Here is a 144,179-nt window from a genome sequence, read left to right as displayed (position 1 = left end):
CCTGAGCATATATCCAGATAAGACTATAATTCGAAAAGATACATGCACCCCCCATGTTCACTGCAGCACTATTGACAATAGCCAAGACATAGAGGCAACCTAAGTGTCCATCAACAGATGAATGGATCAAGAAGATGTGGTATATATATATAAATACACACACACACACACACACACACACACACACACACACACACACACACGGAATATTACTCAACCATAAAAAAGAATGAAATAATGTTATTTGCAGCAAAATGGATGGACCTAGAGATTATCATACTAAGTGAGGTAAGTCAGACAAAGACAAATAGCATATGATATTGTTTATATGTAGAATCTAAAAAAAATGATACAAATGAACTTACATACAAAACAGAAATAGACTCATAGACATAGAAAACAAACTTATAGTTACCAGAGGGAAAGGGGGGGGTGAGGGATAAATTAGGAGTTTGAGATTAACACGTACACACTACTATATATAAAATAGATAACCAGCAAGGACCTACTGTATAACACAGGGAACTCTACTCGATATTTTGTAATAACCTATAAGAGAAAATAATCTGAAAAAGAATACAGATATATATAGCTGAATCACTTTGCTGTATACTTGAAACTAACACAACATTGTAAATCAACTATACTTCAATAAAAAAAATTTTTTAATTAAGAGAAAAAAATCAAGAGACGGGTTGTTGGGACAAGGAATAGTGACTTTATTTGGCAAGCCAATGGACTGAGAAGTGGTGGACTACTGTCCCAAAGAACCATCACACCCAAGTTAGAATTCAGGCTTCTTTTATACTAAAAGGGAAGGCGGTGTGGTTGGTTGGTGCAAACTTCTTGGTGTCAGAATCCTTTGTTCTTGCAGTTGTCCATGTAAGTCAGGTTAAGAGGTTCCTGTAAACCTCCAACAAGACAAATGTTATTCTCTGTTCCGCATCTTTTTACCTCTATATGAATGGGAAAGTGTTGTACCTTTAAAGGTCAGAGCCTTGAGAATGGGCTATCCTGTATATTTCAGGCTATAGGTAACATTCTTAACTTGTAGCCAAAGCAGTGGAATATAAAAGTTAAAGAAACAGATCTAATATGGAGTCAGATTTGTTCTTCCTTATTACTATAGGGTTAGCACACAAGTCTCATTTCTGTTAAAGACTCCCTGCGGCTGGTTGCTTTAGAGTTTTACTACTTTTTCTCTCCACTAATTAAAGGCTCTTAAGTTTGTCCCCTTTTGATTTACCCAAAGAATGTGAGGACTATAGGAGTGAAATGATTTCTTAACCAGTTTGAATCCACTCAGGGCACTGTGATAACAATGTACACTTACAGAGATTTTAAAAACTCTTTTATAAAGTACCAGTTAAGGAAAAGTTTATGCAACTGAGTTGAATGTATAATAGTGTGAATAACTTTACTATGACCACTTTCCATTACCAAGTTCTTTGGCAAAATTGAAATCCTCCAGTTGGGTAGCTAGATACAGTTGTATAAAACTGTTCTACCTTTGATTTGTAGAATCTATGAATCATATGTAAGCTTATACAATTGGTTCTAGAGATGAGAAAACATTTTATTAAGCTAATTAGTGAGTTTTATTTCAAATTTGAATATTTTACATAGATTTATTGCATATCATTGCATCAAATGTTAACTTGGGCATGTCTGAAAATGTCATGTCAATTCTTTCTCTCCTCCCTAATATATCTTTAACCAATGTGCGTTAAAACATAAAAGGAAGTAAGACATGCAAGTGTAAGAACGTGTACAATTCACATATTATTATCTATTTGGGTTAAGTAGATGTATCTATGGTTGAGAAATTACCATTGAACACTGGGGTAATGCATCTGCCCTAGTCTGCATTTCACCAAAAGCTTTCTGGAATGTGAATCTCTCAGTCAGCACCCTCTGAGAAATCATGAGGGGAGCCCAGTGGGCCCACTTCCTGTAGGGTTTATTATGGCATATTAATCGGAGATTTCTGTCTTAATTAAAGTACAGCCCAGCTTTCCAAGTTTGGAGGAATATCCTTAAAGAGAAAGGTAGCTGACATTAGCGGCCTCAACTGTCTTGTGTTTTCTTTACAAAAGGAAGGGAAACTCTTTCCACTTTTAAAAAGGACCAAGAGTGATCTCCCTTCCTATTTAATACTGTGCAGCCATGCCGAGGCTGGCCAAGGTGCTTGAGTAGGACCATTCCATTCAGGGCAGGACAGCAGGGAAGTAAACAGAGAGACTAACCTGAAACCAGGCAAACCTGTCTCGAAAGATGTGTCGCGTTCTCAGGTCTGCTCCCTTTTTATAGGACTCTGAAGAAGGGAAGGGCCTCATGGAGCCTTCTTTGCAAACCTTTTGCACACCCCCTTCCCCACTTTTGTCAGCCCCTTCCCCTTTCTAAAGAGGAGCCCCCAGAGGATGCCCATCAGAGCAGTCTATTGGAGATGTGTCTCTGCTGGGCCACGGCTGTGTTTGTGTGGCCAGCTTATGAGAGTGTGTTTAAGAGGTTGATTTAATTACTCCAGTTTTAAAATATGGAATGGCATGGTCTGAGCTCTGAATTTGAATAAGGCCTAAACTGCTTTGGAAGAAAGCCCTGGGTTTGAAGGGGTGAGCCCTAAAACCAAAGAATGTCAAAACCAAAATAATGTTAGAGATTTAACAGAGCTGCACGCATTTCCTATTGTGTGTGTGTCTGTGTCTGTGTATGCATGTGTGTAAGTGTGTGCATGTGTTTTACACGTATATACTTATATGTATGTGTGATGTGTATTATGTGTGTATGCCTGTGTGTATGTATGTGTGTATGTCTATGTGTGCATGTGGATGTATGTGTGTATATGTGTGTGCATATGCATGTGTACATGTGATGTGTATGTCTGTCTGTGGCTGCATGTACATGTGTCTGTGTGTGCCTGTGTATGTATGTGTGTTATGTGTGTCTCTGTGTGCACCTGCATGAATGCGTGTGCCTGTGTATGTATGTGTGTATGTATGATGGGTATATGTGTGTGCATGTTGGGGAAGGGGGGGGTGAGGAGGACCAGACTCTCATGTAGACTTTTTCTAAGTCATGGTTTCCCTCCAGTTCTCACTTATCTGCCCGTCTCCACCTCACTTGGTTGAGAATTACTGCTAAAATGAGGCAGTTCCTTACGGGACTGGGTTATTTCTCTAAGATGTGTGCTGGGGGATAAAAAACGGCTGGGAACCACTGCATGCAATTGCCCCGAGGAAAGGCTGGAGCCCAGAGAAGTTGATCGGCTCTTCTAAAATCACACAGCTAACCCAGGGCCCAGCCTGGTTCCCCACCTCCCTTTCCAGACTCCGTCCCGTGCTATCACATGGCTGGGATCAGAACATGGCAACTTTTCTCCTCTGGGTCACAGCCTCAGGCACTTCCATAGTCAGATATGAATTCTCATGTTAAAGCATTAATCTTACATTCCTTGATACCAAAGGAAACACACGTCAAAAACAAATACCTCTTCCGAAATGCATTTTCTCCTCATGGTTCCAGTGAGCTGTGTGGGTGAGAGTTTCTAATAAAATTCCACTCCAGCTGCTCAGATGAGAAAGTCTAGGGCTGCTGACTGGTTGCTGGGTGAGCATACTGTTGACTCTGGCTCTGGACGGCACTGGGCTGGTGTAGACGCTCTCTTCCCGTGGAGCTCGCTGGTACTGCGGTGGGGCCTCTGGAATCGGTGACTCAGGGCTCTGTGGGGACTGATTCAGTATAACAACTTTTCTGGGACTAGGAAGACCACTTATAATATTTTCCAGAGGATAGGAAAACAGAAGTTTCATGGGAGATTTTAAGAGCTCAAGTTCTGGACATTTGAGCCTTGGAAAACTATGTGCTAATGATACCCATTAGCGTCTATTTTCTTTTTGCAGTCAGGAGCGAAGGTAACAATTCATTGGTTGGACATTTGGTGACTTCTTATGTTAACAGCTTCTTTTCTTTCTTTTCTCGGGATTAAGAGTGAGCATGTGTCCACCTGCTCTTGGCCCTGGGGTGGCGGGTGATGGATCAGCAGGTCATCCGCTTCCCTCGTTCCTGCATCTCAGAACTGGGCTTCTTACTCACCTCCCCACCTCCTGCCTTGCCTTCTCCAATCCATTCTTTCCCTGTAACCAGAAGCATCCTTCTGAAATAAGAATACGAATAGCTTTTTCTCTTGCTGGAACTTGTCATTGGCCCCCATGGATTCTGGGATGAGGCCTAAGCTCCTGGCTGTGGCTCACAAGGGCCTGTGTGATCCAGCCACTAGCTTCACCTCTGACCTCGTTTAGCACTGCCCTCTCCCTACCCTCTGTGTGCCAGCCAGTCTAAGTGACTTCCTGTTCCTTGGACTTACTGCCTTCTCATTGGAACTTTGCCTGTAGTTTTCTTTCCCCTCTGCTCCTGGTCATGGCAGACTGCTTTGCTGGTCCAATTCTTCATTCCTTCCACTGTCCACGTGCCAGCAATGGGCTCCTCCTGGGCAGAGTGGTCGACTTTGGTCTTGACCAGATGACTGCTGTGGCCAATGGCGTGTGGATCTGTACGATGTTCCTTCTGGGAGTCGTGGGTGGGAGGAGTCCGTCTCAGGTCAAGGGCCACGTCTGGTATAGGTCAGGATCTCAGGAAGTTCTATAGAGCATTCATTTTATAGTTGAGTAAAACGAGATGAGGTCCATTTCATTTCTATTAAAGTCATCTTACAGAAACTGTTTTTAAAAAAATGTTTCCCATATTTTGTCCACATGCCACTAATGTGTATAAGCCAACTGAGTGAAACATTAAGAAGTTTGTATTCAGTGCTGACCGGAAATAAGTACAGACCAGGAGTCACAGCCTGTTCAAATACCAACTGAGGGCCACATCCACCGTCATTAGTTTTAGGAAAAAGTGTTTCCAGGTTCTCACGGGAATGTATAATGGAAATACAATGGAATTTTACTTCCAAAGACAGGCATTCAAGTTTTGGCACGCCAGTTACAAATGCTGTCATCCTGGCCAGCCCTGTGTATTCTCAGAGCCTGTTTCCACATCGGTAGAAGAGAACAAATACCACCAAGGAGAATCGCTCTGAGAATTAAATGAACGAATACACAGTGAATACAAATGATTGGTAAACCTTAAGGTGCAATATATATGCTATTTTCTTTCAAATGAGGTTGTACCTCTGCTAACCAGCCTGTTTTTGTTCACAGACCAACAGGAATTGTACCACACTTGTCTAGAAGGAGCTTATCATGAGATAGATATATTTCAAGAGCAAGATATGTCCTTACTTTCTCTTAAAATTTTATACTTGTGAATAAGTCAGAACCCACAGAGAAGAACCAATCAATATTACAGTAAGATACTGAACAGCCAGCTGGAGGTCATCAGTACTTTATGATATTTGAGAAGTGCTTTCCACAACTTGGAAACGATGATGCTTCTGATTGAATGCATACACCTTCTGGCTCTATGTTTTCTGTGCTATTTTCTATTTGCAAAATTTCTTTTTTCAATATGTGGTAGAGAATGTGGAGTTCCTGAGAAAAGAGAAAATTACCCATGTCTCCATTTGGAGTTTGGCTACACAGTAGGTCCCCCTCATATGAACAAGTTCCCTTCCAAGAGTGAGTTCACTGAGTCCAATTTGTCTGTAAGTCCGACAAAGTTAGCCTAGGTACCCAACTAACACAATCAGCTATATTGTACTGTACTCTAATAAGTTTATAACACTTTTCACACAAATAATACATAAAAAGCAAACACAAAAAATAAAACTTTTTTAATCTTACAGTACAGTACCTTGAAAAGTACAGTAGTGCAGTACAACAGCTGGCATACAGGGGCTGGCATCGAGTGAACAGGCAAGAAGACTCACTGACTGGAGGAGCGAGAGGAGGTAGGAGATGGTAGAGCTGAAGGATCGTCAGCAACAGGAGACGAGGGCAAGCTGCAATTTCACTCATGCCTGACGCTGATGGCACAGGTTCTGGTTCCTGACTGGATGCAATTCTATCTACCATCTTGAAAAAATGATACAGTGATATCTGGGTTGTAGCTCTTTTTTTCTCATCATAGGCGACACAGGAGCGCTGGATTGCATTCTGAAGAGCTGCGGCAACCTTCGTGTACCGTTCTACATTCGGGTCCTGTGCCTCAAAAGTTAACCGTGCCGACTTCTTAGTAGTACCAGCTACACCACCGCTGCTTTTATGCTTGTCTCTGGACATCCTGAGCTTGAAATAAAGATACTGTACCACTGTACTCTATACTGTACTGTAAAGTACACAAAAACACAACCACTCGTAGAGGATGCATGCACGTGATAATGTACGCCACACACGTGAACTAACGTGATCGGACATGCGAACGAACGTTTGCATCTTTGAAACTTCCCACCCAGACGGTTCATATGTAGGGGACTTACTGTATTCACACGTCTGATTGATGGGTGGGAGGCCCCAAATGAGCCAGCTCTTATGAGGGAATGACAAGGTCTTAAAAGAAAAACCACCAATAGGACGGAGCCTGGCAAGTTCAAGCCAGACTTAATTATGGGATGTGGTATTAAAGCAGTTTGTCTGTTCCAAGAATTTCATCATAGCCAATGTGTGGATCTGACCCAAACCCATGACTCAGGTTGCATGTGTGGGTTCTGTGAATAAAGGTATTATATGTGTGAACTGAAAAATCCAGTTCATTCAACTCTGCAAAACTATGGGGCCCAAGTGACGCAGCTGTGGGACCCCAGAGTATAACACAGCCCCTTTCCTGCTGCTGAGCCGGCATGAGGCCAGGAGTCCTGAGTGGTTGGAGGCCACACATATCTTCAGGTGTCCACACTGCAGAAGGGAGCATTTTAGAGACCATAAGGCTGAATTTGTGAATATATTTGAAGCACAGAGAGTGTCAGTGTTAGTGAGTTCATGGAAACTTAAAGCTCATGAACATTGTCACTGTTGACGTGATCTCAGGGGTACCCGGGGTGCTGGTGAGGCTTATGCATATTTGGATTGTATTAGAAGGATGTTAGGTTGCGTATTGTCCAAAACAAAAAGCACCTGAAGAGTTAAACATCCTGTCTTGACGGAGCGAACAGCATCATCTCACTTCCAAGTTTGCCTTTCTAATCAGCATGTCAGCGTGTGTGGATGCCCAGAGGCATGGTGATGGGTTGCCACCACCTTCAGGGCCTTGGGGCAATCTGCTGACCGAGCCTTAGACCGTCATGGGGAGGTCTTGCAGGGAAGCTTTCCTGTTACCATGGAGAAGGCCCAAGAGGAGGGCAGTCAAGTTGCACAGGCCTGCGTGACAAGAATTAGAAGCATCACGAGAGAAGGGCTGGGGGTCCAGGAAGCAGGGGCTGAGGCAGTGGCTGGAGGGGAGGCCAATCCAAGCCTTCTGAGGGAGCCCAAGGCAGAAAAGAGAGTCAGGCCCACGACCTGGGAAAGCCAAGGGACCTGGTTCTGTCATGTCTGATGGAGGTTCCACCTTGGGACTTTTTAGGACTTTCCATGAGGTCATAATTCCTTTTTATTCCCTTTGAAACTTGTTTGTACTTGATTTCTGTCCCTTGTACCTGAAAGAATACTGACATGATCTGAGTGCAGATCCTCCCGGGGATACGTGGATATCAACAAAATGCATTTCAGAAAGGGGGTGGGGTCAGGGCTGCCTTACTCTTGTGCTCCACAAGTGGCCCCAGGAGGGGTCTACCAGGCAGATGTATGTGGATCCCATCTCTTGTATCGAGACATGAGAGGTGGAGAGCTTGGTGGATCCCGCACCATGTGAGGTGCACTTGGAGCTTGGCATCCAGGGCATAAGGGTTTAGGCTCTTAAGTTTGAGACCACACCACCTGGTCATCTGTGTGGTAGCTGTCCCGATGGGCAAGAGCAGAGGCAGAATGGGTGGGTCTGTTCTGCCACTGGAGACACACTTTGCAGATTAAGAGAAAGCAGCACATCTGTATGTCTTCTTTGGAGAAATGTACATGAAAAGATGCTAAATATCATTAATTATTAGAGAAACGCAAGTCAAAATTACAGTGAGGTATTACTTCACAGCAGTCAGAATGGCCATCACCAAAAAATCTACAAGCAAATAAATGCTGTAGAGGGTGTGGAGAAAAGGGAACCCTCTTGCACTGTTGGTGGGAATGTAAATTGATACAGCCACCGTGGAGAACAGTATGGAATTTCCTTAAAAAACTAAAAATAGAACAACTGTTTGACCCAGCAATCCCACTACTGAGCATATACCCTGAGAAAACATGTACCACAATGTTCATTGCAGCACTATTTCAATGTTCATTGCAGCACTATTTACAATAACCAGGACATGGAAGCAACCTAAGTGTCCATCAACAGAGGAATGGATAAAGAAGATGTGGTACATATATACGATGGAATACTACTCAGCCATAAAAAGGAACGATATTGGGGCATTTGTAGAGAAGTGGATGGTCCTAGAGACTGTCATACAGAGTGAAGTAAGTCAGAAAGAGAAAAACAAATATCGTATATTAACGCATATATGGGGAAATTAGAAAAATGTTTAGATGACCTTATTTGCCAAGCAGAAATGGAGACACAAATGTAGCGAACAAATGTATGGATACTAAGGGGGAAAGCGGTGGGGTGGGAGGAATTGGGAGATTGGGATTGACACACATACACTATTGATACTATGTATAAAATAGACAACTGATGGGAACATACTATATAGCACAGGGAACTCTACTCAATGTACTATAGTGTCCCAAATGGAGGGGACATATGCATATGTATGGCTGATTCATTTTGCTGTGCAGTAGAAGCTAACACAACACTGTAAAGCAACTATACTCTAATTTAAAAAAAAAAAAAAGCTGCACATTCTCCACACCTCTTGCTCACAAATCTGCATTCCCAGGAGTCTCGGTGGGAATTCAGGTCAGGGCTGAGGCTGGAATCATCGTTTCTGGGGATCGCTTGTGTCCATTTCATGTCTGATCCCCAGAACTTGATCTGAATTTCATTTATCATCATGCATTGAACACCTACTGCACGCCAGCAGTAAGTTATTGGAGATACCCTGAAGTCACCTATAGTCTAGGGGTCAAATAGGGCGATGGGTATAGTTAGAATAATGTGATGCTAAGGATGGAACAGAGGAACATTGAATCAATAACTGCTGACTTATCAGAAAGAACACAGACCAGGAGACAGTGACATATCTTCAAGGTGTCAAAAGGAAAAAAAGAAACAAACTATCAAAGTAGAATTTCATATCAAGCAAAACCATCTTGCAAGATGCAGGCAAAATAAGGATGTTTTAAGATAAAAGAATCAACCACAACCTGTCGTATACAAAAAAGAATTCTTCAGGCTGAAAGGTACTAATACCAGATGGAAGGTCTCATCTGCAGGAAGAAAAGAATGTGGGTAAGATAAATATGTGGGTAAAAATATTTAATAGAACAGTCTACTTTTTCATCATTTATTCAAAATACATATTACTGTCTAAACTGGGGGCTGGGAAAATACAGCCTGTGGGCCAAATTCAGCCCACTGCTTTTTTTTTTTTTTGTAAATAAAGTTTTATTGGAACACAGCTATGCCCATTCCTTTCCCTATTGTCTGAGGCTGCTTCTGTGATACAACAGCAGAGCTGCGTAGTGTGGCATAAATTGTACGGTCTAGAGCCTAAAATATTTGGCTCTTTGCAGAAAAAGTTTGCCAACTCCTAGTTTAAAGCACAAATTGTTTTATAAACTAGAGACTGTCATACAGTTATGTTTATAAACTAGTTTATAACACTGAGGGTTATAACGCGTAGATGTAAGACATATGACCGCCACCTGGACTGCATGGTGGCAAGGCTCTTACCATCTAAGCAGAGGGGACAGTGTTAACTCTGACTGACAGTGATGAGTTAAGGATGTGTATTTTCATCTCTAGAACAACTGCTAAATAATAATGCCAAGAGGCATAGCTACATAGCAAACAAGCACACTAAAAATGGAATCCTAATATTAAAGAACCTCAAATCCATTGTGTTCAACCACAGGTCACATGTCAATCAATGTTCCTTATTAAATGGAACCACCTGTGCATGCTCCCTGCCCCCAAGATAACTAGCCATAAAAGGAGGAGCATAACTGGTCATTAATACAAAACGGTTTCTTAAAATACATTTTTTAAAATTGAAGTGTAGTTGATTTACAATGTTGTGTTAATTTCTGCTGGACAGCAAAGTGATTCAGTTATACGTATATATACAGTATTTTTTTATATTCTTTTCCATTATGGTTTATCATAGGATACTCAATATAGTTCTCTGTGTTATACAGTAATTACAAAATGTTTTAATAGAAAATTGATACATTGGGAGAACTGATCTCTTGATGCCCAAGAGACTTTGTTTTTCCCTCCCTGACACTTGGCAAATCTGATAAAGACATCGAGTACCTGCTGGGGTAATTTACTGTCTTCATGTTTATTTTGGGTTCAGGCCCCAGATGACCCATAAAAAGTTGTGGCTCTCCTGGGAGAATGGAATAATAAAGTACAGACTTTCTTGAAGGATTTTTCTTATTTTTCAAATACGCTTTAGTTATTTGTTATCACCTAAAGCCATGAAACATTTTTTAAAAGTTGTGCTCTAATTTTCATCAAGTTGGAGGACCTTCCTTTCTCTTTTTGTAAGGATATGATAGGGCAAGTGCTGTTTATAATTTTAGTTTTTACTTTTTAGTCAATAAAAAATAGTTTGAATATCTTATGCATTCAAAAGTAAATGAAATATTATATAGTATAAGACCTTACAATTCTTAATTCCCCCTACCATTCTTTGTGCTCTTGTTTTGTGCATTTCATTTTGCATGTGCTGTAAAAATGCATTTCTATTTTTGCTTTAGACAGTTATTTTTTTAGAGCAGTTAAAGATTTTTTAGTTAAAAATAAATACTGTTTTCATTTGTTCCAAAAAAAAAAGTAAATGAAATAACTTCAGATTCCTATTTAATAGTTTTCTTACTAGATTCTCATAAGTCATTAGAACATGTTGTGGAAGATTGTTCTGTAACAGAAACCTGTGCACTGTTTTGAGTTTTCTCATATTATTAAGAGTTATGAAAGGGAATCATGAATGTTTACCAAGCTGTTTCTCTGCTCAGATCAGATGATGCTCAAATGACAACTCTGATGTGATTATTTCCTTGGACGTATTGCCCTTTTGTTCCAAAAGGTCAAGATTCAATTTCTCCTCTCCCAAAATGGGTTTTTAATAAAAGCTAGTACAATGGAATACCCAATGACTGTTTTCAAGTCAGCCAGCTGTCAGAGTTCCTCTCGAAGCCACAGGGGATCCATGGGCAGCTTATGAAGAAGCACTGGGGAGACCCCAGCCCCTGTGGTGACGTTCAGCCCTGCAACATCACAAGATACACAACTCAGGTCTTACTGCCCCCATAAGAGCTTATGTGATGTTCCTCAGAATGCATTCTAAACTAGTTTATCCACAAAATTACATGTTTTATAAATAAACTGTCCAACTTCCTGCGTCATCAGAAATGATGTCATTTCCCAAAACATGACGTTATGTTGTATAATTTTCCATTCTGTTTCTTGACAAACATTCTGCAGCACTGAGATGATTAATTTAGTTAACTGGGTATAGAATTCAAGAGTGAGTGAGTATTCAGTACGAGGACTTTATTGAATGACTGACACTGGTGTTGGAGTTTAAATATTGGGCTTTTCATTTATAATTCGGCCATTTGGTAGCTGGGAGTCTGAGCTTCAGACAAAGCTGAAACGGACGCCTGGGGGAAATATCTCTTTGCAGGGATTTGCTCACAAACTTTGGCCTGCAGTAGCCCTGAACTCCCCACCCTGCCACGTGTGGATGCAGACAGTCTCAATGGAAGGAATCCAATGCCTACAACACAAGGAAAATGCGAGTCTCTCTGGGAAACACAGGGTAGTTTTGTTGCTGCCATATGGCATTCAGACTACAGATTCGAAGAAGTTCCTTTGTGCTTCTTTAAGACCAAAGCAGACGTGGTTAGTGTTAACCAGTGCGCGATCAGCTGTTCTTTAAAATAACTTCCAGGGGTTTCCCAAAACTTCCAATAATATTGCCTGTTAAGGTGAACTAAACTGCTTCAGACTCTGTCATAAGTTTCTAAGCCTTAATAATGTAATATAAGTATTAGCAGATAAACTAGGTACTGGGTAAGAGCTATCCAATTTAATCTTTATATCCCTATAATGAAGACCGTAGTGTTATCCCTGTTTTAAACTGAGGCATGGGGCAATTAAGGAACTGTCCAAGATCACAGAGACTGCAACAGCAATGAGATTTCCACCCAGGAAGCCTGATTCCAGAACCCACCTTCTTACCCATTATCCAGTTAGCAGGAATTATGAAGCTCTCCATAGGTTTACATCCAAATATTGTAAATATTCACTTACAGTGGGTGATTGGTTATAAGGCAACTATTAGTGAACCTCAGCTGACATTGGGGCAAAAGAGAACTGTTGTTTGTCATCAACTTCTCCACCTCCACTGTGACCACCGCAGTCTTAATTGCAGTTTGGTGAATGATAATCTAACTGCAATGGCAATTCCTCAGAGTCTCTGGGATCCACAGTTACACCTGCTTCCCAACATCAGAAATCTTTCTGTGGTTTACAGAAATTCTCATAATATTTATTGAGTGCCTGTGAAGAATTAGGCATTGCGCTAGAACTATAGGAGATTAAAAAAAGAATAAGGACAATCCTTGTCCTTCAGACACTTTTAGGCTCTCGCAGGGAGAGAGCGAAGCTGACTCCAGCGATCACTGAGGTCCAAGCAAAGTGCAAGCAGAGTAAAAAGGAACAAGATTGGAACTTTCTGTGGCAATCTGGGGAGGCTACATGGAGGAGGTGAGATTTACACAGGGCTTTGAACAATGGAACAAGTGGGACTTTGAAAAACACACAAAGGCCAGACAGTGTTGGTGAAATAAGAAAAACATCGGATCAGGAGTGAAAATATAAAGTTTTTAAAAATCTAGGCTTATTTACAGCTCTGCCAATTAACCATCTGAGAATCTTTTGCTAAATCATTCAATTTCTTTGTGCTTTAACTTCCCCAGTTGACAAATGGAAAACTGCATTTTGGGGTTCTAGTAAGAATGAAGTGAGATAGTATATTGAGAATAATTGTTAATGAAGAGGCCATCAAATACTGAATCTTCCTATTTTTTGTTCAGTTGTTAGAAATGGTGCTTAAGGAAAAAAACAGCATGAGCAAAGACACACAGCAAGCACTTTATAAATCTCTCTCTGGTAAATGCCTGAGAATGTGTATTTATTGGATGCCTATTATTGGCTGGGCACTTTGCACCTATTGTTTCATTTCAACAAAAATGTCAATCCATTGCATTAGATGTGCTGCAAGCTCTTTCCCTACCTCCGGAGGGTGCCAGCGCCATGTTTTTTCTCTTTATATCCCAGAGCCTGTAAGAATGCCTGGCACATAGTAAGTGCACAGTACACACTCACTGAATGAAACCTTGGCATTATCTGGCACATGGTAGGGGCTTTATGAAACGTCAATTTTCCAAACAAATTGGAATAGGTGGGAAAATGGATGGATGGCTAGACACGACCTCCATCATGGACAGTGGGCTCGGAACAGAGACAGCATGTAGAGATATTGTATTTGTTGATGCGGTAGACTCCTCTTCTTTGTCTCATTTGGAGTTTTCTGCATGTGTATGTGCCCTGGTCTCTTCCATGCTGTTCTTGGGCACCAGAGCACCAGGCTCACTGCAGCTGCAACCCTCAGTTGTGCATTGACGTTTCCTCTCGGAAGACTGCAAGTCCCTCTTTGGGAAGCTTTCCCAGTCACTCTCTCCCTCAGTCGGTGCACCTGTGAGTCACCCTTTTGCACACCCTTGTCAGACATCATGGCTGGTTTTCCTTCCAAAGCTGCAGTTGCAGTGGTGTGGAGATATGGGAATGTAAGCCCAGATGAGATTTCTTCTCAGCCCTAATGGTGTTGCTTCATCCTAGGGATGGAAAAGAGCTAAGAGGAAATATGTCCGTTCCAGAGGGTGGCACTGTGGATGACCCCCGTGAGGCCAAGGCCAGATGCATTGTCCAACCAACAGCATTTCTAACCTCCTGGCTTCCGGAAAGCTTGAGAGAGGCAGCTAGAAACATCAGACTGACAGTAACAGACCAGACCAACCCACTGAGGCTATGCTTCTAGCTTTCCCATGCCCTTCGTGAGGGAAAAGCAAGAAGAGAAATCAATAATAAATATAAACGACAGGGGGAAAAAATGACAAGCCAACCTCCTAGATCCTTCTAGTTAACTTCTGTGTTGCAAGACAAACAAAGAGAAGAGACTTCTAATACCACAAACTGACATAAATCTGACAAATAAGGTTGAAGCTAACCTAAAGCAGCTGAGCCTTACAGGTTTACGGGGGATTAATAGGGCGTTGGTATTTACTTGTCTTTTTTCCCAGGATGAAATCACACATTGTCTACCATTAAACCAATGCAATGAAATCAGTCACCATGGCTTTCTGGTATTTATAAGTGTGTCATATTCACCACTATTGAAGAAGACACAAATGCGTGATGAAAATTACCAAGTGAATGCCACTTAATGGGACTTCATGCCATGGTTTCAATGTAAACAAGTTTAGAAATTTATTGCACGAGGACAAAAATCCTGTTTTGTTCTCGCTGGTGTAAGTCATTAAACTCTCTTAGTGCTTTTCCTTTAAAATACGCATTTTGGGAGGATTATTTCTTGGAAATGAAAGTAGCGTATTCACAAAATCTTTCCAAATATGTCAGAGTATCGACATGCAAGGGATAAAAAGTGTGCACCTCTTTGTAACCAGCTATTATAGCCATCAAATGTAATCGCCCTGAGCTGCGGTTGCTGACACATTTTTGAGTGTGTGTGTCAGTATAACTACGAGGGTAAGTGGTCTCTTGGCTGAAAAATTAGTGTGTGTGATTTCCAAAACAGGTAACATTTATAATTAATCTGCATATTTGGCTCAGGTCAAGATGTTGACAGGGCGGTAATATTGTTGCATTTACGGTGAATTCAAATTTGTGAGCGATGCTTCTACAGTACCTAAGCTCTGGCCTCCAGTCTGCCCATGAAATGGGCTCTGCCCATATCTCTCTCTTCTCCCTGCAGAGGTGGCTGCTTTTAAACGCCAGCTTGTGTTGCCACACCCTGCATCCTGAGGCTGGGTGGGTTGGCCTTTCTGCGAATGAGTCGAATGTCCCAGGCTCCCTCTCCCATGGACTCAGGTGCTGCACAGAGTAAAAGTCTTTGTCACCAGCACAGTCGACATCCCTGCCCTGCCTGGGGAAGTGTGTCCTTGCCCACAGCAACAGGGGAGCCTGACTGGGTGGATTATTATAAACTCAACACGGCTCCTGGAGGACCAATATAATTGGCTGTTTTTGTGGGTCGGGAATGTTTTTTGCGGTCTTAACAAGGGCACGTACAGAAAGCATTTGTTCCTTTTACGAATTGACAAGGACTTTTGTTTCTTCTTTACTTGAGTAAATAGAAAGAAAATTGGAAGCCCAGAGACAGCTCTGTCACTCTCATGGCTGTAGCCATCCCACTGCTGTGGCTACCATCTGGCATTTCTCCACAGGGGAACAATGCAGGAGGTGACTTTCTGTCCATCTTGCAACTCAGACTCCACCTGTGTTACGCAGAAGGTCTTGCTCTGATGCTCTCTGCAGGCGTGAGGAGTGGGAAGTGGGGTCACAATGGGTAAACCATTAATAACAGAAATGAAAAATCATTCAGTTGTTTTCTGGCAATGCAAGGGGCCGTGTGAAACCACACTAATGGCCTTAATCCTGGTTAGAAAACACTAGAAGGATTAAGGGAAGATGAACTTCAAATCCTCCAGGCAAGTTCTTCCTGCCCTTCAGCAAATGGGGCTGTGGGTATTAGGGGCACAGTGAATATACCGATGAAATGTGTTGTTGTGAAGACTTGTACCTGGAAGGTTGTTTGGGATTCTAATGGCTTAAAAAGTGGAATGAAATTGTTCTCAAGGACTGTCTTTATCAAACTTATATCACAAGTATATCAAACTATATTTAATGCTCTGTTGACTGTATTTATGCCACTATGTGTGTGCGTTTTGATTTAACATTCAATCGGCCACCACTGATGGTTGAGACTCTACTAATCCAATGCTTCTCCAAGTGGTGAGGGACTGGTACTTGAGGATGTCGGGTCTACCACAGATCCATGTGTGGCCCTACTGTGCACAACCCATGGCCACCTGGCACCACCTCCTTGGATGGCAGCAAACTAGTCTGTGTTCATTTCAATGAGTCTACTCATAACGTACTAGATATCGCAACAATGTCAAAGTGCAATAGAAATTTCTAAGTGCGTCTGACTTACAATTGCTTATTTTGCCGCAAACCAGTAGCAGGCAGTTAACATCCTGGCACTGGTCCCAGCCTGCACTTTGAGAGGTGTTGTTCAAACTCCCACCTGCTTGACATCCTGGAAACGCTGGGGAAAAGTCTTAGGGGAATCCTAAAATGAGACTGGGCCAGGATGCCGTATTCAGAGTGGAGTTTTCTGAAGATTATTTATTTGGAATTCAGTAAAGAGTCATGAGTGAGTTTGAGGGAAGCAGGGAATCTCCAACCTGTGGTAAACCAGGCGAGAGTTTATGAAGAGCTAAAGAACAGAGTCCGTCGTGAAAGGTGGTGAAAAGGGTCTGTGATCTTCTGTGCACCAGCTGTTCAGGGTGTTTTGTATGGAGGCAGGAGAGCACAGGACTGTTGGGGTTAGAAATCCAATGATTTCTGGAGGTTTCTCAGGAATCACAGATGGGAACAGGGTAAAAGGGTAAGAGACTGGGTGAACTGGAGAACAATGTCCATTTAAAGGAGATAATGCCCACTCGATTCTAGATATATCTGCTTTTTTAAAAAAGAGAAATTCTAACTTTTTACATGATATCTCCTAATTGCTCGACTATTACTAGCTATCAGCAAATTTAAATCGTTTAAAAATCCTGTGTCACAAAAACAAATAACAACAAAAAAAACCCACCAAGAAACACCAACCAACCACCACCAACAAAACACATGAACAGGCAGCTACTATGTGACCCTTGAAAATTCTCTTGAGGTTTCTACTCATGAAACATATTCTAGCAAGTTCCACGGAATGTTGGAAGGCCAAGTTACCTGAAGGTAATTCAAAGCAGAATTTTGTATTAACAGGAATAGGGAAATGTACGATGATGTGAATACTGAAATTTCCAGGTACTAAGATACATTAGACTTCAAATAAGTGTCAAGGTTACATTTGAGGGTGGTAGCTTCAGTCTGGGTCCCCCAAAACTTCAGAAATTATTCTCCTTTCCCTGATCCTTGGAGGAACATTTTGAGAAGCAGAATGTTAGGTTAGTAGTTTTTGTGAAAACATCCTCAAAACACAGAGTCTTCCAGTGAAAAGCAGGTTGTTTTTTTTTTAAGTTAAAACACAGGGCTTTAAATATATTATCTAAAATATTTCACATTAGAATCAAAGTGAGAAGAGACAATTTTGAGGACCCCCCCCCCCACAGAAATAAATAGCTGTTTAATTCTGTTATTTCAGAACATTTTGATAGAACTATGTCCAGAATATCCTTCCCATGAGATGCACTATTCTGACAGACTGTGGTACCCAGCTTTCTGGGGAAACTTGACTACGCTGAAAATTGGTAAAGAAACTCTTGACAGATGGGCTTACATTTCTCTCTAAGACCTTAACTAGAGGCTGGCATGGCTCCTGCCTCTGTGGTTGCCAGATGGCTGACTGAGAGATGACACACCTGTGACAGGTGAGTCCATGGAAGCTGTCAACACATGCTTCTATATCTTCTCTAGCACACCCCTCATAGGTAGGCCACCAGCCCATCCTTGCCTCCGGAGCGCAATGAGAAGATTTTGTTGCCTCTGAAACAGAAATGAAAGTATGTATGGGAGGTGCCAGGGACAGCGTGAGGGGTGTGAACTAAGGCCCTGAGTGGTAGCAGCTGGTAGGAGAAAATGTCTCTTGTGAAGACTGGGTCCCAGTGGGACCTTTGCTGGGCACTAAACCCCAAAGGCTGCAGAAGAGCAAAGAAAGTCTGAAAAGATCAGGATGTGCCCTTGGGCTGTCTTACTTTGGGATCCCCCAGAAGAAACCCGGAGACAAGAATCTGAGTGCAAGTGGTTTATCTGGGCTATGAAAGAAATAACAGCAGGGAAGGAAGCCGGGATAGAAAAGGAAGCCCCCCAAAGGTGCACCATGAAACCAGTTAGACTGTGAGCAGCTGCAGCTCAAACCCTTAGGGAAACTCTGTACCTAAGGCTTATCCCACCTGAAGGGAGGGAGCTGGGGTATCTCTCCACCCAAGGGCAGGAAAGCCTTAGCAAAGGAACGTAGGTCCTGGCAGAAGGGCAGATGTCTGGGGGGTGCTTTGGAGGATAAGGGCAAGGGGACCGGGGAGGCCCCCGGTAGCATCAGCTTCCAGACCTTCAGAGTTCTTAAAGCCACCAGTGCCCTGCCCTTAAGGCATAAGGAATGCACAGGGCAGCGCTAACTATGCATGGACAGGCATTCAGAGCTCCTACATTTTCTAGTTGCAAATTTCTGGATACGTCCATCGAAACTAAACTTTCTTCTACCACCACCTCCTCCTCTTTCATTTTTAAAAATCAATCAGGTGCCCCCGATTTTCTGGTGCCTTAGGTCCATTCTTAGGCTGCCTCTTGTGTAGTTGATGACTGTTTAAAGAGCACAGGAGAAGTAGGCATAAAATGACACCGAGGTGTCCACTGAACATCGAAAGTCAAAGCCATTTCCCAGCTGAGCGCTGGCATGATGGAAGTGATGAGGGAAGGGCTGTGCTGATGACACAGCCCCGTGAGGGCTCCCAGCTGCCTCCTTCTTTAACTTCCTCTATTGTCGCAGCAACTGCCTGTCCTTCTCCTGGAAAGCAACCTTCCCCACCCCCTCACCCCCACCCCCCATCCCTGATCATAGTTGCCTGGAGCAAAGGCAGATGATAGCATTTTTGGAGATCTGACCGGTGCCCGGCACTGCTCTGAGCATTTTGAGTGCAGCTAGCTCATTTTCATCCACTCACAGCTTTCCGAGGTCTGCCCTCTTATTACTTTTATTTTGCAGATGAGGAAACTTGGGCAGCAGAAGTTAGGTGACTTGCCCATGTTACACACAGCTAACACCAGAGCTGATCTGAACTCATGCCTCCTGTCTCCAGAGACTGCTCTGAGGCCACCAGCTGCTGGCAGCCTCTCTGAATCACTCGCTGGTGAGGGGAAAAAGTGCCAATATGATTTTATTGGTGACAAGTCACAAAGGTCTCCTGGCAACGGGGATGTCACTGCAATCTCCCCATTTAACATCAGAGGGAACGTTGCATTTGCAAAGTCCTCAGCAGGACTTGCCCAGAAATCTGCCCAGAAAACAGGGAGCAGATTCCTGGATCTGGAACAGAAACAGGAAAGAGCCACCGTCGTTTGGAAAGTGAGTGGCTTAGGGAATCGACCGAGCTGCGTGCAACAGAACTCCTGTTGATTTGTTGATTTGGCATCCTGGGATGGATGGCTGGGAGGGCCAGGCAGACCCCTGATCATGATCCTTTTCTCTTTCTCTTGAAGAGTGGTCCAGCCATAGGAGTCTGTGTGCCTCATAGTTTGGAGGACCTTGGGCAGCTTTTAAGTGAAAGGGTTGCACAAACCCAGACGGGAAGGGATTCCGAGGCTGGAGCAGTGGAGCAGCCGCCTTCTCTCCTGTGTTTTTCAGTGAAGGTATAGGCACGTCTTTGCCATCAAAATGCCAGCAATGAACTTTAAGGAAAGGAAACATGATTGAGGCATGTCATTTGCCCCAAAGTTCCCACAGGAGATGACAGCTTTCCCTCACAGGGAGCGATTTCCAAACAAGGTCAGGAATATCCTCTCACTTGTGAAATTTGCCCCTCACAAACCTCCTAGACTTTGGACTTTGGAATCCTCGTTCTTTTTCTTTCCCCAATTGTCTCTTTTCATCTCCAGCTTCATTTCCAAGTGATGTTCTGGCTGGTGAACTTGGAGGGTTCTTTTTATTGCTTCCCTTCTGACTGACCTCAGGTGAAATGTTTGTCCTGGGACACACGATACTTAAGAGTTGATTTGAAATACCCCGAAAACGAGATTTTCTCAGCTTTTGTGTGAGGAAAGAACTTCTACGTGGGTTGGTGACCGTTTCAGAGCTAACCCCAGACAGACTTACACTTAGTGACTCAGAGAACGACAACGCCTCCTGGACACTGGATCACAAATGTTCACAACCACCCCGAGCATGCAGGATTTTGATGCATTTCTTTTCCGTTGAACAACACAATGTGCCCTAAGAATGGCTGCTTCCGTGCACTGAGTCAAATCCTGAATAAAGGGAAATACAGCCCGACATCATGTTCCAGACCCTGTAAACTTCCCTGATGCTCCCGCCGCCCCTGGGGTCTACCTGTGTCATCTGTCTGCATGCTCACAAGATGCTGTTTCATTTTCAGTCTCAGATAATTCTCCATCTCAAGTCAACACTATACAGAGGGGGCACAATCAGAGCAGTTTGTTCTAAACTCGTTATCATTAACATGCAAGGCAGCTGCAGGGAATTATACAACTGCAAAGCATTTCAGAAAAATGTTCTGATGTGATATCCGGACTGTTTGATCCGGAAACAAAGGGAAATCATGATCTCGTTGGCTACAGCCTTACTAAAAAAGATTTTTGCTTTTCTTAATCATCATTTGTCATCCAAGTTATTTTTATTCCAGTGACACTGGTGCTCGCCAACGATTTTGAGTTGATAATAAGAACCATGTTCGTGGGTTGGAAGTGCACGGCCAGGATTAGTAAGGATTGCATAACCACATCCCTTCATGTTTGGAATGACCTCTGAAAATAAGAGTGTGCCAAAAGCCGGGATGGAATCATGAAGGAAAAAAGGAATCTTCTCATCTATAGAATGGGGTGAATAAGGAATAAAATATGATGGCATGAAATGAATCGGGGCTGTATAATCACAGAAAACAAAAGTTACATGGCGTTTGATGTAAAACAATTACCAGGAACTCTGTGGTACAGCCCAGAGTATTTGGCGATTAAGTCAAATGACCTTTCTGAAGGAATGTGAGTTTTGTGGGGTTCGGAACTCAGTCCAGCTTTAGGGGTTTGAGGTTTGAACCAGCTTTCAACCTTGCACTTTGCCGGTTTTGGATCTGTGTGTTTCAAAAATTCTTGATGAAAGGACGGTGGGTTTCTGGGAAAAGGAGCAGTGGAAGATCAGATAAGTAGGCCTGGACCACCAGGACATCCAACTTCTGGAGGGCCCATCTCTCTCTCACCTTCTCCACTTTCTCTCCACTTGCCAAATGTGCACCAGATGTGCAAAGCCAGCGTGCGAGGTCTGTTTTGATTTGGGGTTTTTGCTCATCTTGTGTCTACTTTCTGACTGCGAGGTACCCAGAGTCATGGGTCGGGGGGTCGGGGTGGGGGTCAGGTTAACTGCCTCTGTCTTTGAGAGCTGCTGATGCAAGATTTAGGAGCTCTGAAAATCCACTCCTCGGAACTCCTGAAATTCCCATCACTAATAACTCCTCCGGGTTAAAGACTTTGAAAGAATAAAGACATCCCAGGTGAACGTGGTGGCGGAAGGTTACCTGTCTCACCGTTGCGTGGCAAACCCTACATCCAGAAACTCTGAGGCTCTGGGGTTCTGGAAGTCTAAGGGTCCGGGTTCTTGGGGTCTGAAAGTCTGAGGGTCTGGGGCTCTGGGGATCTGGGAGTCTTGGGGGTCTGGTATCTGGGGGTTCTGGGAGTCTGAGGGTCTGGGGGGGTCTGGGGATATGAAGATCTGAGGGTTTCGGGGGTCTCAGGTTCTGCGGTTCTGAGGTCTGGGGGTCTGGAGGTCTGAAGGTTTGGGGGTCTGGAAGTCTGAGGCGGTCCGGGAGTCTGGGGGAATTGGATGAAGGTGAGCTTGTTCTGACCGCAGAGGTAGAAGGGAAGGTCCTGGAACCTGGAAGGGGTGGTGGTGGAGGGGCTGCCATGGGAGGGACACCTCCGGGGGGAGACCGGGCAGCAGGGGGCTGTGCAAGGGCAGCGAAAACCTGGAATCAGAGACCATTTGGGGAGCCAGACAGGTAGGATGTTTCTAAAACTCATGCTCTTTAACTTATCTTTCTACACCATCTCTAGTTATATTTTTAAACAGGCTTACTGGTTGGTCTTTCATCTAGGTGCCCATGTGTTTGTGGATCCCTCTAGATATTTGCTTTGCTATTTCTTAGATTTCTAATGTAAAGAATGAAAGTTGGCGAATATAGGAACTGCATCTCATTTACTTGGATGTTCACCAGCCCCGCCCCTAACACGTGTTCACCAGCCCCGCCCCTAACACAGAGACCCACCTGCTGTGGGAGCAATATTTAAAAGTTATAAACCAAACTGGAAAGCGGTTCAACAAAGCTTTCTATTCTTCCACATTGACAAATACATCTTCACAGTGACAAAATAGAAAAATACGTGTCAACTACGTTTTTTAAGTGACAGGAAGTCAGCAAGCTATCAAAGATGATTGAATTTCATTGTTACTGTGCACATGCCAGATACTTAGATGTGTAATAAAACAAAGACATGCACGATTCATAAATGATAAGTTATCCATTCTTAAAATTTTCCTCCCTTCATTCCAGCAAAATCAGTAATTCTAATTTTTAAAGTCAAGACTTTCATATAAGTTGTGTTTACGGAAAATAATGTTAAATCGGCAAACTTTGTCCAGTCATCATGGTTCTTCAATAGTTCCTGAAAACAACTTCAATTTTGAGAGACTCTCCTCGGCTAAGGCCAAGCAAATGGATTTTCAATACAATTATTCAAGGGATATTTAGATGGGAGATGAAGAGGGAAGTTGGCAAGTCAAGTGCAAATATTGTCATGCTGTCACACATGATATGCTAATGATAATAGACTATTATTTATTTAATGTAATTATTAAAATATATTTAATGTTATCATATAGGTTGCTATCACTTATATCAAAATTTTCACTTTTTTTAGTGATATCTATATTCCTTCATTGAAGATATATCATTCTCAGGTTCTTCTTTCAAATTTTTCAGTGCTGGGATATTATAAAGAAAAACCAAAAGCCATCTATTGTTCACTTTATCGAAATCTTTCTTCAAGCGACACCGTAGTGTCTATAAAATGCTCTCCGTAGAAACTTATTTTGGGATGATTCGTACTCGTACCTTCCCCTTCATAATTGCAAATGTTTTTGTTTCCTTATTTGAATCTCTCTCCTTTTTATTTTCCTGGGAGATTACTTTGCTACATAGTTCACATGAACTTTTACTTTATCTAAAGTTAAAAAATAATCCTTCATAAAGTAAAATAGTGAAACTTGGATCTGTCTTTGTTATTACTAACATTAATAGTAACCACAATTCATACCAAATAACTTTGGATAGTGCAAATTCAAAATTAAGTCCATTTTCTTCCAAAGACCACGATTCTCTATTTGGGCATCTTCTACTTTTCACTGAACTTTTCTGATACATTTTGCCTCTCGCCTAAATTAAATCTGATTTCTTTATCAGTGTTCAGTCAGCATACCCCTTGTGTGACCAAAAGAAGTCATAAAGTTAGAATTGATAGTGTTTCATCAAGATGTCCTATTTTGGGGCAAGTCCAGAAAATGTCATATACAATTTTGAATTGCTCCAAAGAATGTCATTGCTATTGGCCCCGCTGAGACCATGTCTCACAGTAACAAATTCAAACCATGTGCCACGCATGGCACAAGGAATGCTGCTGGTTTTCGGCCAAATTTATGGCCTTACATCTTTTTCTTTACCAACCATGTCAGCACCATTATCATAGATTTGCCCTGTACAATCTTTTAAACTGTTTGAATAAAGCTGACATTTAATATTGAATTTTATAAAAATTTGGCCAAATGTTTCGAAAATATTTTCATAAAATATAATCAGTCACAATTCTAGCATCTAACTTGATGCTCACCTAATAGTATTTTTGTATATACAACTTTAAGTGTCATGTGATGTTTTTAAACACTGCAAAATTCCTCAGCTGCTTCTTGCAACGATTGTGATGACGGCTTAATGCACATGCACCTCTGGAACCAGTGGTTGGAATGCAGGGAGAAGCAAGGAAACAGATGCTCCCGCCATCGGGTTCATTCTGTCTGAGGAAGAATTCCACATATTAACTGATGGACTTTTTTGTCTCCAGCCAAGTGCTTCCGCTACTCAAATTCTCTCCACTCTTGGGCAGTGTGTTAGGAGAATAAACTTTGGCAACCCCATGATCCAAAAACCTCAATGTCTTTCGGGCATAGCTGCCTTTTGTTTTAAGTACTTAGGGCAAAAGATGCAAGGTCATCAGATCGAACTCTCTGGCTGCAATCTGATTGCCAGACTTGTTTTGCCCTGGCAAGCTGGCTAGACTGAGGACCGGGGCGTTTCCCTGATGATTTGCATACTGAGTCCAAGGTGGTGATGCTCTCAGAAAGAGAGCCGCGTGCTCTTTTGGGCCAGGTATTGGAACCAGATGATAAAAGTTTTTCTTTTTTTTCTCTTGTTGCATCTACAAGGAACAGTTCCTGATACATACTCGGCACTTAGCAAATATTTGTTGAATACATAATAATAATAATAATAATTCCCCTTCCAGATTGCTTTGCAGGGGTATTCTGCAGCTGCCATGAGAATGTATTCAACATCTAATAGTGTAGAAAATAATGGAAGACAAACATTTCGTTTTCAGAGAGGTAATATATTTGGGTAAATTGTGGACCTCTACGCCAGAATCAGGGTCTTCTAGTGGATTCTAAATAACCTACCATGGTCAGTGGCTGTTGATGACGCTGTGCACATCCCAGATTCAGATTGAAATTCTCCCAGCATCCTTCTTTTACTTGCCAGATCCCACTATGTCCATGGATGTGACTGCGATGAGGAAGAGCAGTGAGAGACTCTTACGAGACTAAGGGAATGAAACACAATGACAAGGAGAAAGGAAAAGAGAAAGACCAGAACCCATGACAGATGCTGGAGGCAGACCTAGTTGACTCAGCTAAGATCAGGATGCCCTCTGCTCTCTCAATAAGATGCTACGGAACATTCAGAAAACAACGTGCTGAGAAAAAGAGCATTTGGGTGATGGTGGCCTTTCTTGCCGTTTATGAATGTACGCGTGTCACACAATCTTGCTTAAGACCTTGCTAAAAGAGGAACGAAAACTCGTGTTTCTCTTTCAAAAGATGTTTGAGCAGCAGCAGCAGTAGCAAAAACAGCAACAACAACAAAAATGAGACGGGCTTGTGTAGAGCGTTGCCAAGAGTGTTGTTTTGTATCACTTGGAATGCCTCGTTGATTTGCCAACTAGCATTTGACTGACATCTGCATAAATTCCATCCTGTCTCTAAGACCCTAATAGAAAAATGGTGGTGAGAATTTCAAAGAGTAGGCAAGACAACAAAATTTCTTGCAAAGCCGTTCAGTCATTTATAAAGCTTGCAAAAATTTTGCTCTAGAATTTTCTAAGGCCAAAGAGACTGCATGGCTCTTTCTTGGTGGTTGCTTTGATGCCTCTGGAGGCCGATTAGGCTGGGATGGAAGACGGTTGACCCCTGTGAAGACTGGTGAGTGAATAAGGCTACAGGATTGGGTCCACTGAACAGTGCAGCCAACAGGGAAAATCACATCAACCCTGAGGCCATGATACTGGTAGCTACTGAAACCAAGAAGGATCCTGTGGGGCTCCTGGGCACAGAAGGCTTTTTGTCCCCTGTTTCTTGTAGGCAAGACTCCAGCCTCCATGACCTTCCCTAAGTTCCAAAGGGCAGATTAGAGCAATTGCCAATCAAGGGAGGAGGAGCCAGGAAACCACCTGAGGCGAGATCAAAGGGACCAGAGAAGCCCATTGAGATTAGGAAACCAACCACCTGGGACCCTGCACACACCCTAATCTTGTCAGCAGTCCCACCCTTGAACTATTGCTATAAAACCACTCATCAAATCCTGTTGGGTTGGGACACATAGTTTGCAAGGGCAGGAGCCCGCTGTGTCCCCCTTTGCCTGGTAAAGCACTAAAGCTATTCACTTCTATCGATACTTCACCCAATACTCTGTCTCCGAGATTTGATTTGGCACTGGTGCAGAGAGGACGAGCTTTAGGCATCAGTACCATTGGGGAAATCTTCAAACGGGATTTTTTAGCAATAGTGTACATCTCAATGGGTTTTCACAAATTAAACACTATCGTGTAACCAGTACCCAAATTAAGAAACAGACAATTGCCGTCCCCAGGTTCCTTTCCAGGCAGGCCCTCCAAATAGTAACTACCATCCTGACTTCTAACACATGGATTCATTTTTATATGTCACATACTCTGCGTGTAGCTTTTTTCATGCAACAATGTGTGAGTTTCATCCACTTTGTTGTATGTGGCTGGAGTTCGTTCTTTCTCAGAGCTATGTAGTATTCAACGATATTACTGCATCACAATGTATTTATTCATTTACTGCTGACCAATTTGGGGTATTTTCTAGTTTGGGGCTATCTCAAACAGTGCTGAAATAAACCTTCTCATACACGTCTTTTGTTGAAATATGCACATAATTTTGGCGGATAAATTCCTAGGACTGGAATTGCTGAGTCACAGGGTATGTGTATGTTTTGCTTTAATACGAGCAACTTTTCAAAATGTTTTGGATCCATTTTTACTCCCATAGTTTGGCAAAGTGATAATTGCTCTGGTGAACTTGATCTCAAAGAGAGAGCAGTGAGCAGTCCTGAAGAGAGATTTTAGTTCCTTGTCCAGGAGTTGAACCTGGGTAGCCTGGATGAAAAACCAGGAATCCTAGCCACTAGACCACCAGGGGCTAGAGGCTAGAAACAAAGTGGCCCTGGCTCTTACCCCCATTGAAAGCAAGAATGTTTCAAGGGGGCAAAAACTGTAAGAACAGGCACAAAGTTCATTATTAGAGATACAGCATAAAATGTGGGAGAGCACACCAAGAAGCAGTTGGTTTACTTAAGACAGAAGCTCGGCAGAAATACCCGGAGAGAAAGGGTGTGGGTGTCTTCTCTAAGGAGCAGTGAAGAGGTGATTGAAATCACTTAGATAGGACAGTCCTTCCAGGTCTTTGTTTTCATTTGGCCAATTATCTTTTCTTTTTTTCACACCTGACCTCCTAGGACCCTCCCCGACATGCTTGCGCAACTTTTTGCTAAGGTGGATCCCACCACAGAGGCCTGTGGGTGCATGTCCACACTTATTGTGGTGTGGCGGCCCCTCCCTTTTTGACGCCCAAGGAGCCTTCCTGCGCATGTGTAGACAGGGAAGTTTTCCTTGACCTCAGGGGTGGGCACCTTATCTCTTTATTCCAGCAGAGCTCAGCTTCTGCCACTAGCTTTGTCCTTGGAGTGTCTGGGGGAGAACAAAGCTTCAATGTTACTCCACTTGACAAACACCAGCTGTCCGGCCCAGGGGCCCATATATCTCCTAACTCAAAATGGTCACATTTTACAAAAAAGTGAAAACCAAGGGGGATAATTATTTCAAATTATTATTATTTCAAAGATGCAGGTAGGGCCCTGTGTTGGCACCAGCATTGCTAAGCCCAATTCTGATTACAGACCCCCTGAGTCATGAAGCTGATCTTACATTTTAAGATGTAGTCAATTGATTTTTATATCTTATTCCGGCTCCAGCATATGAAATATGGTGGGTAAAAATACAAGTGCATTTAATTGGGAAAGTAGATCTATTTATTATGTCCCTGTTTATTTCCAACTGTCAAATACACAGGATGATACGGACTGTCAACTGTTCACATTCCAAAGGTTATCAGTCATGAGGTGAATCCTGAAATTGCGTGTGTGCTGGTTGGGCCCATCTTTCCGTTTGGGGATTATATCATTGGATATAAATAGCCCGAGAAATGACTGCAGGTAAGAGAAAGAAGCATTTTAGCTGTTCTCGTAATCAAGCATAAATAAATGAAGTTATAGCCTTGACTGCAAATGTCAACATCTGCAATATGGCTTGTTGTATAAATTTAACCCTGACTGACATATGTGATCCCATCTGCTTCTAACCTTCCAACCAGGGCACCAATAAGTAGTGGAGTGAGCTTTCGCTGCTGGATCCCTGAGCTAATCTGGTGAATTTGTTAGCAGCTTTGGAAGACTAGAAAGAAGGAAGGATGAAGAGTTTGCATCAAGGATGGTATCCTTGTCAGCAGTCACCACGCCCGCTCTCACAGACCAGTTTGCACGCATGTCTATTACCCAGATAAAGTAGGAAACAATCTCCTTTGTGTCTAAAGAGTAACCGCATGTCTATTACCCAGATAAAGTAGGAAACAATCTCCTTTGTGTCTAAAGAGTAACCGGCACATCCTTGTATCTAGAGAGATGGTTGATGTATTGATGATAACGATCATAGTAAGTGTATTGGGTGCTTACCACGTACTCCACTTGTGTTAGCGCTTTACCTGTGTGTGTTGGTGCCCACCAAGATCACTCGGAGACAGGTGCTGTCATCATCCTCAATTCACAGATGAACAAGTAGAGGGCTAGAGAGTTCTGAAAATTGGCCCCAGCTCCTGCAGCCATTAAAAACAATGAGGAGAGCAGAAATGAGGCTGGGGTAACCCCAAAGTCCAATTGCCGCAGACCAGATTCCCCGGGGATGCAGGAAAAGGCATGGGGACTGGCTGAGAGCTGGCCAAGAGGCGTTAAGCTAGGGACTTATTTAGGAAAGCAAAGAACACAGGAAAGGTTAAAAGGAAAGTTGTGATTGTATTAGAAGTAAAAATCAAACTTTTGTGGTTCTTAAAGAATGGCAAAACTTCATAAAGTATGTGTAAACAGGTAAAGAGCTTTGGCACAAGAATTTGAGAAAAGTACATTCTTAGGACTTTTCTTGAGATGGTCTTGTCATAATAATGAACAAGGCAAGCCCAAGGCAGGCAGTAAATGGCACCCAAGAAGGTTCTGGTCTCTCACTCCCAACCTCAGGGACAGCCATCACTCGTTCAGGTTTGTACCCTTGGACTATGGAAGAATTACCTCTTTTTTTTTTCTTCCTCTTAATCTGACTCAATACAGTCAAAATTTTCCAGTTTTCCTTAGCAAACGCAGTGTATCTAGATCTATTTTTAATCTCTTCACTTTCAGCTGCTGAGAATCACGACATCATATTTTATTTAAAGGTCAGGAGTGAAGGCTTTTGCATCTGACCATCCAGACGGTTCTGTTAGATCCTCAGTACTCGGTGCGGTCTGTAGACCAGTAGCACCAGTGTCCTTGTGAACTGGTTAGAAATGCAGACCCTTGGGACCCACCCTAGACCTGCGCAGAATTGGAATCTGCATTTCATCAAGAAGTCCCTGGGATTCCTGTGCGCTTTGCATTTTGAGAAACTGTATATTAGCTAAATAATCCTGGAGGGTGAGGACTTACTCTTCCTTGTAGTTTCCCACACAAATCATAATTGTATAAATAATTGATTAAGCTGCAACAAGATGAGGAAGCAATCTTCAAGAAGCAGATAGTACCTATGCTTTCAGAATTTTTCACTGAAATAGATATTGACCATCCGTGTGTAATCCTCATTCAGGCTAATTATTGGTTTGTTGTACTCAATTCCTGTTTAGTTATGGGGAAAGATTTTAGGAGAGAAAATTTCATAAATTGGCACAGGTTCCCCATTTGAGAGTTCAGGAAAGTAGTCCGTGCTAATCCTGAAATGGGGAAAGTTGTTTTCCTGACCCCAGTGGAGTGATCATGGGTAACTGGTGGCTGGGTAGACTTTGAGGATAACCCCCACCCAAGCTTCTGAGTGATTGATGGGGTCCATCTGGGTTGAGCCACATCTGGTTTGGATCACCTGGATCTAACTCAGATCTCTGGAAACAAAGGAATTAATTTTGAAGAAACACTGTGATATTGTAGATGAACTTTACGTACTTGCTAATTTAACTACTTATATCACTAAATCCAGCAGAGAGCTTTCATTTTACTTCATCACTTGTGTTTTCTCCTTTAAGCACTGAGTCTGAAGCCTGAACAAGCATCAGAGTCCTCTGGGAGTTGGGGGGGCGGGGACGGGGGTCTTGTTAACACACAGATCCCTGGCCTCCGTCCCGAGTTTCTGATCTGCAGGTCTGGGGTGGGGCCCCAGAATGTGCATTTGAACAAACTCCCAGCTGGAGTAGATGCTACTGACCCAGGACCACAGTTTGAGGCCCACTGCCCTGAAGAATTAGCAGACGCATAGCCAGTGGTGGTAGCCGTCAAATTCTCCCCCTTTTCCTCTTTTTAAAAAAGTGCCACTGATTTTTCTCCCGTCCTCGTCTGTATCGGACTTGTTGGGTGCCTTCTGCCGGAAGCCCACTGAAGGAGGTGGGGGCGGGTAGGGGTGCTTGGGCTCTTTCTGCAGTTATTTAGCTTCTGTTTCCAATTTACAAGACCTTCTTGCTACATGTGGTCCTGCACAGTCAGACTGAGGTTTGGTCCAGGCAAGGCCATGGACCTGCCTCAGCCACGTGCCACATCCGTCGTAGGGGACATATAGACGTGAGCATGACCTTGGGTCCGAGACAGGAGAAGATGAAGAGGCTCTGTGTCTTTCCTGCTCTGCTCCAAATAAAATACTTCTGCTCTGGAAGCCTGGTCTCATGAATATATACTTTGGTTTTCCCTATACCTTCCGCAACAGTTGTGCTGGGGAAACGAATGTGGTGTTTCTATCCCTGAAACAGCTGGAGTTTTCCAATGAGTCCAGTACTCAGGTTAGGACTCTAAGCTAAGCCGTGACATGCTGGGGAGGGACAGTCACACACCCCAAAGTTCAATTCCCAAACTGCGACCACACTGTAACCCTGTCACCTCTGGAACATCTATACTAATGCAAATTGGATGAGGGGTAGGGCTGATGTAACTTATCAAATAATTTAGGAACTAGCCTAGAGATGACGTCTTTAAACTGCTGGCAAAGTTAAAGCCACTATCTTTTGAATGATTGATTCTAAATGGATCCAGAAAAAAAAAAGCCTATTTATTTAGAAAATTTTGAAAGAACAAGAGAGATGCCTCTTCTATAACATGAGATTAGTAGGAATGGAAGAATCACATTCTGACTGCGTTTCCCAGATTCAGTTGGGACACTAGAGCATTGTTGACTAAAAGCCTTGTTGACTGAAAAAAAACGCACAACCTAAAAGTTGAGAATTATGTTTTATATGCGGACAAAACTGAGGACTTAAGCCTGGAAGACAGCCTCTCAGGTGGCTCTGAAGGACTGTTCCAAAGAAGTGAGGGAAGAGCCAGGATATATAGGAGTTTTTGCAAAGAAAAACCAGGTAGTCGGAACATCAAAGATTACTGTTAATGAAAGAAAACCAGACATCTCAAGTTAATTAATTTAGTACTTTTCTATGTTCGGGAAGAGGCAAGAGTCTGGACTCATTGAATTCATTCTTTTGATATGTACCTTAACTATCTAGGGCCAGTATCCTGCTTTTCTCCATCCTGAATCCCCTCAGGTGTACAGCTGGATGCAGTGGCTGAAGGCTGGATGGGCGCACATCCTTTGTTTACTGATATAACAGATGACATTTTCCATCCACAGCCTTCTGTAGCAAACAATGTCAGCTCCTGTCAACCCATGACCCATCAGCAGTGTTAAAATGATTAAAGAGCACAATTTAGGTGATACAAACAGACTTTATTTAATACTCATGAAGCAGGCAGTCTCCCTTCCCAAGGGTCCAGAGAACCACAAAATGGGGTAGAAGGCAGAACACTTTTATAGGATGAAGAATAAGGAACAGGAAGAGAAAAATAAGATGTGAAAGAGGGGCAAGGAGTAAGTACAGAGCCTAGAGCTGGTGTGGCATTTGGGGATTGGCTGACTGGTCAAGCCAAGCACTTATAAGGACAGTTAAAAGTTACATAAGTGGGCTTCCCTGGTGGCTCAGTGGTTGAGAGTCCGCCTGCGGATGCAGGGCACATGGGTTCGTGTCCCAGTCCAGGAAGATCCCACATGCCGCGGAGCGGCTGGGCCCGTGAGCAATGGCCGCTGGGCCTGCGCGTCCGGAGCCTGTGCTCCGCAGCGGGAGAGGCCACAACAGTGAGAGGCCCATGTACCGCAAAAAAAAAAAAAAAAAAAAAAAAAGTTACATAAGTTTCAGCGTGTTGGTGTGGCATCCCGGGCAGGAGCCTGAGCGCTTTCTCTCACTGCCAGAGCTGGGTGTTGGGAGTGGGGAGAGCTGGGGAATTCAACTGCACCCCCCATCCCTATGATGGACAGAAGCTGGGGTATATGTACCTCAGCTCCCTCCCCTTGGGGAGAGTATCAGTGCAAACACTGTCCAGAGCTCCCCAGTGGGTTACATTCTAGCTGTCCCTGACTGTCTGACTTCCCTGCCTCACTGCCTCAAACCCTCACCAGGGTTCTGTCCCTTCACCCCCTGCTCTCATTTCCCAGCCAGGCTGAGCTTGGAATCAGAAAAGAGAGACGCCAGACAACTCTTTTGTTGTTGTTATTGCTGGCTACACAATTCCTATCATTTTCTGTCTTGAAAGCAGAGTCAACCAGATAGGAAAGGTCATGTACCCAAGACCAGATTACTCTTCAGGAACTCAGAGCGGTTCCAACAGCAAGCTTTTCTCTGAAGCCAGTGCTTAAGGAACGTTTTGGCCCCTAGATTACCTGCTTTGATGTTCTATACCACTGTTGCCTGTGTGAGGAGAAAGTCTGTTTAAAGCCAAAGGAAGGTGGTCATTATAATGCTCCATGCTAATGACCTCCTGGGTACATTATCTATGCTTTAAATTTCTTGTTAAGTAGAAAAAAAAAATCAGTTAACATCTGTGTAACAAACATGATAAAAAATTTTAAAGCTATTGAGAGAAAACTGATTAGAATTTTCAAAAACTCTAATTTTCAAAATTTCCAATTGCTTTGTCAATAAAGAATTTCTTACTTTTTTGGCATTTCTAATATCCCCCTCAAGAGAATGGGAAGTACTTGTTATCAAAGATCAAAACTCTCAAAACATTTTCAGAGATTTCATAAGATCATGGGTTGGTTGCCTTGGAATTCTCTACCACCCAAAGCTGGATGAAATCAGAGGGCGATTGGCTAGGCTTGGCGACCATTTCAAAACTGCAGTTTTTCACCAGGATAATATTTATTAAAATGGGCTAGGTCCTACAGATAAAGTTAGTAATACTCTTAACCATCAGGAGGCCCCAGGGAGCTGGAAATAAAGTGGTTTCTCAGGCAAAATCCATGGTAAGGATAGGCAAAACTGGCATTAGGCCAACCATGTCAAACCATGCATCAAACGTTTGAGGTCAGGCAAAATTGAAAACACATTTAGAGAAGTTAATTCCCCTTAATTTTGAAACCCATGTGTATTTCAAGGGAAATTTAATCCGTGTGTTTCTAATTCATTTACACTCAACTCATCAAAATGTTATTTTGAAAGAATTATTTCATTTTCGTATCCAGGAAATATTATGAATCCTTTTAACAAGATTCTTGAAGGCTTAAAAAAAAATGTCCTTCAGCTAAGTAGTTGTGTTTGGCCAGCCCTAAACAGGACTTATAAACAGAGGTAGGGGAAAACTGTGTCATTCTAAAGCTAGGCCAGCCCACCACACAACCCCCTCCATGTTCCAGCCACCGTATGTTTTGCCCTGTTTAGTCCTGTTGGTTAGGGGTGCCATGTGATTTTGATTCCACCTCCTTCTCCACCATTTTAACAACGGGTTCCTCAGGGACCTGTTACACTTGACATAGGATGAGTTGACCCTTAGCTTTGGTTTTCCTTAGGGGATGGACATATATGTCTATATACACCAAGTGTTTAAATGAAAATATTGATATGGGTTGCATCTGGCAGGGACTATGATTTTCCTTGTTCTCTAAGGAAAGTCCAGAGATGTTGAATCTTGCTAAGGTAAGAGAAACCCTGGGAAAGAAGGGACAAATGAAGTGGGCAATTTTACATAGTTAATTGAATTTGTCAAGAAACCTAGTGGATGGGATTAGTTATAATTTTACATACAATTTCTGGGATGAGAAACAAAAGCACTTTTATTAGAAAAAAGCCTGGAAAGGCAGCAGATAAACCATTAGGCTGAAACATGGAAGGAAAGGGGATTAATTTTCCATGTTTCTGTTTTTAAAATCTGACAATTAGGAGAAGACTCCAAGTCAAAATGTGTTGGTAGCTCTTGATGAAGTCGGTGTGTGGCGAGAGAATCCCCTTCAGGTTCTGAGCGCAAAGGAAGAAAGCTGTGCTGTGCTTGAGGCTTTGGTGTATAACCAGCAGGGGAAACTGAATTTTCTGAGCTTCCCTTTTTGGGTGAGAGGGTGGAGGTGCCGAGCAATGGTGGCCGACCTGAGAGTCCTGAGTGACGACCTACTCAGTGTCACTCACTCCGCCAGCCACTGTTTGCTACCTGTACATTTTCAATAGTCGGGGGAAAGCCCTCAGGGTTCGGTCGGGGTGTTCTTTTGAGGGCCTCTGGAGTGAATTAACAGGCAGGCTTTCTTCCCACTTGATTTGCAACAGGACAGGGTGTCCGTGGGTCTTACGAGTGTGTAACAAGAAGCTACGAGAGGTGGGCGGCAGTGAGTGGCAGCCAGCCTCCTGTCATAGGCCCCAAGGTAGCAGTGGAGATCTCTAAAGCGACCACCTTCTGCGAGCTCTTCCTCAGTCCTCATAGCACATGCTAACTTAATTTCTTTTTTTTTTCTCTTATTGGTTGGTGGAGGCTCTGAAGGGTGGCTTTTCTTGAAGAGATTAGTGAAAGCATTGTTTTGGTTTATGGGCTCCTTATATCAGCTGCCAGAGAAACCCGCCAAGTCTGTGTGGAAGGACACATTGACTCTAAAGATCTGGTACCATTCTAGGTCAAGGGAAGCATGACCTTGAAGTAGCCACACCAGAGTGTCCCTTTGCCTCAAGGCTGCTCGGAGCATAACACCCAACTCAGGAAACCTTCTGAAAACCTGAAGAAGAAAACTGTGGGCCTTTCTCTGTTTACCTCTAATGCTTTTCTGAGTAGAATGATGGGCAAGTTCCCCAAATATCACATGACAGGAAGATTTAATGATCCCTGGTTCCTTCTTGGAGATGACAATTAATTGTTGGTATACCAGGACAGTTTATGAATTTCAAAGTCATTCAGTGAGTGTCTCGGGCAATTCCAGTGGAAATAAATAGGAGGGAAAGCTGACCTTAAAATCCTAAAGTTAATTTACCCACAGAAGCGTCTTTCCTTAGTCCTATTTTTTCTAAAGTATAGAAGGGTCATGTGATGCTGGTTTTAATCCCTAGGCTCTTCTTTATATGTGAACCCAGTTTTCTTATATAGATAATAATTTTCAATGGTCATGCCAATATATTTCTTCAAATATAATGAAATATGAAAGTTAAACATGGTAGCTTCTATAAAGCCCAGCGCAATTCCTGGAGCCCTGCAGACACTCAGGAAATGTTAGCTGCGTCTCACCTACATGGATACCCAGATTTTTTGAGCTCGGTGGTACAGCTAGTATTATGTTTCATGTTATTATGTGATGGTTTTGAAAGGTAATTCTGTGTTAATGACTTGGTGTCCAATTCAGTCTCTAAAATACCTTAATTCCAAATTCAAATTTAATCATAAACATATGGCCTGCTTCTTATTTAACATTATAAAGGACTGAACATATGATCATAGGTTTATATTTTTGGAACATGCTCTGGTGGCCATTACAATCAGAATAATTTCTGAATCTTTTTTTGCACATCTGCTTCTGAAGAATTGATTGGAAGTAATGAAATGCCCTTGTCAATCTTTGTTTTATTTAGATTTGATTACCTTATTAAAATTGAGAATGTGATTTTTATTCTCCTCATAAAGCTCCACAATTGTGCAGTGTGGCTGGTTACAAAAGAAATAAAATGCGGATTTGATGCTAAGTCAGGTCCTGATGCCCATGTGGCTTCCCCAAGTGCACGGTTCCCACGAAAATCCATGAATGCTCTGGGGGTGGGGGTGAGGGAGTGGGTGGAGGGGAAGGATGCTTAACACAGGAGTGGTGATTCCAATTTGCTTGTCGCCCAGGCTGGGTATCTGCAGCTGAATGAATGTGACAATATGAAGTGTCTTAAAGTCACCGAGCAGGTGTCCTTGATGGAGGGAGGGGAGTTAAACCCTGCGGGGAGCCTTGGCTCTGCTCTCAGGAGATGGACGGCTCTGGGATAGCAGTCCCCTTCCCCCTACTTCCCTTTGGTCCTCCTTCCTCTGCCATTGTCCTTTTCCTTCTTAAGAAGATCCGCTCACCTGTAGGCTCTTTTCTCTTTGAAGTTTTGTGCTGAGAACACAAATGTGCCTGCTGACAGTGCCCTATTGAAACTTCCAACGGCCACTCTCCTCCAGGCCCACACCTCCAGTTCCTGTCTCCTCGTAGAGATTCCTAACTGTGTGTTGGCTTGATGAGTACAACGTTGGTACCACTTAAGGTCATAGCCCTTTACTGGCACAGAGAAGAGTGGCCCACGACCCCTGCAGTGAAGGCTATCCCATCTTTAAAAAAGACTGATGCCTGGTCTTACCCTCGGGGATTTTCATCTATGGATCTGAGAATGCAGCTGGAGCTGGGGCGTGTTTATGGCTTCCCAGATGATTCTACTGTGCAGCCAGAGTCGAGTATCACCACCCTCATTGTCTTAAGTCTGAAATACATCAGCTCTCCTAATTTAAAGCCCAAACTCCTTAGCTGCTGTACAGAGTCCTTCAGACCTGATAGCACCCTCTGCCATCCCCCCGCCCAGACTCACTGACTTTTAGCTGCACTGAGCTCCAGCCAAACTCCTGCTCATTCCCCCAAACCCCTCCATCCCAAGGAAGAGCCCGTGGCAGCCTGACTGCGCTCAGCAGAATGTCTCTGGCTCCCTCCTTCCTACAACACTAAGAAATTTCCAGCCCTCTGCAATGTCTCCTCTTATTTTTATCTGAGTTCCCCAGGTGGTGTCTAATACATCCTTCTAATTATCCTCCCCCAGTGGACTGTGATTTTCTAGAGGGCAAGGGCTGTGTCTTTTTCACAGGAATATTGTCAGACCTTCCTTGCAATTGCTGACTCAGTGAATTTTTGTTGAATGGATGAATGAATGAATGAATGAATGAGTGTATGAATGAACGGATGAATTTATGAATGAATGCCATACGACCACAACCACATGATGCTGAGTCTACCATCAAGATTCCCTACTGTTCTTGTTGTTGGGAATGTAAATCGATACAGCCACTATGGAGAACAGTATGGAGGTTCCTTAAAAAACTACAAATAGAACTACCATACGACCCAGCAATCCCACTGCTGGGCATATAACCTGAGCAAACCGTAATTCAAAAAGAGTCATGTACCACAATGTTCATTGCAGCTCTATTTACAATAGCCAGGAGATAGAAGCAACCTAAGTGTCCATCATCAGATGAATGGATAAAGAAGATGTGGCACATATATACAATGGAATATTACTCAGCCATAAAAAGAAACAGAATTGAGTTATTTGTAGTGAGGTGGTTGGACCTAGAGTCTGTCATACAGAGTGAAGTAAGTCAGAAAGAGAAAAACAAATACCATATGCTAACACATATATATGGAATCTAAGAAAAAAAAAAAGGTCAGGAAGAACCTAGGGGTAAGATGGGAATAAAGACACAGACCTACTAGAGAATGGACTTGAGGATATGGGAAGGGGGAAGGGTAAGCTGTGACAAAGTGAGAGAGTGGCATGGACATATATACACTACCAAATGTAAAATAGATAGCTCGTGGGAAGCAGCTGCATAGCACAAGGAGATCAGCTCGGTGCTCTGTGACCATCTAGAGGGGTGGGATAGGGAGGGTGGGAGGGAGGGAGATGCAAGAGGGAAGAGATATGGGAACATATGTATATGTATAACTGATTCACCTTGTTATAAAGCAGAAACTAACACACCATTGTAAAGCAATTCTACTCCGATATAGATGTTTATAAAAAAAAAAAAAAGGATCCCCTATTGTTCTCCACCCTGTTTTGCAGAATTCAGGCTCTCTGCTCCCTCATAATGACTCATAGAGTGGGGAGTGTGTGTAAGTGTGTATGTGTTTAAGTGTGTGTGTCTGTGTGCATGTGTAGCGGTGTGTGTGTCTGTGTGCATGTGTGTTGCAGAGGGATGCATGGCCCAGCCTTGTGAAGCTTCCCTACTCATCCCTGGAGAAGTCCACTCCACAGGTGACTTCCGTCCCGGTGGCCCAGCCAGTCCTCTGTGCGCCCTCTGAGTGACTGGAGCGTCCACGCTCCGTCTGGAGGTTGAATGCTGCTTGGCGCTGTTTGCTCTTGGCTCTTGGGTCCGGGTGAGAGGACTGGCAGTACCTCAGGACGGGTGACCTTCTGGATGTTTCTGGATGGGGGCTACCTTTTGAAACGACGACACCCGAGACTGGGGACCGAGACACTCACCACAGTCAACCTGAAGGAGACACTATTCACCCCCCTTGCTGGGTTGGCACCTCCTCATTTTGAAAGACACACCTTGGACGTCCTCTTTGCAGTGCAACGATGGGCAGAGGGTGGCTCTTAGTAAATGTCACAGTAAAGTATGATAAATTAGTGAATAACCTATTGATTGGCAGGTTGAATAATTGATAGAGTGATAGTGAATGTTTAGTGATTTTGCCCGAGGTGAGCTGCATTTCCAGTAGGGGTCGCTGTCCATCATTCAGAAATGAGAGACAGTTGACCTTGTGTTTGTCCTGCGTGGACCCTGCATGAAGATCGCTTCAGAGGAAGGTCACCAGAATCCACGTGGAAGGTTCTGAGGGCCCGGAAGTCTCCTGTCGATGCCTGTCCTGCCCAAGGCACCAGCCACTAGCCTCGCGGAGGTGTGAGCAGTTGAAAAGTGGTTAGTGTGACTGAGCAACTAAATTTGTAATTTTATTTAATTTTAATTATTTTCAAATTTAGGTTTAAGTATGGGTATTCAGTTCAGTTCTTGGAAAACTTTTTGTTTTTTGCTGTACGCGGGCCTCTCACTGCTGTGGCCTCTCCCATTGTGGAGCACAGGCTCCAGACGCGCAGGCTCAGCGGCCATGGCTCACGGGCCCAGCCGCTCCGCGGCACATGGGTTCCTCCCAGGCCAGGGCACAAACCCGCGTCCCCTGCATCGGCAGGCGGACTCTCAACCACTGTGCCACCAGGGAAGCCCTCTTGGAAAACTTTTAAGTGCATTTAGACAACTTAGGTAGGCTAATCTACCTTTAAAACTGTAAATTTTATGAAATCTCAATACAGCCCAAATATTTCTGGTGAAACTTTATTGTCCTCATTGAGACATGCAGTAAGGATCAAGGACTTACTGGATTTCCAAGACATAGTAGGAGATCAAGAATGTGAGAATGTTCTAAATGTTGCTAAAATAAAAACATTAACATTCTTTAAGGGATGAAAGCAAGATCCAGAGTTTTGCAATGAAATAAACATGATGTTTAAGATACACTTCAAAATTACTCAGTACATGAAGAATTGGGAAAATCTCTGCTGCATGAGTAAAGACGATCAATAGATGACAACACACAGATGCTGGAATTTTCTGACAAAGATTTTCAAGCAGCTATTGTAGAACTGCTCCCCCAAAGCAGCTGTGAATGCTTCAAATGAATGGAAAAATAGATGGTCTCAGCAAAAAAAACAGTAGTTATGAACTCAATAGACAGATTTAATAACAGTAAAGACATGAAGGAGAAGAGTCATTATAATTGAAGATAAATCAATTTGTAAACTGCCTCTTACTTAGAAAGTTGCTCTTTAAACAACATTCTGTGAGAAATTCTTCTGAAAATTTCAGAATTCTTTGTAGAACAATCACCCCGGGTTTATATCTTACCTGGCGGGATTTGCTTTTAAGAAAAACACATTGCCAGAGCTCTCAATGACCTGTCTCCCCAGCCAGACCCTAGGAATGAGTGAGGCATCTCATACATGTGCGATTACTTGGTTGTGATGCAGCCCAACATGAACAAGAAGGAACAAAGCAATAACAGATTCTTGAAAAGCAGGGCACCATGGGTTTAACTGATTTCACACTGTGCCCTGGCAGCACCAGGCTCTGGTGGGCTGGTGAACATAAGATGCAGCTGCAGACAGATGCCGGGCGACCTGCACATGCTGGGGGCACGCCTGGTGCTCAGACAGCCTTGTCTAATCGGTTCACTGTCAGGTTTCCAGGATCTTCCATGTGTCTGTAGCCCCAGCCTGGCCAGGCCCGCCCTGCCCCCTGGGTGGACAACCAGGAAGGCTCCCCATTCGTGTCAGTGCAGTCTCGAACTGGCTGTCCCTTCCCCACGTGTAAGCCACCATCTGGGACAACTTAGCCATTGACTGTTAGGGCCTTTGAAGCTTGATTATAGGAGAAGGGAAAACATCAGCTACAGCAGAGCCGTCTGCCCTGCTTGGGACACCAGTGCTATCTTCTTTCTCTCTCTCTTTCTTTTTTTAAACCCACGTATTTTTGATCATCTTCACGGAGGGACGTGGAATGGATTCTAGAATCCTCTCTCTTGAATGGAATGGACCCCACGTATGGCTATCTTCCAATCGCTGTAAAAACAGGTTTGTGAATACAATCATGTGGGTATGGGTAAGCTGGGACGAAGTGAGAGAGTGGCGTGGACTTATATATACTACCAAATATAAAATAGGTAGCTAGTGGGAAGCAGCCACATCCCCGCATCTAAAGGACCTTCCAGGCGCCCTGGCGGTGAGGCTGGGTCACATGGGGAAGTTCTAATCAGGTGTGTGAGTGGCAGTGATGGGTACCACCTCTTCATGTCCTGTGGTTCTGGGAGCTAAGGCAGCCTCTTAGACCAGAAGATGCCGTCCAGGCAACAAGAACTAAGAAACTGGTTCCTCGATGCCCTTGGACCGTATCAGTCTTGGCTTGCCTATGTATGAGCATTTAAGCAAGAGGGAAACAATCTTGTATCTTGTTTAAGTCACCATGTGTGGGACTGTTGGTGGTGGTGGTGTCATTAGAGCAACTGAACAAGTGTCCTAATTAATAATAGTATAGTACCTTAGTATAATTTTATGATACGTAATAATACTGTATAATGAGTGGACCCCATTCTGCCACCTTCCGTGCCTTCTCCCTTTCTCCACCCTCTTGCAGGAAACCACGCCCCTCACTTTCCTGCCTAAGCAGGTGTGCAGCACTGCTGGCTCTTCAGTATACCTGTAGTTTCTCACTTTCTCTGAAACAGAGGTGTTAGTTCCTAACCTAGCAGATATTTGAAGGAAAAGTCTTTCAAAGTCACTGTAAAGAGACTTTCCTTTATTTCAGCAATTTACTTACAGAAAATCTAGGAACTGAAATTGAAATAACTCTGACAGCCTTTGGGGTCAACCTTGAGGACCCAGTGGTCAGCATGGACCCCATGAAGCTTGCACTCTCTACGTAAGTCCACGTGAATAGCACAGATTAGAGCTGCACACATGAAATAGCACACATGAAAGCTGTGCAGACACAAGGGAAAAATCATAGACCAGGTGACTGGATATCGAAGAGTCGAGAATCCTGGAAGCAAGCAACCCAAGACGGGGGAAAGGAACGGCATGCAGCCTGGGGAGCTTTAAAGGCAAAGGCGTGGAGACAGGAGAGTGTTACACACTGGGGACCGCGACAGTAGGGGCAGCTGGCTTGGCTGAGCTGGGAGGTCATGTGGAGAACAGAAGGCAAAGACCCTGGAAGGCTCGGGGCAGGTGTTGGGCTACCATAGGCAGAAGATGCCATTTCTTCCAAGCATAATATCTCTCTATTAAATGGATTCGAAACCCCTTGCTCTCATCAGACCCCCTTTTTGGAAATGTGATAGAACATTAGACTATAAAATTCCAGGCACGTCTAAAATTCCCAAGATGATATATAGGTTAAGCTTTGTTCACAAGGTGTCAAATCAGGCAGGTCAGACACCTCCCCAACCCGGAAGCAAAAATCATAACGAAGTGGGTTTCCGTGGCTTTTCCTGCGCGAGATGGCGGCTGGAGTTCTAGCTCTAAATCCCTCAGTGATGGAATCCAAATATCATCTATCTCTCTCCTCTGTGTCCTGGGGGTCAGCCAAGCTGTGGAGGGGACGTCCCACCACCTCAGAGATGGGGGTCCCAGAACTTCTGTGCAGATTCTCCCACAGCACGCTCTCTCTGGTCTCACACCAACTCCCCCAAGTGGCTCTCTTCTCTCCTCCAAAACAGCCCGTGTCTCTTCCTCCTTCCTTCTTATCCGCAAGTGACTCCTCTTTCTGATCATGAAATTTCTCTGCTTAGATCACGGGCCAGGTCATACCCTTTGGGCTACCTGGCAAAGGAGAAGAGTTCGTCTTCTTTTCCCTCCCCCCCTATGATGGGGAGGGTGGACAGTTCCTCACCATCCTGCCTTGAAGTTTCTACGGCCATCTCGACTCTCAGCCCCTTTGTCTCCTAGTCTGAGCAACTTACACGACTTACGTTCCGTAGAGTTCTGCAGTGTGGATAATTCATGCCCTTGCTTACTCAAAACCACAATTTGATGAGTGTAATTTTTCATTTGTTGACTCTAGTGGTTGTGTTTTGAACGGATGGGCTTGTTAATGCACAGATGGCTGGACCCCTACTCCAGGGTTTGTAGGATACAGCCCGAGAAGGCACATTTCTAATGGATTCCTGGGTGGACTGTAGGATCACATTTTGAGAACAACTGTTCTAGGGCACTCCTGCCCTAAGAATGCCTTCGTGCTTTGCTGTGCTGTGAGAGCTTCTCTGATACTTCCTGATATGTTGGGCCTCCTCTTCTGCTCTGTCGAGTTTTGGACCGCACGTGGAGGGAAGATGTTGTCTCCAGGGTGTGCAGAGGAGAGAGGACAGTCGTAGGTGTCAGACAGGACAGCGACGCCCCTCTTCTCAGAGCCTTCCAGGGAGCTCAGGCAGCAGAGCCATTAAGTAAAAATCTTTTAGGAAACATTGACGTTGGATCTCCACTCATTGTTTGTTCTACAAACTTGGAATGCTCGCTCCATCCAGAAACCTCAAAATGACTTTGCCATTAACACCTGTGGTGAGTGGCAGGGCTTGCGTCACTAAGATGACCTGAGGAAAACGGCTGCCTCACCTTGAACAGAGGAGGTATTAAGAGTTTGTGAGGTACCAGCACTCACAGTCTGATAAACCGCGAAGCCTCTCCCATGCCTCCACTCCCTGTGTCGCCTCCACTGATCTCTTTACGAAAGACATTTTCAAAGACCAAATGTCAATTGTAGGGCTATGGATGTCACCAGGAAAGGGGAAAGAGAAAATACTTTGCATTGTTGTCAGATGTTTGCATCATGAACACACAATGACACGTTTTATGTATTTTACTTGAGGGATCAGACCACATGGCGTTTACCCTTGCTCTTTGTGCCAAGTGAGTCAGATTGGATGGAAAGGATAATTTGTTGGAACGGATGGGTCGGTGGCACTGAAAGCAGCTGTTGGTGACTCACGACAGTGGGGGTTACAGGCAGCTGGGGAGCTGGTCTCTGCTGTCCACCTGTCCTGGCTCTGAGTGCCTTCAGGGCAATCGCTGTATCAAGATATCCAGAGCTTGCCTCTAGAATGCTGGGACATGCCACCAGGCAGCCCTGTGGGTCTGGAAATAGTCACAGTGTGTGTCCAGTCAGCACCAGAGAGCAGGTGGCCATGCCCTTTCTCATAATACAGTGCATGGCTTTGTTCAGCTCTGGCGTCAGGGCTTGGTTGGTTTTGATGAACATACAGTCCAGGCTCAGCTCGTATTTTCTTCAAGAATTTGGAGGCTATACTTGCCCATCATGATTTTTTGTAGCTCAGAGCTCTTTAGAGGTGCTTTCTAGGGTATCTTTTCAATGTTCTTTGAAGGAGGTTGGTAAGTGTTACAATAATACCTCTTTTGAATATGTAACTACTATTCACTACATGTGGCTATTATGAAGATGAATAGTAATAATTATTCTAAGAACTTTCCAAATACTAACTCATTTACTCCTCAAACCAATCCAATGAAGTCAGTGCCATTTCTATGCCTATCATACAGATGAGGAAACTGAGGCATCACATGTGACCTGCCCAGGGTCACACAGCTAGTAAGTGGCGTAGGCAGGGCTCGAAGCCAGGGATTCAAATATCAGACCCCATGCTCTTAACTACTACATGAAACTACCGATTGTTTTGCTGATGAGATTTGATTGGCAGAAGCCACTTGCAAACTTGTTACTGAACCCACTGGAATCAAAAGCACATGTGTAGCACAGGGAGATCAGTTCGGTGTTTTGCGATGACCTAGAGAGTGGGATAGGGAGGGTGGGAGGGAGGCTTAAGAGGGAGGGGATATGGAGATCTATGTATGAGTACGGCTGATTCACTTTGTTGTACAACAGAAACTAAAACAGTATTGTGAAGCAATTATACTCCAATAAAGATCTATTAAAAAAAAAAGCACGTGTCTGTTTCTGGACAGAGAGGAGGTGAAGTCAGTGCTTCTTGAAAGCCTCTCACTTCTTTCCATTGTTTTAGAATCAACAGATTCCTTAGCATGGTCTTCCTAGGCCGTCTCCCTCGCCTCCCTCCCTAGCTACGTAGGACCGCCCCGAAACACGCGAGGGACATCCACACTCTGTTCTTTTGCTTATAACATCACTTCATCCTGGAAGAGGCTTCCTTCTCATGCCCTGTTTGCATACCTTTAACTTGGGAAAATTCCTTTTACAGTTTCCCGATCTGACTGCCTTGTTTGGCTTCAGATAAGTTGAGATTAGGCTTCGTGAACCCTCAGGTTTATTGAGAGTGGTCCAGGGTGGCTGAAGCCCTTATGCTGGCCATTTCCAGCCCTACCTGTTTATCTCGATGTGCCATGTAAATATCACTTGCTCCTTTGCCTTTCTCTGAGCTGCTCTGTGTGCAGGGATCTGATGGATGTGGACTTCCACACCCAAGCTCCCTGGAAGGATGTCCAAGCACAGGGCAAGAGGCGGAGTATTTTTCCCCCACTCCCTCCCTGACTTGGCCTGCAGTTCTGGCAGCAGCATCCTTCCCTCCCGAACCAGAGCTGACCTGGCAGCCCCTCTTCCGGCTCCCCATCTCCCACGGTGCTTGTTCCCGGGGGCCTCCCTCTCCCTTGTTGGGTCACTCTGTCCATAGCATGTCTGTTGCTCCTTCATCAAAATCTCCATGTTCAAACCATAGGGTGAATCCTGTCTCCTGCTGGGACCCTAACCCATGCAACCCCTTCCTCCTGCACTGTGTCTGGACTTGGTCGTGCAGCTCACAAATGGTCACTACACACATAGCCCACATCCCCACTTATAGGAACACAAGACATCTTTGAAAGCATTGGCATTCCAATGTCAGCTCAAGGGTCCATCTGATTCTTGGAAAGGTGTGGTACTAGGTTCCTTCTACTCCCCTCCCCTACCACACCCTCTGAGTGGTAGGTCACAGGGACAGGTCACATCCTCCCTTTAGCCAGAGCAAAACCCAGGGGTCCTTGGCTTATTCTTCTTCCTTTAATAACTACATGATTGTTGATACATTTGTCCTCTCTGGTAGTGTATTAGTTCTACCAGGGGAGGACGGGTATCTTGAAGACTAGTTCAAAATAAATGCTTCTCGAGTCAATGAATGCATACATGAAAGACATCTGACATGACTTGGGGTCCGTTGTGTAGCCACAAAACCAACAAAGGTAAATTGTCATCACCCGGATCCTCAAAACTTTAAAAGACACCAGCTCTCCTTCCCGTGGTCCCCTGGTGTGTTGCAGCACATTCAGAGGCCCCATCCTCTCTTTGGCCTGCTTCCTTCCGGGCCACGTCTGGAGGACAGTGAGCCATTGAGCGCCTTACCCCAGCTGGACGCCCAGCTGAGCAGAGAAGACCAGTTCCCGACACCCAGCCCAGCCCTCTCTTAACCAAACCACATGGGCTGTTTTCCTCTGCCCGCCTTGGACCACTCAGCTCTTCTTGGCTCAGACACCACTGATCCCTTTCCCGGGATACACACCCACCTGCTCCCCCGAGCCAAGTTGTGTTAGGCATGTGGCTTTTCTTGGAATGCTCAGTCACCTCGGAGCGCAGGTCCCTTGGCCCAGGGCGGGAGAATTTGCGTTGACGAATTCCCACACGATGGACCCGTGTGAGTCTCCAAGGCCTCAAGCAGGCCAGAGACTGCAGATTTTCTTGAACTGCCTTATGCTGTGCACAGTTGACAGGAAGGAGAAATCCAAGTTTGGAGGGTATAACCCTTCTTCATAGTAAACCTATTTTAGAGCTAACCAAGACATACAGGCCACCGTGGATTCAATACAACCAGAAAACGTGTGAATCTTCAAGGACAGCCAATGCTGCCCATACTCACTTTTTGGCCTTCTCCTCCTTCCCCTCCCTCTCCTCCTCCCTTCTCCCCTCCTTCTTCTCCTTTTCAATACACCACTTATTTGCTGGTGCATAATAAAGTAAACAGAAAACGAATAAGCTGTGGAATTTGAAGGAGAATTTTTTAAGCTAGAGATCTGAAGGAGGAAAGGAAGGCCACAAAAACTGCATAAACAGTTAAGGCAAATACTTTAGACCAAAATAGCCAGTCTACTGCAGCTGGGAGATGGATGCCACTGGTGGTAAGGAGGAAAAAGAGGATTAAATTGATCAAAATAGGGTTTGGAGATGGCAAAGCATTTTATTTTTTGTAATGTCTCTTCAGAAAGAGGTATGATGTGAAGTTACACTTTTGTGTGAGCGAACATTTGAAGCTTCACTGTCTGTTGCTACGTTGTCTGGGCTTTACATTAGACATTGGTTATAAAATGTGCTTTTCTTGATATGTATGTATATATACATACATACATATATATATATATATATATATATATATATATATATATCAATAATATATATATACTTCTTTTCTTGTTGAACCATGGTAGTAAAAATGATTAGTGGAGTTGAAATCTGCAGCAATGCCCAGATCACTTGCTACAGTGTTTAGGATAGCTGAAATATGCAATAATTGATTTTAACATGCACTGTAATTGGTCCCAGATGCATCGCTGTCAACTGTGATGCGTCGTAATTAAACTGACATGTTCAAAAACTGGCCACTGAAATGAGTACTCACTGAATTTTCTGACTGCAGGCAGCTGCTGCTTCTCTGCCCCTGGTTTCCCACTCAGGACCCATGTCCCTGGGTTCCATTCGCCTGCTGGCCTCCTCCATATTTTCTCTATTTTACCTCCTTAAATTTTCAGTGACCTCCTTGAGTGAATTCAGGCTCTTTCCCCACGTTCGTTTTCACATGGTCACATATTTCCGCAGTGATAGATCACTGTGCAATTTCCTAAGTCATCATAAATCAGATCGAAAATTGTGAGACTAGTCAAGAACTCGATAGAAAGTAAGACACAGCAACAGATCCATAAAAGTTCCATATTTTAGCACGTCCATCCCCAGTCGAGCCACACTTGAACTCTTACTAGGAAATTCAATTAGGGGAAGAAAGCATAGTGGGTAACACATGTCCACCTCCTGTCCCCAATCGTATAAATGAAAATGTTCCTACTTATGACAATCTTTTCTTACTTCTATGGTCATCAGAAGGCTTATGTGCATTCAGGATGGTCTTACCTTGGCAGCTTGATTATCTTTCTTTTTTCTTTTATGAAAGCAGCATGATATAGTTGAAAGGGCATCGAACTAGGGTCTGGGGGCCCTGGGATCTCCATGACCACTAATAGTGTTGGTAAAGCCCTCCAAGTGTCAGCTTTCTTCCTGGAAAAATGGGAAAGATAATACACTTTCTAATAGATTTAGAACAATACATGATGATCTACAAACATGAATAGATTCACGGCCCTTCAGTTTCTGAAATCTTTATTCTGAATCAGCATGAACCATGTCAGTCTTTGGACTTCGTATTACCATAATTTACTGTTTTGATTTAATGAAGAACTTCATCCCTTCCCTGCCCCTACCCTGTGCCCCAATGTCATATCTCCTCTAAACTGTTAATCACACGGGTAGGTCCTGTGATGGCAAAACATTTAATAACAAAAGTTAGTTCACACCCATCCATAGTTGATGAGAGTGGCATTGACTATGAATCACCATTGCACCATTTCTACAAGGAGGAGCGGGATAGCCATTTCCCCATCATTTGCTTAAGGGGCAACATCCTTCCACTGATTTCAATCATGTGACACTGGTGGGGCTCCCTTATGTGCTTACAGTAAGTTAGAGTTGGCCAATCGTGATGTCTCTTTTGTCTGTCAACAGAACGTAGTCCAAACTGTGGCCATCTGACCAAGCTGGACCAATAAAAGTTCTTCCATGAGCTTTGATAGCCAAAAGTTGTGAGACAAGCTTTTCTCAATCCAAGGAAATGAGTCATGAGGATATAAGCCTGGTGATTCTCCATCACAAGAGGGATGCCGTGCTGTCCACCTGATGAAGGAAGGTGAGATCGAGGTCCATACACAGGGAAGAGCAGAGTTAACAGGAAATACTAATGAAAGGCTTTGGAAACCATCAGGTGAGTCTGTCAGGTGAGTTCTAGGAGAGAAGAACATACTCCAGTTCCCATTGTATTATTTTTGGTGAAATCTTATAAAAGCCACACAACCTGTGATTAAGGAGGAACTGGATTGAAGGGGTCCTTTATCTCCCTCTGTCTTCTTAAGCTTTAGTTTCTTAAGGGGAAGAGTCTCTATTTATGTCCCAGCTCTGAGTAGGATGGGACATAAATAGAGACTGCTGCTTCATAGATGTCCTGACAAAGATGTCTCAGCTTCCAGAATGTTCCTCTCTACCCCACTCCCTGGTCAACACAATTTTGGGCCCACAAGACTTGCCCAAGAGTTTTGATCAACCTTTGGATGGTGTGTGGTACCTCTACAGTGCTTCTCAAACTTGGGGTGCATCCAACCCCCCAGAGAGCTTGTGAGAACAGATTGCTGGGCCCGACCCCCAAAATTCTGATCCAATAGATCTGGTTGCAGTGGAGAGTCTGCATTTTGAGTAAGTTCCTAGGATATAGTGAGGGTGCTGGTCTGTGGACCACACTATGAGAATCACTGCCAGGATGAATGTCATGTTGGACTGAAAGTTGGGAGACTCAGGTCTTCTCCCCTTAGGCAATTCACCAGTTGTCTGTGGGCCTCACTTTAACCATGTCTAAGATGGGAGATTTGATCCAGGTGATCTATAACTTTCCTTTGATGTGCTCTAAGTCCACCAGCAGTTCATCAGGTTCTATAGGGGAAGACTGTATGGTCATTATGAGGCTTCTTCCTTTTCCTTTTAAGAGAGCTATGATTTAAAAAAGACAACATTTAACTTCTGCAAAAATGGTGGAGATGGTCAGAGAGCAGCCACTGAATGGGGTAACTATTAGATGTTGTGAATTCCAAGGCCCTGACAAATTACTCTGCCACTGAGCAATGTTTTTCACCTGAAGGATATACTGTCTTATAGCAGTTTGTTCATGAATCAGGCACTCATTCTAGAATTGAACCCCTCCTCTTGCCACGTTCTGCTCCTCCCCAGAAGCTCTTCTGGGCATGCAGCCAGCAGAAGGTTTGAGAGGTTATGTCCGGAACCCAAGGGGTTGTTAGAGAAGAGATGGATCACAGTAGCTTCTAGGAGATCCCACTTAAATTTGAAAAGAAAGAGAGAAAGGGACTGAATTGATCTTCTAAAGTGAAAAAGAGAGAAAAATCGTTGAGTCCGGGTTTTTCTCTGAGACTCCAAGTGCCTGCACAAAATTACATCCCACCAGCAACATCAAATGACCGCCTTATGAGTGTGAACAGGAAACTGGCTATAACAGTTTCCTTGCCCCTTCCTTTACTTCTGAGGAAGAGTAAGTGATGGATGTAAAGAAAAATAAAGAAATAATTTAGGAAATAATTTCTTTTCACATAAGAGCCAATTTATGATAGCCTAATAATATTGCTAATCAATGAGTATCATAGAGCATTCATTAATTCATTCAATATACATGGGTTGGGTGTTTAACATCCCCTAGCAGTGTGTGGGGGACAGCAGGAAATCAAACTGTAACAAGATCATGTCCACATTCGAGGGGCTTCCAGTCTAGAGGAAAGATGCCAAGTAAACAGGCAATTTCATGAGTTCCAAAAGGAATGAACCCCAGGAACCAGGAGAGAGGCATGGTCTGCAGTGAGGTGGGTATCAGCAAATGTTCCCTGTGGAGAGTGAAGGGCTCAAGCTTGTGTGGAGGTTGGGTCCGACAGCAAACAGGTATTCTTTTCAGACACAGGCTCTAAGAGGTGAAGTCATGAAACTGCAATAGTTTGGACAGGACTGCTGGCTCGGATTGAGGCTGCAGGGGAAAGCAGAAGCACCTAGTGGGTGCCTTTTGACACATTGGTTCAGAACTGCTCCCCATTCCCCAAGGCTTTGATTTTTATTGGCAAGATGAGATGAGGGATCATGGAATTAACATCCATTGTCAGCGAGGGAAGTGTGTGGGCTCAGAGTCCTTCCGTTCCCTTGCTCATGTGCTTTTATGATGCTTTGCCTCACTTCCCAGGCAGGGATCCTTCATCACCTCCATCCCTAACTCCTTCTCTTCTGGCTTTACTTTGAAGCTTAACACTGAGTGGCCTCCTTCCTCTAGGTATGAATTGATTTTAAAATAGATGAAATAAGCATGACTAATGTCTGTAGAGAAACAAGATAGTTAAAGGAGGAGAAGGGAAACTCCGGAGTTTGCTACAGGTTGGAGAATGAGTTTTCTATTTTGGAGGACCTGGATCTTCTTCTCAAATGATGATTGTTGAAATCACATTAGGCCAAATAAATTTTAGGTCCTTGGACTTTCCCTGCCCTAAAAGGAAGAAACTTTTGCAGTAGAAGAACCATTTCTGAAGGACCCAGAAGCCTTTTTGGTACATTCTCCAACTTCATAGTTGTCAATAAACTTAATTCTTTCTGGAAAACAGAATAACTGCAAGGAAAAATCTATACCCTAGAAGAGTGTAACCAGTCTTGGAAACAACAAAACCTTCATCCTGGTGATCACGGCCACCATCATTTCCAACATACCCATCACTCTGCTGAGTATTGGGTACCATGTGGCACCTCAGGGAAGGCAAATAACTTTAAATCACAATCCCTGCCCTCAAGAAACAGGTCATATTGGAGGGCTGACATCCACATGCAAAGATTTATAATAATAAAAGGTAGCTCATGGGAAGTCATCATGACCTGTGAATGGCTTGCGAGGCTCTGGCACACCATTCTGCACGTTTTCAGGTTTCAGAATCTGCAGGCATTGAATATGTCGCTGTCATAGTGTGACTAAGCAGAAAAGTGAGGCTTCTGTTTTAACTCTTCAACATTTTGCTTTCAGCTCGAGAACTTTCAAAGGGACAACCTGATTTGGACCAAATCTGATATATTACTAGAGCCTATCAAGTTACACGTAATGTTCCACGTGTTATTTAGGCTGATATTTTGTAAGAATGTTCCGGAATGAAGCTGAGTACAGGCTACAGTATGAACATCCACATAACCTGTGCCCTGTGATTAAAGAGAGGCCAAAACAAGAAATACTCCTCCGTGTAATTTCAGAGGAACGGAAATTCAAGAAACGAGCAATGGAACGTACGGACAGCTCAGACGCCCATTAACTGTCTTCCCGTGACCAGCTCTGAGCTGTGGAAGTTTCGGAAGGCAGGGGGCGCTCCTCTGAGAGCATCTCCAGGGGCTGTCTGAGATGAGTGGCCATTGTTTACACCTGTGCTTCTCACACTGTACTGTGCACATGAATCATTGGGATCGTGTGAGATTCACGTTCAGATTCAGTGGGTCCAGGTGGACCTGAGCCTCCGGTGGCTGACAAGCTCCCAGCCATGCTGACGTCTCCGTCCTCAGACCACACTGAGAAGCATGAGTGTAGAACAAGGTAGAACGATGTTAGAAGGCGCAGCGTGAAAGCGAGGGCCCATCTGCTCAAGAAACAGAAAATCGGCGATTAGATGCCGAGGCTCCTGGGTAAGGTGGCCGGGAGGTGGAACCAGCTCCCTCAGGACCAAGCAGGCCAGACCCATCCCCCGGGGCTGCCTCTGGCATTGAACCCGGCTCTGCTTCAGGCCCTCAGGACCTGCTGGGCTCTCCCGCTGTGCAGGGTCAGGACTTGGGCAGGTTGGATGCTGTAGCGGAGAGAGGGTGATGCTCTGCCCCACCCCCCTGACCTGGCGGATGACCCGGGATCTTCCCGGAGCACACGGTGCACGGGGCACAGACGGGAAGCCCAGCTCTCCTGGGCGGAGGGGCGTCCCTGTCCCTACACCCCCCAAACGATGACCCTACATCTGCTTGTGGACAGCTGAGAAATGAACAAGAAAGGGCCATCTCAGTTTAGCCCACCTACACGGAGAAGAATCCAGAACCCACTTTCCACTCTCCTTTCGTAGGTCACTTCTCAGGAGGCTCAGGACCCTGCCCCCTTCCAGAAAGCCCCTTGACTCCCTGAAGCTGGCTCAGTGCTTTCTTTCCCAAATAGGAGAGGAAAGGGTAGCTCTAGGCCTGTGCATCTCCAACTTTGACCCGCATGGAATCTCCTGGGGAAATGTTAATATCATATCCTGTCTGCAGGTCTGGGTGGAACCCAGGAGTCTGCATTTATAATGATGCTGCCGCTGCCTGGCTCCATCTCCAGGAGCGAGGGGACCATCCTCAGGCATCTCCTGAGCCAGGGATGAGGTATCTCTCAGTCCCAGGGCTGCTGGCCCCAGGGAGCTGTGCAGCTGTTTAAGGTGTGAATCTCAGTGCCCAGCAGAGTGGGGCAGGGCCGGATAAGAGCATCTTTCTTTGTAGTAACTGCAGCCACCAGCGCAGCTTACAGATGGGTAGGTTTCCCAGGGTGTGTTGAGTTTGTTGTCGCTGATTTGTCTTGCATATTGGGGAAGCTTCTGAAAGAGGGAAGGAAAGTCGCTCCAGAACCCCTCAGCTCCTGACTCCTCAGCCCTGGGCTCCCTTCTGCCTCTTGTTGACACGTTCTGAGCTCTTGGGCTGATTTCCAAATTCCCAAAGTTCAAGTGTGGAAAAAGCCAACTAATCCTCTGGAAAATCTCCTGATGTATATTTTTCTTTAAAACTCTGGGCCGGTTTTAAACTTAGCACTCTCTAAACCGTACTCACCAGGCATTACTGTTGTGGACGCACGTTGCTCTGTTTCCCAGAGAACTCCCCTCCTCCCGCCCGATATTGACACCGGATTCAGGATGGAGTTTGTCAGGGCCTGTAGCGTGTTCCCTCTACACCATTAACTCGGTTCGGTTAGTGCATTGGAAGTAGGAAGACTGATCCCCGCATGATATTCTGACTGTCAGACCTGATTTGAGCTGATTTCTCATTGAGTATTCCATATCAAAGGCTCAGCTAATAGAATTACAGGACATTAGGATTTCCAATCTGGAAGGGACCCTGGAGATCATTTAGTGCTGCCTGCTCACTTTACAAATGAGGAAACTATATTTTTCACTCTTAAGAACTTGAGCAAATACCCAGCTTTTGATATGCACATGCATGTGCCCTTGCTGTTCCGATGTAGGGAGTTCTGCATGGGGGTAAAAGGTGCCAAAAACAGGTCCCTCCTATTTAGTTATCCTTGATCTTGGCTTTCCCTTCCTCAAAGACTGTTATATCCACCCTCTGGACAGCACGCACTTTGCAATAATATGCAAATGCTTTGGCTCCTGACAATAGCTGGAAAAGAAGTGTGATGTTTTTACTTAAAGGACATTTTATACAGTTTAATAGTGACTGCATCTCTGGCATTTATAACAGATGTTATCCCACTGCAGGCAACTTTTTCTAAGTCATGTAGCTGGATTTTAGCTGCTGAAATTTTCTGTATCATTTGGTGATCATATTTCATTTCAGACTTCTGAACGCAACAGATTGTCCACCTGGATTCCATTTTGCCACATTTTATTGATGGCCTGACTCAGATCTTTCAAGTTTGTGCTCATTGACCTTGAAGGAGTAGCTTGTTGTTTAAATTTTATGACACAGAGATGTAAACGGCCTGCAAATTATGCAACGCAACGGTGATGAACAATGAGTTAGGACGTTCCATTAATATTGATTGCCTGGAGTTAAGGGATTAATAAGAACTGTTACACTGTACCCATTTCTGGGACAAACATCCCCAATGAACTTTACTACAAGCACATGTGTAATGAGTGAGAACATTTGTGTGTGCAAATCCGAGCTCCGTGTAGAGATATTACACTGTTCCCCTTATGCCTTCCTGTCGCTGCTCTAGTTCTAGAAATAATGGCACCTTCCCCCTTCCAGCCCTGTTTTTCTGGGTGACCTAAGACAGCCATGCCCATCAGCGTGGCCCATCACTGAAGACCTGAATGACAGCGATGGAAACTACAGAGAGGAAAATAAAAACACTACCCATAGCCCCTTCTCACCACGAGAAACATCCCGCAAACCCAAACTGAAGGACATTCCTACAAAATTCCTGGCCAGCAACTCCTCAAGACTGCCAGGTCATGGAAAACAAGGAGAGTCTGAGAAATGGTCACAGTCTAGAGGAGGTGAAGCAGACATGACAACTGATGCCACGTGGGGCCCTGGATGGGGTCCTGGGACAGAGAAGGACAGGAGAGGAAAACCAGAGAAACCTGGATAATGTGTGGACTTGAGTTCATAATGATGGGTCAGTAACAGTCTGCAAGCTGTGATAAATGTACCATATTAGTGTAAGATGTTGAGAGTAGGGAAACTGGGTTTTGGCTGAATGTGAACTTTCTTTACTATCTTCACCACTTTTCTATAAATCTGAAACTATTCTGAAAGTAAAAGTGTATTAAAAATAATACTTTGTTGTCGTGTCCTTTCAGCCATGATGGAAATGTCACTAGAAAGGCTGACCTCAAATGAGTGTCTGGGTCATGTCAGGCTTTCACCTCCATCATCTCCTTAAATCCTTAGAACAACTCTATGAGATATTGATTATTCTCCCCACTTCACAGCTTTGAATGAGAAAACAATGTGCATGAATATTGTTCACCAGTCCGATTTGTGTGAATCTGAGGTCCAGAGAGAACGATCTGTTATTTGTTGATTGAAATCCCCTGGCTCAAACGTGGCAGAGCTGTGATCTGAACCTTGTTCATCTGACTCTAAAGCACACGTTTATTTCAGTTCCCCACATGGTCCCCAGAATCATGGCCTCAGAGATGGGGCAGATGGGGGAAATGGGAAGGGATGGGTGGGGTCAGGCTGTGTGGACCCTGCTGCTACGTGTCTGCCATCTGGGGCCATTGGAGCTTCCTGGGGAGGCCCTTCAGCCTCTATTTTTGCCAAGGGCTGGGGTCCAGGTCTGCTCTAGATTTCGTTCCACAAATATTCAAAAAGAAGCCCCCCCCCCAGATTTCGTTCCACAAATATTCAAAAAGGAGCCCCCCCTGCAATGACAGACCCAGGATGGAGGAGCAGGTGCCGGCTGTGGTAGCAACACTGAGAACCTCCTGGAAGGAAGTGTACATGACTTCATGGGACCCCAGGGAACCCACGCTGCACCCTCAGAATCTCCACCCCTGGCTGTGCATCTGTGTCATCAGGGGGCCTAAGAATGTCCAGAGCCCTGGTCCCTGAGTTCCTGACTTAGAAGATGAGAAGAGGGCCCAGAAATCTGTATTCAGTACTGTGTGTTGGTGCTTTAGCCATGAACCACTGTGTTCCAAATCTGAACCTCAGAAAGTCTGCCCTTGTTCTAGCCTGAAGAGAACGGCAAGCTCCACTCAACACTCTTGGCTGTTAAGTAATTTACTGTTTAGACTAGGAGTCCACAAATGATACCTGTGGCCAAATGGCCCACAGCCCCACCTATTTTGTAAATAAAGTTTTATTGGACCCAGACACAGTATTTGTTTATGTGTTGTCTCTGGGTGCTTTCCTGTTACTATGGCATAGTTGGGTAGTTGTGACAGAGACCATATGGTCCACAATCCTAAAATAATTATCTGACCCTTTACAGAAAAAGTTTGCTGACCTATGGTGTGGAAGATGGAAAGGTATGTGGATTAATAATTAGTCACAGTAAAAGGCAAAGGAGTCCTGCTGCTCTCAAGTTTCCAAGCACCTAAGAATCCCCTGGGGTGCTTATCTAAAAATCCCCATTCTGAGGCCCACCCCTGGAGACTCTGATGTAGCAGGTCAGACTGAGGCCCAGAAATACGCATGTTTAGCAATGCTTTCAGTACACAGTCCTAAACATTAAGAATATTGACATCGACAGCAGCTGGACCCGGGTCCCTAACCACCTCTAGAGGCTTGGATGTGTCTAAATATTCTTGCATATTATATTTGGACCTAAATTTATAAGATAAAACTAAATATCGAGAATTATCAAAACAAGGAATTAAAAGCGTTAGCTCTGTTTATTCAAGGTATGAATAAAAAATAGAAGATTTGGACAAGAAACAGATATTTAGTGAATGTCTGATGAGCAACGAATGCCAGCTTTCTGCTTCTGACATGCTTTTAAGAGCTTCACTGAGGTGTAGCAGATATGTAATAAACCGTACTTATTTAAAGTGTATAATGGGATACACTTTGTCCTGTGAAACCAGCATTACAATCAAGATAATGCACAAACCTATCACCCCCAAAGTTTCCTTGTGCCCCTTTACAATCCTTCCCTTTGCCCATTCCTGCAACTGTAAGAAGCAACCACCTATCTCCTTCTTTTATGAATGAGATCTTCTTTTATGAATCTATAGTGCTTTCTGGCACTATAGATCTATAGAAGAACTTGCATTACCTAGAATTTTATAGAAATAAGTATCATATGGGTGGTAGGCTTTCTTAGTTCGGTTTCCTCCACTCACTATAATTTTTCTGAGATTCATTCATGGTGTTGCACGTATCAGTATGTTATTCCTTTTTATTACTGAGTAATATTCTGTTGAATGGATATACCATAATTGGTTTATGCACCCACCTGTGCATGGATATTTGGTAATAGCCCAAATAGCCCATGGATATTTGGTAATAGCCCATTGACACTATTACAAATAAAGTGTCAATGAATATTCATGTACAAGTCTTTGTATGGACATATGGTTTCATTTTTACTATATCAAATGGAAGGTGTATATTTAACTTTTTAAGACTGCCAAACTGTTTTCCGAAGTGGTGGTGTACCATTTTACATCCCCACAAGCGGTATACAAGAGTCACAATTGCTCTACATCCTTGTCAGCACTTGATATGGTCAATCTGTTTAATTTTAGCCATTGCAATAGATGTGTAGTGACATATCACTGCGGTTTTAATTTGAATTTCCCAAGTGACCAATGATGTTGATAATCTTTCATGTGATTATTTCCCATTCATATATCTTCTTTGGTGAAATGACTGCTTTGCCCATTGTTAATTTTTAAGTTATTGAGTTTTGAAGGTTCTGTACTGTGAATAAAACTCCCTTATCAGATATAAACTTTGCAAATATATTTTCCCAGTGTGCGGCTTGCTTTCTCCTTCTTTTATGAATGAAACAGTGTAGGTCCATGAAGAACAAATTGATAAATGGTATTTCATTTAAAATTGGTAGGATCTGAAGAATACCATTTACCAATACCACTTACCAATTTGTTCTTTGTGGACCTTGCTTGCGGTGTCATTGCTGAGAAATCTTTGCCTAACTCAAGGCCACAAAGTTTTTATCCTATGTTTTCTTCTAGAAGTTTTATAGTTTTAGGTTTTACATTTAGATCTGCAATCCATTTTGAATTAACTTTTATATGAGGTGTGAGGTATGGATTGAAGTTCATTTTTTTGCTTATACCCAATTGTTCCAGTACCATTTGTTGAAAATTCTTTCACCATTGAATCACCTTTGAATGACTGTAGAATATCAGTTGTCTATATATGTGTGGGTGTACGTCTGGATTCTCTATTCTGGTCTATTGATTGATTTGCCTGTCTTTGCACCAATTATAGTCTTGATTACTGTAGCTTTATAACAAGTCTTAAAATCAGTGAGTTTTAGTCCTCCATTTTCTTCTTTTTCTAAGTTATTTTGGCTATTCTAGGTCCTTTGAATTTCCAAATGAATTTTAGAATTGGTTTTTCAATTTCTACCAAAGACCTGCTGTTGTGATTTTGATGTCTTAGGCAGTGAAGATAATGGCACTTTTACAAAGGATAAGTGACTCTGTTCAGTTATCATTTCATGAAAAAGGGAAGCATGAAAACATGTACACAAACAAATCAACAGAATGAGACAATGTACTTTTGTTACCAGGCAGCACAGAACAAAAATGAGCCCCAAGTTCTAATACTCTAGTTTATCTTAGCTATCTGGGAGATCTACACACTAGCTTCCCTTTAGATATTCTTTTTTTTTAAATACAGGTAAAATTGACATAACATAAAAGTAACTGTTTCCATTTTAAAGTGAAAATTCTGATGGCATTTTGCACATTCATAATGTTGCACAGCCACCACTTCTATTCAGTTCTGAAATATTTTCATCACTCCAAAAGAAAAATCCTCACCCGTTATGCAATTGTTCCCCATTTTCCAACACCCAGCCCCACCAATCTGCATTCAGTGTCTACGGATTTACTTACTCTGGATATTTTACATAAATGGAATCATGCAAGATGTAACCTTTTGTGTCAGTCCTTTTTCCACTTAGCATAATGTTTTCAGGTTTCATCCACGTTGTAGCATGTTTCAGTACTTCATTCATTCTTATGACTGAATAGTATTTGACTGTATGTATGTATCACAATGTATATATCCTTTCATCTATTGAGAGATATTTGGGTTATTTCTACCTTTAAGCTATTGTGAATACTGCTTTTAAGAACATGCACGTACATATACTTGTTTGACTGTCTTCAGTAATTACGGTTATATACCTGTGAGTGAAATCGATAGGTCATATGGCAATTCTACATTCGACTTTTTGAGGAAGTGCCAAACTTTCTTCCACAGTGGCTGAAATATTTTACATTCCCACCAGCAATGTATGAGGGTTTCATTTTCTTCAGATCCTTGTGAAAATTTATTTTCTGATTGTTATTATTATTGCCGTTTTAGTGGGTGTGAAGTGGTACTTCATTGTGGTTTTGATTTGCATTTCCATAATGACTAATAATGTTGACTATCTTTTTATGTACTTATTGTTCATTCGTAGATCTACTTTGGAGAAATGTCTCTATATATGTGTCTAATATATTTTATATAATATATAGAGACATTTATCTATATCTTTATCTATATAGATATAGATATCAGGCAATATTTATTGCCCAGTTTTGTTTTTTAGTCCTGACAACTTTTACTTTCCTTTATTCCTAAATTTGAAATTCTAGTAGAATTAAATTAAGAGCATATTTTCCCTCAACCCCATTTTTTCCTCTCTCTCATAATCTTTTTGTGTGTGTGTGTGTGTGTGATGGAAAGTATTTTTCTCATTTATTCTTTCATCCTTTTGATAGATTTTTCTCTGCATTCTCCTCAAATATGTATTTGTATCTGTATCTGTATCTCAGATTTGTACTTGTATCTGTACCTGTACCAGTATTTGTATCTGTATCTCAGATTGTTCCTTAAGTTGTCTTGGGTTGGTTGTGCTACATAGTTTATGTCTTTTAAACTCCCCACATAAATATTTTACTACATATCTGAATAGTTATCTATTACTATATAATTCTGGTATCAATTTCTGTTTTAGCTACCTACTGCTAAGTTAGAAACTATCCCAAAATGTAGTGGCTTAAAACAGCAGGACTTTATTATTTCTCATGATACTGCAATCCAGGCTAGGCTCAGCTGGCTGGTTTTTCTGTTGAACATGATGGCTGCTGAGGCTGGCACATCCAGGATGGCCCATTCACTCACAGTCTACGCTTTGGGCAGGATGGCTGGAGTAGCAGGGGCGAATCTGGCCTCTCTCCCTTTCCATATGTCTTCTTCACATGGCTCTCTTGAGCTTCCTCATAGTATGGTGGTCCTAGGATAATTAGACTTTTTAATTGGCAGTGGGTTTCTAAGGAAGAGAAGGTGGAAGCTGACAGTTTTCTTTAAAGCTGGGTCGGGAACTGGCCCAGTGTCACACCTACCACATTCTATTGGTTGAAGGAAGTCACAAGACCAGCCCATATTCAGGGGAGAAGGGACATAGGTTCTGCTTCCTGATGGGTGGGGCATCACGCTTGTACTTGGAGGGAAGGGAACCATCTTTGGAGACCATCCACCACAGGAATGAGTCTGCCTGTATGTGAGAGGGTCAGTAAGAATACTTGGTCTCACAGAGTGCCGACGACTTTGCAATCTTTCTTAACACCTAATAGCACTAGAAAACACATGGAATATATTAAATAAACAACAGTGCATCAACCTGGAGCCATGCTGTGAAGTCTTACTAAGTCCCCGTGATATTTTTTATTAAAAAATCTGGGGATGTGTATGTATATGGCTGATTTGCTTTGTTTTGCAACAGAAACTAACACAGTATTGTGAAGCAATTATACTCCAATAAAGATCTATTAAAAAAATCTATTTATTAAAAATATTTATTTTCATTGAAGTACTATGTACATCTTTTTTTATGTCAAATAGTACTAAAAGCCTTATAGGAATTGGTGACTTCCAAGCCAAATGATAAATTATAATTCATATTACAGGCCCTCAGGAGCATTCAACACTTTTGGGGGCTACTACACGTAAAATGCTAAATTCCTCTTATCTGCTGTTACTACTAATTTCTTTCAGATTAATTGACTGATAAAATTTTTTGATCTTTTCTGTTTGTTGTTAATTGATATATATGTATATATATATATATTTTTTTCTTGTCCATTTGTTAAGGTTCTGATACACATGCATTATTTTCTGCTCCCTCCCTGTGATGTGGCCTATCCACTGATAGAGGGAAGGAAGGACAGACAAATCTGGGCTCTTATCACCATTCCTGTCCCCCTGATCTCCAGTGAGACAGCGCAATCTCCCAATGCTGTCACGCCCACACATGTGATGCTTCCCACGTTGCAGAGTCCATGCCAGGCAGAGGCACTGGGTCGAGTCATCCATGAGACCAAGTCAGCATTGCAACTTCTACGCCATCAGTCTCTTTGCTGAGGGGCTGGGCAGCACAGATGAGCCACAACAAATAAAGAGCAGTGTAACTTTTCAACATGCTTTCTTCTCTTCGCTATGGGAGAGAACACAGCTAGGGAGAAACTCAAAGCATGTCAGGAGGGATGTAAAAACCTTTGCTTTCTCGTAGGCATGTTTATGCAGCTTCAAATGCTTTCAGTTTGCTATAAGTTAAAAATGAATGTGTCCATCTGATGGGTTTTTTTGTTTTTTGTTTTCTTTTGGTCTGTCTTCTTTGCCATATGATTTCATAAAGCTCTGTGTGCTTTAGGAAAATATAGATTGGAAACGTCTAGAAATGTAATTATTGGGCCATTTTTCTGCAAATGCAACAATATGCAGTTGATCAAAAAATAATTATACTTCCTGACAAATTACCTTTTCTATTAGTGCCCTGCCTTAAGAAAAAAAGACTTTTTATTTCTGCCTAATGAAAACAATATAGGAAACCTTGCTAGACGCTCTGGCAGAGCCATTTCTTTCAGGGGGTGACATTTCTGTTCAGCTTCCATTAACGGGAGAGGGAGGCACGTGGAATCAGTTTGCTTTTCTGATTTCACTGTAGCCTAAAATTAATTTGGGAAAAAAAAATTTTAAAGAAGACCAAGGATGGTGTAAACAGCTCTGACCACAGTGGAGCCAGGGTAGAAGAGGTCTTAATTTTCAGGACAGTCGTTGGGAGCGACTATGTGTCTTCTTCAGTTGTTTTGAGAACACAGGTTTCTTTTGCAGAGAAATGTCTTAGGATTCAGAGGAAATCCTGAGTCACCTGAGAACAGAATATTCACAGACAGCTTTTATTATTGAAATTCAGAGCCCTGCCTGGTCCCACCCTCACACCCTCACTCTCACTCTACCTGCCTTAGCAAAGTTCTTGGGTTCCAGTTGTGGGGTTTCCTGACTGAAGTCATAGCTTGTGGGTGTTCTATGGATTCCTGACTCTCCTCGATTTATGGCCTCAGGCAAAACCTAAGTTGGAAGAGATTCACCACCAGCATTTTTTTGGAAACTGTCCACAAAGAGGCTAAAAGTCACACTACAGTCTGACACCTGGAAGTCCTCTCCTAAGGACCTACCAGAGCTTCATTCAACCGCAGGATTTCTCAGTGGGTCACACAGTCAGGGTCTTAGTCTGTTCAGTCAGGGTCTTAGTCTGTTTTGGCTTCTATAACAAAATACCACCCACTGAGGGGCTTATGAACAACAGAGATTTATTTCTCACAGTTCTGAAGGCCAGAAGTCCAAGGTCACGTTCTGGTGAGGACCCTTTTCCTGGTTTATACCGGCACCTTCTCACTGTGTCTTCAGATGATAGAAGGGGTGTCTCTTTGATAATGGCATTAATTCCATTCCTGGAAACCCCACCCTTCATCAGCTCCCAAAGATCCCTCCTCAATTACATCATTTTGGACATTAGGATTTCAACATATGAATTTGGGGGAGACACAAACATTCAGATCACAACAGACAAGGAGATTTTTTGAAGAGAAGATGTAGCAGACTGGCCTGTGGTTGCATGAGGGAAGATGACATCTTCATTTTGCCTAATGTGCATCATTTCAGCATATTTATGGTGCTCAAGTGGGAGTGATGAGTGTCAAATTAGTATGTAATTCGCCTGAGCTGTGAATCAGCACGTTTTTGTAAGAATTCGATCGAATACTGTTCAGTCTCATGTATACTTCAGTTTGAAACTCCTGGTGAGCATTCATTAATTTTATTCAGTATGGTGTCACATGAAGATAAGTATAGATGGGTCCCCAACTTACGATGGCTCAACTTACAACTTTTTGACTTTATGAGGGTGTGAAGCGATAGGCCTTCAGTAGAGACTGTATTTTGAATTTTGAGTTTTGATCTTTTCCCGAGCTAGTGATACGACAGGGTCCAATCCTCTCGTGATGCTGGGCAGCGGCATGAGCCACAGCTCCCAGTCAGCCCCTCCGTCACCAAGGAAACAACCAATGCACTTACAACCATCTGTGTCTAGACACTCACTCTGCTTTTCGCTTTCAGTACCATATTCAGTAAATTACATGAGATATTCCACACCTTTGTGTTAGATGGTTTTGCCCAACTATAGGATAACGTAAGTGTTCTGAGCACATTTAAGGTAGGCTGGGCTAAGCTATGATGTTTGTTATGTTAGGTGTATTAAATGTATCTTCAAGTGATGATATTTTCAACTTACGATGGGTTTATGGGGAGTATCCCCATTGTACATCAAGAAAGATCTATACTAATATTTTCTTATAAAAATAGTGGCAACATATAGATGATAGATCAGATTTTGGCCAATTTGGCAAATACATTTTTGTGTCAATGAACTGTAAAGCTTAATAGATGAACTGGAGAATATATTTCTTTGGTTGAATAGTTCCCTTCAAAATAACACAAAAGGATTATGCATATGTTGGTAAGGATAACCCGAAGAAGCAAACAGCACATAAAAGCCTTTGTACCAGGGAAGATGGTTATGCTATAAATACCTTAAGATGAGTTTTCCTTTGAGTGACTGTTTTGTTATCCGGTATTAAGTAGTTTTTATTCAGTAACTTTGGCTCTGTTCCCTATTAACAAATATTTATTGTGTTTTCACTTAAACTTGACTTTGAAAAGAAATGGTAAGAAATTTTGTTCCTGTTAGTTTTCTTTTGTAAATAAGTACTTATCCACAGCATAAAATTTCCGTTTGAACTGCAGAGGCTTCAGATGGAAGAAATGCTCTAAGTCACAGCATATTTCTGTGGTATGGTTGTTCACTCAAATGTCATTATAAAACATATGCATTGTAATAATCATTAATAAATAAGTATATAAATAAATAAAATGTCACATACAAATACATGCATATGTGATACATGTATATTTATTCTAAGTGTGGGGGACATCTCTTTGAAAAGATTCCAATTTTACTAAGATTGCCCACTTTTAGAGTGACTAAAGCTGTAGGCAATTTCTGAGATATAATTCGATGGTCCGCTCTTCATGACTTTTCCTGTGATTAATTAACTTTGGTTATGTATGTGAAAAAACTGAAAAAAGAAATTGAGTGTTATGCACAGACATTTTATAATTAAGACACTAATACCCAAACATTTATTACATTTATTAAACTAACAAAATTACTAATGGCTATAAAGTAAAATAGTCCATGGTAAACATTTTTAATTACCTTTGACTCAGCAAGTAATTTCTAGAGAATTATCCCACGGCTGTTTGTAACGCTTCAATACTAATGCTATTTATCTCAACCCTGATTATAAAAGCAAAAACTGGAAATAACATAGATGTCCAGAAACGGGGGATTAGTTAGATATTCTGTTGAAAAAGACAATGTTCATGCTACCGTATTAAGTAAAAAGGGAGGTCATGTCTGCATCCTTTGTCCAATCTGATTGTGTTATTTTCAATTCCTGGAACAGATACATTCAACGTCCATTTAGTTCCTAAATGTAAGGAATCATATATGTTATGTCCATACCGATATATGTACATATACCCATGTATACATATCTATGTATAAAATGTATCAATATGTACTTACATGCATTTTTACATATATTTTATACATTTTATGCACAGACATTTTATACGTATGAAACTAAAAGTGCTGTGAATCATTTAATATTGTAAATGTTCCCTGAGAAAAAATGCAAATGTTGAAAATACCATGAAAATTCACGAATGCTTCTGGAAACACACATCAGAACACAGAGAGAAGGAGGAAAATGGATGGCTGGCACCACTGGGAAATAGTGCTTTGTTATCCGAGGACTTGTCTTCGTGCCTCGCGAGAGAAAATTAATTTGTCTTTATTCACTTACTTACTTATTTTACCTCATTGTTTCCACTGATTAAAACCTCCCGAGCCTCTGAAGCCAAGTCTGTCTCTGATGTTGGCAGGGGTACAGCCCACAAACCTTCCTTTGCAGTCACCCTTTGTTTTGAGGATATAAGGCAAGAAATGCAGAGAAACACTTGCTTGGACCTGAACTGCGTAGCCAACGTTTGTTAATTTTGGTTGGTTGTTAATATTCGGGACTTCCAGAGCGTAATCTCTCTTGCCCAGGTAAAAGGGTGGTGCTGTCTACATGTAATATTAAATCCCTTTAGCACAGCGACACAGCGACACTGTTCTTTATATATATATATATATATATATATATATATATATATATATATATATATATATATATTTCTTTTCTCCTTCCTTTTTTAAAAGTCTACTTTTATCTTTGAGTGGAAAGTGTGCCTCTTGTAGACAGCGTATGGTTCACCTTTAATTTAATTCTTGATATAGATGGATTTGCAGCTACCATCTTAGTTTTTGGTTTCTATGTCTCATAGAGTTTTGTTTCTCTATTCCTCCTTCGTTGCTTTATTTTATTAAGCGAATATTTTCTGATGTAGCATTTTAGTTTCTCTAAATGATATTTTCTGAGGTCTTTTTTAGTGGCCACTCTAGGGTTTATTAGTTACGTCTTAATTGATCAGAGTCAGCTTCAAATTTACCCTTGCATAATTGCAGTTATATAGAGAATCATTACTCCTTTATCGATCTTTTTCTTCCTTTTTTGTGATCTTGTTATATCTATTATGTATATTAATGTTACACACCTAAGAATTCATTGTTATATTTATGACTTTATCATCTGTAGTCATTTCCCTAAGTGCAGGAAATGGCTTTGTTCTCCCCACCTCCTTTGAGCTGTTTTTGATGAGTTTATTACATATATATTACATTTCTATATGTGATAAGCCAGATAGTACATTATATACATATTATTTTATACAACTGACTGAGAAATGAGAAAAATGCATTTATACTGTTTCATACAATGACAAAATTACCTTTATTTGTGCTTTTTGTTTTTTTGTGTGTGTGAATTCAAATTTGTAAGCTGGGGCGGGATGAGAAAGGAGGTCCTGCTCCTTCAGGGAAGAAAGCCCTTTTGGCTGTAGGCTGGGGACAGGGAGCCCTGTGTTGTTGGTGGCAGCTTTCTGGAGGGGAGTCTGAGCCTTGCTGAACTGGGACTGGGGAAAGAGGGTGGGGTCATGGTTCATCTACCACAGAGTTTCTTACTGGAGTTTCATAGATTTTCTTCAATAGATGTTTCTTCATTTGCTATTTGCCCTTAGGCCCATTTCCAGAAGCTTTCAATGTTTTTTTAAAAATAATTCTCATCAGTTTCCTTGGAGAGCAGTTCATCAGAGTTCCCCATGCTGTCATGCCAGGAGTTGATTTCCCCTGGCCTTCATTTCTGAAAGATAATTTGCTGGCTATGAGATTCCTGGTTGACAGACTTGCTTTGAAAATTTCGTCTGCTGCATTAGACCTCTGGGCTCCCATCAAAGGCAGGTTCTATTTTCTACCATTTTCCTGTGTAAGGGTCACACTATCTTGTTTATTTGCATCTCTCTCTCCCTCTCTCCCAGTGAAAGCTGGGCGTTTAAAGTAATAATGTTGTACAGCTCTGGATTTCGATTAGTGCCCCCTTCTCCTCTCCAAGGGCTTGTTGATGTTGCTGGTTTTGTTAGTTTGTTTGGTGGTTTGCCTGGACTAATTCTGTGAAATCGACTTCCTCCAAAGTGTGTTGCCTGTGATGTCACTGCTCAGCGTTTCCCCCCCTTGTTTTTATTTTTAAGCCTGGATTCCTAGAAGTCACCAATGGCTCAGTATAGCTTAATGTTCAGCCAGTGATTGGCCAGAATTGACGGCCTTTGTCCTTTGGTGATAGATCTGCGTGTAGCTTGGGGAGTGATTTCAAGCCTGTCCCACATTCAGCCAGGGGCTAGTAGTTCTCAAGTGCCCAATCTGGCTTTGTAATTAAAAAAAAAATGAGAGAACATTTACTGATAGAAAAGTAAATATAAAATATAGCCATGCATTGAGAAGTTTCTCACAGTATGGAATTTGTTGCCCCCACGGTTTATCTAAAAACACAACTGTGAAACTCAATGCACTGATTCTGCAAAGAAAAATGTTTTTCTAAAAATTACATGGATGTGACAGAGACTGTATCTTTAAAATAACAGAAGCAGGAATTGACGTGAGTTGTCCGACTAAATTTGTATGAGACCACTAATTATTACAATGAGACTCTAATAAAAAGTGCTCTGGCAAGCAAGCCACACGAGTTTCTGGCAGCCTCGGTTTGTTCTAGGATACGAGGCAGGTTTCATTCTCTTTTGAGAGTCCTGTCATTCAATTCTACTTCCTCTGGAAGTGGTGAATTTCCCACCACTCCACTCTAAACAGAGTTTTTTTCCTTTACTTTCTGTCCAACTCATCCCTGGGTATTTTGGAGCTCTTGAGCATTCTCCAAAGTGGGGATGCCCTTTGTCCTTTGACCTTTCTGCTGGTGGAGCAGGTGGTGCTGGGGAGAGGGCTCCATTGGCGTCTATGTACACTGAGCTGTTTGGCTCTGTTACTGACATTGAAGACAGAGAAATTAAGGACCAACGCTCAAATCTTTCTCCCAGAGTCCCCTTGGGTTGATGAGCTTTACCTGCTGTGCAAGGAAGTGTCTTTGCAAAGAGCTGTAAGAAGCTCCAGGAGGCTGAGCCATCCCGGGGAATGGTCCTCACTGTGGGTCAGCTCTCCACGTAGGGCACTGGCCTTTGGTCTTGGGGCTTAATGGTTTGTTAAGGATTTTGTTTTTCTTTGAGAAACTAGATTTCATGTTCCTTTCTGAGTAGCCTTTATTCCTCATCCTGGGGTTGCTTCAGTGTAAAATAGGGGAGAGAATCCTCTTTGCATCTGATTGCAGATGACTTCACTGTGAGCTCTTATGGCCCATCTGCCGACACTGGTTGTCCCTCTGCTGCCTGCGGACTCTGAACTCTGTAATATCCTCAGCCTTCAGTGTCTACACAAGGACGGGAAATGAGCCTTACTGGCCCCGGGGGGCCATTTGCTTCCCCATCCTCTAAATTTTCCCCTAACTCTGGCTTTAGTTTTCAACAAACCTTAGCTGGTAGCCAAGAAAAATACTTTTAAGAACACCCCTTCAAAACTGAAAGGGACAAGAATCATAAATTAAAAAAAAATTATAACAAAGCAGGAAGTCTAATCTTATAACCCTGTCCCCGCCTGTCACCTGTGCAGGGGCCCTGAGGGTGCCCTCCACCACCCCCAGAAGCATGTTCCTGGGCCTTGGGCACATGGCATGTGCAGAGGAGGAAAAAATCCTGGCTTTGACTTGAGGCCTCTCACTCAAACCTGAGAGGAAAATCTGTGCATGAGTCTCGGTTCCCCCAAAGGAGAGAAAATGAGAAGGCACTTCCTATCCATTAAAGTATCCAAAACATTGCCGCGGGAAAGTTAAGCTGGTCCAGATGCTAAGTACGTTAAGTAAAGAAGCTCAGAAACCTTGTAGACTGCCAAAAAAATGTTAGGGTCGTACTTCATCTTGGCCGTTGCCAGTTGGTTCTATGAGCAGCAGCAAACTTGCTTGTAAAGATCAAGAGCTAAGCTCGGGCCCTGGGAAGCTGGCCCTTTCTCCTCATTCTTGTTCACGCAAGGAACATTCTGGAAAAGATGGGTGGGAGTCAAAGATGTCCAGAGCGCCTCCTCCAGGAAGGAAAGACTTACAGCTGGAGGAAGCAGCCCACTGTCCCGAGACAGGGCCACTCTTCAGGGTTCCACTTGCTGCCCTTGAGGACAGAACGACAAGGAAGCAATAAATCAGTGCAAATAAGTTTGCTACTTTAGTAAAAGATATCAAATATCAACAAATGCATAAGTAATAACAGAGGCATTTCTTGCCCCATTAACATTGTAAATGAATTACATATTAAAGCCCTGGCCAGTATCATTTACAAAGCACCCTACTACATAGGCTTTGTTTTTGTGCTTAGTTATGTAACTGCACTGCATGTCCTATGATCGTGGAGCAAGAAAAAAAATAACTGAAACATGCTGGAGGCGCGTCGGCAAAGTATGGGAGCTTGTGGGCAGGCGGTGAGATGCTATCTCAAAAACAAAGGTCTGAACCTTGAGGATGGTTCTAGGTATACCTGTTTCCTTCATGGGTATTTCATAGAAAGTATAATACAAAGGAGTATCAAGTTAAACAAAAAAATAAAATCTCACCATTTGCCTACATTAAGACATACTAGGTTTTATAGATTAATTTCATTCCCAAGAAATAATCCCTTTAATGGTATCATTTTGCTGATTCTACAGGAAGTAGGTTGTTAATAGAAACCGTAATTTTTCGTTTTCGTTTTGATAAGGTGGATGTTCAGATTGTTTTCTCCTTTCCGGATGTGACCTTGCATCTTATCAGAAGGAGAATGTGTCTTTCCTTTCCTTTTGAACTTTTTAAAATAGGTAGAGTAGCGTGTGAATTACCAGGTGAGGTCTACTGCAGACAACCTCAGAAAGATGTGGCAGAATCCCTAGGACCATAAAAGGCACCCCCTTTCCTTGTAGCACGCTGCATTCCCATCCACCTAATGAATGCTTTTCATCAGAAGAAACAACGACCTTGGATTCCTGCCTTAATTGAATTGGTGCTTACGGTGGACTGGATCATGTTCAAAGATGGCAAGATTAGATACTCATTTGTGCTTGGTTTTTTAAATGGAGCTCTCTGAGTTTTCTCTGTTCAGTATTCACTACAGTTGAGTGGATTTGGGGGAAAAAATCTGTATCGTATTTGTGTAAAATTACGAAATATCAGTGGTCTAGATCTGCTATTATACTCATATGCTTTCCCTAATTTTCTTTTTATTACCCTTTGCATAATTGGAAGGCAAGACAGCCTTACAAATTACAGGGGCCACTGACAAACACAAACAGCCACTAGGCACCAGCAGGTCCGCGTTTCCCGCGGTTCCAGCCTTCGCGCTGCTCCTCAGAAATGCACCCACAACTTATTTACAACTGCAGATCCCAGGGAAGAAACAAGGATGCCTGAACCTACTGGCCAATGTGTGGAAGGGAGCCCATGTGGCGAAAATGAGAAAGCAAAAAGTATTCATGGTCGAATCTATTGGCCACATTGTTAAGGTCAAAAAATCTAACCACCTAGGGCCAGATTCAATAAAAATCTGTCTGGCTTTTATGCCAAGCCAGGCAGGCCTGGAAAAATCAATTTTCTGGAACTTGTAAAGTCTTCTCCAGTCGAGGCACAGTCAGCATTCCTCTCCGTTCTTACTCCCAGAGCTGGCGGGGGAGACGCTGGGGAGGCCGGGGCAGCCTCAGGGCTCCGCAGCTCCACGCAGGTTCCAGGAGAAACTTGGGGAAGAGAAAAGCGGGGAGCACGTGACCGTTGCCCATTGTCAAACTACACCTGTGCATGCCTCGCACAATCGGCTTCATTCATTCATTTTCCCATGTATTCATCAAACACTTGGGGGGCTCCCCCCTGCACTAGGTACTCTGCTCCGGGCTGGGAATATCAAGATGAAAACACACGGCCTCTGTCCTCAACAAGGCCACGGTGTAATATAGAGTCATAAGGATTCTTTAAAGGGATGCAGAGGACCCATGGGAGCATGAAAAAGAGGCATCTCGTTAGGTCTGAAGGGTAAGAGCATGTCTGGGAGCGTGTCTCCAAGGAGGGAACAGGTGAGATCAGCCTTGAGGTTTGGATATAGAACAATGGTTGGGAGAAGGTTGAGCCTCTTTGAGAGCATCAGGGGCAATGATGTGGAGCTGAGCGTGTGTGTGTGTGTGTGTGTGTGTGTGTGTGTGTGTGTGTGTGAAAGAGACAGACAAACAGAGAGACCGAAAGACAGAGACAGAGAAAGACAGAGAGACAGAGAGAGAGGCAGAGAGAGGAATTCCCAGCCATGTACAGTAAGTGAGACAGAGGCAGAAGGACTGGAGATGGAAAGCTAAAGCCACCCACATGTTTAAGCAGAGCAGGTACACGTTATCATTACATTTGAGGAGGAGCCTGGAAATATGTGGAAAAAGAACTGGAGCAAAGTTGCAGCCAGAGACAGAAGAGAATGGAATTGGGGCAGATGCGTTAATAGCTTTCCCCTGATGGACCCGTGGCACTGGGTGGAGAGGCAGGACAATATCTCACTCTTGTTGATTAGATGAGAGGCGGGGCCATGCATCAGGCTGGGGGTGGATGTAGGGGGACAGGCGGGTGTGGAGGGCAGGAGAACAAAGTGGGTTGTGTGTTTGTGTTAGAGGCGTTGGTGGGCAGCTGGGAGCAGCATCCTGGTTGAGGATAAAGCGAAGGTCATCATTTTGTGGGTGATGGTTGTAACTTGAGGTGTAAATGAGGGAAAGAGACCAAAGCAAAAACGTTGAGTAGAAGGAGATAAGTCTTGAGGACAAAGCCCTGAAGAGGACCCGGGTCAGGCTGACATGGTGGCGAAATTCAGGGGGTCCCTGGACGGTGGTGTAGAGAGAGGAGAGCCAGCGGAGAAGAAGGTCCCTGAATGTAAGGGAAGAGAAAGTTCCAGGAAAGCAGGGGCTGATTCACATTCTGCAGGAAAGTCAAGCAAAGAAAGGTATGTGTAGCCGTCCTCAAATGGGCTGGGTTGGAGGCTCGGTGACAAGCGGTCCGCGACACATAAATCTTCTGGAGGCTCTGTTTAGTGTCATAAGCACATCTGTCATGATCAGAAAGGGGATCAAGCTGGGGAAGCCCGGAGTGTGGCTTCTTGAATCTGCAGTTATTCGTGGGAGATGGTTTCGTGTGGGTTGTGTCCTGTCAGTCAAGGGCAGAGCCGTGTGTGGGCTTATCAGCCTCTTATATCTCCAGACTTAGCACCCCGTGACTCCAGCGTCATTACCTTTACTAATGCAACAATGGCCTCTTCACGTTCCCTCCAGGTCCCGTTTCTCACTGTGCCATCTGCCGTCTGATATAAAGTATGGTATGAGATGGCATGGTAGGACCGTGAGAAGTGGAGTGGGATTTGCTGACCTGGTGGAGATTTTATTCTTCTCATTTTGCCACATTGGATCTGAAGATGGGATATGATGACACGACATCTGATATATCCAGGGACTAATCTCTACGTGCTCTGAGATGTTTCATAGGATATGCTTTAGGCTTACCGGTGCCAATGCTGCCAGTGTCCCATCACACCCCCTTGACACCCGCTCTTTCTGGACCCTTGTTGGTTCCTCACCTCAAACACCTGGGACTCTTGGCCTGAGAGCTTTCCCTACCCCAGAGCTTCTTAGCCCGTGCTTGGGGCAGGCCAGAAATGCTGGGGAGTTCATGTCCATCCTTCAGGAGCAGCCCTCAAACAATAAATGCTGGGAATTTGTGGGCGTGCCCCAGCAGCCTCGCCTCTGAGGTCTCCCGGAGGCCCTCAGCAGATTAAGCTCCAGATGCCCGCGGTAGAAGTGGTCCACGTCCTTTGTTTTATTTGCTACCTTCCCTTCCCTGTTTCATTTCCATGCTCCCTTACAAGTGGTTTCTGGGATCGCTCGTAAATTTATTACCAGCGTCCCGTTCTCAGGGTCCATTAGTGGGTAAATCCAACCTCATTGCCGACCGACCTCAAACTCAGAAAACTCATAAACTTGAGTTGGTAAATTCAGGATGAAAGAAGGGTGCTAGGACCATGCCAGGTATAAGAGGAATGAACTTCTCAGGCCCAGGTCTGAGAAGAACAGAACTTTATTTTTCTATTCTTAAGCTTCACTTCTGTCTGGTGCCTATTTTCATCAAGTAACAAGAGCTTAATCCCACGCAGTCCTCGTGACCTTCATGGATTCAGTCCTCTCCCACCTCTGCTCGTATCTCTGGAGCTGTGTTTAAATTCTAGGAAACTTATGTGGCATCAACTACCAGGAATCAGAGGTGAGGACCTGGTCCCCGCAGGCACCTGTCCACTGCGGCTGCCGGGAGACGCAGGCCTGCTTATGCAACATTGGTTAGCGTCCAGCCATGTGCTCATGGCCCCACCTGGATGTCAGTCCTCCTGCCACCTGGGTCAGCTCTGTTCTAGACTTCCTGCCCTTAGAGCCTCTTCATCTCCATCAGTTAACGTCCACGTGTCCTTGGCCACATGAGAAAACAACTGGCCAGTATCAGTAGCATGGGGATGCTTGGAGGCTCGGGGAGGACTCCCACCAGTCCATCCATCTAAATATCACCTGAAGCCATCTTTTCCTTTGTTTTTAATTGAGGTATAGTTGACTTAAATATTATATTAGTTTCAGGTGTACAGCATAGTGGTTCACAATTTTAAAGATTATACTCCTTTAATAGTTATTATAAAATATTATCTATATTCCCTGTGCTGTATCATATATCCTTGTAGCTTTTTTATTTTATACATAGTAGTTTTTACCTCTACCCCCTACCCTTATCTCGGCCCCCTCCTTCCCTCTCCCCACAGGTAACTACTAATTTGTTGTATCTGTAAGTCTGTTTCTGTTTTGTTATATTCACTAGTTTGTTTTATTTTTTAGGTCCCACATACAAATGATATCACACAGTATTTGTCTTTCTTTGCCTGACTTATTTCACTAAACATAATACCCTCCGGGTCCATCCACGTTGTCACAAATGTCAACATTTCATTCTTTTTTATAGCTGAGTAATATTCCGTTGCATACGTACCACATCTTCTTTATCCATTCATCTGCCTATGCACACTTAGGTTGCTTCCATATCTTGGCAATGGTAAATAGTGCTGCTATGAACATTGTGGTGCGTGTATCTTTTTGAACGAGCATTTTTGTTTTCTTAGGATAAATACCCAAGAGTAGAATTGCTGGATCATATGGTAGTTCTATTTTCAATTTTTTGAGAAACCTTCATTCTGTTTTCCTGCACCAATTCACACTCCCACCCACAGTGTACGAGGGATCCCTTTTCTTCACATCCTCGCCAACATTTATTTGTGGTCTTTTTGCTGATGGCCATTCCGGCAGGTGTGAGGTGATATCTCGCTGTGGTTTTGATTTCCATTTCTCTGATAATTAGTGATGTTGAGCATTTTTTCATGTGCCTGTTGGTCATCTGTATGTCTTCTTCCGAAAAATGTCTACCCATGTCTTCTGCCCATTTTTAACTGGGTTATTTGTTTTTTTTGATATTGAGTCATATGAGCTGTTTATATATTTTCAATATTAACCCCTCATCAGCCATATCGTTTGTAAATTTTTTCTCCCGTTCAGTAGGCTGTCCTTTCATTTTGTAGATGCTCCCTTCATGGACAGCAACTTTTTTTTTTTTTTTTTTTGCAGAGACTGTGAAATTTATTTAAATGCTGTGACAGTTATAGTGCATACTGCTGGCATACTCATAGTCACAGCTTATAAAGGAAAAAACTAAACTTTGAAAGTCAGCTCTGAAATAGACGCATTTCATCAATACATCCACTAGTAGGTCTGTTCTTCTAAAACAGGAGGAAAGACAGATATTGAGAGTTTTGTTTAAAGAACAAACTCAACATTGGACAGCCATGTTTAATTCTGCTCATTTCATGTCACACTAAAGGAATGGGGAGACCTCTGGATCTTGCCACCTTCTCAGGCCCCCCTGGGAAGCAAAGCCCAGACAAGGCAACTCTGTTCTTTTATCTTTCTTGACCTCTCTTCTCGCTGCCAGCAAGTTCTCCACTGGCTGGTGGGCAGGAGAGTTAATGCCCCCACCCCCGGAGCAGCCCTAGGCCACCAGCAGATGGAGTGGTGGGGGGGGAGGCTGGGGTGGGCGGGGGGAGGCAAGTAAACTCCCCAGCTTCCTGGACGGCTTCTGGTGGGACAACTGAGTGTGTTCTATGTGTTCTGAGGTGTGTTCGGTCCCGCAGGATTGAGGCCCCCACACCCACAGCAGGTCATGCTGGTCAACACCGTCTTTCTTGGCACCTTTCCTCCTTCCCTGTCTGGCCTCCCAGCTCTCCCTCCTCAGAGTTCTTGGATCACCTCTCAAAGCAGCTCCCTGTGCCCAAGTCCATGTTACAGGGTTGCTTTTCACCCAACCAAAGATGCAGCATCTCCCACTTTGGGGTCTTTCAGACACATGTGGCCATGACCACCCTCCCTGTTTGCTGCATGCAACGCACATTGGGGTTTGTGCCCACGAGAGGCATATGGTGGAAACAGGTGTCGCCGAGGCTGAGCCGCCACATTAAACTCTGTGTTTGCTTCAGTGAAACGTTGCCTCTGTTGGCAACACACCTGCTCAGCAGAACCCCCAGAGGAGGGTTTGCTTGGACTTGTAAGACCTGTTCCCTAAGAGCTGGGAGAGGGGATGGCATTGGGGATGGATGAGGAGTGAGTCTCAGCCGGTCAATAATCCAGGTGTGGGGCGGGGGAGGACAGGTGTGCGTGTGTGTGTGTGTGTGTGTGTGTGTGTGTGTGTGTGTAGGGCATTCCACAGTGGAAAGGTAAGAGGAGATTTCAGACTCAGGGCGAAGTCAAAACACACAATAAGCCCAAGAGTGAGGTGCGCCTTGGGTTCAGTAGCACGTGTGGTCAGCCTCTGGGAGTGAGCTGGCCACCAAGACCAGGAGCGACAGCAGAGGCAGTGAGGGTGACACCCTCCTGTTTCTTGTGCTGCACACGTAGGGGCCAGGCAGGGGGAGGGCAAGCTAGGTGGGCCCTAAGCACCTGGCGTTTCTGATCCACGACCGGGGACCACTGTCCTTCTGGGCTGTCCCCTCCCGTGGGTCCTGGGCTGGCTCCCCTTGTGGGCAGCAGGACCACTTGCTCGTTTTCCATCTGGGAGGCTGGTGCCAGGATAGACCCCGCAACAGGGCGCAGAGCTGCCTGCTGGTGGAAAGCCCAGGTCACCTTGCCAAGCGGACAACCGGGCTTCATCAATTTGCCACGGAGGCGCAAGGCCGGTAACTCACCATGAAGCTAGCAGAGCAGAGCAAATATTTGCCTAAAGATTAGCAGAGGAGCCCCTCTGGATTTCCAGCGTGCAGGACCTGACAAGCTCCAGGCTTTAAACACCTCGAGCCAGAGAGGGGGGACCCCAGGCCAGGCCTGTGTGTGTGTGTGTGTGTGTGTGTGTGTGTGTGTGTGTGTGTTCCATTCCTGGTCACACCAGCACCTGGAGGTGCTACACAGGCGCAGCCTCTGATCGCTGAGGAGGAGCCAACTTTATTAGCAGCCGGTCAGACGTTTGCTGCTGCTATGGAAACTGGGCGGGGCCTTGGGGAGCCGCTCCCCGGGGCTGAGCTCTGCGGACTGAGTCCTTGGTAGGTTCTGTTGTCCGCGGGGCCTGTTGGTGTTTCTAAGTGAGAACTTCTACCACAGGGAAGAACAGGGATCTTCAACTCCAGGGATGCCCTGGGGGACAGTTCCAAGCAGCCCTGACAAGTGTGAAGTGTCTTTTAAGCCTGCTGGTTTTTTTTCTTCTATGTTATTTTATTATTATTTTGTAATTTCTAAAACTTTTTTGAATGAAACATTAAATTCTATAGTAATTTATAATTTTCAAAAGTTTCACACACATGATTTCAAATAATCCCACAATAACCCGTTTTTTATCCCCTACCCATATATTGCCCCTCCCCCTTCCCTCCCCCCCCCCCCCCCCCCACGTAACCACTAGTTTGTTCTCTAGTTCTGAGAGTGTGCTTTTCTTTTTTTTTTTTGGCTGCACTGAGCCTCAGGCATGTGGAGTCTTAGTTCCCCAACCAGGGATGGAACCAGTGCCCCCTGCATTTGGAAGCGTGGCATCTTAACCACTGGACCACCAGGGAAGTCCTGAGTCTGCTTCTTTTTTGTTTTATTCACTAGTTTGTTGTATTTTTTTTATATTCCACACATAAGTGATACCATACAATATCTGTCTTTCTCTGGCTTATTTCGCTTAGCATAATGCCCTCCAAGTCCACTCGTGTTGCTGCAAATGGCAATATTTCATTCTATTTATGGCTGAGTAGTATTCCATTGTGTATATATGTACTACAGCTTCTTTATCCATTCATTTGTTGATGGACACTTAGGTTACTTCCATACCTTGACAATTATAAATAACGCTGCTGTGGACATTGGGATGCATATATCTTATCGAATTAGTGTTTTTGTTTTTTTCGAATACATACCCAGGATGGGAGTTGCTGGGTTTTTAATTTTGAAAACTGAGGTTTCTGTAGTACAATATTCTGAATACCTTGCTATGAGACAGGCGTGCTCTGAGTTGTTCTGTGTTCTCGTGTCCTTGGCACCTGACTTTGTATCTTCTATGTCTCCCCAGCATGAGGAGCAAAGGAAGGGACAGTGTCCTGGACCCAGGGCAGGAATTGGGTCATTTTGCCTGGTTTGACAACTAAGTGACCCTGTCAACTTGAATTAGTCATCGCGGCTCTATTGTCTTCCTTTTCTTCAATAACTACCAGTGTCTGGCATAGCAGTTTCACTCTCCTGGTCCAGGGAACCATGCAGGATATTTATTTAGTTATGTCTCTTGAATTTCATTCAATCGGGAACAATTCCTTCACCATTTGCTGGCTTCCTGACTGTGATATTTTTGAAGAGTACTGGCCAGTTATTGGGTAGATGTCCCTGACTTTAGGTTTGTCTGATGTTTCTTCAGGATTAGATTCAGGTTATGCATTTTGGGCAAAAATACTGCATAAGGTAACATGCCTCTGACCAGGAGACATGTGGAGTTGGTTTGTCCCAGGATGAGGGAAATCATTCATCACTTGGTTAAGGTGGTTACTATTTTTGTAAATCTGATCCATGAATTAAATGCGCTGTCTAGTTCAGACTTGGTCCTTCTGATCGACTTCAGCAGAAGAAACGCAGCCTCGTGCAACAGCGCCACCTGCTGATAAAAAGGGAACGATTTTCTTAGAATTCAAGTCCCTAGATGTGGCTTGTATTTTGATGCCTTCCAAATGTTATTTAAGGTTAAGTCTAACCTTTCCAGAGATGGGGTTGGTTATATAGTGGAGCTTGGGGTGAAGCCTTGAGGGAGGTCGTAGGGAAACGCTGAGTGGAAGATGATAAAAGAACTTTTCACATATTGAATTCTAGGGAAGTCATTCTGGCTTGTACATGAGTTAACATGAATTTTATGCAACTACAATAGCAACCATACGTTGTACATCTGCTTTAATTATTAGAGAAAAGGACACATTGACCAAAAGTAAAGAACGTCCATGTTAAAAATAAAGATTAAATGCCTCTCTTCCTGGGATGCTCATGCTGGTCCTCCTTTGATGATACAACTCCCTCCCAAGGTGCAAGCTCGTGCTGACTTGCTGTGTAGGTGCTGGTCTGTGTGTGTTTCTTTCTCCTTGAAATAGATCCCTGACTTGTTTAATGCTCTTTGTTCTGACAAGATATAAAACTGTGCTGGAAACCATGCTTCTCTGGAGCAGTTTCTCAGAGTCATCGGGAAGCGGGCTGCCGGGCTAGTCCTCAGTTTGGCTCAAATTATAGATGATTTATTGATTATTTTTGTTGACAAAGGTAAAGCTTCTGAGGAGCAGAGCTGGGCGGTTCCAGCGCTGTCCCGGGAGCTCAGTCCCCCAGAGCACCTCTCACCCTCCGAATCATGGAAGGCTCCAGAGCTGTGGTCGGCTGCCCCTCACCAGGTACCATCTGAGAGCCCCCTGGGCAGGTGGGGGAGGGCACCCAGCCCTCACTGGTCCTGCTAGAACCACCCAGCCCCAAATCTCACCGCTTATTTTCCTTTCATCCTTATAATGCAATTCCTTATAAACTTTAACTTGGTCCAGCATTTGCCTCATCGCTTGTCTGGAAATAATAAGTGTTTGTTTCGCTCTATAATTTGAGAGAAAGCCTGGCATTCCCCTCCCACCATGGAAAACACTCTGGAATGATCCCTGTCATCTTCCAATCACGGTGCTCACTGACTAACTGTTTTCTTCAAAGAGATTTTTGATCTTCTCTCTGCTAATCAGAAGTCTGAACCTGAAAATCATACCAGAAAAGTGGGACGGCCCACGTCCAACGTGTTTTCTGTTTCGCCACCTGTTTCTGCGATACTCCTTCAAGTGTGGAAGGATGTGAGAGCCACTGAGGACATTCACATTTGAACCGAGTTATTTTTCTCTTGTTATTGGTCCTTCTTCACTCTCAAGAGCTCAAACTTGGTCTGAAAGTGGAGGAGAGAAGGGAAAGAGGGGAAGAGGATTTTCGTTCTGTAGTTAAGAGTTAGAAGAGCTAACAGTGAATTTGGACACCAAAACCAAGAATATCTGAGAAGATCATCTCGGTCTTCATTGATTATATCTGCTGTCTCCATGGATGGAGGAGTCAGCTGAATGCTTAGACCACAGCCGGGATTCCAGGCACTGCATTTCCTGTGAACAAATACACACAGGAACCTATATCAGCAGAGAAAACATCATGGCCACGAGGAAGGATTGGGAGCTCGGGAAGCACTGGGCTTGGGAAAGAGTCAAGATAAAGGGGGACCAGATGGCCGTGTACAGCTATTTACAAATCTAACACAGAGAGAGGCCAGACTTAACTCTCTTTGACTCGGGCATAGAACTAACACTAAAGAAAGTGAAGTTTCAAAGGGGGTAAGTGCTACCTTATTATGAAAAATAAAACACATTTCTAGCAGTTGGGAGTGTCCAAGAATGGTTTGAGATGCTCTGGGGAGTAGAGTTGCAGCAAAGGTATGTGTGATCAGATCATGACTTTAATGCCCCATTTACACTGAGATCCTGTAATTCAAAGATCCTTTAGCATTTAATCCATGGCTTGACCCAATCCATGGTCAATTTTTAAATCTTTACATTTTAAACAAATAAGTGAATAAAAAGAAATGGGTTCGATTCTTTCCTCTAAAGCCAAGCCTAAGGTCATGCAATCGACATTAGATTCATTTGTCCTAAAAATTATGTAACACGTGATAAAACATATTTATAAAGAAAATGAAGATTTTTTTAAGAAGAGTTTTAATTTGAACTGAGTAAATTTCTACTAAATGCTTAAACTTAATTATTGTATGTTCAAGTTTAATTATTCCTAGAAAAATTCTCTATCTCATAAATTATTTAGTGGTTATAAAGTTGGGCTCTCTGAATTAGCACTTTGCAGCCCATGGAAAAATCCCAAAGGAGAAAATAAATAAGTCATTTGTTTTTGAACATTTTGGGCTGCTATTAGATTGTATCTTATGAAATTGTTATTTGACCATTTTTAATTAAAATTTTTATTTCAAGAAGTATGGATTCACATGCAGTTGTGAGAAATGATACAGAAAGAGCCTATGTACCCTTTACCCAGTCTCTCCCAATGGTAACATCTTGCGAAACTATAGTACATTTTTGATCTGCAAAATGGCGATTTTATGGGATTCAACCTCATATGTTATAGATGGATGCCAAAAACCACAAGTTTGACTGGATTAGGTTATGTGGATATATCCTAAATTTGTAAAACATTCAAGTAACGTTGACGACATTGAAACCTGGGCCATGACAGTGGTAATGCACGTGGGTTAGGGTGTGGGAGAGGAGGGGTTTCAAGGGAGACTCTTGCAGCAGGAAAACATGGCTGATAGCTGGATTTTAAGAAATGTTGCAGAGGGATCAGGAAAATAAGTGTTGGGAAGTAGATGTGGTGCCCTTGGATGAAGACAGATTGGAGGTACCAACACCAGATACAACTCAAAAGCCAGAGAGAGAGAGGGGGGGTGAGGAAGCAGAGGCATCATGGGGTGGTGCCGGGGTAGAACAGGTGTTCAGTCTGCAGGTTGAGAGGAGGATGCTAACTGAGAGAAGGAAATTGCAGGTGCAGCAGAGATTGGAGGGCAAGGAGCTGGGAGAATTGATAGGGGATTCAACCAGGCTAGGAAAAGGAAAAGCTTTCTCCCTCCCCTGCATGAAGAGAGAGACTAGAATGGGTGAGGGGGCTTTGACATTTAAACATAAAATAGGTGGGGACTTCCCTGGAGATCCAGTGGGTAAGACTCCGAGCTCCCAGTGCAGTGGGCTGGGGTTCGATCCCTGGTCAGGGAACTAGATTCTGCATGCATGCCACAACTAAGAAGACCGCATGCTGAAACTAAGACCCAGCACAACATAATTAATTAAGTAAGTAAATATTTTAAAAAGTAAACAGGAGGGAGTGAATTGTAAAATTTGATGGTTTCCAAATGTTTTAAAAGTAATGTGATCCTTTGTCTTTTTCTGCCCTATATCTCATGCAGAATGCTGAAATAGGAAAAAATATGAGATCAGGGCTGGTCTTGTTGAAATGAAGGTAACACCCATCTTCAGTCTCTCCTGCCTAGAAGTGGCCCCAGTTTTATCTTCTAAAGCCTGGAGTTTCCACAAATGCATTAGAAAGTAATAGAATCCGTGATGGAATAACATGGGTAAAATGCGTCAACCCTTTAAGTCTTGCTTTTATCAGGCTACGAAATTTAGTTCTCACATGATTCTGTTGTTAGGCAAATAAACTGTGAGACTGCAAAGGATTTCACTGATTTCAAAGAGAGACTGAAAGCGACAGAGTGAACTGTAACAGGGATAAATAGGTCGTCTGAATATCATCACGGTCGTGATTAGTCCTATGACCCAGAATGGGAACAATCTGGCCACTGACGAACACCCAAGAGGATTCAGTTGATTGTGAGCACATCTTGAACCAAAATGTGATGGGCTGCCCCAACACAAATGTACTTTTAGCCTGGATTAATAAAGACCTAATATTCAGGTCCAGAAACATGACTGCCCCACTGTACGTGCTGGCTGACCACATCCGCAGTAGAACCTTCATTGTGAGCTCCAGATTCAGGAAGGAGAGAGACAGTGAAAAAAAGGTGCAGATGAGGGGAAACAGAACAGGAATGGCCACAGAGTTGACTTGCTATAAATATTTGTTCAAGGAAAGAAGGGGGAGAGGCAGAACAAGAAGAGGAAAAAGGAGGTCGGGAGGGAGGGAGGGAGGGAAGGAGTGAGTGGAGCATATAAAGCGATGACATGTGGTTATGATTTAGAGAATTTTTATTTCAGAAATGGAGATGAATAAGCTTAAAAGGAGAGAAAGGAACTTGTGAAATTGGATAAGAATATGGAGGGTAGGAGAAGCAGATAGGGCTCGTGATGGGTCCACCGCCATAAAGTGTCATTGGAGTACAAGCCATCATCTTGTGGTTGTCAAGGCCTAAAGCCCCTGACCTTACCCCAGATGCTTAAGGGATAATTCCAATGTCCCGCACTTTAGTTCTGTGTCCACCCCCCCCCGCCCCCGCCACATTCCCTTCGGTGTTACACACATACGAGTGTTCCAACATCAATATTTATAGGGCAAAGGGCCTTAGAAAACACAATCCGTGTTTTCCAAATGGTATTCTACAGAACTAACCCAGCCCCTCGCCTCCCTCCTTGTGCTGCCCCTCCCTCCTTCCTTCCTTCTTTCCTGCCTTCCTTCCTCTTCCTGTCTCTGCCTTCTCCCCTCCATCTCTTCCTTCTTTCTCTCCTGTTTTTTTTTTTTTCGTTCTTCTAGCACATGCTCACTGAGCACTGCTATGTCCCATACCCCTCACCTACAGTGTTAAGTGAACAGATATGGCCCTGCCCCTGTGAAGCTCATGAGAAAGTGGGGAAGATGGACATTGATCAAACAAGTGTCACTGTCATAGACAGTAAGTTGTGCTTCCTTTATTATTATAGAAGGAGAAGTTGAACATTTAGTCTCACATCTATGGTGGGTGTTAAACCCATAGACCTCTTAACTCTGTTAGGAAAACCAACTTATATTATACACAAGATATAACATATATATATATATATATATATATATATATATATATATGAGATAAATAAATAAAGTTCTATTAAATAAAGTTCTGAATGAAATAAATGAATATATATATGAACTTTATTTAGTTCTCTGGTCCCTATTGCCCAACAGAATAATTTGATCTATTCATTTTCAGGCATCAAAATCAGTCTAATTTCTCAGTCTAATTCAATTATGTAAACTTGGTCCATTTTGTTCAAGATTCTCTCTACTCAGGGCTCAGACCCTCCTCTTCCTCCTTGGGGTGGTACTTAAGATTCCGGGAGCTTAGACCCATTATGGTCTCAGGACTGGTGGGGGTGGGGAGGGATGTAGGTTTGGGCCCTTTGCCAAGACACAGCTCATCTCATCATCGCCCTTGGTGGGGAGCCCTGGTTCCCGCTGGCTCGCCACATGGTTGTTTCCATGGATGCTGGTTGCCACATCCATCTCCATGTGCCCTTTAGACTGGTGCCAGTGCTTCTTCTCTAATTCCCTGAAATTCTCAGAGAGCCCCCTTGAGGGCTTCCCTGGTGGCGCAGTGGTTGAGAGTCCACCTGCCGATGCAGGGGACACAGGTTCGTGCCCCGGTCCGGGAGGATCCCACATGCCGCAGAGGGCCTGTGAGCCATGGCCGCTGAGCCTGCGCGTCCGGAGCCTGTGCTCCACAACGGGAGAGGCCACAACAGTGAGAGGCCCGCGTACCACAACAAAACAAAACAAAACAAAACAAAGAAAACAAACCAAAAGAGCCCCCTTGAACTCATTTATGAATTTTATCATTCTTTAATTTACCAAATTCAGCATATATCTTTATTAATTCCTTCATTTTCCTTTTATTAGGCTATTTATCCCCTCTAGCTTCTTAGGTTACATTTTCATGTCATTTGAATTCCTTCTTTATTTTTTATTCATTAAAAAAATGTAAGGTTATAAATTTTATTTTGAGTACAATTTTTACCACATGGTATGAATTGGGATTTATGGTTTTCCAACCATTATTATCTCTGAGGAGACTAAATTGAATATTTAATTTCTTTTTTGACACTTGCATTAATTTGGATATTTTATGTTTCAGTTTCCAAGGGGTTAGATTTTGTTGTCATCGTCAATGTTTGTATCAATGTCTGTGCTGGTTGCAGTTATAAACATGTGCTTATAAAATTTTTACTTTTAGGAATACATGAAGATTCTTCATGGAAATTCCATCATTTTATATTTTTGTAAATGTTCCATGGACACTGAAAAAAAAAGTTTGTACTGAGTTTGAAATTATAAATAGATATCCAATAAATCCGCGTTTCCTATAAATTTTATCTCCCCAGCACATCTCAACTCCACTTCCTACTATATACATCTTACAACCCCAGAACCCACAACCAGAGCAGGGAGCGTCCTGTGTTTAGGGTTTATAGGTGTCCACATTAAGGGTTCTCTGGAACTCCAAATCAAGTAGGGCAGTGGCAAGAGCTAAAGTCGGCCATGCCCTTCACCCCCACTGCCTTAGCACCCTTAGCCCATGTGGATTCTGCTGTCATGGGAGGTGTGGGTCCAACAGGGCTAGTATTTTCCCTTTGGTTATCCTCTGTCTCGAACCCCAACCAAGAGGTAAAATTATTAGAAGGACATTATTGAGATTCCGTCTTTCTGTTAGTTTACATTTGTATATTACCCTTTATCCATCATTTGGTTTTCAACAGGTGCAAGCTATTTTGTGTACAGCCTTGCTTTCATAGACGGCCATGTTGAGTAGAGCAGTTTTTCAGTCCAAACTGAGAAACTTGTTTTAACAGAGGTATTTAATCCATTTTGGTCTATTGTCTAAATTAATAATTTGATCTCTGTCATTTAATTGGTAATGTTTCTATGATGAATCCTTTGTTTTCTCTTTAACTCATATGAAACATCTCCATTTGAATGTCTAAGACGTATGCCAAATGCAACACATCTCAAACATAGCATTGAGTTCTCTGTTCCCAAAAACCCCTCTGAAGTTTCTCCATTTCATTAAATTGGTACCACCTTCAACATACCTCAGAGTCATCCTTCACTCCCGTCATTCGCAGAAAACCTACATCTCATCTATCTGTATCCTGTTTGCTCAACACCCAAAGTACATCCCAAAGATGACCACCCTGTCCGTCTTCTCTGCCATAAATCAAGTCCAATCCATCACCATTTCTTGTGGAGCTACTGCTAAAGGGTCCTATCTGATTAATTGTACTCAGTCAATACTCACTGAGTTCTTACAATGTGTCAGATGTTTCATAGGTATTAGGGATACATCTGTGGATAAAACACAAATGCAGCTTACATTCTAAGGAATGTAGAGAGACCATAAAGAAAATTGTGTGTGCCTTTATGTGTGTGCCTGTGTGTGTGTGCCTGTGTGCCTGTGTGTTTGTGTGTTAGATAGAGATGATAGTGCTATGGAGAAAAAATATAGAAAAGGGGATAAAGGGGAAGCGTGAGAAAGTTGTACTTTTAAATAAAGTGGTCAGAAAGACATCACTTTGAAGAAGACGTTAGTGTAAAACAAAGTGGGGAAGGGAGTGAGCCGTGCAAGACCCAGACACAGAACAGACCTCACGGTGGGCAAGCAGGTGGGGCAGAGTGATGAGGTGAGTGCCAGGAGGTCAAGGCAGTCAGGGACGGGCAGCAGACCATGTAGGGCCTTCAAGGCCACGGGAAGGACGTGAGCCTACGATGGACCAGTGAGGGGCAAGCCACAGAGGTTTTTGCTTTGTTCTGTTTAACTTGAAATGAAAGCAAACTTTTAAACTTTAGGATGGTTTCAGACTTGCAGAAGTGTCGTAAAGATGGTGCAGAAGCCCCACAGAACGTTCATCCTGTTTCCCTTACTCATCACTTCACTTCACGGTGGTATGTTGGTCTCACGTGGAACCAGCATGGCTGGGTTACCACTCACTCAACCCCACACTTATTTGGAATTTCACCACTTTTCACCTAATGTCCTTTTTCTATCCCAGGATTCCATCCAAGATATCACATTATATCTTGTGGTCCTGGGTCCTTAGTCTCCTCTGGACAGTTTCTCAGACTTTCCTTGTTTTTCATGGTCTTGACAGTTCTGAGGGCAGAATTTTGTACAGTAATCTTCCGTCTGGATTTGCCTGATGTTTTCTCATGACTAGACTGGGGTTATTCCTCATGGTTTCAGACTAAGGTTTTTGAGAGGGAACATTGACCACAATGTAACGTAAAGTTAACATACAACAAATAACATCAAAAGCACCCTCAAGGGATTATAAGGTGTATTTCTAAAAAAAATTGTTAAAGAGGAAAACTAAGGAAATGGTATAAAATATTTCAAACAAAATTACCTTATATAGGTGTGCACCCTGAGCTGTACTTCAAGGATAAATTTGTAATAAATGACCTAGTATTTCAAATCCAAAAAGTAGAAAGAGGGACAACACAAAAATCTAAATCAAGTAGCAGGAAGGAAATAAAAAAGAAAATGATTTAATAACAAATAAACAAAAAGGAGAGTTAATTGATAAAATCAAATACTGTTTTAAAAGAACAATAAAACAGACAGAGAGAGGGAAAGTAAGCATATAAATAATATTAAGAACAGATAATATTAACACAAACATAGCAGAAGTATTTTTTAAAACTATTAGGGTCAATATGAACAACTTTATACCAATAAATTAAAAACTCACGAAATAGACAATTTTCTAAGAAACTATTATTGTCAAGATTGGTCTTAGAGGAAGATTACCAATAAGGCTCACGAGCATAGAAATAGTAATAACAATTGAAATGGTGGTTTGCAATATCTCATCCCCAAAGGCTCAGGCCCAGGTGGTTTTTCTAGCAACTATTAACATAAATTCAAAAAACATATATTTTCTATTATATCTTAACTGTTTCTGAAAAAAAATCTTTTAAAGTAGTACTGCATGAGTCACTTTATAAGGATTGAAGAATACTCTTAAGAAAACTAGAAAATAAAAACACAAAGATGCATGCCTTTGTTTCAGAAATATAAACACAGCAACAAAAAATTATTTCCTTGCTGGTTTCACTTCAGGGAAATACTGAGTCATCTTTGTGGTTAATACAAATTCATCTTTGTGGTTAATACAGTTTAAGGGGGCTCTGATTTTAAATGTACAATAAGCCAGTGTAATGCTTCCCATTGACTTGTTCTATACTTGGCCTGCAGTTACAATTGTTTAAAAAGTGGACATTAAGTCAGGGATTTCTTTCTAAATATTGGGAGGAGTGTTTCAGGAGAGAATAACATATACTAATTTTTGCTTGGCAAAATTCCAGGTTGATACTTTAGACTATATTTTATTGTAAGAAGCTGGGAAATGCTTCATCTTGATTCTTTCCTTTACTCCAACTGGCTATGAAGTTGTTCCAATTTACCACCACTGACTGGATACATCTTCATCATAAAATAAATTCCCATTTGTACCTGTATCTATGTGTTAACTCAAATCCTTCCCATGGATATGACCCCCATCCTCACCTCATTACTCACTCTTGTCAGTGAAGAATGCTTTCAGTCTCTGCAGCTGTAATTTTTTTTCCTCACAAATCAAGGGGTCAAGAGGTAGATGGTTGCTGGTGCCCTGTCTTTAGTTCACGTCTGTCAGGACTAAATTCTCTCAGGTTCTTCTGGCCATTTCAACATGGTGGCAAGATGGCCATTGGGTCCTTGTTCAAGGGGAGAAGGAAGAAAGAGGGCAGAGCAGCATCCACATGCTCTGACCCCATCACAGGACCCAAAGCAGGGTCACGGGGCTCCCTGATTCTAAGGGATGCTCAGTGGGTCTCCAGGTCTCTTAGCATGAGGGAAAGGGGAGAGAATGGCTTTTCTGATTTCAAATTCACATATTTCTTTGTTATCAGTAGTAATTCCTTCACTTTTCCCTTATTTTTCTTTTTCCTTTTTCTTTTCTTTTCTTTCTCTTTTCCCTCCCTCCCTTCCTTCCTTCTTTCCTTTCTTTTTCTTTTTCTGAGTTAAAGTGACTTTTATCTGAGTGCAAAACTGACTTTGTTCCCAAGATTTTAAAACAATTTGTGTCATTATTTTCTATAGATTTCTTTTTGAAATGCCAATTTTCTTTTTCATCCAATGTGTATAAGAGAGAATTTTTTAGATTTCCAAGTCGATTTAAAGTTTTAAAATTTATTTCTCATTTTATTGCATTGTGGACACAGAATGTGGTTTTTGTTATTCATGCTTTCAGCACTGATTGAGGAATTTGGGGTGGCCTAAATTATGGTCATCTTGTAAGTTTTTATTGATGTATAAAATCTTTTATTTTCTTATTTTTTTAAGTAGAGTTTGATACCTTTTATACCTCTTGGCTCAATTGCTCCTAATAAGTAAAATGGATAATAAGTATAAGGGATCATAGTTCTAAATATGAGACTACAATTCCAAAGCTTCTGGAGGAAAATATTGAAGGTTGCCTTTGAGACCTTACATCTGTTCTTGGAATAGATGCAAATGCATTAACCACAAAAGAATACAAATTGGGGATTTTGACTTCATCAAAATTACAAATTATTAGTCATTGAAAGACAGGTTTAAGTGGAAATATAGACACAGATGTAGAGAGCAAACATATGGATACCAAGGGGGGAAAAGGAAGTGGGATGAACTGGGAGATTGGGATTGACATATATACACTACTATGTATAAAATAGATAACTAATGAGAACCTACTGTATAGCCCAGGGAACTCTACTCAATGCTCTGTGGTGACCTAAAAGGGAAGGAAATCCAAAAAAGAGGGGATATGTGTATATGTATAGCTGATTCACTTTGCTGTGCAGCAGAAATTAACACAACAATGTAAAGCAACTATACTCCAATAAAAAGTAATAAAAAAAGAAAGACAGCTTTAAGAAAGTGAAAGGCAAGAAACGGACTGTATTCTCAATAAGTATATTTGACAAAGAACTTTTTCCTAGAATATATAAAGAAATATAAATCAATAAGAAAAAGACAAATGGCCCAATTTTTAAGAAAAGGACAAAAGACTACAACAGATACTTCAAAAGAAAGTATCCAAATGGTCAATCAATCCACTAAAAGGTGTTCAAGTATTGTTACTCATCAGGGAAATGCAAATTAAAACACAGTGAGATCGTGTGCACTTCTACGGAAAAGACAACACCATGCGTTCGCAAGGACGTGGGGCAACTGGGACTCTCAGAGATTCCTGTCTTGGAGTTTACAAACCCTTTAGAAAATGGTTTGGCAATTTCTAACAAAGATAAATGTACACTCACCCTAAAACCCAGCCATTCGACTCCTGGGTATGTACCAAGAGAAATGAAAGCAATATATGTTCATTAAATACTTGCACAAGACAATCTGTGTTATATTCATACAGTCAATTGTATACAACAATACAAATGATCAAACTGTTTATATACACAACAACATGGATGGATCTTAAAAAGACTACACACTGCATAATTCTCTATATATGAAATCGCAGAGCAATCGAAACTGTTCTGTGGTTGACAGTAGAGGTCAGGACGTGGTTACCTTGGAGATTGACTGGTAAGGGACATGAGGGGACCTTCTGAGAGGGGAAATGTCTGTATGTTTCTTGACCTGGATGGAGATTACATAAGTTTATACATATGTAAAAATTCATTATGCATTTTACTGTATGTAAACTATGCCTCAATTTAATTAAAAAGTCTTCTTTCTGATGTTTTATCTACTTGATCTGCCCAGAACTAAGAAAGTTGTGTTTAAGGTTCCAATTATTGGTTTAGAGTTCTGTTTCTTTCGCTTTCTCCTTGTGATTCTACAGGTTTTGCTTCTCTATTTTGATGTCAGGTTACTTGGGGTACAGAAAATTCGAATCGTTTTCTCTTCACGATAGAGGACTATCATCATGATGATTATAAAGTAGGCCTCTCTCTCCAATTTAAATCATTTTCCCTTGAGTTTGTCAGATATTAATTTCTTGGTTCTTGCTCTCTTTTTACTTCTAATTTACATGGTATACTTTTTCTCTTCTTTAAAAAAATTGTGGTAAAATACACATGACAAAATTTGTCATCGTTGTTCAGTGTACAGTTCAGTGGCATTAAGTATATTTACATTGTTGTACAGCCATCACCACCCATCCATCTCCAGAACTCTTTTCATCTTGCAAAACTGAACTCGGTACCCGTTAAACAATAACTCTCCATTCTCCCTTCCCCCCAGCCCCTGGAAACCATCATTGTACTCTCCATCTCTATAAATTTGACTACTTTGGATACCTCTTATAAGTGGAATCATACAATATTGGTCCTTCTGTGACTGGCTTCTTTCACTTAGTACAATGTCCTCAAGGTTCTTCCACGTTGTAGCAGGTGTCAGAATTTCCTTCCTCTTTATGGCTAAATAATATTCCATTGTATGTATATAAGACATTTGGTTTATCCATTCACCCATCTGTAGGCACTTGGGTTGCTTCTGCCTCTTGGTTATTTTGAATAATGCTGCCATGGATGTGGGTGTACAGATATCTCTTGTGAGTCTCTGTTTTCAATTCTTATGGGTTTATATCCAGAAATGGAAATGCTGGATCACATAGTAATTCTCTTTTTAATTTTTTGAGGAACCGCTATCCTGTTTTCCATAGTGACCACACCGCTTTACTTTCCCACCAAGCTTGTACAAGGATTCCAATTTCCCCACATCCTCACACATACTTGTTCTTTTCTGTTTATCTGATAGTAGCCAGCCTAATGGGTTTGAGGGGATATCTCATTGTGGTTTTCATTTGCATTTCCCTAATGATTAGTGATGTTGAGCATCTTGTCATGTGATTTTTGGCCATTTGTGTATCTTCTTTGTTTTTTTAAAATAAATTTTAAAATTTATTCATTTATTTATTTTATTTTTGCCTGCATTGGGTCTTCGTTGCTGCACACGGGCTTTCTCTAGTTGTGGCGAGTGGGGGCTACTCTTCATTGCGGTGCGTGGGCTTCTCGTTGCAGTGGCTTCTCTTGCTGCAGAGCACAGGATTTAGGCGCACGGGCTTCAGTAGTTGTGGCACGTGGGCTCAGCAGTTGTGGCTCACAGGCTGTAGAACGCAGGCTCAGTTGTTGTGGTGCATGGGCTCAGTTGCTCTGTGGCATGTGGGATCTTCCCAGACCAGGGATCAAACCCGTGTCCACTGCATTGGCAGGCGGGTTCTTAACCACTGCACCACCAGGGAAGTCCCTGTGTACCTTCTTTGGATAAGTGAGTGTTCAAGCCCTTTGCCCACATTTTAACTTGGAAGTTTGTTTTTTGTTGTTGGGTTATAGGAGTTTTAACATATTCTGGATATTAACCTTTTATCATACACATGATTTGTCTATACTTTCCCCATTCCATGTGTTGCCTTTTCACTCTGTTCATTGTGTCCTTTGATACACAGTTTAATTTTGATGTAGTTTAATTTATCTATTTTTTTTCTTTTGTTGCCTGTGCTTTTGGAATTAGATCCAAGAAATCATGACCAAATCCAAGGTTATGAAATTTTTCCCTTAGGTTTTTTCTAATAGTTTTATAATTTTAGGTCTTACATTTAGATCTTTTTTCTCCTCCTTTCTGCTTGCAAACATTTCTAATCATTTAGTTCCAGTGTATTGGGGTTTGCTTTTGTATTCAACCTGAGAGTAATCATTTGCTTCAATGGATTTATTTTTCAAATTTATTAGCATGAAAGACATGTTAGGTTTTATTTATGTTATTTCATTTTATTTTTCTGCTTCCTTGATTATTCTGCCCTTTTCCCACCTCCTGCACAGTGGAGGAACTATCAACCAACAAAAATGAACAATGATGAACATTGTGATTCTGCTCCGTATGTGTGGGGAAGAGTTTCTGTTGCCTTTATACTTGAATAATAGAATGAAATCTTTACTAGATTGCTTTGACTACAATTTTTCTCCTCAAAGCTTAACATAGCATTGCAGTATCTCCTGGCAAAAACTGTTTCCAGGTATTAATGAGCCCAGTCTAGAATTTTTTTCCTTTACAGGCAACCTTCTTCTCTGCTTGTATGGTTCTTGTACTCTTTCTATATTTCTCTAACTCTAGTAACTTTTCAACCCATGTTTGGTGTTGATCTTCCTTTATAAATTTCTCATCAATACATTCCTTCAATAGTTACAATAATTCTTTATTGGACAAGCATTGTGACAAGAAATAAGAATAAAATTAAGCAGAAAAAAACCAAACTTCCTATACATAGAGTTTATAGTAAAATGGGAAAGACAGCTATTCACTAGATTATCGCATAAATAAATGTAATATGACCACTTAGAGCCTTAATAAGAGGATGGAAACAGCCCAGAAAACTAGAGAAGAATGAATGGGAATCAACTCATTGAAGAAGAGTATTGGGAGATGCTCAGGGACTTAGCAATTCCATACGTGAAGGCCCCCCCTCAAGCAGGAGGGAGCTTGGTCTCCACAGGGGATTAAAACCTTAGCTGTAACAAGAGTGCCTGGAGATTCAGGCAGGAGTCAGACAGCTCAGAGTCCCATTGGTCACACTGAGGATTTGGGTCCTAGTTATAAGAGCAGCGAAAAACCCCTGAGCAGTTCTAACCCTGTTGGCCAACAATCAGATTTATTTTCTGAGAAGACCACTCTGCCAGTGTTGTGGAAAATGGATAGGAAACAGTGCGAGTGGATGTGGGTTTACCAGTTAGAAGTACCTGTGTGGTAGCCCAGGGAGAGACGGAGGGAGCACAGGTAGACGGCTGTGTAAGTGGACAAAGTGGATCACCTTGAAACGTAACTAGAAAATGAAATTGACAGAAGCCAGTGCTGAGATGACACAGGAAAACAGAGTTCTCAAAGGTGGTGCCGTTCAGGAAGGAAGGAACCCTGGAAGGGGATGGGTTTGGGGCGACAGGGGAACATGAGCTTGGTTTAGGACATCTGAGTTTCGTCCATCTATTTCTTAACTCTTTCAACAAGAATGCACGCCTGTGTGCCAGGCATCGCTGCAGGTTCAGCAATACAGATCTGATGAGCAAGTTTGAAGTATCTTCCCCACATCCAGGAGGAGCTTTCAGGCAGGATCTGCAAGATATGGTCTGGAACTCAGGAAGTAGGTCTGAGGTCCGGGTTGGCACTATACATTTATGTGTTATTTATCCATAGGTGATCATTGAAATTGGGAATTAGATGAGATGATTCGAGCCTTAGACACTAGGGTGAGAACATTGCATAAGAGGGAAAAATAAAGGACACCTGGGACCACCCCTGAGGAACATCAACTTTTAAATGGGTGTGGTAAGAAAAAGACACTAGGACGGGAGCCAGAGAAAGAGCCGGCAGAGAAGTAGGAGGAAAACAGGGAAGAACTGTACCCCAGAATAAAGGTATGCAAGATGTGCAGGTCAGCAGGACTGAATTTGACCAAGAGGTCAAGTCTAATGAGGCCTGAGTAATATCCCCTCTAACATGGAAGTTATCACTGACCCACCAGGGCTGTTCCATTAGAATAATGGGGTCAGAGGTCAGTGTGGAGTTGGTGAAGGGGGAGTGAAAGGTGAGGACATTGAGAAGGCATGTTTGGAGCCTTCTTTCAAGGGAGCCAGGAGCCCCAGTTCAAACCCTGATGCTACCATTTATTAGCTGGTGACCTTGGGCAGGTCACCCTCTGTGACTCCATTGTCTCATGGGTAATAATGGGGTGATGTAGGACCTGCCTCATGGAGTGTGGGTGAGGATTGCATAAGACAATACATGGAAAGGACTTTTAAAATTTCCTGGATTACAAGGGATTGATAAACGTTAGCTTTAGTGAACATTATACATGGGGTCAGAGGAGGTTTCGATTAATAAGGCTTTCCTTTCCTTCCTCCTCCTTCTTCCTCCTTCTCCTTTTTCTTTTCTAATGACAGACTTGAGCATTAGCCTCCATATGTTATGTTTTTATTTATTCTAGGAAATCAAACCCATTTTACACACACACACACACACACACACACACACACACATACATATACACATATTTAAATGGACATTTTTTCCAACAGAGAGTCTGTAAGCCAAGTAAAAATGGTATATGCAAGCAACCAATGGTGCCAAAAATTTGATGAGTATTTTATACCAAATGTGAAATAGATAGCTAGTGAGAAGCAGCCTCATAGCACAGGGAGATCAGCTCAGTGCTTTGTGACCACCTAGAGGGATGGGATGGGGAGGGTGGGAGGGAGGGAGATGCAAGAAGGAAGAGATATGGGAACATATGTTTATGTATAACTGATTCACTTTGTTTTAAAGCAGAAACTAACACACCATTGTAAAGCAATTATACTCCAATAAACATGTTAAAAAGTTTTTGATGAATATTTTAAAGAGAACTTTGACACTATAGTGGTTATTTCTGAAGCAGATATTTTTCTGAAAAATGCTGGTCTTCCGTCCAGAAAAAGGAAAACTATGAGTTGCTTCTCACAGTGAATTGAGTAGAGGCTGGAAGAATCTCTTCTTGCAGCCAATCTGAACTCTTTTACGCGATGAAACTAGGATATGAGTATACATAGGTATATATGTATGTATTTCTACTGTTAGTCTATCTTTGTTCGTTTAACAAATTTTCTTCACATGGCACCTGGCAGAGGACTTGTGATACTAAGGAGAGTGAGTGGCAGACATGTGCATTCGCTGAGGACTTGGCTGCTGGGGAGAAAGGATACAGGAACAGAATCGTCAGAGGTCACAGGGTGAGGGTCTCCTATGATGCTTCAGCTGCACCGCAGCTGTGCGGGGTGCTGCCCCTTCCCGGAGGTCTCTCTGATCCAGGTCTTGGAGGATGAGTTCCCAAGCTGGGAAGAGACAGGGAACACCCTGGGCTCCTGGAACAGTCCGTGCAGACTCAGATGCACAGAGGGAAATGGGAATTTGGGAATCGTGAGGACTCCAGCAGCCAGAGAACACCACTCCTGGGGGAGAGGGAGCGGTACTAAGCCTCCATCCATCTCACTTCTCCCCAAGCATTTTGTGATGCTTTGTGACCATTCTATTTCTACTCCCTGACAGTTTAATTTTCTAGGATACGTTCCCACTAGGGCCTAGTTAGGTAGAATACCAGTATACGTTTATTTAATCATCATAAGTTGGCTGCAGGCCAAAGCAGTGCTTGTAAACACCTTTATAAAATAAGGAGAACCTTCCTGGATTCTTCAAAGTACTAAATCTGTCTTGCACAAGGCGGATGTTAAATGCCACCCCCCACCCTACCCCGCTACGCCACTGCTAAAGCAGATGTGGAGAATATTTAACATAAGCGATTGTTGTGATAAAATTTTAGAGTAGAGAGTTACTAAGCTTGAAAAACAAGAACAAGTTACAAGAACTTTTGAAGAAATCTGTTTTTTTTTTTTTTTTAAGGACAGGCAGAAACTGGCTGAGTAGCTTAAAGAGTTTGAAAGTGATATCCCACCTGCATCACGATTTCCACCAAGTCCCTCCTGGGGGTGACGCCCCCCCCGTGGTGTCACTGGAAAGGCATAGGCTCTGTGTTTTCAGGGCTCCAGCTTGGTTTTCATGGAGTCAGGATTGGCATCCCTGGCCAGTTGGCAGAGTTTTCTGGAAAGAGGCTGAGTTGAAGGGACTTTGATGCTTTATGTTTCCCGATGACTGTCAAGTGAGGGAAGGCTTGAATGAAGGTTCATGGCTGTGCCATTCTCTGTAATTGAAAATGCTACATAAAAAATAAAATATGTCAACAGTTCCTGCTGCCTGCGTTGCATCCCGGAGGGCTGTGGACATTTTAAGTTATCCCTGCGACTTAAAAGAATTATAACCACAGAGGTTGTGAAGGACAGCTGGTTTGCAAAGCTGCTTTGGGTAAACCTGTCACAGCTCATGAGTAAACAGAATCTGAATACAGACGCTGCACGTAGGGGAAATCAATTGCTTTTTCTACAAAATTAAAGGAAGAGTTTTGCTCAGGGCGATGTGACGATGCCTTGCAACTGTTCTGCATTAAGTGCAACTTTCTTCTTGCTTTCTCGCCGCCCAACTTTCCTTTCTTCTACAGCGAGCCGTTGAGGTTGTGTACTGTGCACTGGGAATATCTAAACTGGAAATAATTAAAATATATATTTCATTTATAGTGGGCCTTATGTGAGGAGAAGGAAAGATTGCCACAGCTTCCTGACTATATGAGTTAATGATGTGTTCTGCATTTTCTTAATTTTCCACATTTTAACGGCCTCTGTTCCTTATTTGGGGGCAGGGAACTCTGAGAGGCATGGGATACAGACTCACTCGGGCAAAAACTCTGAGCTCGAAAGAATACGAGGGGATGGCGTGGAGAAAGTCAAGTTACTCATGTGGTCCCTTGACGTTACTTTCCTCCAGTTTCTTCCTTCAGTGTCAGAGCTAGCCTATTATCAAGGATGAGTTTCAGACTGGAGAATGGTTTAAAGCCATTGTGGTATTCCATTAGGGTGTGTTTTTAGAAGATGATAAATAAGTGAACTTTCAAAATGAAGTTCCAAAAATAATTATAAATAAAGGAAAGTACAGACCCCTACAGAAAAACAACAAACCCACAACTCTGTGTGTGTGTGTGTGTGTGTGTGTGTGTGTGTGTGTGTGTGTGTCGTAAATACATTAGATACATGTCCACAGTGGAATGAAGTCATTGGTAGGTTAAGACAAACGCCCAATTAATTTGGACATCATTTTGATGGAGACTAAGCTAGCATAAACAAAGCCAGAAATAGGATACAAAGGCTAAACTGATTATAAATCTTGGGGCCTATTTGTATGACTGGGCTGCATAACTGAAGCTTATAAAGGAAAGAGTGTCCTACATTGAGTTACAAGTGTGCTTTTGGTTGTGGTTAACTATAAAGAGAAGAAATATGAAAGTCATTCACGTTTGCAGATAGGAACTCTATGGGGGAAATCTAAGAAATCAGGATGCATTCTTATTTATCCTGTGATTTTTCAAATTGCAAAGAAATATTATTTCTAGAAAGGATTGACTTAAACATATCTAAAGGCAATGAATCAAAAACTAAAGCACAGGGCTTCCCTGGTGGCGCAGTGGTTGAGAGTCCGCCTGCTGATGTAGGGGACACGGATTCGTGCCCTGGTCCGGGAAGATCCCACATGCCGCGGAGCGGCTGGGCCCGTGAGCCATGGCCACTGAGCCTGCGCGTCTGGAGCCTGTGCTCCGCAACGGGAGAGGCCACAACAGTGAGAGGCCCGCGTACCGCAAAAAAAAAAAAAAAAAAAGCACAAAGGGCACGAAACATTTGATCCAAGATAATCCCTGTGAAAAGTCAGTGACAGGATGAAAATGTATCTTCCCCAATTGAAACCCATAGCCTCTGGCTCAGAGCCGGGCTTTGAGGGCGGAGTATGAACATTCTCTTGCAAATTGCCTGGCATCCTGGCACCAGACAGTAGATTTCTCTGAAATTACATCCTAACATCCCGGTAACCGGGTGATTATGAATGTTCATCTCGTTGAATGAAATCTGAATTTACAACGACTGATCAGAAAAAGAAAATTTCTAATGGTTGTGAAAGAGGAACAAATATGGAGAAAGATAAATTGATTCTGCCTCAGGTTGGAATCTTCCTGAAACTGCCCTGAGACAAGGATTTGGGCACAAGCAATTTACTGGGAAGTAATCCCAGGAAGCTGTGAGCAGGCAGAACGAGAGACAGGGAAGAGGAGGAAGCCAACAGAGCATGCCATTGTGGCCCCCTGGGGTGCACACCTTGGGCAGCCCTGGGAAATGATGCAGAGTGGTCCCACCCGATGGAGACATATGTTGGGGGAACAAGGGGCATCTCTCTTGGGCTTCCCTGTCTGCTAACAGAGCATAGGTATGGGGCAGTAGGAAGTCTCTCCCTTGAAGGGGTGAGAGCAGCCCTGCCTGCCAGGAGCTGAATGCCCAGGGCTGGCTTATGCTTGTGGGAGCACAATGGTGTGAGGCTAAGACACAGTTGGAATCTTGATGTAAACCTACTGTGACCTTTTTATTCCATGGGAACAGACTGCTGTACTCCTAACCTGTACCCCTTTGTCTTATAGTCATGTACTACTTGTTCTGGAGAGATGCCAGGCAAGAGCATAGAACATGTGTGCAAGGACATGAACATATCTGGTAAAATAGATTCACAGTTACATCATGTATGATGCATGCCTCACTAACAGTGAATCGGACATCAGCTGTGTTCATAGCCAAAGCTTTGTTCATTTTATTATCCTATCATCACAGACAACTCTTACTTTGCCTGTGTTTCCCGACTAGGAGAAAAGGATGCTAGGGAGTGCATCTCAGTGAGTCAGAGAGCCTTGTGCACCCCTGGATTCCTCCTGTGATCCCTCCCTTTTTATCTCCAAACATGTGTGCACGTCATGTCACCAACGGACAACTGAGACGCTAGAGTAACCCTGTGTGGAAAGATGGTACCGTCTTTCTCTGTCATCACGCCTTCTCACCCCTAACTCAGCATGCCGGCCCCTTTACTTAACAAGGAATGAGCAGCTGTGACTGACAGGGGTGGTTGGACACTAGTGAGGGAAACCGACCCATCTTCTCTCCGCATCTACAATCCCGCCCTCCTGCACGTAAATCCAGGTTATTGCTCACAGTTATAACTGATAAGGGCTCCGGGCCACCTTATTATGCACACTAGATGCTACCGCAGCACCACAGAAGAGCATCTGATAAATGGTTTGGATAAATTATCTGCCCCTCAAATAAATAGTCTTAGCAGTTGCAGAGGAAAGTACTCTTATCCTTGCCTCCCCATGTGTCAGAGACACCAAAAGCTACAGAAGCAACCTGAAACTCACGTTCTCCTGATGGGTAATCCGATTCTTCTCTAGACAAGACGTGTGAACTCTTACCTCTGTGTCCCGGCACCATGAACTCTAGACTCGCTGAATGGGTGGTGGAGACCTGGATCCATCTTCTTACAAAAAGCTTGGTCCATGTGGTCCTCAGCATTGGGCAGAAAAAAGGAGAGGAATTTACTGTCTTAATAAGTGAGCCAAGGGCTTATTTTGATGTATGCCCTTCTCAAGGCTTCACCTTGGCAATGAGGATATACACACCTATAAAACTGAGGAAGTGTTATTTGTTTTAATTCCTGACCTCATTTGTGATTCATCAATGTGGCTGGTGACACTACAGATAGATTTCAGATCTTTTGGGTTTCCCTGTTTCACAGTACTTAACTGCTCTGCACCCCCTGTTATGGACTGAATTGAGCCCTCCTCCTCCCCCCAAATTGTATTTGGAGATAGGGCCTTTACAGAGGTAATTAAGGTTAACTGAGGTCAGAAGGGTGGGCCACGATTCTGACAGAATTGGTGTCCTTATAAGAAGAGGAAGAGGCACCAGCAGACTCTCTTTTTATGCCTACACATGGAAGAAAGACTTTGTCAGGAAACAGTAAGATGGTGGCCTTCTCTGGCCAGGAAGAGAAGCCTCACCAGACACCAACCCTTACAGCACTTTGATCCTGAACTTCTAGCCTCCAGAGCTGTGAAAAAATAAGCTTCTTTGTTCAAGCCACTCAGTCTGTGGTAGTGTGGTAGTTTGTCATGGATGGCCCAGTAGGCAGCTGCATCTCCACTCCTCTTGTAGGGTAAGGGATGAAGTGTGTATGAACTTGGTTTCATCTCTTCTGCTATGTTGGAACCTGCTCTGAAAGCCTTTTTTTTTCATGACTTTGCATGACACTTGGGATCAAAATTTATATCTTTTAGAAAAAAATCAGTTGGGTAGAATCTTGCAAAACATGCATTTGGTGGGGCAGGGGTGCCTTTCCACTTGAAGAGGTTTGGGATCCCTGATGATCTGAAGAGCTTTCTTTCGGCTGAGCTATAAACAGGCCTATGCTGTAGAGGTGTTGATCCCTCCCTGTGGAGCTGGTTTCTGACATGGCTGGGAACTTGTAGATACTGGATGACTCATCCAGGAAAGTAAAGGGATTGAAATGTCCTGTATGTTCCCTCCCCATATTGTCTACTTTTGAGATACTTTGGGGTCAGATCAAATGATCAGCTGTAGGAGACCAAACGGAATGGTTTGAATCAAGTAAATGTTTGGAGATCATTGTACAGTTTGCTTCATGGGGCCATGGTTCTATGGATGGCGAGTAGCATCAAGAAGTTCAAATAGGGACTTCCCTGGTGGTGCAGTGGTTAAGAATCTCCTGCAAATGCAGGGGACATGGTTTCGAGCCCTGGTCTGGGAAGATCCCACATGCCGCGGAGCAACTAAGCCCGTGCACCACAACTACTGAGTCTGAGCTCTAGAACCTGCGAGCCACAACTGCTGAGCCCACGTGCCACAACTACTGAAGGCTGTGTGCCTAGAGCCCGTGCTCTGCAACAAGAGAAGCCACTGCAATGAGAAGCCTGTGCACTGCAAGGAAGAGTAGCCCCCACTAACCGCAACTAGAGAAAGCTTCCGTGCAGCAATGAAGACACAACGCAGCCAAAAATTAAATAAATAAATAAGAAGAAGCTGAAAGACTAGTAAATTACCATCGTGCTATGGAAACTGGATGTGGATGTCAGCTGAGTATTTGCTGCTACCAGTAGAGATGTGAGTGTGAAACACAGAGAGAGACAACTGAGGCCATTAACATCCTAACATCTTTGTTAATAAAAGGCATGGTCCTACCCACTCAGTTGACTTTCTAGGACTCTGTAACTAGAGGCTGAATTAAAATGTAAGACTGAATTGTAATGGTTTAAATATTTAACACGTAATTTAACTGAAAATACTCTATGGCAGTCATGGAGGTGTGCTGTTGGGATATTTCTCTAAGAAAGAACTTGCCGACCAGCTGTGAGGAGAACAGACAGCAGTTCTGGAATCTGCTGCAGCATTTGTAGTGGACCAGGAAGCCTCCGGTCAGTGATGGAGCATCCTGGGGTCTGCCTGTTTCTGCCAGTCTCTGGAGTTTCTTTTTATTTTCTCAGGTCTGTCCTGCGGGCTGAGGCTCCTCCTACCCAAGCCTCTTTCCTTCCCTCATCCCATCACCGGAGACCTGCAGAATGATCTGAAGGCTTCCCTCCCCACTCCTGCCCCCTCCCTTATCTGTCAGAGGTATTACTTCCACTATGTCTCTGGTATTTGTAACTCTGCCTTGGCATTTGCTTCCTGAAGGACCCAACTGACATTCACTGAATAAGGTAAAACAACTTGTATTTCACCTCTGGCTTTTTATATAAACTCCTACTTCACGGAAGCCAGTTGAAGGGCCAGGGAAAACCATAGAAGAACCCAGAAACTTTGGGGGGGAGGTTGTTATTGCATTTGAGAGCCAGCAAATAGGTTTCCTTTTTTTTTTTTTTTTTGACTCAGTCTAACTACCTAATTTATAAAGCTACTAAGTGCCCTGAATTTACTTTGCATTTGAAATACTATCATGATTATCTGTTGGTCTCTTCGTAGCTGTATAACCAAAGAACTATCACATAGTAATCTGGGTTACTTTAAGCCAAATGACTCAAGCTTCAACTGGATTTCATATGACAATATTTTAACCATAAATGTCATAAAGGAGTTTCATCATGGAAAGATTTATTAATCACGGTACTGCTGTTTTTAGACCTTGGTGGAAAGCAAAGCATCATCTGTGAATATTTTTTGCTGACTTTAGATCTCTCAGAAGTGTAGCAGCCACCACGCCCACCACAGAAGAAGAAAGGCAATGGATGGTTCATTTCTTACTTATGTTCCATTATGCAACCTCTCTCTATGGAAAACAAAGGGTCCACAGGGTTCAAGAAACTTTAAACACAATCATCAGTAACCACTGCTTTATATAACGGCAGCAGCCACTCTTGGTAATTCAAAGGCAACATACCAACTTGTTATGTTGGGTCGACCATTAACTCCAAGGGCAAAATTGCAGATCTGCTGGAATCTGCAGTTATCTGAGTTTTGATGATTATGAAAGGGTTGATTTGGATTTTGATAGTCTTTTTATTACCCAGAAAACCACACTGTCTGCTAAAACAGATTGAAAAAGAAAAGACAGGTAGGCATATATGATATTGTATTTCTAAAAGTACAATTAAGAAAACAGAGGTCTAAACAGAGAGTCAAGACACTTGACCACGTGAATCCTGTTTTGTTCAGGGAAAGTTATTTTGAACTGAAGAATGGTCTATATTGCAGATGTTAAAATGTGGCTTAATTTCTAAAATTTGCATATAGGTATACAAGCTAGTGGCTAGCATTTTTTCCCAAGACTAGATGGAAATAAAATCCATGGAATAAAAATCCTGTCTCTTTCTAGCTGTGTGATCTTGGACAAGGTAACCTCTCTGAACCTCTGTTTTCTCATGTATAAAAATGGTGACCCTGGTACCCAGCTAATGGAACTGCTGTGAGGATGTTGGGAGGACATATATGCTCAGAGTGAGCTTTAAACAAATGATTCCAGACATAAATGGTGGTAAGGATGATGGTGAAAAAAATGCAAAATATATATATGAAATGTTGGAAAAGTACTTGAAGTCTTATTTACAGTAACCATTTTGTTTCTTGAAACTATTTTTTAAAATGAAAAATACAAGAAACTCTAGCCCAGTCAAGTAATAATTGTTAAAAACTCTGAATCAGTGGGATTCATTTAATAAGGTGGATGGGGTATTCTGAGAAACTTTAAGATGGTCACTAAATTTATTTGAGTATTTACTGTAGGATTTGCTACGTAATTGTGATTGAAAATATGTTTCTCAACTATTTCAGAAGTAAATACAGTTAGTTCCATCCCCCCGATCTCAAGTGTATTAATAAATCTACTCAGTAAGTGGTTTTTATTTCTTCTTTTTCTTTTTAATTCCGAGAAGAAAATTTGAAGATCATGTTGAAATAGAGCCAGATGGTCAGATCTGACTTTTCACATTAGGTGAATGCTCATAATTTTCTTTATCCTGAAACAACCACAAAAGCAGAAATCATGGTGAATGGCCTCCAAGAACATCAAATCCAGATAATCTCAGGGGTTTTATGTTCTGTCAAACATTTCATCAAATGGCATGAGAAACATATCTTTCATGTCCTTTTCATTTTTAAAAAGGCTGTATCCTTTATATTAGGGGAAAGTAGTTTTGATATGTGTTTTAAATTACTGCATATAATAACAGTCTCTAGAAATGTATCTTTCTTTTTTTAAGCCAATGCAAAGTTTTTTCTATAAGCATAGTCAATTCATTTAATTCTCTTTCAGATAAAACTTTAAAAATCTGAGATCACTCTCTTCCACCTTATATAAAACAAAGAAACCGTTATGATTTTAGGTATGCAAGAATTTTTCATCCTTTTCCACTGGATGGAATTTAAAAAAATTGATGAATAGGTTACATATAGTAGGTCAAGATGATAACTAATCTGATTTTTAAAAAAAGAAACATAGGCTTGTGCAGCAGAAGAATTGGGAAATGTGTTATCTAAATATGTCATGGGAAATATGGACTTTAATCTGTAACATATGTGAAGTTTAATCATTAAGCAATGAATTCCTCTTCTGAGGTCTGTATGGTGAGTATCAATGAATATAATATTTTTTGAGCTGAATGAAATGCCCAAGACCAATCTCTCAAGATTTAATTACCCACTTAAAAGTCCCCAGAGTTTTTGAAGGAAGCCCCAGGACCCATAGATCAAGCTCCTTGGTGGTTGCTCTGCATTGGAAGGTGAACCGACAGCAAGGGGTCTCCTCTATCTGGAATTTTGAAGTAGGTCATGCAGAACAGAGAGCCTGCCCCATGCCCAATCATCGGTGCCCTTGTAGATCCCACAAACCCAAGGGCCTGACCTCCCGATGGTGATGTGAATAATTGAATACAGTAACAACATTAACTTCCAATTAATGAGATTGGAGCTGAGAGAATAAGGTCACGTGACAGGGAGATATGGAGGTGGAAGGTGGGTCCACCTTAGAAAGAATCTTCAGGAAAGGCTTTTCTAAGGAGATACCATCTGAGCTGAGACCAGATAGAAAGGAGGAGCCACCCTGAAGGAACAGCAAGTACCATCTCCTGAGGTGAGGCAGAGCTTGGCAGGTGTGAGCAGGGGCAATGGGGCCAGTGTGAATGGAGGGCAGGGCCTGGGAGATGGAGTGACTAGCTGGACTGGGAGGCCATGCTTGGGACTTTGATGTTCTTGGAAGAGAACTCATGGGAAGCACTGAAGAATGGAAAGCTGGGTAGTGACATAAGCTGATTTATTATTTTAAAAGCTTCCTCCATCAGCAATCCAACATGGTGGAATAGCTTCCAGTTAGGAAGTCCTATAGCCCAATCCATAGTTACGGTGATGGTGGTGTGAATCATGGTGGGGGCAGTGAGGTGGCGGGCAATGAGCTGACATGACCGGCAGGTGAAGTCAAGGTGAGGTCAACGTGTGGGATGTGAGAAGGGAGGGTTTCGCCTCAGCAAACTGGCTGGTAAAGAGACCAATGAGTGAGATGTGGAATTTGGGTGAAGAAGGGATTTTAAGGATGATGTTCAGGAGATTTATTTTAGAGATATTAATTTTGAGAAAACATTTGGACAACCAGTCCCAGATTTCCAGCAGGCAGATTAGATACTGGTCCATGATGCCTTATCCACAATTCGAGAATCAATAAATCTCCAAGAAATGGAAAATTTTTCATAACTCTTTTGACAGACTTGAACCAACATGAGGCAGCCCTGGTTTATTCCTCTGGCACCGTTCATATATTCGAAGCAGAGATATTGATGTGTGTGATCACAGGGTGCACCCCCAGACTCCACTGGGGTGCAGCATGCCATGCACACCAGATTAGTTTTCTAAAATTCCCAAGGTTGAAACACATTTACCTCTCTCCCCTGCCCCCATGTGTTGCATGAGGACCTGTGGATTTCTGTAAAGTCTGGAAGTAAGTGGAAGGGATAATTCTGGAGAGGCACACTGGGGACCTGGAATCCTCAAGGGAAAAGGAAAAGGGGGTAGATTTGGGCAAGTCATGATCACTCTCTGAAGTTTCAATGGGATTTTCAGCAAAAAGACCCTGACTTCTTGAAAACTCCAGTGTGCCCTGAAGACTTGTTGGGAGGATGTAGGATCTCCCTACAGGGCAGCATCCAGCCCTGGGAGGTGTCAATTCTGCTCAGCCCCTAAACTCTAGTTTGGCAGGAGAAAGCATGCTTTCAGAGTCCACCATCCTGGTTTTAATGGTTCAGCACAGCCTTCTGACTAGGATTTTAGGGGATTGTTTTTATGCTATATGGTTATTAATTATAGCTTAGAAATTATTTTATGTATGAAGTGCTTTTTATTTATTAAGACCAGCATGAATTTTCCCATGACATTCAGGGTATAAAATGCCATGGTTCTGGGCTTCCCTGGTGGCGCAGTGGTTGAGAGTCTGCCTGCCGATGCAGGGGACATGGGTTCGTGCCCCGGTCCGGGAGGATCCCACGTGCCGCGGAGCGGCTGGGCCCGTGAGCCATGGCCGCTGAGCCTGCACGTCCGGAGCCTGTGCTCTGCAATGGGAAACGCCACAATAGTGAGAGGCCCGCGTACCGCAAAAAAAAAAAAAAAATGCCATGGTTCTTTCTCTTTTTTTTTAAAGTATCAAATTAAATTCAGCTTGAGCTCCCACTCACCAGCCTAGGGAAGAAATTCAGGATCTGTGATGTTTTGGGGGGGATCCTTCCTCCATCCTCTCCCCTAATTCCAGAGAGCCTAAGGGATTACTCAGTCAGGGAAAATGGGGATGTCCCTGTCTTCACATGTGAGTGACTGGCCGTCATTGCAATTGCTTCTGGCTCAGGCCCCCTGGTCCACCTGAGGCTGGCCAGCTCCCTATAAGCCATGTCCACCCCCTGAGCCCTCTGCTGCTGGGACCTGGCATTTGGCACTGTAACTCCATGGGATTCACTGGTGTAGGTAGGACTTGGAGTTATCTGGCCTTCCCCATTTGTGGAATTTTTTTTTTTTTTTTTGCGGTATGTGGACCTCTCACTGTTGTGGCCTCTCTTGTTGCAGAGCACAGGCTCTGGACGTGCAGGCTCAGCAGCCATGGTTCACGGGCCCAGCCACTCCACGGCATGTGGGATCTTCCCGGACCGGGGCACGAACCCGTGTCTCCTGCATCGGCAGGTGGACTCTCAACCACTGCACCACCAGGGAAGCCCCCCATTTGTGGAATATTGCCCTTCTGTGCAGCAGCATCTTGCCTGGGAGCAGGCCCTCCAATCTCTGACTATGAAAGCCTCTAGCTTCCCTCCACACCACCAACCTGGACAGTCCTCCAGTCCTCCTCATCCTCAAAGGTAGGAGAAAGGTGCACTTTGCTCCAGGTAAGTCTATAGCAGCGACAAAAACACAAGATACCAGCAAGTTTTTCATACCCCTTAACAGACTAAACAGACCTAGAAAACAAACAACAACAAAAAATCTTGTGCTCACTTCAGTAGCACATATATTAAAATTGGAACAATACAGAGAAGATTAGCATGGCCCCTGTGCAAGGTTGACATGCAAATTTATGAAGTGTTCCATACTTTTTTCTGACTTCAGACTATACTATAAAGCTACAGTAATCAAAACAGTTTGGTACTGGCACAAGAACAGAAATATAGATCAATGGTACAGGATAGAAAGCCCAGAGATAAATGCACTCACCTAGGGTTAACTAATCTATGACAAAGGAGGCAAGAATATACAATGGAAAAAAGACAGTCTCTTCAATAAGTGGTGCTGGGAAAACTGGACAGCTACATGTAAAATAATGAAATTAGTACACTCCTTAACACCATATACAAAAATAAACTCAAATGGATTAAAGACCTAAATGCAATACTGGATACTATAAAACTCCTAGAGAAAAACATAGGCAGAACACTCTCTGACATAAATCTCAGCAATATCTTTTTTGATCCACTTCCTAGAGTAACGAAGATAAAACCAAAAATAAACAAATGGGACCTAATTAAATGTAAAACCTTTTGCACAGCAAAGGAAACCATAAGCAAAACAAAAAGAAAACCAACAGAATGCGAGAAAATATTTGTAAACGAAGCAACCCACAAGGGATTAATCTCCAGAATACACAAACAGCTCATGAAGCTCAATATCAAAGAAACAAACAACCCAATCAAAAAATGGGCAGAAGATCTAAACAGACATTTCTCCAAAGAAGACATACAGATGGCCAAAAGGCACATGGAAAGATGCTCAACATCACTAATTATTAGAGAAATGCAAATCAAAACTACAATGAGATATCACCTCACACCAGTCAGAAAGACCATCATCGAAAAATCTACAAACAATAAATTCTTGAGAGGGTATGGAGAAAAGGGAACCCTTCTACACTGTTGGTGGGAATATAAATTGGTACAATTTACCAAATGTAATGTAAATTGGTACAATTTACCATTATGGAGAACAGTATGGAGATTCCTTAAAAAAGCAAATATAGAACTACTATATCATCCAGCAATCCCACTGCTGGACATACATCCAGAGAAAACCATAATTCAGAAAGATACATGCACTCCAGTGTTCACTGCAGCACTGTTTACAATAACCAAGACATGGAAGCAACTTAAATGTCCATCGACAGATGAATGGATAAAGAAGATGTGGTACATATGTACAATGGAATATTACTCAGCGATAAAAACAAATGAAATAATACCATTTGCAGCAACACGGGTGAACCTAGAGATTGTCATACTGATTGAAGTGAGTCAGACAGAGAAAGACAAATATCATATGATATCATATGTGCTTATATGTGGAATTAAAAAACATGGCACAAATGAACTGATTTACAAAACAGAAACAGAGTCACAGATGTAAAAAACAAACTTATGGTTACCAGGGGGAAAGGTGAGGAGGGATAAATTGGGAGATTGAGATTGACATATGCACTATATATAAAATAGATAACTAATAAGGACCTACCGTATAGCACAGGGAACTCTACTCAATACTCTGTAATGACCTATATGGGAAAAGAATCTTAAAAAGAGTGGGTATCTGTATATGTACAACTGATTCACTTTACTGTACACCTGAAACTAACACAACATTGTAAATCAGCTATGCACCAATAAAAATGTGAAAAAAATCCTACAAATATCTGCTCATTGCAATGTTCTCAGTGTATAAAACATAAGATGCTCTGTAGAATTACGATGCAAAGGGAAGGAGAGGAAAAGTTTTGAGGAAACTTTAGGCAGCTTTCCCTCCAGTTTTATCTCTCATGCTGGCTCTGTGTCCTGTATTTCTATAGTGACATAGCTGAGGTGTTAGAGTATGTGCAGATTGTGTCTTGTTTTCTTTCAATAATTTTGGATTGTCATGCTTCATTCTCAGGAAATATGTCTGAAAAGGAAGTGAGGATGCCAGCCTCATAGCTTACACCTAGAACAGGACAAACAAGCCTCTCTCTTCCCTCAGCCGGGCACACACGGTCTCAAAGAGACTTGTGGGCATAAAAGAAGGCTAAAAATAAAACAAGACTATAAACATCGTTTCATGGTGACATCGGCAGGAATTGATTTTCTTAACCATTTCTCTCGACTGTTTCCCCTTTTTCACAGGTTCTTGTAACTCTCTCATTAATGTCTAGCTATATTTCTAAATTTTTCCTTAGGAAAAACAGTTTGAAGTCAAAGACCTTGGTCAAAGGACATGAACTTTTTGGTTAGCATTTGTTCAGTACAACACTTTTCTCTGAAAATGATACATTATCATCTTAAAATTTGGAAAATACCAAAAAAACACCCCCCGTAAAACGAATAACAAAAATCGTAAATATTCCTATAACCTAGAGAAAATTACTGTCAGTACTGTGACATCTATAATCCCATATGATTTTAACATGTGTTTCTGCTTCTTTTATTAATGTTACTTACTGTTAATTGTATTTTTCCATATCATTAAATATTATTTGAAAACGTGATTTAAATGGCCTGATCTCCCTCACACATCATAACACATTGAGCAGTTTCCCTTTCGTTGGCTTTACTTGGCTGTTTCCCTCCTCTTTACTATCTCAAATACTATGGCCATCAAAACCCCAGGGTTGAATCTTGAAACCTCTACCAGCTCAGGGCCACCTCAGGGATGAGGACGTTGAAACCAGGAACCAGGACATGCACAGAGGTCTCTTCAGGCTGCTGTCGGCACATTTGCATACTCCAGGCAACTTCCAGGAGGTGCCTCTCTGGGTGGATGTGCCTCCCCTGAGGGGACCGATCAGAGAACAGGGCCCCTTTCCTAGGGCTGGCGCAGCCTTGCAGATACATAATGGGGTAAGCAGAGTTGGGCTAGGTTTGGGCACCCACCTTCTTGGCCATGTGCATTTATTGCAGTCAACAACCTGGTCAACCTTACAGAGCTGTCATGCTACATGTGACTTTTTACCCAAAGTAAATGACAGAACTGGTTGGCAGATCCAAATGTGGTCAACCCCAGCTCTGCTGCTCCTTTAGCTGCTTCAAAATGCCTTCCTGATCAGGTCAAGAGGCTAGCATTCTGGGTGGGGTTTCTACATCTCTTGCTATGCAGTATTCACGGCCAGGCACTGATCAGAGTACATTTCATTTTTGAGAAAGCAGTCACCACAGGATTATCTAAATGTTCCATTCAGGCAACTGCGTGTACTGTCTGGCGTTCTAATTTACCCAAACTTTGTGATATTAAAAAGTCTTAAGTTATGGACTGCAATTAAAAAAAAAATTACTGTGGTCTTTGGGATCCTTAGGAAATGTCTCCTCAGCCAGTTCAACCGGGCAAATTGTTAAAAACAACAAGAATCTTGAACATCATCAGATGTGAGGGGAACAACTATAAGCCAATTACTTCAGGGATCGCTGCTGGTTTTGACGTCCCACCAGGATGTCCTGGAATTTTGTCCTAACCTAGTCATAGATTTCCTTTCAAAACTTGGAAAGCAGCTTCCACCCAAAGGCAGACAGAGGATGGGAAAGTGACAGTGAAATGAGAACCAAAGAGTTCAAGTGTCTATTTTATGTCCTTTAACCAGTCCTTTCTGTTGTGTATTTTGGCACGTGATTTTTAGACATATTTGAGTCTATCTTTGCAAAATTGAAAGCTGATTCAAAGCCACGCACTCAGAAAGAGACTGAAAGGCAATTGTACTTTATTATCCCTCAATTTTTGCACAGAAATTTCATTGTAATAATTGTTCTAGACTGATGGATTCCCCATTGAAAACTGGGTTCAAAAAGTGGCTTTGATAGAAAATCGCCTGGATTATAAAACAGCACCTAAAAAACACCCAGCAGACAGAAACAGAAGCATTCCTTCAGGTCTGGTGTGGTGTCTAGTGGACTTGCTCTGCACTCTTTTTTAACTTTCTATTTTGAAATAATCTCAGACTTAAAAGTTTCAAAATAGTACTAAGAATGTCTATATACCTTCACCCATATTCTCCAAATGTCAGCATTTTAACCCATTTTCTTTATTGTTCTGGTTCTCTCTTCAGAGTGTACTTTCTAAAAATAGGAAAGTTCTCATAGGTAACCATGGCACAAAGTCCAAATTAGGAAATTAGTATTAATACAACACTGTTATCTAATCTGCAGCCTTTATTCTATTTTTGCCTGCTGGACTCGACCTTACCCACACGAGGACCAGTCGACCACCAGAGCCTCTAATGTGATGTATTAAGAAAGACACATCATCGGACACAGCATAGTTTCTGTGACCTTCCTGCCAAAAATGCATAAACTTCATCTAATCTGGAGGAAACATCAAGCAAACCCAGAGGGAGGGGCATCCCAGAACATAACGGGACAGTCCTCTTCAAAAGTGCCAAGGTCACCAGTACCAAACAAGCAGGTAACCTCAACAGAGACCAAAGGGGAATTGTTCCAAACGCATAGCCCGGCAGCTTGGTGAGTCTGAGTTATTTGCAAGACTGGGCACCACGGGGCTTCTGGCTCCAAAATCAGAACAGAGCATCCCGGGGATAGTGCACAGCACAGAGCTGCTTCCTTCCCCTTTTCTACATCACAACACACTGAGAACCATCACATTTGTACAGCATAGCAATCAGGAGATTTAGGGGTATTTATAGAGTGCCTGGTGAGATTTTCATCACGTGTTCCTTATGTTATATAACTATGATAAGAAAAATAAAATAGGACCCTTTTAGAAAAAAATTCAATCATGGAATTTGTATAAATCTTCCACATAAAATATTTCACAGTTTTTTCTCTCCCCTCCCCCACCTCACTTTTTAATGAGAAACTTGGACTTGCCCCTGTAATCTAACTTTAACTTTGTCAGGTTTTATGCTTGGTATGGCTTTATGAAATTCCCCATCAGCCACAGACCCAGGTTTCTAGGCTCTGAAGCTTATACAATTTGAGAGGGAGGAAGAACAGAAAATTGCAAATGTAAGACCAAAATTAATATTTATTTAGAATGAGAAAAGAGTCATAACATATTACTGGAGACTTGGAGATATAGGTCCCTTTGCTTTACAATGATCAGAACCGCTTCCGTAGGAAACGCCCTCCCAGCTCTCTGTGACCCCCAGTGATGCTGCCAGGACTCACAGGGCTGGTGAAAGGCAGACACCTTGGACCTTACCCAGCTTACCTACTCAATAATTCCACTTTCTTACAGTCATTGTAAATCAGAAAGTTTGCTCACTCAAGTAGATAATAAAAAAGAGCCATTTGTACATCATTCAGAAATTTACATCACTTGAACTGTTAGAGACCCAAAAGCTCCTACTTTTCCTGAAACATAAACTATTACAATTTCATACGACAATGAGCACAGATTTCTAATTCACTCGATTTCTATTTGTCAAACTTGGGCTTTGAAAGAGCGATGAAAATTTATTCTGCAGGTTGCACAAGCCTAGTAACAGCAGGCATGTTGGACATGTAGTTTGGGCAAAAAGGGTACTTCAGCCACAAAGACATCAGTTTCTGGTATACTAGAGGACAGGGCTTTGGGACTATGGTCTAGACTGTTGCTAGACAAGTGACCCTACAGGTATCCCCACTCCCATGTCCCAGAGGGCCCCCAGACCACAGCCTCTCCCTCAGCTGCCCCGTCTCTCTCTGCGGGGCACAGCTTCACTCCACAAGAGTAGATGGCAGGGCTTCCCTGGTGGCGCAGTGGTTGAGAGTCCGCCTGCCGATGCAGGGGACACGGGTTCGTGCCCCGGTCCAGGAAGATCCCACATGCCGCGGAGCGGCTGGGCCCGTGAGCCATGGCCGCTGAGCCTGCGCGTCTGGAGCCTGTGCTCCGCAACGGGAGAGGCCACAACAGTGAGAGACCCGCGTACCGCAAAAAAAAAAAAAAAAAAAAGAGTAGATGGCAGGAGGTGAGCATGGGCTTGGGTCCCACAAGGATGCCACTCGTCATGGGGGACCGCAGGGCAAGCCTGCTTCCCTTCAGCTACTGTCCCAACAGCGCTATCCAGGCTGCCTTGGGATCAAATCCGACCAACCATACCTCCAGCCCAGGGGGTAGAAATAGAACCGTTCCCGTTGCACATGGGGTGGGATGCTCCGCTGCAGTGGACAGGGGGCTTTGTAATGACAGAAGATTAGGTCAAAAATCATAGATAATGTGCATGAAAGGGCTTTAAAAATGATCAAGTAAGGGCTTCCCTGGTGGTCCAGTGGTTAAGACTCTGCGCTTCCACTGCAAGAGGCATGGGTTCGATCCCTGGTCAGGGAACTAAGATCCCATGTGCTACACGGCTCGGCCAAAAACAAGTAAATAAAGACTGTCTTATGAATGACTGAATTTTTTTAAAAGCTTATATAAAAAAATAAAATAAAATGATCAAGTAGCCTCAGCCGTTTTTGGCACAGAAACTCTAGGTAGAAATGCCCTTTGATGTAGAGAGAACAGCAGAGGAACGGCAGCGGAGTGAAAGAAGTAAGTAGCTTTACCACAGATTGCCAAACTGTCGGTGAAAGAAGGTATTTTCCAGCACTTGCCTTTCTTCCATTGCAGGCTGGTGTGAAGGACCGTCTGTGACTCAGGATAAGCGTCTGGGAACTTGGGCACATGCAGTTGTGAAGCCTGTGGCACCGTTTATAAAACCAGCTTCCCAAGAATTCCTGCCTCCCAGTTGTTCTGAAGATCAGATCAAATGTGAGTTCTTTGTCAATGGCTGGGGAAGGTTTGTGTTTATTTTTCTTTTTATGTGATGGTAGAAACGTCTGGCATTTCAAGTTCACCTGTAAGAGGCCATCGGTAAACGCCACACATTTTTATTATTACAACCCAGTTAATTCCAGAAATAAACACGTAAGCCAGCTTCATCCCCCGAGGCGTTGAGGGAATACTGCTCTCTCCCACCTCTCCATTGGAGAGGTCGTTCTCATCCAGATTTACCTGAGGATCAAAAACAGACGGAAAGGGGAAAATATCACAAAAATGTCACATAATGGCAGCCTTCAGCAACACGTAAGGCTGAGAAAAGATCTTTGCATGGAGGGTGGTGGAGCTCTTCGCAGATTCATGGCACATTGGTACCATGGATTATTTTGTTTTATTTTATTTGCATACACGAACATTTGACTTGTATTTAGCATTAACTGGGGGAGTCACTTTTCCTTTTTATTAACCTTCTTGGGTTTCCATCCGGCTCCTGCCCTGCAGGCCCCCCCACAAGCCACAAGCCAAGATGGCTCCCCAATTTGCTGTTCCTAAGGCGGTGACTCCAAGCCCGGCTTTCCCGTCTCCCCACGTCAGCTAGGATTTATACGGCTTTCCTGCAGGGTTTCCTGCTCCATGCTGCTGCAGAGTGTTCTCTATAACTTGCCACAATTGAATGGCCAAACCTCACATTTAAAATACTATAGATCCAAAAAGAGGAAAATAAATAATTTCCAATAATGGACAACTAAGACCCTGCGGCCAAGTCCGCCTGTGATGCAGACCCGTGGAAGGCAGCTGGGGTCTTTGCAGTGGGACCTGCAGAGAACGTGATTCTGCTTAGGGCAGGTCTTTCTTCACCCTGCTTCTCGGGGTGAAGGAGATTTTGGGGGAGATTTTTGGTCAGAATCCTAAGGCCGACAAGCTCTAACACCGTCCCAAGGGCACCCCTTTTGCTGAAGGTGCGGTGAAAGTACAGGAACGCCCCATTTTCATGACTCCTTTGTTCATACACGCTTGCCAATCAGCACCTAGACTGAAATCATAAACACAATTTTCCTCCCTCCCCTCAAAGTTTCAAGAATCTACCAGTAATTCAGCCAGATTTCCAATTGTCATGTTAGAGTAAACCAAACACGAACAGGAAACAAGCAGCATGTAAAAATGGAAATTTTAAAACACGGTTTCTTATGTTGAGTAAAAAGACGTGTTTTGCCGACACATCCATCCACAAAGATAGAGATTAAAAAGGAAAATAGGCTTATTGTGAATCAAATATAAATTTTATCTAGATACATTAGGTAATTTCCTTCAAATTCTTAAAATCTGTTGATATGTATTTGTTTGATGTCTGTGATCTAATTTTTGACAGGAGTGTGGGTGTGTGTGCATTTGTAGAACTGGAAAAAATAGTATAGTCATTTTAAAATAAACAGAATGAAATGATTTCTCCCCATTCAGTAATACTTTTTTTGCACCAGCCTTCCTGAAACCGTTTCCATCTGTGACTTTATCTTTAGAAGTTTTAATTATTTTTTTAATTTTGCCACTTGATTTTGACGAGGGCTGTTGGCGATGGGTTCAGGTGGCCGGGCCATGGTTTAATCAATCGCGAGCGGCCTCCATAACCTTTGGTTTGAGAAGCAAATGGGAGGAGAACAGAAACTCAGTGGCACTCTCTCTTCTCTTTCAACCATATGTTCTTATTTAATAAATCCTCCCTCAAATAAAATAAGCCTGTAGTTATTGGTGGTCAGTTTCACATAATAGGAGCTACTACGGTTTCCCATTAAAAAACAAAAAATACAAGGCTCCAATAAAACAAACCGTGAATCACTTTATTGGGTATGAAGTAATAAACCAGTGGTTATAATGATAACTCTTGTGATGTGTCTTACAGGAAAACGACCTTGATTACTCCATTTGGTTTGGGGTGGAACTTCTTAGCTTAGTGGTACAGAAAACCAATATGTGATCGGAATTCGCTTCTCTGCTCCATGTTCTTATAGCAACTAGAAGGTTTCACTCTCAGCAATGATCACAGCCGTAACTGAGTGTATAACGTGTTGTTTAATATCTCAGTCTTCCATAAAACTCTACCTATGGGCAAGCACTATTCAGTTTCAGCAGCTGAATTACTGCATGTGAGCCTGAGTGATTAGCGTCCGTTATAGAAGCAAGGCAAAAACAATGGAAAGAAAGCAGAGGAGAGAAGGAATAAAGGAAAAGATAAAGAGAGAAAAGCAAGTGGGGGAAAAAAAACGAAAGAAAGGAAAGACAGAGACCAAGAAAGAAAGACAAAGAAGAAAAGAGAAAAAAGAAAGGAGAGAACAAAAAAGAGAAAGACAAAAGAGCAAAGGAAAGAAGGCTCTGAATTATGGGAAACCTACCATCTTGAGATTCTGCCAAGCTCCTTAAGTTTACTTTTCAGAATACCCATATCAAATAGGTATTTCTAACTTCACTTATCTTTTTAAGGCAAGTAAACCACAGCACTAGTAAAGCATTTCCAAAACTTGTTTCCAGAACGCCCTGTGCTGCATCTTGCCGCCAGCGTGAAACACCGTATTCTTCCCCAGCTCTTCAATATGCAGAGGCGGTAAAGAAAGCAAAGGTATTTCAACCATAAAGTGTTGCTGAGTGCTGAGTGTCGGGGCCACGCCCCATCTCTGTGGGTTCACACGGCTGGGAACCCATGGAGTGACATGGCCCGCGGATCAGAGATGAAGACAGAACATCATTACCCCTGGAAGGAACCATATTTTGCCGCCGGCCTGAGAACTGTTGTTGGACGTGCGTTCCAGTCCCCGGGAAGTGATATTGAACGGCCGGGGAATTTCTCTTAAAGACGCAATAATTCACGGCCTGATATTAACCAGACCTATGACATACAGCGCTGCCACATCATCTTCTCATTTCACTGGCCTTAACTGTGCCGAACGTTTCCAGTGCAGCAGGGGTGTTGGGTGAAATACGACTTTCTGATTGAATGAGTGCCTGCAAGCCTCTGTGATAAACACCAGCTCAAGCACACTGTGGCTTCTAAGGGGAGGACGAGTACCAGAGCCTCCAGATGAGTTAGCAGCGTACACGCCTTTGTTTGCAACTCCCTCCCCACACCCACTTTCCCAACCAAATTATGTCCACTTATTTTTCATCACATCTGACTGTGACCAATCATTTTTGTATGGTGAACATCAGTGTTTTTGCCTGCCTTGCGTCGTGCTGAATTTTCTCAGTCTCTTCACTTTCAGACGCCGCCGAGCTGCATTTCACTTTAGGGCAATTTTATAGAAGGGAAGTTTTAAAGGAACATTTACTGTGTGGCGGGATTGATATAAACCCAGTGGCATGGAATAGTTAAAGTCTATCCACCTTATCGCCGTGGCTCCCCCCAACATTTTTATTACCTTTGTTGGGTTCCTATGGCTAACATATTTCATTTTCTCCCCGTGTATTTTTCCAGCACTAAAGCTCTGCTTTTTTTAGCTCTACCTAGAAAATTTTCAGTTACATCATTTGCACAACTATGTTGATGTTAACATTGAAAAACCTCTTTGCTTGCGGTTGTATATTTTATTTGGCTAAAAATGGCTCATGTCTAATACATTACATGTCCTTTGGTGATACTCTGTAAGCGAGAAATTCCAAAACTCACAAATACCGAATAGCCCAAAGTTCCAAGGCGGTGCATGAACGCTAAACATGCAATAGATCTCCTCCTTTTCCAAACAGAAAGAGATTTCTCTCTGATTTGTTTGATAAATTTGACCCAAGATTTCCATTTGGAGTTATTGGAGTTCCTACTGTTTTTCTGCGTGTTGGTGGGCCGAGGCCTAATCACCCCAAAGCCCCACGGAGGCCATAAATTACAGCGATGAGGCGAAGCTTTGTGCTCCTTGGGCTGCAGGAGAAGGGCCATTTTGCTGCAGCCTATTTTGACAGGCATGAATTTAATTCATTGTTTTATGACAGACGGGAAAAGTGTACATGCTCATAGTACTGATTTATGGTCATTTGGGTCTGGAGGATTCTATAATTTGCAACTAATGTGAAAACAGATGGATAGGCAGACACCAAAGGTTAGGCTGACCCCTGGGTTCTCTCCCCTGGTTACAAATGGCGTCCATATGCGTCCAATCTCTCTGGGTGAGGTCTATGCCGGTCGGCCAGACTCTGTAGAGCTGCTGCACTGCTCTTTTCTTTCCTGAGTAAGTCGGTGAAAGCCAAATTCGGGGAACATTTCTAACCTTGATATTTCAGGAGTCATTCTGCATCTTCTGCATGTGTAGGACTCTTTCTTTTCTTTCTTTTTAAATTAAAAAGCTCTTTTCTAAGGTTTCTGTAATATCTTCCTTATTAGCCAAACAGGTAATACCATATAGAGGCATTGTTGGATGTTTTCATTTCAATTGACAAATTTGTTTTAATAGAATGATTGATTGAAAATCATCAGTTGGGGAATTTCAAAGGAAATGCCTCAAGTTGGGGACGAGCAAGTATTTTTGTGAGAAACGTGTTTTACATAAACGAATTTCTACTTTACAAATCATTTTGCATTTTTAGAAAATAAATGGGTTATCAAGTAAAGTTACTTGGTTGATGCTAAAAGTATTTAATATATTTTTGACTATTAAATGACTACACCAAAGAGGTAACAACAATGATCACATCTCTTTTTGAAGAAAGAAAGGAATTTTAGGTCTAGTAGATTTTAGTTGAACTGGTACTTGTCAAAATATAATGTTAAGGAATTATATTTTTTGTTATTGATTATCATGTTCAATTATTATAACATTATTATTAACTTCATAACATTTCAATATTAAACCTAAACAGGTCATTCATTTTAGTTCAGAAAAAGTTGTGTTTAATTCTACTTCATTTTGAAAAGTGGAAATATAGATTGCTGCTCCCTAAATAAGACTATGAAATCCAGATATAATTAAGGGCTATTTTAGTCTTGACCAAACCAGCAATTTGACAATAAAAGTCAAAAGACGTGGTGTTTTACAATGTTAAAATATTGCTTTATTTTTTATTTCATTTTGAAATTACATGTTAACCAGTCTAATGGCTACACCGGAGGCTTAACCAACACAAAATGATCTGTGTTGGTCCAATCAGCAGAATATTTGTAACTTCACATGGTACTGTGAAGACAGCAGCATTTAAACTCATTTGACACTTCAGCCTTTGCACACTTACCCCGGGAAGGGAAAATTTTAAGTGACTGATAACTAATTTTAATTGCCATCTAGAAAAAAAAAAAAAAGCAAGCACACCAGACAAGTGTCTTCTTAAGGCTGTGGTCTACTCAACCATAAGCTCCTTTTTAACTGCAGAAAGAAACCCATGTGCATTTATTTTTTCATGCTTCCCTTCCTGAAGCAGTAGGCTGGAGAGGCCATTTTCTCATTTTGGACAAGGGCTGCCACCGTCTTATTGCTGGGTCACTTGCGGGTGGCTTCGTCGGAAGATACTAAGAACAGTCACGTGAAAACCGGAGAAATGACAAAGGACAATATCTGACCTTACAAACGTGGCCCAAATTTTAATTTTGTTGAGGGTTCAGACTGTTGATGTAAAAACAGGCTTATTCACAGTATCACTTGACATCACAACAGGTACCAGAGACTTCCTTTTATCATGTACTTTTTGGAATAATTACGGTGAATTTTATTTATCTATCCAGGTCAATTGCCTGGAAAGGGCCATATCTGGACCCATGGGCACTGGGAAGGTAAGGAGGCGGTGACTGGCCACCCCGTGGAGGCATCACCCAGCCCCGCTCTCAGCCTTCCCACTCACACCTGTCCTTGCCTGAACCTCCCTTTCCTTCCTCTTCCAGAACTCTGCCTTCTCCCCAGCCTCTGCGTGTCCTCAGCAGTGTCTGGGGCTGGGGCTGGATGGTGGGCAAGAGCTCAGGATCCCTGCTTTTGTGCAGGGCTCTGTCACCTTGGCATCAAGAACTCTCCTGGCTCTTCCCCCAGTTCCCTGTGCCTCTCTCTCCCAAGCATCATGCCGTCAAGTGGTTGGTTATTCAGACCTTTCTCCTTTTCCTGGGAACCTGATTCGATTATATTAACTTTTAAAATTCCATTACCTACTTCAGTGCCTGGAACATAGGAATTGTTCAATAAAAATTAGTTGAAAGTTGAATATGTGAAAGAAAATTGCTCCTTACATCAACTATATAATGATAGACGGCAGTCAGGATGCCGTAGATCATGCAGTAAATTAGAAGTAAATCTATAACATATACATAGTTATAAAATGATTTCAGAGAAGTAAAAACTAGAGGTGAGGAGACAATTCTTCGAATTAAATTTAAAAATTTTAACTATCGCTTCCATTTTTTGATGGCTCAAATAATAGATACATACATCCTTTTGGGCAACATTTCTAATAATTCACACAAAGTAAAAGCCAACTTCCCTGCTTCCTCTTCTGCCCACTTTCTGGCTCTGAAGGTACTATGGTTCACAGTTTATAAATAATCTCTCATGCTTTCTTCTTTCTATTTACAAAAACGTATATGGTATATAGAGGTAAACCATTCTATCTTGGTTTGTGTGTTTTTATTTTTAACAAAATAAGTAGCTAACACTTGCAATGTGCCTGAGATTTTTCTAAGCACTTAACATGGTTTATTCACCTGATGATCAGAACAACCCTAGGCGATAGGTACTGTCGTGGCACCAGTCTTAGAAACGTGAAGACCAAGATCAGGGAGGTTAAACCATCTGCCCAGGGCAGTGACTGATGCACAGAGGACAGGAACGTAGGCAGCCTGAGTCCGGAGCCTGCACTCTAACCTCTGTGCTCTGCTACATTGAAAATGAGAACAAACCCCATAGACCACTTTGTAACATTTATTTTTCACTTCATGATATGTCTTAGATATTTTTCCATGTCCTTACACATAGATATAACTTATTTTTAAAATAACAAGCTAGTATTCCATAGCATCGATGTATGCTAACTTATTTTGCCATTCCTGCCTCCATGGCTATTTAGGTTGATTCCAGTCTTTTATTATTAGAAATTTACAACAAATATTCTTGTATACTCTTTGTGTGTATGTGGCAGTATCTCTGATTGATATACCTAAAAACAAAATGTTGGGACAAGGGGAATGTATATGACATTTTAAGAGATGCTGCTAAATTTCGATCCAGAAAGACTTTGTCAGCATTTCTACCAACCAACATTATTTATTATCTTTTTTTGAAAAGAGTGTGAAAGATTCAAAAGAAATAGTTGATAGCTTTAATTTGCATTGCCCTAGTTATATCCGGATTTATTTTTACCATTTGTCTATTGATTTATAGAGGTTCTAGATGTATTCTGGACACTAATTCTATACATGTGACATATGTTAACGTATTTTCTCATTCTGTTACCTGCCCTTAACCCTTGTTGACTCCTATTGTTCCATTGTTTTAATTAAATTAATTAATTAATTTTTTTAGCCGCGCCATGCAGCATACAGGATCTTAGTTCCCCGACCAGGGATCAAACCCGTGCCCCCTGCAGTGGCAGTGTGGAATCCAAACCACTGGACCACCAGGGAATTCCCCCCATTGTATTAAAGGTTTATGGGAACATATCTTTTCTGTGTTTTTTATACTGCTTAAGGAATTCTTTTCTACCGGTTTTCATTTGACATTTATTATAACATAATTGCCTTGAGATTTGTTTTATTTGCTTGCTTATTTACATATAGGTGTTATTCTGGAATTTATTAATGTTTATAGTGTAGGTATACTATACCATATACTACTCAATTTCCCAATACTATTTATTGAATAATTCTTTTGCCCATCACTGATCTGAAATACTACTTTACCATAAGTCTAATAAGCATTACTTTTATTCTGATAATCGTACATAGTAAAATTAGCACATGAAAAATACAGATTTTTCAGTAATCACAGTAAACTATTGTGGAGTATTTAGACGATTTCTCCCCATCCACAGTATTACTTTGTATGACTGTTTTACCCAGTCACTTCTTACCACGTAATAAGCATTTTAATATATCATTAACTTAGTAATTAAAACAACAATGGAATACTATGTCTGATATCAAATTAGCATAGACTTCTAAAGTCACAATACTTAGAGGTGGTGAAATTACAGCTTATTGGGCTCTACATTGCTGCTGGTAGCAAGTTTTTTATGCAAATGCTTTGGAAAAAACTGATAAAATAAGTGAAGAGTATTACACTGTTTATATGTCCTGATCTAATAGCTCAGTTTCAAGATATGTATCCAAAGGGAATAACCGGAATCAAAGGTTAATATATAATCTGTTGCCGGTGTTTTTATAAGACTAAAGAGCGTGGAAACCCTAAAATGTCCAACAAGGATGATGGTCGGATAAACCTGGCACATTCCGGGGATGAGGTACATTTGACTTGGTGCAGTGAGTGCTGCGGGCCTGACCGGGCAGCCACTGGTGTTCTCTGCCTCGTGCTTTCAGCTCCCACCTCTCTGGCATGGTGGAGGCTCGCACCGGCTGGAGCCCTTGTGTTTTGGTGGGGCCCTGGCTGCCTGCCAATGAGCCATGAGCACAAGTGACGTGCCGGAACATTTAATTGCCCAAAGGAAACACTCCAGGGTTAGCAATGATACCAACAATATTTGAAACAACATGGCTGAGTGATGACAATGAGAGAACTCCTGCTAATGAGAAATGGAAATATCAATTAGAGAGACACAGGCATGTTTTAAAAGTCACTAAACAATAGCTCTTAGCCATTGATCAATACAGACGAGAAAAGGCTCACAAAATAGCCACTATGGAGAACAGTATGGAGGTTCATTAAAAAACTATAAGTAGAACTGCCATATGACCCAGCAATCCCACTACTGGGCATATACCCTGAGAAAACCATAATTCAAAAAGACACATGCACCCCAATGTTCATTGCAGCACTATTTGCAATAGCCAGGACATGGAACCAACCTAAGTGTCCATCAACAGATGAATGGATAAAGAAGATGTGGCACATATATACAATGGAATATTACTCAGCCATAAAAAGAAACGAAATTGAGTTATTGTAGTGAGGTGAATGGACCTAGAGTCTGTCATACAGAGTGAAGTAAGTCAGAAAGAGAAAAACAAATACCGTATGCTAACACATATATATGGAATCTAAAAAATAAAAATGGTTCTGACGAACCTAAGGACAGGACAGGAATAAAGACGCAGACATAGAGAATGGACTTGAGGACACGGGGAGGAAGAAGGGTAAGCTGGGACGAAGTGAGACAGTGACATGGACATACATACACTACCAAATGTAAAACAGATAGCTAGTGGGAAGCAGCTGCATTGCACGGGGAGATCAGCTCGGTGCTTTGTGACCACCTAGAGGGGTGGGATAGGGAGGGTGGGAGGGAGGCTCCAGAGGGAGGGGATATGGGGGTATATGTATATGTATAGCTGATGGTTATACAGCAGAAACTAACACACCATTGTAAAGCAATTATACTTCAGTAAAGATGTTAAAAAAAAACATAGTAACTGGAAAAATAGAGCTAAAAACCTGTTATCCACATATGAAATCAATTTTGTGTGTGTGTGTGTGTTGTGTGTGTGTGTAGAAAATAATGTAACAAATACTGAAGAACAAAAAAACACCAAAACGTTAAGTTTTTTACCTTTGGATATTGTGCTTATTGAGTTTAATTTTCTTATATTTATTTATGTATTTTCTAAAGCAAATGCATACTGTTTTATTATTATAAAGCCTGCTTTTTAGGTCTTGTAAGCATACTTTTAATGGTTATATAATATTTCAATATATGAATAAATATAGCCTCTTCTTATTGAATGTAAATTATAGTTTTCCACTATTTCCATAAGACAGTGATTATCATCGTGTGTAATTTTTGCCTAGCAGTTCAACTATTCCCAAAGGATTGAGAGTAAAATTAATTACATTTACTTACATTAAACACCTTTTCACTGCAAGACTTCTCAGGGCATTTACTATGCTAATGATCATTGTGGATCCCAACATTAATTGGCCCTAGACCTATGTGTTCTAAAGAAACACTATATCAAAATACAATTTTTAGCGTGGCTTTTTTTTTAATACCCTGTTGTCTTTTCAGAAGCAGGAAGGGCTAAGATTACAATCATCCCATCTTCACACCACTCAACAGTAGCTATGGCTTTATTGTATGGTAACCTTCATTAGTACAGATGATAATGTAATTTGGTGATCAAGGGCAGTGGCTTCGAAATAACAAGAGCCTTGAATTTAAATCCCAGCTCTGCCATTTAGGAGCTAAGGGACTTTGGGAAATTCTTGTATGTTCTCTGAGACTTAAGGTCCCTATTGGTGAACTTGGGGTCATTCTAGTCTCTACATGGTAGAACTGTTGCGAGGATTAATTGAAACCTATGACAAGTTTAGCAGAGTGCCTGGCCCAGAGCATGAGCTCAGTGAGTGATAGCCTATATCATTACTGTTTTTTTTTTTAACTGTTTAAAGGTCCATTTCTATAAAATGTTGTTTAGAGAAATTGGAAGTAGGAAAATAGTAGGGCTGAGGAACACAGAACAAGTTGATTTTAATCAAAGAACAGATTATTTAGGGGCAAATACCCTCTGTATCGTTTTCTTGTCTTTTTTTGGTGAATTCATCTGACTTCTTTCCCAATATCGTGTTCATGTTACTGCCTTCAAAGTGTCCTCATCTCCACTCTTTCCCTCTGACAGCAGCCCTACATCTTCGCTCCAAATAGAAGCTGGAAGTCAGTGACGACTGATATTCTGTCTGCACTTATCTACGCGAGCAGAGGGAGCCATCCTGTCCCGCTGCCCCAGCTGGTTCCCAGGACTTCACATTTCCACAAACCACCGGCTCAGCCCACACGAGCAATTTCTGTTCCAATCAAAATCCACAAGACAGTTAGGATCTAGAACCCCAAGGGAAGTTTCACCATTTCTAAGTATGAAATAGAGCTTCTCTGACGCAGGCTATGACTACCCTGCTGAAAGTGTGGGAAAGGAAATGATCTTTTAAAAGCTGGAACAAACCAGAAAGGCAACGTCTCTTCTGGCCTTTCCTGGGGATTTTTGAGGCATTTCCCCAAAGATCCCTGGTTAGCTACCTAACGTTCTAAGAGTCGTTCATGGTGCCAGAGAAGGAAATGTACCTACGATTGTTCACTGGGGTAATATTTAAGTCAAGGCTAGATTTCCAGCTCAATTTACGCACATTTTGAATTTTTTTAAGAAGAAAATTTTGCTTGTAAAAATGCTGCTTTTCTTACAGAGAGATCCATAAACATGCTTTGGCAACTTTCAGAAAGGGTTAAGAGTTGGCTTATATTTCTAGATGTAGCTGAGCAAATCTACCCATTTTAGATCTATTTAACTGCTCCTTACCACGCACTGAGATTCTCCATAGTTTCCTGTTATTCTTTCTCATATCGGCAGACCTTGGTTTAGCGTGCTTTTCTTTACTGCACTTTGCAAATATCGCGTTTCTGACACATTGAAGGTCTGTGGCAGGTCTGCCTTGAGCAAAGCTATTGGCGCCATTTTTCCAACAGCACCTGTTCACTTCGTGTCTCTGTGCCACATTTTGGTAATTCTTGCAATAGTTCAAACTTTTTCATTATTATTATATTTTTTATTGTGATCTGAGATTAGTGAGCCTTGATGGTACTATTGCAAAACGATTACAACTCACTGAAGACTTAGATGATGGTTAGCATTTTTTAGCGATAAATTATTTTAAAATTAGGGTATGTATAATGTTTTTCTAGACATAATGCTATTGCACATTTAATAGTCTACAGTAGAGCTTCCCTGGTCGTGCAGTGGTTAAGAATCCGCCTGCCAATGCAGGGGACATGGGTTCGAACCCTGGTCTGGGAAGATCCCACATGCCGCGGAACAACTAAGCCCGTGAACCACAACTACTGAGCCTGAGCTCTAGAGCCTGTGAGCCACAACTAATGAGCCCACGTGCCACAACTACTGAAGCCCGCATGCCTAGAGCCTGTGCTGTGCAACAAGAGAAGCCACTGCAATGAGAAACCCGCACACTGCAACAAAGAGTAACCCCGCTTGCCACAGCTAGAGAAAGCCCGCGTGCAGCAACAAAGACCCAATGCAGCCAAAAATAAATTAATTAACTAAAGAAAATAGTCTACAGTATAGTATAGACTTTATATGCACTGGGAAACCAAAAAATTCGTATGACTCCATTTATTGCAATATTCACTTTATTGTGGTGGTCTGGAATGGAACCTGCAATAGATCTGGGATATGCCTGCATTTTGGCATCATCTGAATCCCACTCCCCCAAAAAGCACCCCACTAAATGCAAAATGTGAGTGAATGGCCCTGGAAATTTTATAAATTGTATGCACAGCAATCAGAAGTTTAACAAGTAGACAATTCTGAAGGCAGGTATTATTTAAGGGAATGAGGAACAACGTAAGGATAACTGACTCTTGTGAAGAGCTGATTTGTTAACACGTTTCTCAGGATCCTCTGGTGACGTCTCCTTGATACTTTCTCACTGGAGGGAAATTCAGAATCTCAAGGTCCACACGCAGACAGTGGAACATTTACGAGAAGGTCAGTTGGGCAGTAGCAGCTGGGGTGTGTCAGAGTATAGAGAATTATTTTGTGTGTGGTAGAATACACATAACATAAAATTAACCTCTTTAGCATTTTGAAGTATAGAGTTCAGTGATACCAAGTACATTCACATTGCTGGGCTGCTGTCAACCACCGTCTGTCTCCAGAACGTTTTCATCACCCCAAACTGAAAGTCGGTACCCATTAAACAATAACTCCGCTTCCCCTCCTTCCCCAGCTCCTGAAAATCACCATTCCACTTCTGTTTCTAAGAATTTAACTCTTCTAGGTACCTCAAATAAGTGGTACAAATATCATATAATATTGATATTTGTCCTTTTGTGTCTGGTGTATTTCACTTGTCATATGTTTTCAAGGTTCATCCGCGCTGTAGCTGTATAAAAATGTCCTTCCTTTTTAAGGCTGAATCATTATATATACACAGACACATCACATTTTGTTTATCCATTCATAGATCAGTGGACACTTAGCTTGTTTGCACAGTTGGCTACCGTGAATAATGTTGCTGTGAATCTGATGCACAAAAATATTTTGAGTGCCTGATTTCAATCCTTTTGTGTCTGTACCAAGATTCAGAATTGCTAGATCATACGGTAATTCTATGTAATGTTTTAAGGCCCCACCGTACTGTTTTCCACTGCAAGGGCGCCATTTTACATTCCCACTAGCAAAGCACAAGGGTTGTTTTATTTTTTTTAATAATAATCATCCTAGTAGCTGTGAAGTGGTATCTTATTGTGGTTTTAATTTACATTTCCCTAATGATTAGCGATACTGAGCATCTTTTTATGCGCTTATTGGCCAGGTGTGTATCTTCTTTGGAGATATATCTATTCAAGTCCTTTACCCATGTTTTAGTTGGGTTGTTTATTTTGTTTTTGTTGTTGTGGTCCTTGTTGAATTAGGAAAATTTAGATTTATAGCTCAGTTATGATGAATTTTAATTGTAATCGCAAAAGCTGTAAAAAAAATAACAGAAATATTGTAATGGGCCATATTTTACTTCATTGTTGAAATGATTGTTGAATATGTAACATTTTTGGTCAGTGAAGGGAGATTTATTTTTCGTGTAACTCATTCCATATGAATCGTGTATTCTATATTATTGGAATGCTCCCTTTCCACAGGTGTTTCTTTTGGACTTCACAATCAGAGAACAAAGTCAAGGAAAGTGTTTTCCTGCCTTCTGTTTGCTCATTTCTTCTTGCTGTGACACAGCAGTGTTACCAGCAACAGGACCTACTCTGTTTGTTTTGGAAACACTCCTGCCAGCCCAGCCGGGATGTGATGGACCGTAAACCACACAGGCCTCTCCTTGCCCTGCTGAATTCTGTCACTGTGCCCTGGACTGACCACTTGCTCTGTGGGCCTTGGATGTATGTCCTCCCTCTTGGAGCCTCCTTTCCTCACATGCAAAGTGTATCTGACATCACCTCTCAGGGTTGGGTGGGGACAACACCAGGCCTCCCTCGGCAGCCCCTACAAATGCAGGGACCCACCCTCACCACCACCTCCATAAAAGGGAAAACGCAGCCCCTGCCCTGGCTCTGCCTGGCCCAGGCCCTGCCCACAGCATGGGCAACCTCCCTGAAACATTTCAACAAACACGAATGCAGCACTTCCCCTGCTTCGGGCGCCGTCCTTGGCATTTTGTACACCCTAAGTCATTTAATTCTTGTAATAATCCTGTGCTTCCTATTATCATCCACATTTTACAGATGTGGAAACTGAGGCACAGAGAAGGTAAGAGAATTGCCTGGGGTCACACAGCCAGTAGGTGGGAGGAGCTAGAAACTCCAGATTGCATGAATTGTTTTTTTTTTTTTGCGGTACGCGGGCCTCTCACTGTTGTGGCCTCTCCCGTTGCGGAGCACAGGCTCTGGACGCGCAGGCTCAGCGGCCATGGCTTATGGGCCCAGCCGCTCCGCAGCATGTGGGATCTTCCTGGACCGGGGCACGAACCCATGTCCCCTGCATCGGCAGGCGGACTCTCAACCACTGCGCCACTAGGGAAGCCCCGTGAATTCTTAACTGTGGCTGCAGGCAGTCTTTGGGATTTGCTTGGCCCCGAGGGCTCCGGGTTCAGATCCTCCTCCCTTCCAGTCTCGATACCTGCCACTCAACCCCAACTTTAATGCAAGTCATCAGGAGGAATTACTGTAACTTTGGAGTCTTTTTATCTAAGAATGTAGTTTTAGGCTCAAAGAGAAAACCTGGTAATAAGGATATTATTAGATCCATCTCTCAGCTTCATCCAACTTACTGTCATCTCTCTTTCTCATATTCTTGATTGATGGACTGACACACAATCAAGGAGTTGCTGAATTGAAGGGAAATGAGATCAGGGTCGAATTAATCTTGCAGTCGATGGCTACATCCTCTTTCTTCCTGTGAATTGAGACTCACAAAGATAAACCAGGAAGATGACCAGATGTGGCTACAGGCCGAGACCAAAATGTTCAAATGAATTCCGACTTATCTTGTTTCTAGAGAGAAATAAGTTAAAAAGAGGTAAAGAGGAGAAACATTTGTGACTAATACAGTCATTCCAACCTTCGGTCAGGATCTAGAATATTAATATGTGGCAGTATTATGACTGAAAATCCTCTGCTAATTCATCGCGTCTTGTATTTAAGGTTCCCTAAAATCATTCTGTCCAACGCCAGACCATGTTTTCTCGGAATTTCCTGTACTGAAGATCTTTAGAAGATGCTACCATTCTGAATTTCTCAGACCACCAAGGGAGTTCAATTCTTCCTCTCAACCCTCAACCTCTAACTGAATCTCCAGGCAGGCTCCCAGCTCAGCTCTGGACAGGCAACATCCATCCTTTGTTGAGAGAGGAAAAAAGTGAGCAGTTTCTGATTGATGGTAAAAACTGGCTCGGGGAATAAGGGCCACCTGAGGGACCAGCTGTGAAAAAGACAGAGAAGGAGTCTGGGTGGAAAGAAAATGTCCAGTGGGTACAGGTGGGAAGGAAGGAGAGCAGGGGTAGACAGATGCAGCAATGAATTACAGGATGACTAACCAGCCACTCCATGAAGCATTACCTCCAAGGTAAGTGCTATCAGTGCTGGCCTTAAACCAGTGAAGCAACTGAAGCACCAGGGAACCGGGTTGCATGATCGCTCAGCAGGTGGCAGAGACAGAAGGTAAAGAAAGGGCTCTTTGACACCTCACATCCAGGATGTGTCCCCACACTACTGTTTTCAGTGTCCTTCTGGATGTGGGAGCTGATTCTCCCGGATGGTAACACAGAGGAGGGGCTTAGACTGGGGAGAAGGTACTGTACATGTATTATTATTTGAAGATGACACTACTGAATTTTTAGAAATACTGAAAAACCAGTTAAAATTTTAGCACTAATTCCCAAATCAGGCAATGTTGTTAAATATAAAAACGAATACACCAAAATTATAACTTTCCGACACAAGCAATAAGTTATTTGGAAACATGAGAAAATATATGTGTCACATGAGCAAAAAGAAAAAGGCCAACCCCCCGCCCCCCCCAAAAAAAAACAGAGGAATGACTTTAAGGATGAATGTGCCAAAGCATCACATACGAACCACAAGAATTAGCTGAAGATCATAAAATCTTAGACTTGGGAAGACGCACCGTGTGGTACGAGGTTGGTGGGTTATGGCACAATGTCAGTCTTTCCCAAAAGATTGCATCAGCTTAATACCCTTCATCAAAATCTTGATGGAATTTCCTTGGAAAGGGTAAAAGAGATTTTTCTGGAAAGATAGCCAGGCAAAAATATCCAGGATTTTTACAAAAGCAGAGGAAGAGGACCACGGGGCATTGCTCCTGCTGGCGGCTAGAGACTGTAACGGTAGCTACGGCTTGTAACTAACCTTGTAAGCAACCTTTGTAACGAATCCCTGTAAACACTCTGCCCTGTCTGTCCTGAGCTGTCAACAATTCCCTGCATCCAACAACCTCATGCAAAAAGGACCACAACTATCCCCTTTTGGCAGAAGCCAGATGGTTTTTAGTGCCTCTTCACAAAGTCATACAACTAATGGCAGGTATTTTTACAGCACCATGCAATTTTTTGAGTACACACCTGCTTACCTGCTATGCTGTGAGCTACAAAAAGCCAAACCAGGTAGCAGTGATGCAAAATCAATGATGGGCCAATGGACCCGAAATGGGTGCCCTGGACTGAGCATGTACTAGAAGGAAACACCACTTATCATGGAATATGATATTCTTCAAAAATTGGTGCTGAACAGTTACCTATTTTGGAAAAAGAAAACAAAACAATCTCACATTATGCGACCTACTAAAGTAAATTCCTGGATTAAGGAACTAAATGGAAAAAATAAGACTTTTTATTTTACTTTTTTACAATACAGAAAAATACGTGAAAGTCCATAAGTTCTCATGTTGGAGAAGAGCTTTCTATATATGAAAGAAATCACAAGGGAAAAGTATTAGGAAGATTTTACTACCTGAAATGTCAAAAAATATCTTAACTAAATTAGAACATCTGAAATCGGTTAAAATTACAATGAAATGCCTATGCTTAATGTAGAAAGAGCCCATATTTTGTGAAGGGAGCTAAGACTGTATCTCGAGCTGATGAAAAGTTCTTGTTCTGTAGTTTCCTAATTCTTGTTCAAAGACTTTATTCTAAGGAAAACTATCAGCAGTGAGGCCGAAGTTGAAAGGATCTTTCCAGAAGCAAACTTTGTCATAGCAAAAGGTGCAAAATAATCTAACTGGACGAAGAAATTTAATAGGAGAAGACGTTAACTAATTCTTTTCCATCTCTATGAAAAACACAGTGACATGGGGAGCTCTGAGGACAAAAGTTTAAAACTATATGTATATCTGGAAAAGAGAAAAAGAATTGTCAGATTATGCATGGAACGTTCAAAGGTGGTGAAGAGAGACAGCGGGCTAGAGATTCTTAGTTTTTATTTTACTTATTTTTAAATTTCTGCAGTATTTTATTTTGTATTGTAAAAACAAACCATGTTTGTAATTAGAAAAGGAGAAAATATTAAACTGAAAAGCTAGGTTTAAAATTACGCATCAAATGGGACTTTTCTGGTGGTCCAGTGGTTAAGACTCTGAGCTCCCAATGCAGGGGCCACGGGTTTGATCCCTGGTCAGGGAAGTAAGATCCAGCCTGCCACGCAGTGCAGCACCCCCCCCCGCCAAAAATCACTTCAGACATGATCCCATGATTATAATTTTTGCTTATCTCTCCATGTATAGACGTAAATATATCGAAAAAATCATGGTAATGCTCTGAAGGAAAGTTTTATAGGCAATTCTCTATTTCCTTTTTAACCAATTTTTATACTTTTCAAAATCTAAACTATTTTATCTTATTTTTCTAATAGGAAACAAATAAACGATGTCTTTTGTGTAAAGACAAATGCCAAAGGAGTCCACCTCCAACCCTCTGCAAGCAGAATTCTTTGTGCTATTTTACTGCACATGAGGACAAGCCATTTCACGTACTCTGCCTCTGGTTTAAATTCTACAGGAGCTATCCCGCTTCTGCTTGTAAGTGTCTCATTTAAATTTCCAGGTGGAGGTGGGTGCAGCGTGAAGAGGAAGACAGGGCCCCTTGTTCCCATCACATCCCGCAGCTGTGGTTGAAGGTCGACTGTTCTCAGGAGACAGAGACAGGTCGTGGCCCGCAGAGCCTCCAAGCCCACTCCGGCTTAGAGGGGTGTCACCAGAAGAATGTCTGGAGCCGGATTTTGGAAACTGTGACCCCAGGAGAAACTTCTGGGTGGAGAACGGTAGCATGTTTCCCTGTCCCGCACTAGGGTTTCAGTGAGTGTTTCTGGCAGCATCCAGATATGAAGGTGAGACGGATTTGACCGTCACCGTGATGGGAAGTGCTTTGCTGGAAATTTTAACCCTGACGTTCGTGTTTGAAAACATACCTTGTTGCCTCTAACGGCTGCGAGTTCCCTTCCTCTCAGGAAGGCTGCCAGCAGGAAATGAGAGTGGCCTGTGGGCTTCTGTAAACAGCAGAGTCCAGAAAAATCAGGGGCGTCGACCTGTCCAGCATTCATCTCTCAGCAGATCAAACTCCCTTCCCTGCAGAACGAGTTTCCCCACCTCCTCACACCCTGGACGTTTTCCTGAAGTTTCTTTTCACATCATGCTAACTCATGCCTTACGTGCCTTTTTTTATCCCGCTGTGTGGCTGTCAAACCACAAATTCAGTGGGTGGTCATGGAATTGTGCCCTCAACGCTGTAAGGAGAGTAGGTGTGGCGTCGACACCACTCAAGACAGGATCTTTCTGCACCAGGTGTAGGAGCTTCCGATGCAGAACGAGCATCACCTCCGCTGCTGAACGCATGGTCCCTCCTTTGGCTCAAGTAAGCCAGGCGGCCAGACGTCACCTGTGCTCCAGGAGGGGGTTCCTTCACACCCACAACAGACTGAGCTGTGTCCAGAGGCCTGGCAGCCAAAGCAGGGCAGAATCTTTCCAAACGTTACCTTCCATTGGAAAAATCAGCTCTATTCTGTCTGCACCGTAGGGTTATTGGCAGCTGTCTCTGCAGACCTCAGCTGCCACATGGCTGGGTTCCCCAGCTTAGAAGTCTGGCTGAGGTTCTGTGCCTCTTGAACCCCATCGGGAAGGAGCTGTTCATTGGGGATTTGCTTGCTTGTGGACAAAACAGATGTTCTGTTTCGTCTTCTAGACTGAGTTGGCTGACAACTCCAAGCTATGGATTTATATTTTAAGACCCACTTACACGGCTGTTGCATCTTCTTTTGTAAATGACTTGAAGCGTGGTCAGAAGAGCTGTTTAGAATGCCAGGACCTGGCGAATAGAGGCCCAGCAGTCAATCTGGGGACATAAAGGATTAAATAGCAAATTATTTAGGCAGAATATTAACCTCAATACACAAAGTGTTTTAAACACTTTCACCCTTCCTAAATCCTTTCTGCATACCTGCAAAAGTGCCGGAAAGTATAAGCCGTTTTGCTTTCCATGGAAAATGCAGGCAAATTAAAAGGGGGAGGAGAATAAACAACTGATGACTTTGGCACAGCCGACAACACTTCTCTCCTCCAAGGGTGGATTTATAGACTTCTCTCTGCATCAGGTTTATGCAGGGGGAGGGCAGTTCGGGGGTAAAATATCTCCAGGCCCAGGCCACACCCAAGACCAGTGAAGCCACAATCCGTTAACCTTTCAGGGGATCTGATCTCTCCACAAGGTGAGTGTTTGGAGGATGTCACTGCAAGCTGGTGGGAAGGGAGGGGAGCTGGTGGGTGGAGAGGGGCAGGACTCCAGCCCAGCCCAGCAAGGCGCAGAGCACCGGCACACCAGCTCTGCTCTGCACAGCCATCCTGTGCTCCAGCAACTCCAACATATTTGCAGACCATTCCAGGACCTCTCGTGACCCTGCTCACATCACTTCCGGGGGAAGGCTCTAGACTGCTCTGGTGTCAATGGACACACACGACCTTTGATCATCCACCCACCCCCATCTCCTAGAGATTTCCATGGGGGGCAAGGACTGTGTCTTTCATTTCCACATTCCTCTATATCCCCTGGATTAGATAAGTGTTAGGATCCACTGAATATTTTTAAGAGAGTGGGTGGATAAATTAATCAATCAATATAAATATTCACCTGGCTTTTAGCAATTCATTTCAATTCAGCAAATATTTATTAAGTGCCTCCTATGGGCCAGGACCCCTAGAGGAAGCTCTGAGGCTATCATTCTAACAGAGGGAGGCCCTGCAAACGGATGGTGCCCCACAGTTTCCCAGAGGACCCCTCTATGGCTGGGCCCCTCATCTGTCCTGTAACAAGCCTGTTAATTTCCTATTATTTCTTCAGTTTTTCTCATGGACACTGGCTTTACCTCTGACTTGCTTCTCCAATGAAGACTGTGGATATAGAAAAGCAAAGTGTCGTCAGGGTGGACCAGCTCCTGCCCGTGGGCGCTGAAAGGGCACTTATTTTAGCACGTGTTTTACACAGGGGCTCCCTTCAGGAGCCTCTCCAACTGGCCTGTCTTTTGAGAGGGGAGTACTTACTCAGAGAGGAAGAGAATTTAATATAAACATTCCTCGCCCCGGAAAATGAACTGACACCAAAGGCGAAAGCCTGGTCTCGGATTGTGTATAAAACTGCCTGTTCCAATATTGGAATTCACAGAATGGCCTTCCAATTAATTTGGAGTTTGGATGGAAAACATGTTCAAACTTTCGCCCTAAATCAGTCAGCCAGTAACTATTTCTGTGCCCTTCATATAGGCCTGGTACTATATAGTTATGTTTTATTTCTCCAGAGTCAAAAAAAAAAAAAAAGGTGAAACCTACAAATTGATGTCTGGGTTGGAACACTACGTGCAGAAGCTGCGGCTCCTTCACAAGGCAGCACGGCCGCCCCTTCTCTCCCTGCAGGACACAGGCCTTGTCTTTTATGTTTTTAAGAAGATGTTGGGGGTAGGAGTTTATTAATTAAGTTATTTATGGCTGTGTTGGGTCTTCGTTTCTGTGCGAGGGTTTTCTTTAGTTGTGGCAAGCGGGGGCCACTCTTCATTGCGGTGCACGGGCCTCTCACTATCGCGGACTCTCTTGTTGCGGAGCACAGGCTCCAGAAGCGCAGGCTCAGTAGTTGTGGCTCACGGGCCTAGTTGCTCCGTGGCATGAGGGATCCTCCCAGACCAGGGCTCGAACCCGTGTTCCCTGCATTAGCAGGCAGATTCTCAACCACTGCGCCACCAGGGAAGCCCAGGCCTTGTCTTTTCTTAACAGAAATTTGCCACAGTTCCACAGGCGCTTTCTTTGGCAATAGAGGGATTCTTATTTGAGAGAGAATTTCCAAAAGGACTTGATCCAGATTTGCTCTGTGGAACCGTATGAAAGTCCAAGATTTGCCTGACCACAGCTTTGAAGGAGTGTCTGTGCCGGAAGTCCTTGAATCTTGTTTATGACCTGACCTCCTTGACAGCAGAGATTTCCAACAAACTAAATGCCACCAGCTCTGAGATGCAGGAAGGAGAGTCCGGTCAACAAAGCCTTGGGTTTATTCCCATCTTGTATCCCATAAAGAGGAGAAAGTGACCTAAGGTAAAACTTCTTTATGTTATCACAGATCTTAGAGCCTGTCTTCAAGCAGTAAATGCAGGAAATTCCAAGTTTGGGGTAAAAGCAGTGGGGAGTGTCCTGAAATGTGATGAAGTGGGAAGTAATAAACCGTTAACTTCTAAGAAAATCTACCAGCTAAAACTGTAATTAGGTCATTTCAAAAACAGTGATCTAACTTGAAGATTAGATGACCAGTATTGACATGTTGACAACTTATATATACAACGACTGTACAATTTATGAGTCATAATAGTTGTGATTTCTGCAAAGTTTACATGGAAAAACTCCAGGATGCTTGATGCTTGTCTGATCCACTGTGGAGGGCCCTTTGAGTAAGGGTGTGGACCATATAACAAGTGCCCACAAGTGTAGGCAATTCAAAGATAGCGAAAGCGCTTTTAATAATTTTGTCTTATAATAATTGTCTAGTAATCATTTTTATTTCCCTAACAATAGTCTAAGTCTATCTCAAAGTCTAGGCATAGTGCTTTTGAAATGCATGGTTTGTGTCAATGCTTATGGGCCGTAATTAAAAATAATAAATGGTATTGTATCTTACTTTTATTTTAGTACTCTCTCTTATTCCCTGAAATGTAAGCTGTGCCTGTAGGGAAAAAAGTGAGTCAATTTTCTTGGCGAGACATCATTGTAACAGAACCACTGCAAGAAAAGAGGACTCCCAGGACAATATTTGGTTAATTAGTTTAATACTAATCTAAATGATTCTATCTCTCTGCAAACTTCTTTATTCTAGCGTCAAGAGTCCCTCTTCTGTATGTAGGAAATAGGCAGTATGCAAGCAAAAACCTAATACTGGTCAAATAGATTTTTCCCCTAAAAGAGAACACATATTTTATATTTATTTAGTAGCTTTTAACTACTCAGTCAAATATAGCTTAAAAATACTAAAATACTCCCAACTTACAAAGAAAATAATTTTTTCATTTGTCTGAGAAAATCAAACAAAGCAGTCTTTTCCTTAAACTCTTTAAAATTTCTCTAGTAATTTATATTTTTGAGAAACCATTTCCTTCTAGATTTTAAAAACAATATAAATATTTATGTGCTACCAAAATATGCTAAGCTTAAATATATATTATATTTATATTTCTTTTTTATGGTTCTGAGCTCACTTTATGGGCAACGTAATTTTGGGAAACTCACGCATACTATATGGAAAATACTTTTAAATTTTATCTTATTGTTATCTAGTTAATAAATGGATTTTTCAGTGTAAACAGAAAAAAAAAAAGACGTGAAGTATCTAGGGTGAATGTAACTCTTGTAACCAAGCAACTCTGTGGCTTTGGCTCCCCATGCCATGTTTTAAATTCTGCCCTTTCCCAAACCCCAAAGTCCTACCTTCAACTTCTGGCTTCAAACACACTCCAAGGAAACAAGACACTGGAAGTCTGAGAGTGCAAGTGAAAAAGCCAAAGGAAAGTTCTTTAGAACATTTAGTCATCTTGAAATCAATCAAACGTGAGACACATTCATATATGTGTCTTTAGTAAAGACATATATGCTCTTTAGTAAAAGGATGGTAGAAAGGGAAAGTAGAACAGTGATTCTGAATACTAACAGGTTTGATTAAAGTTTCAATCTCTTCGTGTTTGAGGACTTTTTCCTCCTAAGTCTCTAAAAGATGCCAGACTTGAAATCTATTCCTGTCCTGGTGATGCCCTACCCTGTAGTTTGGGAATGTGTGAGCAGGGAGAGAAACAGCTGTAGAAAGAGGTAGATACAAAATGCAATCCTTTTCTCTCAAAAAAGTGCAACAGTCACTCCTAAAACGTTAGCCATGATAGTGTTTTGAAACAGTATTTTAAAACAGAAAGGGGCCTTTTGAGTTCAGGACTGTGTGCACATCCAGGGCTGCCTTGCCCTGTCTTCAGCTTTTCATGTATACATAGACCAGCAGGTTCACCCGCAGGGCCTGGATCCTCTCCGGCCAGACAAGTCAGCATCCCAGCATCACCCGGGGACATAGGTTACAGGAAAACGGAAAGGTGGCCTGTTGGATGCCTGGGAGGAAGCTCGGGGTACATCCATTCTTTTTTTTTCTTACATTTTCTCCAGGTTCAGGTGGGTGTAGATCCAAATCATCTCTCATCTGTTTCAGGAGGGACGTGTCAGAACCACAGCAAAAAAGAGCCCCTCGGGCTTCCCTGGTGGCGCAGTGGTTGAGAGTCCGTCTGCCGATGCAGGCGACACGGGTTCGTGCCCCGGTCCGGGAGGATCCCACATGCCGCGGAGCAGCTGGGCCCGTGAGCCATAGCCGCTGAGCCCCCTCCCCACACCTGCCTGGCACCAAGAAATAATTCCCAGGGAATTTCCTGTGTTTCATTTTGCTTTGTTTTGTCTGAAAGACTGAGCTGCCACCCCACGAATATACTAAGTGAACTAATTGCTGCGTTATATTTCTTGCAACGATTTTCGCGTTTTATTCGTTTTTCTACTTCACATCGCTAGTGATTTAACATCACTCCGGCACCTGAAATGTTACAGTTCGATAAAATAAGTAAATTAATAAAACCTAAAGTGCTTCCAAGCTGGGCAGACGCCTTTCGGTACGCTGTGCTTTTACTGCTCTTCCCAGCTCATATTTATAACTCGGCCATATGTGGTTATAAAGATTTATTACAAGCCTGTGGAATACGTTCTGTTAATGTGTACAGTAAACGTCCAAGTTTTGACTCTGTGAGCCTTGGAGATTTCTAATAAGATGAAGCCATCTTGACCAGGGGCCAAGCCGTGCACCGTTGGAAGGAAGCCTCATACTGACGAGGGCTTAGCTGTGCGCCCCAGATTGTATATACCCTGTGTGTGTGTGTGTGTCGGTTTGCTGAAAACATTTGCAAAGGTCAGGTAGGTATTTTTCTTCTTTATCGCCATCCTCAGCTGAGAAGAGCTGAAGTCGGAGTATCTGTTGACCAAAAGTTGAAATGGAAATTTTTAAGATGACAAATAAAGGCCAGACTGCAAAGGCAGGGCAGAGCCAGCCAGGAGTACAGTGAATAGGGTGTCTGTCCACTGCCTGGCTGGCTGGGTCCAGCTGCTGGGCGTTTACTCCAGGCTCATCAGGAGAGAGAAAGTTTCAGGCACCAGCTGGTGTGGAGCCACACCACCTCCCCTTCCACAGCCCAGCCCTCTCCTTTCACATACTTCCTTCATTTTGTGAAACTTCTCTTGCCCTTAATAGATGTGTGTATTTTTCAAGTGAATACCTGCCTTCTGGGGAAGAGAAAGGTCTCAGAATAAAACAATAGTGAAGACAGTAAGACAGTTTCAAAAGGTTTGCAGTAATCTTCTTGACCTTGACTGCATTAGAATCACCTGGGAAATCTTTAAAAATACTAAAATTTCCTCCAAGTGATGTTGGGACTTTTTTTTTCCTTAGAGGACCCCCAAGAAATTCTAATGTGCAGTTCAGGTCACAGACCTCTAGTCTAAGGTCTCTAGTCCTGACCCAAGAATTAGAGAATGGTGAAAAAGTGACCTTTCATAGAAGTTATGAAAATAAGTAGCATTTGTCTACTCCCCAGAACTTGACAATATCTGAAGATAGCTTGAGAAGCCTAATTAATTAATCCTAAAATTTCTCTATATGATGATTTAATATGTGATTCTTTCTATTATCATCAACAATTATCATCAGCAATGAATATAGAATTTCAGGCATTCAATACACTTAGACTGACACTAGAAAAATTCTCGGGCCCTCTCTATGTGTAAGTTTTGACTGAACAACATTCTTCTCAGGTGGCTATCCATCTTTTTAAACAGGCAGAGAGCTCTGGATTTTAGATGGACCTATTCATGGTTGGACAACATGATCTTCTCCGGCAATTTCCTTTCCAAAACATGCCTGAAATCCATGCACTCCCCACCCCCGCAACCTCCGTTTCCACAGCTGCCATCATCTACCCAGGCCACTGTGGTCTCCAAAGCAAATTACACAAGCGTCCTCCAAACCCTGTCTCCACATGAGCTCTGTCACCACCTCCCACTGGCCTCCACTTAAAGCCCTTCCATGTCTTTCCACAGCACTGAAAACCAAATCTAGACTCTGCACCAGGCCACAGGCACCATTGGATCCTCTCAAATGCACGGGCCCCGCTCTCTGATCTCATTCACCGTGTGTATTCTTCTCTCACTTCTTTCCCACTGGGAGCCTTTGCTCCACCTGCTGCTTCCCATAGGTGTGCTTTCTGCCTGCACTTCAGCCTTTATCACCCTCTGTCTCAGCCTGTCGTTTGCTCCTTCATAACACTTCAAGTTTCCAAACCTCCACTGCGTTTTTTCGATTTAGCTGCTCCCGCCTCAAGCCTGTCTCTTCCATTGGAACGGAAGTCCCCTGAGGACAGGGACCAAGATGTTTGCTGTTTCATCCACAGTATCCTGAACGTGCGTATTGAGTGCTCAAGAAATATTTGTTAAATGAGAGGAGACATGAAAGAAAATAATCTTTCTTCTTTCCTGTCCTTTAATTTAAACCCATCTTTGTTTTGCTCTTTAGTGCCATTGAGAAGGAATCCAGGTGAGAACCTCTACTAACCTTCTTCTGGAGGCAACTCAGGGCCATTCTTAACTCAACTTGTGGACTTTGGAAGGAGAGAAACTCCAGATAGGGTAAGAGCACCAGTAAGCTCACACTGGGCGTCACATGTCCTGCATCCTGGCATGCTGTGCTCCTTACAACAACACAGAACATTAGGAACTATGGTTATTCCCATTCCAAAGATTTATAAACTGGGGCTCGGAAAAGAAAGGTACTCACCAAGCTCACCTAACTAATACGCGTTGGAAGCAAGTGTTTCGATGGGAGATCTTCCAGGCTAATCCACTTCTCTATGCCCTTCAGGAGAAGGTTTATGAATATGCTTCACAAGACTGGCTAGGATGTCGATTAATTTTACTTGGTGGTTGTGACACCTTGATAGCACAGGGAGATCAGCTCGGCGCTTCGTGACCGCCTGGAGAGGTGGGATAGGGCGGGTGGGAGGGAGGGAGACGCAAGAGGGAAGAGATATGGGAACCTATGTATATGTATAACTGATTCACTTTGCTATAAAGCAGAAACTAACACACCATTGTAAAGCAATTATACTCCAATAAAGATTAAAAAAAAAAAAAAGAATGTTGGCTACTCCAAATCTTCCCCTGCACTTATACAATTGTATATTTTTAAACCAAACTAAAGGACTTTACATTTATTCCCTTTGAATAGTATCACGTTTATTTTAGTGAGTCTTTGCTCAAGTCTTTTAAATATCAGTGAATGTTTAGAGTGAAAAGGACGTGGATGTCAGAGCTAGACAAGCCTGCGTTCAAACCTCAGTCCACAGTTAAGGGAAGTGTAACAGTGGGGAAGTTATTTAACCTTTCTGAACACTGGTTTCCTCCTTAGTAAAGAGAGAGTGCCCGTGTGTAGCTCTGTGTGAGGGCTGAGAGAAAGGTACCTGTAAAACACATTGCCCTGCACTTTACATGCGGGGCTGGCCCAGATGTCGGCTTCCGGTCTCTTGTCCTGCACATCAGCCAGGTCTTCCAGCTGTGTTATCTGAACTGTGCACACAGTACATTCTTGTTCTGTAGCTTTCGAGTCATCCATCAAGTAATCTGCTCCCAGAGGTAACAGGCTTTTTTTTTTTTTTTTGTGGTACGCGGGTCTCTCACTGTTATGGTCTCTCCCATTGCGGAGCACAGGCTCTGGACGCGCAGGCTCAGCGGCCATGGCTTTCGGACCCAGCCGCTCCGCGACATGTGGGATCTTCCCAGACCGGGGCACGAACCCGTGTCCCCTGCATCGGCAGGCAGACTCTCAACCACTGCGCCACCAGGGAAGCCTGGTAGCAGGCTTTTAAGGGGAGCTGTCTCTTCCCCTAGACACTTCCCTTCATTCCAGGGATCAACTCACAGACACTTGTGATCAAAATGGCCTTGATTTTAGGGAATGTGAGCAACATTGCCTTACAGCAGCTAAGGGCTTTTTAAATTTTTTATGTTTTTGGTGGTGTTAATGGCATTACACTCTGTCTTAAGCCTCTTGGACATCTGAATAACTGTTGGCACGAATCATGGTAAAACAAATGTGTCCATCACTGTGAACAGGAAATTCAGAGCTGGGAGAAGTAGAAAATGCACGAACTTGCCCTCCATGCCCAGAAGTGACGTCATGCACAAGACAGTCAGCTGCTATTGACCATGACTTTGAGAAACATGAAAATGTGTCTGGTGTGGGAGGGGTCCCTGTCAGAATGCCCAGTATTTCTAAACCATAACAGGATGTGACCACTACCCAAGGATACGGCCATAAACACCTGAATAATTTACCCGATTAATTCGTATTTATCCACCGTCACCCCGGCAACATCAGGATAGGTAAGCTTTGATGAAAGGGAAAATGTCATCCTAGAAGGAAGACAATCAGTGAATCAAAGAAGCAAGGGGGAAAGTCTGGACTTATGAAACCAGAACAAGTCTGTGTAAGATAAGATGACACAGAAGAGGAGTCTGCCAGAGCGCTGCACAGTGAGGGACGAGGGGAGGAGGGAGTCAGAACAGGGATAAGGGTCTAGCCTGAGGCCAAGTTGGCCGAAGGACCCGTGAGAACTCTCACATATTGCTGGAGAGAGTGTGAATCAATGAAACTGCTTTGGAAACCTCTTTGATGGTATCTACATACACACAACTTCAGGACATAGCGATTCCACGCCTGGGTACATTTCTAGCAGAAATCTGTACAGATGTACACCAAAAGACACATACAAAATGCTCACAGCAGCACTACTTGTAATAGTTCTGCAGCATTTTGCTAGGGCTGCAGTAACGAAGTACCATAGTCTGGGTCACTTAAACAATAGAAATGTGTCCTATTTCTAGAGGTCAGAAGTCCCAAGGGGTTGGCGGCATTGGTTTCTTCTGGGTCCCCTCTCCTTGGCCGTGTCCACCCTGTGTCTTCACATGGTCGTCCCCGTGTGTGTGTGTCTGTGTCTTAATCTCCTCTTCTTATAAAGAGGTCAGTCGTATTGGATTAGCTCCCACCCCAATGGTCTTATTTTACCTTAATTACCTCTTTTAAGACCGTATCTCAAAATACAGTCACATTTTGAGGTACTAGAGGTGAAGGCTTTAATATATGAATCGTGGGGGACACAATTCAGCCCATGACAGATTTCAAACTGAAGCAACCCAAATATGCAGCAACAGTAGATGAAGACCAACATTCACACAGCAGGACACCGTGTGAATGGATTACCATTATAAGCAACAATAAGGATGACTCTCATAAAAGTAATGCTGAATGAAGGGAATCAGATTCCAAAAGTATACATTGTATGCTTCCATTGACATCAAAGTCTAGACGGGCAAGAGGAATCCACAGTGCTTTAGGTCAGAGCCAGTGGTGGCTGGAGTCATGGGGAGGAGGTGGGACGGGGACCAGGAAGGAGACCAGAGAAGCTTCAGGTGTGCTGATGTCTCTGTCTAGAGCCAGGTGAGGTTACACAGGTGTGTTCATTTTGGGAGAAAGTCAAGCTGCACACTTATGATTTGTGCTTTTTTCAGTGTGAATGTTACACTTCAGCAAATGGATAGAAGGAAAAAAAAAAAAAAAGAACTAAGCGGTTGCAAACCAGGGCAAAACAATCCAAACTATGTCTACCAAGGTGGTCAAGTAAATCATTCAAAACCGTTTCTGTTGTACTCACCTCCTATTCTCCAAATGGGGACCTTACAAAAGGGCAGGTGTCTGTGCTAATGTAAAGACACTTTGAGAATCTTCCTAAATAAGACACTACCTCCGGACATTACAGAACACCAAGAATAAAGAGGGAGAAAAGGGAATGAAAATAACACTGAGTTGACTTCTGACTTCTCATTGGTGGAACTTACTGTGAAATGACAGTGGGGTGATGCCCTCAATACTGTGAAGAAAAATTCATTCTGGATGTGGAATTCTACATTCAGAAAAACTCCAAGGCAAGGATACAGGCAAAATCAAAATAATGAGCCATAAGAATCTCCAAAGCTTATCTTAGTCACAACTCTTCTTAGGAAGTTAATGAAGGATGTGTGGAAGAGTGGGAAGAGTGTGGACTCCATCAGCGAGAAGGGAAGAGAAGTCTGGAGATGACAATTGGGCTGTTAACCTGGGGGAACTTTCCAGGTTGGACGTGAAAGACGGAGGCTCTGGGTGGGAGCATCTTGGTTAAAAAATTATTGAGGACAAAACGCCATGTATTGGACCCTCTGACTGAGAAGATAAGATAGAGGAACTTGAAAATATGATGGAGACACATTATTCTTTCTCCAAAAAGAAAAAAAAATTAAAAACTCCAGGAAAAGCAAACAAAAATAAAATAATAAGTCATACTCCAAATACAAAGCAAATTTTAAAAAGTGGCATGATTTTAAACAACCAGTGGACTGTAAGAAAAGAGGAAACGTTTGGCTTTGATTTCAGGATACATTTTACTTTGTTGGCATTGGACCCATGATGAAAAAATTGGAATATTAGAACACTATTCGCTCTAGCAGTAAAGGATCTTCCCGTAATCACAAAATGAAAATTATACTTATTGGCTTTCAAATTATAGATCCAAACTGTGAGCAAAGCATGGAAGGTTAATTGTTAGTACAAAGTAGAAGGTAAATGCTAATGGCTTTGCTAAGTTAGAGCTGAAGAAGTTCTGAGGGAAGGAAGGTCAAGAAACAGCCTTTTCTTGCATAGAAGCTGTGTGTCCAGTTACTGATGGAAAATGAAGGCTTAATTGACCAAAACTAAGGATAAAAGCATAAGGATATTTTTTACAGCTGTAATGACAAACAAAAGGAAAAAAACCCCTAAAAATAATGCTATAACTATCAAGCAATTGAGGAAGAAGCAAGGGAAAAGAAAATACTGAGATATCTCTCATAGTGAAGAGTCAATGGATTTTTGCCTAACCTTGTTAAATATTCAGGAAATTAACCAGCCAGTTGCAACCCACTGGACGCTTGCAAGGTAGTAATATTTACATCACAGGAAGTGGCAAAAGCTATGGGTTAGGAAACAACCATAATAAGAACTCCAAACAGTGTTAGTCAAGAGAGGTAGACTCTGGAGAATAAGTCTGGGGTAAGGAGGGGCCAGCAGAAGGTGACCAAGTTCTCATTTGTTGCTATGAATATCTATATATGGATAAGAAACATAATATACTATATATATATATATATATATATATATATATAAAAAACGTATTAAAATATATAATGT

Source organism: Stenella coeruleoalba (genome assembly GCF_951394435.1).
Source record: "Stenella coeruleoalba genome assembly, chromosome: 15".
In the NCBI taxonomy this organism is placed as follows: domain Eukaryota; kingdom Metazoa; phylum Chordata; class Mammalia; order Artiodactyla; family Delphinidae; genus Stenella; species Stenella coeruleoalba.
This window is presented reverse-complemented; position numbering follows the sequence as displayed.